Here is a 144179-nt window from a genome sequence, read left to right on the forward strand (position 1 = left end):
AATATATAAAGTAATCGTATAGTTATCTTTATTGGTTTCAATAAATATTCCAGAAGATTTTCATCAACATAATTAGCGTTCGTTTGACTGTTCATTAATCCCATTCAATGACGAGAGAAAACTATCATTATGTAAAAACAATATTTTCTCTATCATTACTGTTGCCTCTGCTGCTGCTAATACAACTATTTTGATACAAAACTACTACAACTATTTGTACTCGTATGTCTACTGCTATTACTGCGGCTGTTATTTCTACTATAACTACAACGACAACTTCTACTTGTCTACTACTGCTGCAACAATTACTTCTGCTCATTCTTCATAAATGTCCATGGCGGTTTTCAGTATTCAAACGTGCATTGCTCGTATAAAGTGTATATGGAATATTACATGGCTATGGCATTTCGGTTGTTACACCGAACGACATCATCGTGTGATGTTATACGATGTCACAAAATAAAGCAGTGTGATTCAATACACCGAAACACAAAGGATTTTATATGTTATTTAGTTTATACCCTCTAACGATGTAAACAAAACAATTCCAATTTTGGAGTTGGTATATTTACAGACAAAAAACAACATGTAACGCAAAGACGAGCATTGGTACTTCGGATGAACCAAAGGTTTTGTGTCGTGTCTGAACATAAAGTGGGATTTACCGAATTTCGCTCGGAACGTTCAAATCAAATCAAATCAAATACATTTTATTTTGAGTCGGCAAGACAATAACAAATAACATAAGCTGTGAAGCTTTTGAACCGACTATACAACAAATGTAAACAGTAAAACAAGAGTAAAGAAGCTAGTTAAAAGAAAGACAATTACTTGGGTATTAAAATACAAATACATAATCATAAGAAATACAAATACACAAACAGTCGATACAATTTAAGGCATACAACACATATTAAACTACGGTAGACATATTCCTTACTTTCCTGCTGGTATTGCACTAGGAGGGGCAATTTAAGGCATGATATTATCATCATCGTGGCACGCACGGGGTAGAATATGTTTAAAACAGACAAATCAATGTAAGGATGTAGATTAGCTGGACCAGCAGCAGAGTCAGTGCAAGAAGTTATTTATAATGACCAGGTAGTAATAAAGCATCGATGGAAACCAAAAGCAATATAAAGCAAAAATAAACGTACATTTGCAACCACAAATAAAACAATATGAGAGTATAAAAGCTGTGTAGGAAGCTGCTGATCTATTCATGTGGATAGGACTAAAAACTGCAATAAGAGAAAAGGAAATAAAAAACTGAACACAAAAAGAAACACAATAGTGCGACCGGATAAAACTTATCTAAGAACGAATATCATCTCAAATCAGATTTGGGGTGAACTGATCAGCAGCTTTCTCACAATAAAACTAGTAACATAGCGAAAAGCAACACAACTATGAGCAACACAACTATGAGCAGGCACAGGCAAACTAATGTATTAAAGCAACATAAAGTACAAAAGCAAAAATAAAATACAAAAGCAGAAATAAGGACAGCACAAGCAGCCTGAGAACAAAACAAAGGAAGCAGTGTGGCATGCCGCTCCAGATCTGTGTGCCAGCTATGCGAGCCTATGTGACATTGCATGCTGAGCATTTACATTCTTTACCATTCCAGTGCACAATTAAGCTCTTAAATCGATTAAAATTGCTCGCTTTTCTGAAGCTTTCTGGAAAGGAATTCCACAGAACTGGAGCCGCATGCCGGAAACTGCTACTACCGTACTTTGATGACTTAACCTGGGGAATCTCTAATAAGTTGGTGTACCTGAAATGGTAACAAGAGTCGCGTTTAAACACTAGGTCATTTAAACAGGTGGTGCCGTGTTATTTATAATTTTGAAAGTTTCAAGTGCCATAGATCTGATTCTTCTGATATACAGGCTAGGTAGATTTGCTTTACTAAGTAATTGATCATAGGAACTACAATAATCATCATATACAAAACGGAGTGCTCTTTCCTGTATTTTTTCAATTTTATCTGTATTACTTTTACCGCAGAAATGCCAAGTTAAAGGGCAAAAACTAAAATTTGATAAAATAAATGAATGAAAAATGGTCAGTCTACTTAAGCGACAGAGGTTTTTCCCTATTTTCTTCAAGATATTAAGTTGCTGAGCTGCCTTACTGCATATACTACTAATATGAATATTACAATTTAAGTTGGAGTCCAGGTTTATACCAAAGAGTTTGACTACATCATCACATTTTATGTTAGCATTTCTTATATCAAAAGAGGGATTTCTTGAAGAAGTTCTTTTTCCTACAGCGATTGCTTGAAACTTGTCGGGATTGGCTTGCATACAATTAAAAGTAAACCAGTCTATTAGAATATTGCTCTCTTCTTGTAGAACATTTACTAACTCATCAAAATTTGAGGTACAGTACGATAGTGTGTTGTCGTCAGCATAGTTATAGAGTGTACCCTTATGAATGAAGTAAAATATATCATTTATAAATACATTAAATAGGAGAGGACCGAGTATAGAGCCCTGTGGCACGCCCTTGATAATGTGTGCCCATGAACTTACTGAGCTGCCAACTTTAATTTGTTGTTTCCTATGGGAAAGGTAAGATGTTAAGAGGTCGATTGAGGTTTTAGAGAGGCCGTAACATTTTAATTTACATAAAAGAATATCATGAGGTAGGCAATCGAAGGCCTTAGATAGGTCCATGAGGACAGCAGCGACATATTGGTTAGAGTCTAATGCAGTTTTCCAACCCTCGACAAGTTTCAATAGAGTTGTTTGGCATCCATGTCCTTTTCTGAAGGTACATACGAAACTATTGAAAATTTTATCAAAATGTAATGTAAGTTGGTTTGCAAGTACTTTTTTAAAGATTTTTGATGGAGCTGGTAGTATGCTAACAGGTCTGTAGTTTGATTTTTCTAGGGGGGTCGTTTTTCTTGTATACTGGGGTTACCTGTGCCTGCTTTAGTCTATCCGGAAAAATTCCGGTATCAATAGATTTATTTATAAAATGTGTATAGAAAGGGACCAGTGACTGCGAACCTAATTTGAGTAGTTTTACAGATATTTTATCAATGCCTGTAGCTTTTTTAGCATTAAATTTATTTAAAATATTTGAAACTGTGGATTGTTCAACATGTGAAACGTTGCTGATATTAACGATACATGATACATACAAGTAGATTAGAGATAGAGCAGGACGTTTCCCAGCCGTTTAATGCAGAAACGGATTTCACATTGTGAAATGCGGAATGGCTAATCTCGTAGCTTTTATCTAGTGTTTGAAACCCAAATAACTTTATTAAGAATATTTTCATTTATATGCTATAATCACATTGTTAATTGTGACAGAAAGATGTATCAAAGCCGAGTCGACATTCCTATCACAGCGTCAACTCATGTCAACAATATTGTTTTTTGTTTTTACTGCATTCAGAGGGGGGTAATCACGTGAGAGTCAAGATGGCGACGTCCTCGCCGAAACAGTTAATTTTGGCCGTTTTATACCCTTTATTACTCTTGTTTAAATTTTAAACGACGCTCACTTTCCAGCCATATCAGTAAAAAGTGATAAGCGCTTGTATCGTATTTAAAGTCTCTGTAACGCTCAATATCAACGAAACTTTCGTTAAGTATTTCGTAAAATAAAGTTAACACCTTAACGATCAGTGTTCCTTATAGCAATAGCCAAGATTTCAACGCTAGATGTGGTATGATTACATAGATTTTTGTAGATACAAAATGCTCGTTTTTATGTATTTGTGGCCACAATTAATTCCCGCGAATATATCTATTCATACGACACACGAACACCATTTTAGTGTTCATGTGTCGTATGAATAGATATGCAAAACAATAATAAAAACGAGCATTTTGTATCTACAAACATATATTTTACCAGACCACATCAGGCGTTGAAATTTCGGCAATTGCCATAAGGAACACTGATTTTTAATTGGTTAAGTTTATTTTACAAACAATTGTACGAAATTTTCGTTGATTTTGAGTAGTAATGTTACTTTAAAGCTTGATACTTTTACATCTTATTTTTGGTGTTTCGAAAACAGTTTAACATATTTTGGTCAAAACGAATATCATAATAGGGAACAACAATATTTATATGATCTAAAATATTGCAATACGGTAGTAATAACTTAATATGAGAACACAACCTTTAAAAACAAACGCTATGGCGCTGATAGTCTTCTAAATGTAAAGGGGCAAACACAAACTGTATTGATGTCGTGAGTTGAGTGTGAAACTGTTCTATCCCTCAAGCCTTTTTATAAGAGATAAAGAAGATTAATGCTGAACATGCCTTTAACATCGTTACAAAGACGTGGTCGTGTTTCCGATGTTCTGGGGAATTATGCTCAAATCAGCCAATGGAATAAATGAAGTTTTTTCACTCTGATCTAGCCGCGGGAATTTTTATTATAATTTTATTGGACACTTACAAAGGTCACCTAAGGTGAAAAGCTGCCTTATACAGCTACGCCGAAAAAATGATTCTCTATCAATACTGGTACCTCTGCTGCTGCTAATGCAACTTTTATGTAATACAAAAACTACTACAACAACTTCTTGCCGTCTTACATGTATGTCTACTACTGTTCATGTGGCTGTTATTTCTACTATAACCACAACGATAACTGGTACATGTCTACTACTGCTAACAATAACAACTTCTCATTCTTCAGAAATGTACATGGCTGTTTTCAGTATTCGAACGTGCATTGTACAGTGCAAAGTGTATAATGGCCTATTACATTCAGTTCGACATTCGGAGATTATGTTGTACAATTATTTTTGAATGTCGAGCTGGCACGGCGTACATGAGAATATATCTTTACATGACAATGTTAAGATTGATACTGAAGGAAAAATATCAACCGAGAAAAAGAAAAAAAAAACAGAACAAAAAACGGTATAAGAAATCAAAGAAAAAGTATGAGATAGGTTCGAGTTTTGTTGTTGATCATGAAATACGGGATTATATTAAAATTGATGATGATGGAAGTTACTTGAGTGTGAAAAATGAAAAACAGAATAAAAAACGGTCAAAGAAATCAAAGAAAAAGTCTGAGATAGGTTCGAGTAATGTGGTTGATCATGAAATACAGGATTACATTAAAATTGAAGATAATAGAAATTACTTATGAAAAACAGAATATAAAAGGTAAAAAAAACAACAGAAATCAAAGAAAAAGTCGGAGATAGATGTTTATCAAACTGTTGATGACTATGAAATATTGGATGATTTTAGAGTTGATGATAATGGAAATAATTTTAATGAGAAAAATGAACAAAAAATGTTAAAGAAATCAAAGAAAATGTCTTAAATAGATGTTACAAAAGTTAAACACAAGAAAGTGAAAGCAAAAAAAAAAAAGAAAGAACAATCTGCATCTAGATAAACCTGTGGAAATGGCTTCATCAAACCCTTCTCATTCTAATATAGAAATCATTGACGTTTCTTTAGAACCATTGGTAAAAAAGAAAATAGTATCAGAGATTCCAAACTTGAATACCCAAACCCTAGTCCAACTTGTTGACGCTCTCAAATATTAAGCTACTTTTTATATTGGTAATATTTGGAGTTCCAAAGAATTTAGCCCATATAAAAGTATCTCTAAATTCTTTGCGCGTCTAATAAATGAGACTATGGGTAGTCTCAAACTTACTTGAGAAAATGTATATGTAACAGCTGAATCAGGAAATAAATCTAGTAACAACGATTTTGAAAGAGAAGATTATAAAGATGAATTAAAACATAATCCAAACCAAGATGTGAATAATGAAAATAGAAAAATTGCTTTTGAAAATGAAACTAATACATGGTGTCACATATATTCAGAAGTATTGATTTGTGCAAATGGTAGGAGAAACAGAAAGCTGAAAAACAACTGGACTGATGTATTAGCTAACACAGTGTTTTTCTTTCATCCAGGATGTGTGTTGGCTTTCAGATGCCAACGTGTGAAACTACCTGAAAGTAGAAAAAGAACTGCTGCACCTTTTTGTACAGCCAAGGCAACATTATCATTTTCTATAGATAAAGAACCATCAGAAAATGAGGCCAGGTATTTTGTGAGTTATCAGCTGCTCCGTTCCACACTACTTATGATGCAGAAAGAATAAATATTTCCGGGGAGACAAAAAAGCTGCCAGGTAAAGTTATAAAATCTGCTACTGCTTAATACATTGAAGACTTGATAATGGGTAGAGAGGAGTAAATGCAAGTGGGAAAGTTTACAACCATACCAACACACCATGTGTTAAAAAAATAATTTCAGACCAAATACAAAAAGAAACAGATCACACTATGTTAGAACTCCAACTACTAAAGGAATCATATGAGAAACAAGAGGATCCTTATATAAGAGAAATAACCATTGACCCATTTACTACTAAAATACATTAGTGATAACATGTTGGACATTTACATAGATTCCACTGGAGGAATAATTCCAAAAAAATGCTAACCAAAAGAGATCATTTCTGTACTCTTTAGTAACAAAACCTGATTCCAGTCTTCCAGAATTCCCTGTTGCTGATATGATAACAACTCAACACCACATACCAAAATCGGAATATTTTTTAACTTAGTCAAAAGAAAGTAGCCATGAAAGGAGGCTTATTAAGAATTAGGAAAGTGGAAACTGACTTCAGCTTAGCCCTTTTACAATCTTCATTGAGAGCATTCTCTGATATGAATATAAAGAAGTACTTAAAATATTGCGCTGAAGTGATGAACAAGACTGAACTGGTAGCTAGTACAGTCCATCATTTGTGTTGTGCCCACATGATAAAGGACTTCAGTAGATGTGTTAAACGCTTTGTTTTTGAATTGAAGAAAAGCGATAGACAATTAGCTTTACAATGTTTTGCTATATTGCAGAACTGTACAGAAATAACAGAAGCCAAGAAGATTTATCACGATATTTGTGTGGTATTCTTTTCGATTCCTTCAACAGACATATATTTCCAATCAGTGAACAGTTTTATGAAATTAGCTGAAGGTTTGTCAATTAAAGATGTTTCCGAGGATAATGATTATGAAGTTGATGTTACTGATAGCGCTTTAAAAGCAGATTATGAAAGTCTTGATGAAACAAAAAATCAAGGAAAATTCTCCTTTTACAATTGTCTTCTCAAAGGTGGTAGACGTTGTTGACGCCAAGACAATTAAATCCCCCGAATGTGTCATGAAAAGAGATGTTGTTTTTAAAAGTTTTGAAAAATGCAAGTTTATTTTCCCACTGTGGTGTTATGTTAAAGAAATGTGGGTTTCCTCAAACAAGAGATAGCAATTCTCCAGCATAAGTATTGTTCAAAGATTTAAAGAATGATATTTCTGTTCCACAGACCTTAAGACCTTGACATCAAACAATTAATACATGCTATATTTAAGGAAAATTTATACCCTAAGTGCAGACAGCCTAAAGCTAAGTGCAGACAGCCTAAGTCTGAGAAAAAAGAACACAAAAGCTAAGCTTAGAAGAAGAGAAACGGCAGGAAAAAAACTAAATCAAGGAAGTACCAGCCACCCACTAAATCAACAAAGCAGAAAGGAAAATTGTTGCCCTCAGTCATGTCATGGGGTGGAATGTCTGTTGTGGTATCTCTTAGTAATACCTGTACCATAAATAATGGTCTTACAATACTTCACATTGCTTTTAAAGAAAATGTCAACTTCAATGAAGCCATTCACAATAATATAGATAGCATACTAAGTAGAGAACTTCTTACCATCTTTAAACTTATGGACAATACCCATTATTCTGATGCCAAAAAAACTTGGATAAACTTGATGAAAAGTAACACAAGCGACGATGATCCTAAAAAGGAAACAGTTGCCAATTTGTTTGGTTATGAATTTGATTTTTTTTTATTAGTCATCTCGAGTATCCATGGGGCTAGGATGTGGTTTTCGTCATGCAGCAATGCTACTTTTTCTCATCAGCACCAGCTACATAAAAGAGATTCTGGATTTGGCACGGTGTAAGTGCAACTTATCATCGAGTTATAAAATAATTATTCAATTTATTCATGCATGTTTATACGCTAATTTTTTAAATATCGATTGAAGTCTTTGAGATTGGTTAATTGACTCATCAGTCAAGGTTGGACTAATGGCAAATTAATTGAGTATTTACAAGGTCTTAGGGCAAAGCAAGCCAATACTGTCCTCCAATTACTTAAATACTAGTTATTGCTGGTAAATTTAATTGTTTTCCTTAGACACAGCCATCAAAAGTTTGGCAATTCTGTATCGATATTGAATTATTGAGCATACAATTGTAAAAAAAAATGAGAATTTTACAAATATTTTTAGTATTCATTTTTTTATTTGTATGGTGATTGTCTATCTTTTGCATAGGTCTGTTGCTACGGACAAAAAGACTAAGGGCTAAATGGTACTTTGCACTTTTTATGTCGTATTGTCCTGCCCCTAAGAAAATGCAGCAAATTGCCTTTTGTCATGCTTCTAAGGGTTGTTGTGAGGGTTGGGGTTAGGGTTAGGATGCCTTCCTTCATTATGAGCCAAGGGACAAAACGATATCGCAACAGCACAAGCATATGACAGTTTACAGTTTGCCGTATTTTTTGAGTGACAGTACAACAAGACAATAAAAGTGCTGTTTTAGGCTTTGAAGGGTTCTTAGAAGTTTTTCTGTGAAGTTTGTAGTATGACTTGGCTATTTAGCATTTGTATTTTCATTATTTGATTTTCATGGCAGAGTATAACATATGATATGAAATAAATCATTTTAATTGGCATTGGCTTTTATAGTTTGGCATAAATTGGAAATCACTCTTCTGCAAATAGTTAAATTATTAACTTTCTGTTATGAAATTTTTGTTTTACTTTTTAATAACTTGTATTTTCATTGATGGCCTTTCATTCAATTCTGTTAACATATCAGTGTTACTGAAGAAAACTTTCAAACTATACAAGATCTTAAAGACACGTGGATGCTTAGTTACACTAATTGTGATAAGTATATAGTCAAAGATGCTCATCGAAATGACCGGTAAGTTTTTTATTGTTTGTTTGCAGAATTTTACATGAAGGGTTGACTTATTGATCAGTCATTTGACTGATCAGTCAATGCTGGTTAATTCCAACATTATCTGGTCAATACTGGTCATTGCTGGTCAATTCTGTAAAGCAGGCAGAAAGTCAATGTTTTAACTATACTGTATTGCTTTAATATGGAATTGTTATATGAAAAAAGTGTAAGAAAATGATTAAGACATGTGAAAAAATGAAATGTTTTAATAAACCACAAACAATAAAAAATTAGCCTGTCAATAGTGTCTGTCTATCATGATGAGGCATTATATGCAAACTTCAGAATGATGCTTTAATTCCAGAAACATGTGTGAACAGAAGCATACAGGAACATTATATAAAATGCTTCCCATAATTTAGACTAATAAAATAATAACATAAATGGTTAGAATGGGCTAGATCTTGTTAACAATTGACTACAAATAATTCACAATACCAACTATACTTTAACATGTTGGTAGTGGCGTCATTTTGGTTTAAAAACTATTCATTTCCCTCATTATTTGTTAATGCATGATACATTTTGAAGTCTAACAATACATTTACTGACCACATAATTTTGGATTTCTGAAGCAATTAGTCGATTTGAATTAACTTCCATGTGTAAAACTAAGAAAAAATATTTTTACCTAGATTATAAGCAAATAAATCAAGCGCTTCCTATTGTTCCTACTTATGTGATAAGTATTGTCAATAAATGTAACTCTCATTGATTGTAAACTTAATGATCAGCTTGTTGAGTATTATGTTACATGTCTTACATATGTGTTGGTATTTTTAGATACACTGGAAAACGCACAATTCTGAAAACCATAACAACTTATTCGCCAATTGCTGTTGTCCGCGTATACGAACACGCATTGTTGGGACGAATCAAACTAGTGGATGTTCTGAAAACACCCAATTTACAATTACAGAAAAAGAAATATTATTTGGCTGGTGTTAATATGTATCAAAACAATCATTATTGTTCTGTGGTGTAATTCGGGAGTGAATTTTGGTGGTATGATTGACTGGTTTGAAAACTTCAGGGTTTGCCTAGAAATATTGACTCTTGGTTCCTATCTCATGCAATATACTGTGTTACATAAACGTGTAGTTTCTCCTAAAATAGACTTTAACAGAACAGCTACAAGAAAAGAAATGTAGCATTATTCTAAACCTGCAAGTGCATCATTTATTTTGATGTTTAATCATACTTAATTTATGCTTGTTAAAACATACACATAAGTTAATAATTCATTTATTTTGTTTTAAATTGGTCTCATATTTTTGTTTGCATAACTGTGCTATCGAACAATCTTTAAGGGTTGAATTGCTTTTGATGTATGGAATTAATCTTGAAGTCAAATATTACCTTTATGCATTAATGAAACCTATTGTTTAGAGTTTGTTAATGTTTTTGCTCACATGAGCTGACAAATATCACCTTGGGTAAGTCGTCAACAATTTCTTTACTAATATTGTTGTCACAAACTGTTAGGTCTACAATGCTCAAAATTGGTAGGTGGAGCATAATGCCTACTTTTATTATTTCAAACAGGTTGATGAACTGAACTTGTATGGATATTTCTGTTCAGTATTTTTTTTTGCGGGTGAAAACGCCTATATTTTAAAGCTTTTCACTTATAACGTCATCGATACATGACATAAATTAGTGTATAATAGCTCGTTTGCCGAACTTTTATTTTGCAATGTATATTTCGTGTCTTTTAAAGGTTTAAATATACAGCATGTGTTGAAACCGTAAATAGGGTCATTTTAAATTCATTTTATATTACATGGATATATGCATATTTTGATGCTGTACACATTGGTATTTTTACCTCTAAAAGTATCGTTTTAAATGTAGGATGATGATGTACATAATCTATTATAACGTCTGTTTTCATTTTTTAATGATCTTTCATTAAAAGTCCGTATCACTGGTATATTCTTTATATTTTTAGTATTTAACACAATGTCAGTGACTTTTGCTAAAACTGAAGTGAAACATTGACAATCAGTTTCTTTAAAATGTTAAGTTTTTTTAAGTATGAGACATTATCCAATGATATTCATCCACTAAAGTTATTTTGAAATACATGGGTGAAAATTTCCATTATACATATTGAATTCAGTATGCTGCCAATTAATTACTCTATATACAGCAAATGTCTATTTCAGTATTACGACACTGTTTTCATTATAATTTTTCAAAACAAATAAATAAATTCAACCATGAAAGCGCTTCATTCTTTTTTATTATGACTTTAGTTTTTCAGTATTAACGTTCAACTCTTTACTTTCAACTATGTTATTCCTTAATGCAATTTTATGCTCCCTGAAAAATTTGAGACAGCATACAGTTGCTGCCTTGTTAATCTGTCATTTCATGTCCAGACCATAACTCATAAAACTATAAGACATATCAAAATATATTATGTAGAATAGATCATACTCTGGAAAATTAGTGCACAGTATGTAACTCAGGCTTTCATTTTTTTCAGATATTGGTTTTCATTTTTCAGTTATTGCTCTTTTAATTTGTTTTATTAGAACCAAAACTCAGTCTATAAGAGATGTATCAACCAGATAGCAAATTTAAATGTAAATATGTTATTTCTTGATCTCATTGTTCATTTGAAGCATTAGTTCCTGACATGATTTTAAAGCAAAGTGAACACAAGAACCTTAGGGTATTAAACGCAAGAAGGTTTCGGACGTATTGTTAACCATTATATTACCATGTACATTTTTTTCTCATTGGTTTTTAATGTACTTATCCAATGCATTATTTTGTTATTTTTGTGGTATTAAGTGGTGACTTTCCATGAAAGTTCAGATGTTATAAACATAAAACCTGTTCTAGTCGAGTATGTTTTATATATCTTACTAGAGTTGCGACACCTTAAGGGTTTCGCGGGATGGAATGAGTGGAGAGTTCAAATCAAATTGAAAATCGATTATTTCAAAATAAAAAATTGGTACGAAAAAATATGTGGGCAGTGGGTACGAAACAAAAAAATAATTTGGGTACGAAAACAAATTTGAGTACGAAAAAAAAAAGGGTACGAACAAAATAAAGGTACGAAAAACTATTTTTTTCGTACCCAAATATTTTATTAAAAAATTAGGTACGAACAAATTTGTGTACGAAAAAAATTTGAGTACGACATATGGGTACGAAAAAATTTGGGTTCGAACAAATTTGTGTACGAAGAAATAATGGGTACGAACATAATATGGGCAGGAAAAAAAACTTATTTGGTTACGAAAACAAATTAGAGTACAAAAAAATAAAGGAAACACAAAAAATTAGGGTACGAAAACTATTTGGGTACGAAAAAAATGTGTACAAATAAAAATTTGGGTACGAAACATATTTGGGTACTAAAAAATGGGTACGATTTTTTTTATTTGGGTACGAAAAAAATGGGTATGAAAAAAAAATTGGGTACGAACAAATTTGGGTACGAAAAAGATTGGTACGGGAAAAAAAATGGGTACGAACAAATTTGGGTGCGAAAAACATTTGGGTACGAAAAAAATGGGTACGAAAAAAAAATTGGGTACGAAAACAATTGGGAACAAAAAACATTTGGGTACGAACAAAAAAATTGTTACGAAAAAAATTTGGTACGAACAAAAATTTAGGTACGAAAAAAATGGGTACGAAAAAAATTGGGCACGAAAAAAAAGGGTTACGAAAAAAATTGGGTACGAAAAATTTGGGTACGAAAAACATTTGGGTACGACAAAAATGATTACGAAAATCGAAAAAATTGGGGTATGAAAAATCTAATTTGAAATGTCTAGCCCGTGAATTGTCTCCTGGGGGTGAATTGTCTTGGGGTTGCTATTAAGGCTACATGTACTTCCGGCCAAGCCACGTGTTTATAGAGATTGCGCAATAAAAAACACCACTTTTTCGTGATTTAATCAAAAACTAGATTTTTCCCAGTAATAACGAATACGCCAACAGGTAGATCGCGTTATATGTACAGTTAATGGAAAAATTCATAGGGCCATACATTGTAACTCTGTGAAAAATCATCTGACCAGAACCGTCTGATAATATGCATGTCTTCTCTTGGTAGTGAAGCTTCCCATTAATTTAAATTGAATTCCAGTCATTAGTTGCTGAGAAATAGCCCGGACAAAAATTGTGCACGGACGGACAGACGAAGCGGCGACTATATGCTCCCCCCTTAAAAAATTTGGGGAGAGCATAATAAAAAAGTTGTGGCAATTTAAAGGTGGTACGCAAACTTTAAAATAGATTTATCAATTATATGCTTATTCTTAGTGAAAAAAAGGCCATAATTGTTACAAAATGCTTGATACAGTTATCTGCTTTTGTTTATACATTGGGGTCATGTTGGTTAAGAAGCAAAATACATGTATGAAAGCAATATGTCAATGGACATAGGAAATATATTCGAGATGGTACGCAAACATTCCAATGCGCGCACCTACGCCGGGGTGAGTAGGATAGCTACACTATATATATTTCATATATAATAGTCGAGCTAAAAAGTAAATATACTATAAACAACAAGCTTACCTCAATCACAATTTTAATGCAATGCAGTTAAACAATAAAGTTACAATGATATGCCAGGGATTGAAACTAACTTTTTACTATTGTGGGCAACCATCTTTAGTATTTTGGTTGCCCAGATAAAGAATAACAAGCCCAGAAATATGAACATGTGAATATTATTATACATTTTTTTAATAAAATAATAGATAATTATATACATTTGCTGACAATACACATGTTCAATGCATGATGTATTATTATGAGCCTGAATTGAATCATGTCCTATTCCTATATAATGAATGTTATTTAACTAGTATTGATCCATGGTAATCAATTGTTTTTCAATTTTTATTGCACTGAATTGTTTTAAGATTTAAAAAAAAACAAGTTTACCAACTTTTGAAATTGAGTTGCCCAGGCCAAAATCTACTTGCCCCGGGCTCATGGGAAACCACTTAGTTCCATCCCTGTATGCTCTTCATTTTCTGTTCTTCCATCCCATTCTCAAAATTAATTTTAAAGCACAATATTTTTTAATAACATTTGTATGAATTACTAACCATTATCACCCAAAACACAATTTTACTACGCTGTAATCGTGTCGTAGAGATTTAGTTTACTATTATCAGTGTTCTCTTTAAATACCGGCAGCTAGCGATTTTGCCGGTTACATTAACTCTTGATGCCGGCTACTTTTCCCAAATATATCAAGTAAATGTCATAAATGCTTTTGTTTTACTGCATAGTTGCCGGCCATATAACTGGTACTCAATTTTCTGGAAAACACTGAATTATGCATGAAAAACACACAATACTTAAAATCTTAGATTCGTTTTTAAAATAAATTGACACTTCCAGCTTGTCGCCATTAAAATCCAAAGATTCAAATAATTTTCAACGAGGTACGTCAACAATTGCGTAATCAAATGAATGAAAAATAAAAGTAAAGAAAGCCGGATTTTACATAAATTCCAGGTTGATAAACACAACAAGGTAAAGGTACCTTGTAGTCGGTGAGATATAATAATAATACAGTTAGTAAGGCTCGTACCCTGGGTACGGTAAATATACTAAAACGTACCCGGGAATTTTAACACTAAATCGGTTGTTGTCAGGTATTTTGTAAAAATTAATTATGTTTACATTTATGTCAATTTTCTGTTCAATGGCATTTATATTATCAAAACTCATTGTTAAAATCAATGATGTGATTTAATTTTAAATCTTAAATTGTTTAAAGTCGCGTCATTGTATGACGTCGTCAAGTATAATATTTTCCGCGACATCGCACGCTCACTTTTTACCGTCATAGATTTTTTTAAAGAAACATTATTTGGTTTGCAAGGTCCGTTAAATGGGGAACACCATATTCGGTATTTATATTATGTTTTAACAATTAATTCATGCTGTGTAATAAATATTGAATAAGATATTTCGATATTGATTGAAAATGTTTCAAATTGTTATTTATGAAACCTCTTATTCTTATGAGTGTATGCTATTATATTATACTTTGAAAAGCATATCTGTTGTACTATAATCTTATTATTCAAATTAAATCGTTAATTTAACAATGCTTGTCGTCAGTGTTAGTCGTAAATGCTTGTGATCATTGTCGTCAATGTTAGTCGTCAATCCTTATCGTCATTATACATGAAGGAAATAAAAGCAGAAACAGAGACGTATTCTTGATTACTTGCTTATTCCTACGGCGTCCTCTCAACACTCAAACTAAAAAGCATGTTGATGCAGATTTTTTAAAAGAGAAGGTTGTTAAGGTTAACAATATTGTTTTACGTTATCGGTAGCATGTTTAACGACATCGGATTTTTGGCGGATATACAACTCGGATACAATCTAATATTTGCGGGTATGTTTAAGTTTATTTACCGTACCCGGGGAACATGTAAGTAAAGTTAAGAGTACCCGGGGTACATGTACCGGTAAGTAGTACCCGAGCCGAGAATGACCAATCGAGCCTTAGTAAGTGATTGATGGTGTATGGGATAACATGCACTGAGGGTGTATATTTTTCATGAACAAGTCAATTGAAGGTGTTAGAGATGCATTGATCCATAACATTAAAAAGGGTAATTAACCAAGGGCTTATTAAAATTAAAACGATGATATTACATTGTACCAGCTGTTTATTGTTGAGTACTGTAAGCTTGCAATATTTTAAATAATGTAAACAACTTACCTTGTATTAAGTTGGAACATTGTTGTCAGGTGTAGAAACTTTTTATACTTATTTCTGTTAAGTTGCACTGGCTGAACCAAAAGAATTATGTAGTCGTTTCTGAATAATCACGAAACAACCTACTAATGCATATATGCTTGCCAGTTACTGAGTTTGTGCATTTCCATTCATTATATTATCGGCCTTGGCAAACAGCGTAGACCCAGATGAGACGCCGTGTGATGTCTGCTATTTCGTTACGCTGAAGATTTCCATATCCACGGGTGTTTTTGTGTCAAATGTTATGGTTTTTCAATAGATCGTATACTTATCTACAAAACAGCGAATTAGCGTTCACTTTACATCATCTATGTTATTTTGTTAATACTTTCTCGCGTTCTTTTCGAACCTGTATTGACAGCCATTGGTCGACGCTGTCTGCTATTTCGAATGCTGAAGATTTCCATATCCACTGGCGTTTTTTTTATGTCAAATGTTAGTGTTTACCAATGGATCGTATACTTATATACAAAACAGATAACTAGCGTTCACTTTACATCGTTTGTGATGATGTTATTTTGTAAATACTTTTCTTAGCGTTCATTCTGGCGAAATCAACCATTTTGACGGGTGAGAAGAAATACCGAAATTCCCCTAATTACCAAAATCCCCAGGAATCCCCGAGATCCCACGAAATCCCCAATTAATATTGATTATTTATCGAAAAACTGCGTATTTAAATATAGATTGTTGCGAAATACACTGATTTCACTAATGAAACATTGTTTTTATGAAAGTTTGATTTCGGATATTTCGGTAGGGTATCGGTATATCCACATAACGCATTTTGTAATTCCGGTTATGTAAAACTTGCGAAACTTTTTCGTGATTTCATCAAAAACTAGATTTTTCCCAGGTATTACGCCTACGCCAACAGGTAGATCGCATTCTTGTCCATATACATGTCAAATTTCAGCAAACGTGTTCGGCCAGTTTTCAAGAAACTCAAATCGCAGTGATTTGCACCAACTTAATGAAACTTAGCCCCCTTTATCATTCGTTCGATTGAACGTCATCAATGATGACGTCCAATACATCACTCATTCCATAAAAGTCAATATTTCTGAGGGAGACACGCCATCTTAATGCGTGGTTGTTGTTATAAATACTAGAGTTGCGACACCTTAAGGGTTTCGCGGGATGGAATGAGTGGAGAGTTCAAATCAAATTGAAAATCGATTATTTCAAAATAAAAAATTGGTACGAAAAAATATGTGGGCAGTGGGTACGAAAAAAAAAAAATTTGGGTAAGAAAACAAATTTGAGTACGAAAAAAAAAGGGTACGAACAAAATAAAGGTACGAAAAACTATTTGGGTACGAAAAAAATGGGTACAAATAAAAAATTAGGTACGAACAAATTTGTGTACGAAAAAAATTTGAGTACGAACAAATGGGTACGAAAAAATTTGGGTACGAACAAATTTGTGTACGAAGAAATAATGGTTACGAACATAATATGGGCAGGAAAAAAAACTAATTTGGTTACGAAAACAAATTAGAGTACGAAAAAATAAAGGAAACAAAAAAAATTAGGGTACGAAAACTATTTGGGTACGAAAAAAATGGGTACAAATAAAAATTTGGGTACGAAAAAATCTGGGTACGAAACAAATTTGGGTACTAAAAAAATGGGTACGAATTTTTTTATTTGGGTACGAAAAAAATGGGTATGAAAAAAAAATTGGGTACGAACAAATTTGGGTACGAAAAAGATTGGTACGAAAAAATAAATGGGTACGAACAAATTTGGGTACGAAAAACATTTGGGTACGAAAAAAATGGGTACAAAAAAAAAAATTGGGTACGAAAACAATTGGGAACAAAAAACATTTGGGTACGAAAAAATGGGTACGAAAAAAAAAATTGTTACGAAAAAAAATTTGGTACGAACAAAAATTTAGGTACGAAAAAAATGGGTACGAAAAAAAAATTGGGCACGAAAAAAAAGGGGTACGAAAAAAATGATTACGAAAATCGAAAAATTGGGGTATGAAAAATCTTATTTGAATTGTCTAGCCCGTGAATTGTCTCCTGGGGGTGAATTGTCTTGGGGTTGCTATTAAGGCTACATGTACTTCCGGCCAAGCCACGTGTTTATAGCGATTGCGCAATAAAAAACACCACTTTTTCGTGATTTAATCAAAAACTAGATTTTTCACAGTAATAACGAATACGCCAACAGGTAGATTGCGTTATATGTACAGTTAATGGAAAATTTCATAGGGCCATACATTGTAACTCTGTGAAAAATCATCTGACCAGAACCGGCTGATAATAAGCATGTCTCCTCTTGGTAGTGAAGCTTCCCATTAAGTTTAATTGAATTCCAGTCATTAGTTGCTGAGAAATAGCCCGGACAAAAATTGTGCACGGACGGACAGACGAAGCGGCGACTATATGCTCCCCCCTTAAAAAATTTGGGGAGAGCATAATAAAAAAGTTGTGGCAATTTAAAAGTGGTACGCAAACTTTAAAATAGATTCATCAATTATATGCTTATTCTTAGTGAAAAAAAGGCCATTATTGTTACAAAATGCTTGATACAGTTATCTGCTTTTGTTTATACATTGGGGTCATGTTGGTTAAGAAGCAAAATACATGTATGAAAGCAATATGTCAATGGACATAGGAAATATATTCGAGGTAGTACGCAAACATTCCAATGCGCGCACCTACGCCGGGGTGAGTAGGATAGGTCCACTATATATATTTCATATATAATAGTCGAGCTAAAAAGTAAATATACTATAAACAACAAGCTTACCTCAATCACAATTTTAATGCAATACAGTTAAACAACAAGGGACAAAATTGTCACAAAACCAGGTTTTCATTGTGAAAAAAAAATCTGATAAAGGGAGAAAACTCAAACTGAACTTTTGAAATGACCAAAAAAAATTAACCCCCTTTGTAAGTTTTTTTTTTTTAAATCTATTTTTAGTCGTGGCGACCTTGACATTGGAGATATTGACGTGATTCTTTCGTGGGACACACCGTCCCATGATGGTGAACAAATGTGCCAAATGATTTTAAAATCTCACAATGAATGACATAGTTATGGCCAGGACAAGCTCATTTATGGCCATTTTTGACCTTTGAACTCAAAGTGTGACCTTGACCTTGGAGATATCGACGTAATTATTTCGCGCGACACACCGTCCAATGATGGTGAACAAATGTGCCAAATGATTTTAAAATCTGACAATGAACGACATAGTTATGGCCCGGACAAGCTTATTCCGCCAGCCCGCCAGCCAGCCAGCCAGCCCGCCCGCATTCGCCAATGTAATAACCAGTTTTTTCCTTCGGAAAACCTGGTTAATAAAGTTACAATGATATGCCAGGGATTGAAACTAACTTTTTGCTATTGTGGGCAACCATCTTTAGTATTTTGGTTGCCCAGATAAAGAATAACGAGCCCAGAAATATGAACATGTGAATATTATTATACATTTTTTTAATAAAATAATAGATAATTATATACATTTGCTGACAATACACATGTTCAATGCATGATGTATTATTATGAGCCTGAATTGAGTCATGTCCTATTCCTAAATAATGAATGTTATTTAACTAGTATTGATCCATGGTGATCAATTGTTTTTCAATTTTTATTGCACTGAATTGTTTTAAGATTTAAAAAAAAGAAGTTTACCAACTTTTGAAATTGAGTTGCCCAGGCCAAAATCTACTTGCCCCAGGCTCACGGGAAACCACATATTTCCATCCCTGTATGCTCTTCATTTTCTGATCTTCCATCCCATTCTCAAAATTAATTTTAAAGCACAATATTTTTTAATAACATTTGTATGAATTACTAACCATTATCACCCAAAACACAATTTTACAACGCTGTAATCGTGTCGTAGAGATTTAGTTTACTATTATCAGTGTTCTCTTTAAATACGGTCAGCCAGCGATTCTGCCGGTTACATTTACTCTTACATTTACATGACGGCTTCTTTTCCCAAATATATCAAGTAAATGTCATAAATGCTTTTGTTTTACTGCATAGTTGCCGGCCATATAACTGGTACTCAATTTTCTGGAAAACACTGAATTATGCATGACAAACACACAATACTTAAAATCTTAGATTCGTTTTTAAAATAAATTGACACTTCCAGCTTGTCGCCATTAAAATCCAAAGATTCAAATAATTTTCCACGAGGTACGTCAACAATTGCGTAATCAAATGAATGAAAAATAAAAGTAAAGAAAGCCGGTGTTTACATAAATTCCAGGTTGATAAACACAACAAGGTAAATGTACCTTGTAGTCGGTGAGATATAATAATAATACAGTTAGTAAGGCTCGTACCCTGGGTACGGTAAATATACTAAAACGTTCCCAGAAATTTTAACACTAAATCGGTTGTTGTCGGGTATTTTGTAAAAATTAATTATGTTTACATTTATGTCAATTTTCTGTTCAATGGCATTTATATTATCAAAACTCATTGTTAAAATCAATGATGTGATTTAATTTTAAATCTTAAATTGTTTAAAGTCGCGTCATTGTATGACGTCGTCAAGTATAATATTTTCCGCGACATCGCACGCTCACTTTTTACCGTCATAGATTTTTTTAAAGAAACATTATTTGGTTTGCAAGGTCCGTTAAATGGGGAACACCATATTCGGTATTTATATTATGTTTTAACAATTAATTCATGCTGTGTAATAAATATTGTATAAGATATTTCGATATTGATTGAAAATGTTTCAAATTGTTATTTATGAAACCTCTTATTCTAATGAGTGTATGCTATTATATTATACTTTGAAAAGCATATCTGTTGTACTATAATCTTATTATTCATTTTTTATTGTTAATTTCATTTATTGTAGAGAATCGTCAATGTTACATCTAGGCGCCAATGCTTGTCGTCAGTGTTAGTCGTAAATGCTTGTGATCATTGTCGTCAATGTTAGTCGTCAATCCTTATCGTCATTATACATGAAGGAAATAAAAGCAGAAACAGAGACATATTCTTGATTACTTGCTTATTCCTACGGCGTCCTCTCAACACTCAAACTAAAAAGCATGTTGATGCAGATTTTTTAAAAGAGAAGGTTGTTTGAGGTAAACAAAATTGTTTTACGTTATCGGTAGCATGTTTAACGACATCAGATTTTTGGTGGATATACAACTCGGATACAATCTAATATTTGCGGGTATGTTTAAGTTTATTTACCGTACCCGGGGAACATGTAAGTAAAGTTAAGAGTACCCATGGTACATGTACCGGTAAGTAGTACCCGAGCCGAGAATGACCAATCAAGCCTTAGTAAGTGATTGATGGTGTATGGGATAACATGCACTGAGGGTGTATATTTTTCATGGACAAGTCAATTGAAGGTGTTAGAGATGCATTGATCCATAACATTAAAAAGGGTAATTAACCAAGGGCTTATTAAAATTAAAACGATGATATTACATTGTACCAGCTGTTTATTGTTGAGTACTGTAAGCTTGCAATATTTTAAATAATGTAAACAACTTACCTTGTATTAAGTTGGCACATTGTTGTCAGGTGTAGAAACTTTTTATACTTATTTCTGTTAAGTTGCACTGGCTGAACCAAAAGAATTATGTAGTCGTTTCTAAATAATCACGAAACAACCTACTAATGCATATATGCTTGCCAGTTGCTGAGTTTGTGCATTTCCATTCATTATAGTACTATCGGCCTTGGCAAACAGCGTAGACTCAGATTAGACGCCGCATGATGTCTGCTATTTGGTACGCAGAAGATTTGCATATCCACGGGTGTTTTATGTCAAATGTTATGGTTTTTCAATAGATCGTATACTTATCTACAAAACAGCGAATTAGCGTTCACTTGACATCATTTTTAATTATGTTATTTTGTTAATACTTTCTCGCGTTCTTTTCGCCTTTGGTCGACGCCGTCTGCTATTTCGAACGATGAAGATTTCCATATCCACTGGCGTTTTTTTATGTCAAATGTTAGTGTTTTCCAATGGATCGTATACTTATCTACAAAACAGATAAGTAGCGTTCACTTTACATTGTTTGAGATGATGTTTTTTTGTAAATACTTTCTAAGCGTTCATTCTGACGAAGTCGACCATTTTGACGGGTGTGAAGAAATACCGAATTTCCCGTAATTACCAAAATCCCCAGAAATCCACGAGATCCCACGAAATCCCCATTAATATTGATTATTTATCGAAAAACTGCGTATTTTAATATAGACTGTTGCGAAATACACGGAAATCACTAATGAAACATTGTTTTTATCAAAGTTTGATTTCGGGAATTTCGGTAGGGAATTCGGTATATCCACACCGCATTTTGTAATTCCGGTTTTGTCAAACTTGCGAAACGTTTTCGTGATTTAATCAAAAACTAGATTTTTCCCAGGTATAACGCCTACGCCAACAGGTAGATCGCATTCTGATCCATATACATGTCAAATTTCAGCAAACGTGTTCGGCCAGTTTTCAAGCGCCTCAAATCGCGGCTATATGCACCAACTTAACGAAACTTAGCCCCCTTTATCATTCGTTCGAATGAACGTCATCAATGATGACGTCCAATACATCACTCATTCCATATTTAATAAGTTTTGCACAGTACAGACGTTAAACTTGATTTATTATCTTAATATTCCAGAATAAAGAACATGAGCACATTCTTTTCTGCAATAAAAATCTGACATGATTGATGCATTATGTCGTTTGGAAGCAGAATCAGTATTGTGTTAGCGTTAAAATGTGAATTAAGATCAACCATAGATCAGCCCTTTGTTGGAGAATAAAGCAAACAGTATTTCCTTAAATCAGTAAAAACAATAGTTATATTTTATTTGACATCTATTATTGTTTTCTATCAGGAATGCAGATACAAATCTGACATCATAGATGCCTTATGTCGTTTTGGAAGCAGGATCAATATCGTGTAAGAGTTATAATGTAAGTTAAGATTAATCATAGATCCGTCCTTTATTTAAGAATAAAACAAACAGCATTGCCTTCAATATTAAATCAGTAAAGACAATACTTATGTCTTATTTGACATAAGTATCGCTTCCGGAATGCTGTATTACAGTATTTTATTTAAAACGCACAGATTTCTACAAGGACATAACATAATTTGCACATGGTACAAAATATCGTAATATTTTTTATCAAAACAATCGCAGATGATTGAACGTTCTGTTGGTGATATAATGGTAAATGATCATTATTACGTGAATGGGATGCTGGAAAATTGGAAACCGCGACAGAAGATGGTCGGCAGTTTGTTTGAAAAAGCGTCAATTTTATTCTTGAAAATGACGATGAGAACACTCACTAAACACGCGCGAAAAATGAACCGAATATCGGTTAATTAAACGTTATATTACTAAACATGTTACATTTATCGCGATTTCCTGTTTTCTAACAATTTAATGAAACACACATACATCGATGAAAAAGCTTTACTATTTATGCTTTTCGTACAATTTAACTATATTTTGCCAAAAACGATCTACCTGTAATTACATGGAAAGAGATTATAGTTTATATTTTCTACTTCCCAACATTGACATGTTAAGAGTTGTTCTGCGTCTGGTTTATTTAGGCCGTGCTCTGTCAAAAAGGGGTTAAATAATGCATTTGCGTCAAGTGTAGTCCCAGTGAAGTGTAGTCCCAGTGAAGTGTAGTCCCAGTGAAGTGTAGTCCCAGTGAAGTGTAGTCCCAGTCAAGTGTAGTCCCAGTCAAGTGTAGTCCCAGTGAAGTGTAGTCCCAGTCAAGTGTAGTCCCAGTCAAGTGTAGTCCCAGTCAAGTGTAGTCCCAGTCAAGTGTAGTCCCAGTCAAGTGTAGTCCCAGTCAAGTGTAGTCCCAGACTAGCATGTGCTAAGAAGAGACTTTCTTTAAACAGAAAATATCCTAAAATCGGAAAGTGTCGTCCCTTATCAGCCTGTGCGGACTGCACAGGCTAATCTGGGATGATACTTTACACACATGCTTTGAACCCTTTTTTCACAAAGCACGGCCCATTTATTCATTCGACACAACGTGTGTCTCCAAGAGCACGCTAAACACATTAAACATTATTGTCTGTATATTAACCCAACACATCATCAACATGCTTAAAGGGACATTTTCACTGATTTTGGGATGTATCGAAGTTTGTCATTAAATGCTTTAAATTGATAAATGTAAACATTGGAACTGAATAGCTCAAGCAAAAAACCAAGAACATAATGCAAGAAAGAAAACATTGGTAATCCACAACTGGGCTCGAACCACTGACAACTCGGCCATCCATTCTCATATATTCGATTTCATACTTTATAAATTTCTAATTGTATTTAATTTATATAAGTAACATTCTTTTGACGATAGTTTGACTTCAATGCAAGCGTTAAATCGAACATGTATATGATGATTTGAGCAAATACAGAAACATGAAGAAGCTTTAAAAGGGTCTTATTATCATTGTCACTACGCAGGAAAACCATTTAGATGCCTCGCGGATATTGGTAATTTCTCAGAAGCGGAATATTAATCCGGATATTCCGATAGACTTTTGGCAGCTGAGACATCATTAGTTCAGCTTTATGGTAATGGCATCCTTTTCAGTAAATTGACCAGGATTATTCCGTTTGAATCACGCACAAAATTATCGAAATAAAAACGCTGATCAACACATACATTACAAAAACTTCCAGTTTTACCATGTATAAAATAAGGTTCGGTAAATTTAGAGTCGAACTATCTTTGCAGATATAAAAATACAGCTGGTAATATAGTTAATTGTATAAGTACATGAATAACGCATGCATAAGCGAATGTAAATAATCTAATAGAGCCGTTTAATCAGAACTAACAAATAATACCTTACTGGTCCATTTAAGCAAACGACTCGAGTTTATCTCGAGTTGTTCAATACAAATTTTACTTGTGCGTACAATAGCTGGTGCTCATGGAAGAAATCGTCATGGGCTCAGCATGTTCGATACATTTGAGCCGCGCCTTAAGAAACATGACTATTTACATGCGTAAACTGTCGCACCTGATAGTCCTCACGGGCTATTCAAGGACGAAACCTAATACTTTCATGGAATTTGCCGTTTAAAGAAAGTCATCGCTAAACGACATTCACGTGTAGACGGAAAGTGTCGTCGTTGATAAGCACTTTACGCCTCTGTCCCAAGCCTATTTTTCAAAGCGTGGCTCGTTGATCACATTCTATGCCATGTTATAATCATTGCGGAATTTTGACATTTAACGTATGTAATAAACATTGACAGATCATTTGCGTTACGTTATTTTTCTAAAATAATACGGAAGCCTCCAGGGACGTCATGCACGATAAACAATTTCAGCAATTACTACAACTTTTACGCTTATTTAAAAACATTTGGCACAAACGTCTTACATTCTTTGTCATTTCAAACCTTAACCCATTAAAGTCTAGTTGACTCTCCCATCCGTCTTAATAGGATCAATTTATTGCCAAAATTAGGGATGTCTAGTATATTTATTTCTATATTTAGAATATTTTTTACAGAAATTCCTTTAAGCAAACAGCGCAGACCAAGATGAGACGCCGCATCATGCGGCGTCTCATCTGGGTCAACGTTGTTAGCAAAGTCCTTTTTGCAGGACGCTAGGCATAAATGGGTTAATTAAAGGGGCATTTTCACAGATTTTTGCATGTTTTGAATTTTGTCATTAAATGTTTTATATTGATAAATGTAAACATTGGATCTAAAATGCTCCAGTAAAAAAATCAAGAATAAAATTTAAAAATAAATAAAAAAGGTAACCGTCAGCAGGACTCGAACCACTGACAAATGGAGTCCTGGAGTAAAATGTCTGCGTATTAAGACCACTCGGCCATTCTTCCTTGTACAATGAATAATGTATTTAATACTTCATATAAGCGTTCCTCGTAGTTTCACAAAATTAAACGACAGCAACAGAACTCTCCAACTTATTTAATTGTTTCGCGTTGCAACGCTTTATAATTTTCAGGTTTTTTAATCGTCAAAAGATGCATATAAAGGCTATTTTAGAGCATGATAAATGTTCAGTATAATGGTTTCCTCACAAATATCATAACTACATCATAAGGGTGGTCATGACTGTCCTTAAAAGAAAAGCGTTTATGTCCTTAATTTTTAAGGACAGTCATGACCACCCTTATCTGCAATCTTAAGTCTGTAAACGCCATTTTGTCACTATTTTAACTCAATACTTTGTAAAAGAAATGAAATGAATAGGCAATATTCAATATAAAACTAATACAATTATGAAAATAATGAATTATCGCATGCTCGTATAAATTACTATGTCTAGAATATGACAGAAGTACAGAATCCGGATAGGGCCAAGTTGAGTGTCGCGTGTCGATCTTCGAGGTCGACACAGGACATTCAAGCGACATTCTCTCGACGCTCAATCATGCGACAATCAATATTTGAGTGTCGCATATCGCGCTGGGTTTTAAAAAAAAAAATCGCAGAAAATCTTGACTGTCGACTGAATTATCGTGCGTCGTATTGAGCATCGAGAGAATGTCGCTTGAATGTCGCGAGAATGTCATGTGTCGACCTTCGAGCTCGACACTCGACATTCTCTCGAAATTCTCTCGACGCACGATACGACGCGCGACATTCATTATGATATATCGCGAGAATGTCGCCTGTCGACCTAAAAATCAATTCTCTCGACGCACGACATTCTCTCGACGCTCAATACGATATATCGAGCCAATATTGCGCAATTGTCGCTTGTCGACCGGTGTGGGAGAAATTTTTTAATCTGCAAGCAAGGTGTTATAGTAACTTTTTCAGCTTAAGTTAAAATAGCGGCATCTAGTAGCAGCAATAACAGCAGCAGCATTAGCAACAGAAACAGCAGCAGTAGCAGCAGCTGCAGCAGTAATAGCAGTTGCAGCAATAGCAGTAGTAACAGTATAAGTAGTTGTTGTAGTAGTAGTAGTAGCTGAAGTAGAAGCAGTAGCAGCAGCATCAGTAGCAGCTGCGGCAGTAGCAGCAACAGCAGTAATAGCAACAGCAGTAGCAGTAGCAGGAGTAACAGCAGTAGCAGCAGTAGAAGGAGTAGCAGCAGTAGTAGTAGTAGCAGAAGTAGCTGCAGTAGTAGTAGTAGTAGTAGCAGTAGTAGTTGTAGCAGTAGAAGAAGTAGTAGTAGTAGTAGTAGTAGCAGCAGCAGTAGTAGAAGTAGTAGTAGTAGTAGTAGTAGTAGTAGTAGTAGTAGTAGTAGTAGTAGTAGTAGCGGCAGCAGGAGTAGCAGCAGCAGCAGAAGCAGCAGTTGCAGCAGTAGCGGCAGCAGGAGTAGCAGCAGCATTAACAGCAGAAGCGGCAGTAGCAGCTGCAGTAGCAGTATTATAAGTTGTTGTAGTAGTAGTATTAGCTGCAGTAGAAGCAGTACCAGCAGCATCATCAGTAGCAGCAGTAGAAGCAGAAGCAACAGTAGCAGCAGATCAGTAGCAGATGTAGCGGCAGCAGCTGTAGCAGCAGTAGTAGTAGTTGTAGTAGTAGCTGCAGTACAAGCAGTAGCAGCAGCATTAGTAGCAGCAATAGCGGCAGCAGGAGTAGCGGCAGCAGAAGCAGCAGCAGAGGTAGCAGCAGCATTAGAAGCAGTTGCAGCAGCAGCAGTAGCATTAGCAGCTGTTGCAGCAGCAGCAGCAGCAGTAGTAGCAGCAGTAGTAGTAGTAGTAATAGTAGTAGTAGTAGTAGTAGTAGTAGTAGTAGTAGTAGTAGTAGTAGTAGTAGTAGTAGTAGTAGTAGTAGTAGTAGTAGCAGTAGTAGTAGTAGCAGTAGCAGTAGTGGTAATGAGACTAGTAGTAGTGATTGTGGTAGTGGGACAGGTTGTAGTGGTAGTAGTAGTTGTAGTAGTAGCAGAATCAGGAGTAGTAATAGTAACAGTAGCAATGTAGTAGCATACCAGCACCACCAGCAATAGCGGTAGTAGTAGTTTTAGTAGTAGTAGTAGTAGCTGCAGTAGAAGCAGTAGCAAAAGCAGTAGCAGTATCAGCAGTAGCGTACATAGCAGCAGTAGCAGTATAAGTAGTTTTAGCAGTAGTAATAGCTGCAGTAGAAGCAGAAGCAGCAGTAGCATCAGTAGCAGTAGTTGTTGTAGTAGTAATAGTAGCTGCAGTACAAGCAGTAGAAGTAGCGGCTGTAGCAGCAGGAGTAGCAGTATTAGTAGTTGTAGTAGTAGTAGCAACAGCAGTAGCAGCAGCAGTAGCAGCAGTAGTAGTAGCAGCAGTAGCACCAATAGCAGGAGTAACAGCAGTAGCAGGAGTAGCAGTAAGAGCAGACGTAACAGCAGACGTAACAGCAGTAGTAGTAGTAGTAGTAGTAGTAGTAGCAGTAGTTGTAGTAGCAGTAGTAGTAGTAGTTGTAGTAGTAGTAGTAGTAGTAGTAGTAGTAGTAGTAGTAGTAGTAGTAGTAGTAATTGTAGTAGTAGTAGCAGTAGTAATAGTAGTAGTGGTAGTAGTTGTAGCTGCAGTAGAAGCAGCAGTAGCAGCAGCATCATCAGTAGCAGTAGTAGTAGTTATAGTAGCAGTAGTAGTAACTGCAGTACAAGCAGCATCAGTAGCAGCAGTAGTGGCAGCAGCAGTATCAGTAGTAGTAGTTGTTGTAGTAGTAGTAGTAGCTGCAGTACAAGTAGCGGCAGTAGCAGCAGCAGTATTAGTAGTTGTAGAAGTAGTAGTAGTAGCTGCAGTTGAAGCAGAGGCAGCAGTTGCAGCATCATTATTAGCAGCAGCATCAGTAGCAGCAGTAGCGGCAGCAGCAGTAGCAGTAGTAGTTGTTGTAGTATTAAAATTAGCTGCAGTACAAGCAGTAGCAGCAGTACCGGCAATAGCAGCAGCAGTAGCAGTATTAGTAGTAATAGAAGTAGTAATAGTAGTAGTAGTAGTAGTATTTGTAGTAGTAGAAGTAGTAGTAAAAGTAGTAGTAGTAGTATTAGTATTAGTAGCGCTAGTGTTAGCGATAGTGGTAGTAGTGGTAGTGGAACTGGTGGTAGTGGTAGTAGTATTTCTAGTAGTAGCAGAATCAGGTGTAGTGATAGTAGCGGTAGCAGTGTAGTAGCAGTTGCAGCACCACCAACAGTAGCAGTAGTTGTAGTTGTTGTAATAGTAGTAGTAGTTGCAGTAGAAGCTGTAGCAGCAGCATTAGCATTAGCAGCAGAAGTAGCAGCAGTAGCAGGAGTAACAGCAGTAGAGGGAGTAGCAGCAGTAGCAGTAGTAGCAGAAGTAGCTGCAGAAGTTGTAGTAGTAGTAGCAGTAGTAGTAGTAGTAGTAGTAGTAGTAGTAGTAGTAGTAGTAGTAGTAGTAGTAGTAGTAGTAGTAGTAGCCAGCTCAACATTTGAAAATAAGCGTAAAACACTTTATCCGAATGTCGAACTGAATGTCGAGCTGGAATGCCGTGTCAGCCCAACATTCGAAAATAATCGTACAACACTATATCCGAATGTCGAACTGAATGTCGAGCTGGAATGCCGTGCTAGCACAACATTCGGTTTGAATGTCGAGCTGAATGCCGTTCCAGCTCGACATTCGGTAATTTGAATGTTGTTCTTATGTCGAACGGCGAGCCAATTTCACGCACCTGTAGAAAGCGAACTATCTGCCTGTGGACTAACGAATTTCCTTGACGCGATTAATGAATTAAAGGGGCCTTTTCACGTTTTGGTAAATTGGCAACATTGAAAAAGCGGTTTCATATTCTAAAACTTTCGCTGTAGTTATGATATTTGAGAGGAAACCATTATACTGAACATTTATCATGCTCTAAAATAGCCTTTATATGCATCTTTTGACGATTAAAAAACCTGAAAATTATAAAGCGTTGCAATGCGAAACAATTAAATAATTTGGAGAGTTCTGTTGCTGTCGTTTAATTTTGTGAAACAACGAGGATCGCTTATATGAAGTATAAAATACATTATTCATTGTACAAGGAAGAATGGCCGAGTGGTCTTAATACGCAGACATTTTACTCCAGGACTCCATGGGTCAGTGGTTCGAGTCCTGCTGACGGTTACCTTTTTTATTTATATTTAAATGTTATTCTTGATTTTTTACTGGAGCATTTTAGATCCAATGTTTTCATTTATCAATATAAAACATTTAAAGACAAAATTCAAAACATGCAAATATCTGTGAAAAGACCCCTTTAATTAACCCATTTATGCCTAGCGTCCTGAAAAAGGACTTTGAAAACAACGTAGACCCAGATGAGACGCCGCATGATGCGGCGTCTCATCTTGGTCTGCGCTGTTTGCTTAAAGGAATTTCTGTAAGAAATATTCTAAATATAGAAATAAATATACTAGACATTCCTAATTTTTGCAATAAATTGATCCAATTAAGAAGGATGGGAGAGTCTACTAGACATTAATGGGTTAAGGTATGAACTGACAAAGAATGTTTGTGCCAAATGTTTTTAAATTAGCGTAAAAGTTGTAGTAATTGCTGAAATTAGTTATCGTGCATGACGTCCCTGGAGGCTTCCTTATTATTTTGAAAAATAACGTAACGCGAATGATCTGTCAATGTTTATTACATACCTTAAAGGTCAAAATTCCGCAATGATTATAACATGGCATAGAATGTGATCAACGTGCCATGCTCTGAAAAATAGGCTTGGGACAGAGGCGTAAAGTGCTTATCAACGACGACACTTTCCGTCTACACGTGAATGTCGTTTAGCGGAGACTTTCTTTAAACGGAAAATTCCATGAAAGTATTAGGTTTCATTCCTGATTAGCCCGTGACGACTATCAGGTTCGACAGTTTACGCACATGTAAATGGTCATGTTTCCCAAGGCGCGGCTCAAATGTATCGAACATGCTGAGCACATGACGATTTCTTCCATGAGCACCAGCTATTGTACGCACAAGTAAAATTTGTATTGAACAACTCAAGATAAACTCGAGTCGTTTGCTTAAATGGACCAGTAAGGTATTATTTGTTAGTTCTGATTTAACGGCTCTGTTAGATTATTTACATTCGCTTATGCATGCGTTATTCATGTACTTATACAATTAACTATATTACCAGCTGTATTTTTATCTCTGCATAGTTCGACTCTAAATTTACCGATCCTTATTTAATACATGGTAAAACTGGAAATTTTTGTAATGTATGTGTTAATCAGCGTTTTTATTTCGATAATTTTGTGCGTGATTCAAACGGAATTCTCCTGGTCAATTCACAGAAAAGGATGCCATTACCATAAAGCTGAACTAATGATGTCTCAGCTGCCAAACGTCTATCGGAATATCCGGATTAATATTCCGCTTCTGAGAAATTACCAATATCCGCGAGGCATCTAAATGGTTTTCCTGCGTAGTGACAATGATAATAAGACCCTTTAGAGCTTCTTCGTGTTTTTGTATTTGCTCAAAACATCATATACATTTTTTGACTTAACGCTTGCATTGAAGTCAAAATATCGTCAAAACAATGTTACTTATATAAATTAAAGGGGCCTTTTCACAGATTTTGGCATTTTTTTAACTTATTCATTAAATGCTTTATATTGATAAATGTAAACATTTGATCGTAAAAGCTCCAGTAAAAAATCAAGAAAAAAAATAAAAAAAGGAAAAGAACATTGCCCGGAGCAGGTTTCGAACCAGTGACCCCTGGAGTCCTGCCAGAGTCCTGAAGTAAAAACGCTTTAGCCTACTGAGCTATTCCGCCGAGTACACATACTTGACGTATTTTATACCTTATATAAGCAATCTTCGTAGTTTCACAAAATTTAACGACAAAAACTGAACTCTCCAAATTATTCAATCGTTTCGCGTTGCAACGCTTTATAATTTTTAGGTTTTAAAATCGTCAAAAGATGCATATAATGGCTATATTAGAGCATGGTTAATGTTCAGTATTACTGTTTCCTCACAAATATCATAACTAAAACGAAAACTTTCGAATCTGAAACAACTTTTTTCAATTTTGCCAATTTACCAAAGCGTGAAAAGATCCCTTTAAGTTGATCTACGATGAGAAATTTATAAAGTATGAAATCGAATGTATGAGAATGGATGGCAGAGTGGTCATAGGTTCGAGCCCAGTTGTTGATTTCTTTCTTTCCTTATGTTCTTGTTTTAAGCTTGAGCTATTCAGTTCCAATGTTTACATTTATCAATTTAAAGCATTTAATGACAAACTTCGATACATCCCAAAATCAGTAAAAAGGTCCCTTTAAGCATGTTGATGATGTGTTGGGTAGACATACAGACAATAATATTTAATGTGTTTAGCTTGCTGTTGGAGACACACGTTTTGTCGAATGAATAAATGGGTCGTGCTCTGTGGAAAGATGGTTAAATGCATGTGCGTACAGTATCATCCCAGAAAAGCCTGTGCAGTCCGCACAGGCTGATAAGGGACGACAATTTCCGCTTTTATGATATTTTCTGTTTAAAAAAATGGAGGATATTTGTTCATGTCAGTGTAAGATCGTTTGTTATTCAATACATTTGAAAACACAAAATGACGTCATGAGTGTGACGAAATGACGTAATGTTAGCAGCGAAATTCTTCAGTTTAACTCTTTTACAATGTAAATAAACGGTGAAAAAGAATAAAATAAAAAGAAAATGTGTTGGATTTGGTGGAATGTTGATTTTAAAAATATTTAAAATAATAATTATATATTATTATTTATGATAATCTAAAAATAGAAAAGGGAGTTCCAAAAATTTGTTCTTTTCACTGACGACAAGAACAATTTGTTCTTTCACTGCTGTTATTTCACTGCAGAAATGTCATAGTTTATCATTAGGTATAAAAGAAAGTCTCTTCTTAGCAAAATTTTAATTTAGGCGGAAAGTGTCGTCCCTGATCAGCCTGTGCGGACTGCACATGCTAATCTGGGACGACACTGTACGCAAATGCATTATTTAACCCCTTTTTGACAGAGCACGGCCCAATTAAACCAGACGCAGGGCAACTCTTTACATGTCTATGTTGGGGAGTAGACAATATAAACTAAATAAAATTGAAATCCTTGCGAGGTATACTGATTGACATATGTTCTTGTTTCCTAGGAACCGTAGAGCCATAATCGCTCCTACACCGGCGATCGTTTTGCTGTTGATCAAATACAGTACCATCGTCAGAGGCACGGTACCGATGTTTTAAAAATGTGTTGATATTCTTATTATGGCGCTTCATATGATTTTTTTGTGAATCTAGCTTTTGACGCTGTTGATTGAACCAAGAAGAAAGTTACAAAATTGCAGTGAATTAAATGTCGTCTTTTCTACAAACCTTCTTTTTTCATTTTTATTGTATGTGTGGCTTTATCGAAGAATGACCACTTAGAGTTTATATAGTACATTATGTATCGTTTCTGTCTACATGTACCGTTTGCGTATGTTGAGTATCTTATGGTGTCATATGACCGGATGTTATATTCTTGTGCTCAGAATGTCGGTGTTTTAAATTGTATGTGTCTTACATGACACCATATAAAACATTTACTTATCCAAAAATATTCATACAATATATTGTTACGAACAATATTACAGCCTTTACTTTGGAGCATATATATTGTTTTGATATTAAATTTAATAACTGTCTCTTTCCATGTAATTACAGGTAGATCTTCTTAGGCAAAATATAGTTAAATTGTTCAGACAACATAAATAGTAAAGTTTTTTCATCGATGTATGTGTGTTTCATTTAATTGTTACAATACAGAAAAACGTGATAAATTTAACATGTTTAGTAATATAATGTTTAATTAACCGATATTCGGTTCATTTTTCGCGCGTGTTTAGTGAGTGTTCTCATCGTCATTTTCAAGAATAAAATTGACGCTTTTTCAAACAAACTGCCGACCATCTCCTGTAGTAAGTCCTGAAGTAAAATGGCATTAGCCCCCTCGGCTATTCCGCCGAGTATACATAAGTAAAGTATTTTATACCTTATATACGCAATTTTCGAAGTTTCGTAAATTTAAACGACAATTACAGAACTCTCCAAATTATTCAATCGTTTCGCGTTGCAACGCTTAATAATTTTTAGGTTTTCAAATCGTCAAAAGATACATTTAATGGCTATATTGGACTATGGTAAATGTTCAGTAATACTGTTTCCTCACAAATATCACAACTATAACGAAAATTTGCGAATCTGAAACAGCTATTTTCAATTTTGTCAATTTACCAAATCGTGAAAAGATCCCTTTAAGATACTTAATCAAGTTTAACGTGTGTACTGTGCAGAACGTATTAAATATTTATAACAACAACCACGTATTAAGACTGATTGTCTCCCTCAGGAATACTGGCGTTTTAGATATGAAAAACATACTCGACTAGAACAGGTTTTATGTATATGATATCTGATCTTTCATGAAAAGTCACGAATTTATGCCACTAAATAACAAAATAATGCATTGGATAAGTACATTAAAAACCAATGGGAAAATAATGTACATGGTAATATAATGGGTGACAATACGTACGAAACCTTTTTGCGTTTAATAAACTAAGGTTCTTGTGTTCACTTTGCTTTAAAATATATTTATAATGCTTTGTCTTAAATTTAATAAAAGTTTTCCAATTCTGCCTATACAAACATACATAATTAAGAAAAATTACTTTTTTTAATACGATTTAATTATCGGCATATTATTTGCAGAGAATTTCAACAAAACAATTCTTGCAAACTAAACGCTGGAAGTAATATAATAAAAAACTAAAACTGTACTATATAAAAACACTCTTCGTGAAATATCTTAGGAGGAAAAAAATTCCTGACTTAAAAGTGCTGTTTTTTTTTTCATAGGGCATTATTTTTCGGTATAAATTGCTTGTTTCCATTCGCTAGTATTTTCTTCCACACAAGTGCTCAGATGCCTTCACAATACTAAATAACAACAACTGGGCTTATTGATTGGAATGGTCAATAAGAAGCGTCGGGTTTCAAACCGGGTTGAAAGCTAGCCCAACCCAACACTGCAAGGCCTATATTATATAAAAAGCACATTCGTGAAAACAACATTGCTATTCAAATTATACAGCCATGTAAACTTATCTTACTTTAGTTTAAGCTTTCCGGTGGTAAATAGAGAAATATCAGTGAATTAAAACTGATCAATAATTCACTGTTACAAACAGTGAAAAATACTGTGAAATGACGTCATTTTTTTACGAAATGACGTCATTATTCCAGCGAAATCATCCAGTGATATTATGGGCATCTAACAGTTTATAGGTGTCTATCGCAACCGTTGTTTATATTTTGGTGTTTTCACTTCATATACACTTATATATGTTAATGCAGCATCAACGTACTAAAACAATATCCCGGAAAGAGAAAACTAATGTATTTGAATATCAACCATACTTTCGTTTGACAAGTAATCATGCATGTACGATGTGAACCTAAATGTAGTTTTAGTGCGGATTTGTTCATACTACACATAGACAAAATTTTGTTTTAGGGATCATTTCGGCTTAGAGGACTGGGTGAGTCATGTAAAAACCGAATATATTATTTATTTTTATAAACAACTGAACGCATTATGAGTTGCAGTTAATTGGTCAGTAACCACATTTTAACTAACTCTTTTGACCTGTTAATTCATCTCAGCTCAATTCAACAGTGAAAAATGCCTATAATATCACTTTAACAATGTAAATATATGGTGAAAAACGTGTAAAACGGGCATAAAATCAAAAGAACAATTGTTTGATGCAGTGGAATATCGATTTTTATTCACTCGTGATAATAGAAAGTATATTTTTTTACTCGTGGCAGCGCCACTCGTTTAAACGTTCTTTTCTATGATCACACGTGAATTGAAATCGATATTCCACCGAGTCCAACAAATATCCATTTTATGTTTCATAGTTATTTAATCACTCTGTGGATAACTGTGCATATTGTGAGGTTTGTTACTTGAACACAATAAGCATGTTAGTGTTGTAAAAGTTTAGTCACGAGGTTATTTGTCTCCGGGATTTGAAAGAAATAGTCTTAAACAGTTTTAAAATCCTATCAAGAATTGCGTAACACTGAATTGCACATGACATCATATGGATTAAGTTGCTGTCCTATTTACTGATAATGTATGTACGCTGCAATCGTAATATATTGGTATTTAGTATATTTGGTTGTTAAATATTTTCTGATGCAGAATACCGCCATTAAATGCAACCAAATATTTTCAGCCAATCCTGAGTGCCCGCAAATAGCCCATACATACAAGATATATACGTATCAACGTGAATAACCTCTAATTGAACCAAACCTACACTATTATACACATCCGGACTTCCAGAAAGCGGAAAGCGGCAATTACAGCTTGTATAAGCATACTATGTAAGTGTATGTTGAAGCTTAATTATCAGTTTGTGCTTTTTTGACGTATATCATTATTTTCTACGCATATGATTCTTACATGACGTGTTGTGCTGAATAATATGAAATTGTTTTGAACACTATTTTTAATTTTAATGCTAGCGTTCTTCTAAACTTTAATATTATTTTACTTTGACACGTGTTCTATACAATTATTAGAAACATAACATTGATCTCGCGAAGGAAATGGCATGGAAATGATTATGTGTACATGTTTGAATTATCCGTTTGATCACTAAATGATAATACTTTGGTACTTTTTATTTATTTTGATGATTTTGAAACATAAGTATCACATTTCCTATATATAATGTTATATGATAAAATCTTACAGTGGGACCAAACAAAGTCACAAGCGACTTTTATATTTGATAATCAACATTTGATAATGTCGCATATGCCCATTCATCGATTAATATTACTTTTGCCAACGCTTGTGTAACCTCATATGTTCATGGACAAATAGGGGTTACTTTTCCTGTTAATGTGGCATTAACTTTCATATTCATTATTGGATGTTATAGTTTATATAACAATTACGATAAATAAAGTTGTTGTAAACGGATGTTTTATAAGTGATGATACAATCGTTAGTCTAAATACTGAACATTTGAATGGAGATTTTGTATGTGATCATAGTTCTCGCATGTAACATGTAACTACTTAGTTTAGTCACTGTAACAACTAGTTAATTATTATGATCCTTGTCTGCGACATGTGTTTCATTTAAGGTTTGATTAATATCCTTTTACGCATTTTTAACATTTTGTTAACCTTAAAATGTAACTTAGTAATTTAATGTATGAATGCTATGCTTAATGTGGGTTACGTGTTTTAACAACATATTTTTTGAACGTTGTCAATACATTTGAAAAGCCATCCCTGCTGGGCCTTGACTCGCAAAAAAGAAATATGGGTTGTATTTTATTGCAATCAAATTGAAGATGGCATCAGCCAAAAGACCTTTTTTGTTTATGCGCGACCACCTACGGATTGAATCTCGCGCATGCGCGTTGTAAGGAAATATGGTGAACTGAAACTGTGCTCAATTCATCGCCTGACATTCGTTGGATGTTACTTCAACACAAAAGTTTACAACAATCGATGCATACATATTGATTTACTTACCTTTTTACCTACACAACCTGATGCCAAAAGCAGCTAGAGTTTTCTGTACATCTGTTGCTTTTGATGGGCTCGTTTATTTGCGCACTGTGGCGGGGACGACGGAGAAATTAGTTGTGATGAAGAAGAAAGAAATGCTTTTTGATTTTTGAAAAAAAAATCGTTATCAATTTTAATAATCTAACGATAATGCGTAATAAACATGACCAGCAGTAGCTAGCAGAATTCAAACTTTCAGTATTCAAAAAAATCTTCTCGTAGATATAAGTTTAACAATAATAAAACAACAATACGGGTAGTAGTTTTCACACCACACACCCACTAAATTACTTAGTAAACTTGAAAAAATACAAACATTTTGAAGAAAACATTGTTTAACAGTGGGGGCAGAAGAAAGAGTCTCTTTTCGTAACACAGTCTTTTCATGACAGAAAGAAAGATGTATCCAGTGACCGTATTTATCGCACGGTCCCTTATTGAAAATTGTCAAGTGTTGGCGATCATTCAATCCTTCTTGCGAAAACCTTTCACAGACGCAACAAACTTATGTGTCTTCCAAGTCAGACCACTCGTCAGACTCTGGCAAGTCCATCCTCTCTTGCTGTAGGCCACTGGTGTTTGGTTTGGGGCTTATGTGAAAGGCCACTGGTGTCGGCTTTTGCTTTTTCGTGCCTGCCGTAGACATGACGGCGTTGGTGGCAGGTTTTCCTCATGTGAAGCATAAACCTCCGTTTCTTCTAGGAATTCGTCACTGGTGATTTTTTTTTAATGGAAGGAGGCGACTTTTTATTATGGCAGTTGCAGGGGCAGGAAAAAGTTGCGTTGACGGTTAGCTTCCTTTCTAGATATGCATCCACCGCATGTTTTCCGCTCTGGATGGCCCTGCACTTCCAAACAGGTGTCTCATGTCGAAAGGCCTCGCATAGCATGAGTTAAATATCGGAGATGGCCTGCTTGTTCAACGGAACGACATCAGTTTTTTTGAAGCCGAAACAATGTTCCATGGGCTCATTGCCTTCAAGTAGGCCTTACATGCAATGCGGGCCATGTCATTTCTCGTGACAGGTTTGTCTATATTTTCTTTCATGAAGCTTGCACACTCGTTGTAATAATACATCTGAAATTACCCAAAGACAGCGTCATCAATAGGTTGCAGCAAGTGGGATGAGAGCGCGGGTAGGCAAAACAGGTGCAGGTTTTTAGTCCTCGCCCCTCTGGTCAGTTCGTGTGTCGTATAGGTAGTGTGGCCGTCTAAAAATAGTAGGATGTGCTGGTTTGTATCGGATTTGGTTGCGTTCTTAAGGAAATGGTTCAAGGTAGTTCTTACAAACGTCTGTCGTTGACCATCCGGATTCCGACATTGTAGCCCGTGCGCTCGGTGTCGCGCCTTCCATCAGCTTTTCGTTGTACCTCTTACCTGCGGATGACAACGAGTCGTAATTGTTATCTATTATCGATGTTAGGTGGTGATATTAAGTTTAATGTTCAATTACGTATCGGGAACCCAAATTATGTATTATGTATTTGCCTGTAACTGCTTCTTTAATTAACACACTCATTTAGAATATTAAAATATTGAATACAAATGAAACAATAAATACGAACATTTGTTAATGAATAATTATCTGTGTAATTTCTATCCCTTAAAGGCTTTTGTATGTAGACACTGGTTCTTTCCAGGAAACGGACACGAAAGTGTCTCTATAAGCCAAAGCTTTCGATGTGCATGTAACCTTTAAACACGAAATATGGGGTATACTGGCTCCAGCAGCATAAGCAGCAGCAATTACTGAAGTTGTAGCGGAAAGTGGTGAGGTCACAGCATGGGCCTTTCCTTTTGTCGGTGCTACAATATAAGGGGGGGGGGGGGGGGTCGGGGTTTATGCCTGTTTCGTCCATGTTGTAAATTAGTTCTGGCCTATCTTGCCGCATGTGGAGAGCTACCGCCTTATCTAAGTTTTCAAAATATGCCCCAATATGTTCGGGAGTGGTGGCTTTTGGCCTGGTTGTCTCGAGGGATGAAGGTTTTAGCGAACACACACTGTCATCCCATCGCTTCAAGAAGCTATAGAGCCAGCAGTTGCTGAGCGGCTTATCCGACGGCCGCTTTCCCAACGTGTAGGCAAGTTCGCCGGCTAATCTTTGCATGCTGGTGTTTGAGTAGCCGTAGACTAGTCTAGCAGAATTTTCTGCATGCTCAACTAACCCCAACTCTTCCTCCGATGAGAACAGCGTCTCCTTTCCATAAATGTAACTGTCGATTCACCATCGCATGGTGTTGTATAGAATGCCATATTCTTGGTAAGCCCGGGGGATCGATCGTTGTTTACTATTTATCTCAACTCCTGCTTTCAGTAAAATTTCTGGCAAATACTTCTTGTATATGGAATGGAACGTCCTTGAAGGGCACTATTATTAAAGGGGCCTTTTCACAGATTTTGGCATTTTTTAACTTATTCATTAAATGCTTTATATTGATAACTGTAAACATTGGATCGTAAAATCTCCAGTAAAAAATCAAAAATAAAATTAAAAAAAGGAAAAGAACATTGCCCGGAGCAGGTTTCGAACCAGTGACCCCTGGAGTCCTGCCAGAGTCCTGAAGTAAAAACGCTTTAGCCTACTGAGCTATTCCGCCGAGTACACATACTTGACGTATTTTATACCTTATATAAGCAATCTTCGTAGTTTCACAAAATTTAACGACAAAAACAGAACTCTCCAAATTATTCAATCGTTTCGCGTTGCAACGCTTTATAATTTTTAGGTTTTAAAATCGTCAAAAGATGCATATAATGGCTATATTAGACCATGGTAAATGTTCAGTATTACTGTTTCCTCACAAATATCATAACTAAAACGAAAATGTGCGAATCTGAAACAACTTTTTTCAATTTTGTCAATTTACCAAAGCGTGAAAAGATCCCTTTAAAAATAAAAAAGGTATTCAAATAAGATTATAAGATGAAATGAATTGACGCTGTCTTAGCACATAAATTGGATTTTAAATAATTGTGTCGCTGTTAAAGGCAATGCCCACAATACAAATACCCCGTGTTGGGCCGAAAATACGTCATGAGCTTTGGCATCAACTTGACCACGTGACTTACAAAACAAGTCGACACGAATGGGGGTCAAAAAATGTAAACATTGGATTTAAAAGCATACCATAGCTTGAATTATTGATTTGAAGGTAAGATTTACGTGTAGGATACGTTTAAATAACAGTACATGCCCTCATAGTGCGCATTTTTCAGTTTTCACACGAGCAACACACTTTCTTTCTAACTTGCAAAGAATTCTGTCACGCGCGTTGCACGGATGATATGCTAATTAACACGAACACAAAATACGAATGTATAGGAATGGTCGAATGTATAGGCTTTCCCGAAACATTTCTTATGATATGCGTACCCTTAACACATTGTCTTGTACTATTTCATGCATTCGTTTTAATTAACTTCTTAAAATAAAGGTCATAATACGCGTTGTTTTGGTGTGCATCAGCAGAGAACTGTGGTATATTGTGGCAAACGTATTCCAAGTTCACGGGTAATCACCTCTTGCTTAAACATAGTTCAGTATATGGAACACTGCCTTATGCAAACAATCCACCCACAATTTAGACGTACGACTGACAGATGCTATGCTATTAACATGCATTCTTAGTCTTTCAAATGTCTGACATGTATGTTCTCTTTGCATATGTGCATTTATGATTATCATGATGGTAAAAAATACGATTGAAAATAGGTTCGATGTGAGTTATCGTTAGTAATTTATTGCTTATGTTCACAGCGTTTAATATCCGAGCATCATACCTAGTTTTATATATTTAAAGACTGTATAACGCTCAAAGTCAACGAACATTTCGTTAAGTATTTCGTAAAATAAAGTAAACATCTTAACAATCAGTGTTCCTTATAGCAATAGCCAAATTTCAACGCTAGATGTGATATGATTACATAGATTTTTGTAGATACACAATGCTCGTTTTTATTAATGTGTGGCCACAATTAATTCCCGCGAATATATCTATTCAAACGACACACGAACACCATTTTATTGTTCATGTGTCGTATGAATAGATATGCAAATCAATAATAAAATCGAGCATTTTGTATCTACAAACATCTATTTTACCAGACCACATCTGACGTTGAAATTTCGGCAAATGTCATAAGGAACACTGATTTTTAATTGGTTAAGTTTATTTTACGAACAATTGAACGAAATTTTCGTTGATTTTGAATAGTAATGTTACTTAATTTGTTTTGTTGATTAGCAAATACACAAAGCTAGTTCGTCATAATATCAATATTTTATTTGGAAATTGTTAATATGTCATCTGCGTTTTGTTATTTTATTGTATTTATAATTTATATGTATTGAAATAAATAATTACTCCAAAGAAAAATTACATCAACGTGGCATATTGCGTACTATAACAGCAGTGCTTTTAAAACGTCGAAGTGTCCTGTTGATTCAGAATTGTTATATATTGTGTTCCTATTCTGTATACGCAACACCATAAAATCATGTCAAATAATTGACAATTTAATTCCGTTTCTGAAGAACCAGTTTTACTTCAGGCTTGAACAACTTGTCGATATTAAATAATCAAATGCGATGAAAAGTCTGCACGGTACTACATAGTATTTCATATTCTCGTTCGAGAACAAAAATGACAAGGCCTGCACTTCTTGGTCAAGGGATAACGACTACGTCGATCAACAACTTAGCTTTAAATAAACATCGTCTACCACATCATTGGTCTGTCACGAATTAGTTTCTCCATATATATTTGTTTTCGAAAATATATCACATAATTTAGGATTCATTGACATACATGTAAGGGCAATTATTACGGCCTGATCGTAATAAGCTATTGAAACACCTTTGATTTGCATTGACCGGTCCAAACTTAAATATTTTGAATTATATGGCGCTGTTTTTTAGGTGTAATTTTCTTAAGTATAGATATAACATGTCGTAAATAAATGTGAACAAGTATTTCATTCCACAAAATAGTTTTTTATTTAAATAATGCCTTCATTTATATATCAATAAGACAAGGGACAAAATTGTCACAAAACCAGGTTTTCAAAAAAATGTATTTATAACTAGAGCTTTGTCACAGACGTGAGTATACCCCCAAATGCTGCATTGATACAGAATATTTTTCATGCTGTCTTTTTGATTCCGAAAATTTTGGGTACACAACACATTTGGGTGCGGTACGAAATTTTGGGTACGAAAAATTATGCCAAACAAAAAATTTGGGTACGAAAACATTTTTTGGTACGAAAAAAATTTGGGTACGAACAAAAATTTGGGTACGAAAAAAATGTGGGTATGAACAAAATGTGTTTACGAACAAAAAATTTGGGTACGAAAAGCAATTGGGTACGAAAAATTTGGGTACGATTTTTTATAAGGAAAGATGGGGGTACCTGTAAATATATCGGGATACCAAAAAATATCATTTGAAAAGTAGCCATTTTTTACCTTTGAACTCATAATGTGACCTTGACCTTGGAGATATCGACGTAATTCATTCGCATGACAAACCGTCCAATTCTTGTGAAATAATGTACCGAGTAATTTTAAAATCTCACAATGAATGCCATAGTTACATGCATGGCCCGGGCAAGATCATTTATGGCCATTTTTGACCTTTGATCTCACAGTGTGATCTTGACGTATTTCTTACGCATGACACACCGTCCAATGATTGTGAACAAATGTGCTGAATAATTTTAAAATCTCACAATCAACGACATAGTTCTGGTCCGGACTAGCTCATTTATGACCATTTTTGACCTTTGAACTCAAAGTGTGGCCTTAGCCTTGGAGATATTGACGTTATTCTTTTGCATGACACAACGTTCAATAAGGTTGAACGAATGTGATCTCACAGTGTGACCTTGATGTTGCAGATATCGACGTATTTCTTTCGAATGACACACCGTCCAATGATTGTGAACAAATGTGCTAAATAATTTTAAAATCTCTCAATGAACGACATAGTTATGGCCCGGACAAGCTCATTTATAGCCATTTTTGACCTTTGAACTCAAAGTGTGACCTTGACCTTGGATATATTGACGTTATTCTTTCGAATGACACAGTCATCAATGATGGTGAACAAAAATTCCAAAGTATTTTAAAAGCTCACAATGAATGACATAGTTATGGCCCGGACAAGCTCATTTTTAGTCATGTTTGACATTGAACTGAAACTGTGACCTTGACCTTAGAGATATCGAGGTATTTTTTTGCGCGACACACCGTCCAATGATGTTGAACAAATGTGTCAAATGATTTTAAAATAAAACAATGAACGACATGGTTATGGCCCGGTTAATCTGATTTATGGCAATTTTTGACCTTTGAACTCAAAGTGTGACATTCGAGATATCGACCCTACTGTAGCGGGCAAAAGGGAATGTAAGTAAGTAGGTACATTACTAAGAGTTCATTTTATACATAAACATTAATTTATTTTTGCGTCTTCGTTGACTTATAGATACCCACCCTACCTCATTATAAAGATATTCTAATGAGACTAGGCGCGTGCATCCAGATGTTCATATTGTTTACAATTTTCAAAAACAACATCTGAATACTCAAGAATTGGTCTTACAAACGAAACGCATAGTTTTTCGATAGTTTTTCTGTCAATAATTTCTTTTAATCGACGCATTATATGAATTCGTTCCCATGCATTTTCCTTTATAAAATATATATGTGCATGCCAAGTACAGTCATTAGACATATATACACCTAAGTTTTTCTGAACATAAATCATTTATAACCAACAAAATTATTTTAAGCGAAATTTCAGGCTGGTAAATATTTGTATACACGTTAATTTATTTATTAAATTATCATTCGCTTTGAGGTACATGCAACGTACGTTCAGAAATTCCCTGCTTAAATCCGCCAATTCTCTGGTAAGGTATCAACAAGAACTTTCGGGCGACAGAGAATTTCGAAGGACAGGCGGAATGAAGGAGTACGTCAGAATGGACGGACAAGAGCATCCCTCCCTGTACACACGATTGCATACATATGGCTTTTGCATTAAATTTGCCGTTCCATATGCATACAATTGTAGAGGCTACAGCATATTGTCCCAGATGTTGTCTTGTATTTAATAGCCATTTGGTTCACTTACCTTAAATTAAAGAAGGTCGGGTGTTATTGAAATGTGTCGCCTGAATGTGTTTTCGAAAGTTTGATTAGGCCTACATAGGCTTATGTTATTTTGTAGATACGTGTGTTGTTTTCAATGCCGGACACCATTGTAAAATCATATACAGGCTTTTTGTTATGTGTATCATTTTCACAGGTATATACTAGTTTTTCCGATAAATAAATACTTGATTAAGATAAATGCAAGCAATGAATTTATTTCCAACAAATGAGACAAAATTGCCCAGACAGACTTGACGCCCGGAGACAGGTAATAATTATAAGGCGTATACTTCATAATAAACACTTAGGGCTTGTATGTCCTGGCCGACTCCATCGTCTGTGTATGAGCGTTGGTTGCTTGTTACTTAAATGTCGACTTTAAGAAAACATTACTTGTTTCTTAATATATGTATACATAGTGAATGTGTCTTATCGCATACCATGCGTGCTGTTGTCGTCAATGTCGCCGTTAATTGGTTCCCGCTAATATCAAAATCAACAACAAAACTGTAAATACACGGACGTTAACAGTACATAACAGAACACATATTGTATTTACTTAAGCATTTTACAGCTCATCGTGATCAATATAAAACATTCATACATGCGTGAAAAGTAATAAAGACAATAATAATTTACTCGTGAGAGTGCTGTGTGTTTATGTACACATTGGATTGAGTATTCATATTCAAATATATATAAACAAACAAAAAACAGAGGAAACAAAAAAATCAAATTGAATTTTTTTTAATAATCATTTCACAATAAACTAAAAATGTTAACAAAAATCGGCGTCAACAGATAACAAAAATACCGTACAATCATTTCATATAAAAATGGTATATAAATTATCATTTTAAACGTTGACTTAAACAAAAATAAAAAACTGTCTTTTCTTAAAGCATGTAATACGGTTAATTGCAAAATTCCGAAGGATACCTTTATTATTACTATTTATGAGTTAAAAAATGTATGCATCCGTAGCTCAGTGGATAAGGCGCTTGCGTTAATCCAGAGGTCCCAGGTTCGATCCCGTGTCGGGGCACATACATGCCAGTCATGTTTCAGCGGAATCGTGACTGACAAATAAAGCTTAGCTCGGCATTAATACTAGGTTTTATTGAATAGTATTTTGGTATGCATTTGGATCTTTCTTCTAAATAAAATGGACATCTAAGTAAAAAGTGATATTCGTCTTCTAAATCGTTAAGAGTACCGAAAGTACAAATTCTTTCATTTCTGATAATGCTATAATGTTTACCAGTTTCAATTAACAGATTATGTGACGATAAAGGTATTTTAGCAATGATGTTTCTATGGTCTTTTGTCAATGACAACTAAATACACAGATCTTATAAATACAGGTTTAAGTTCTGTATAAAAAAGTAATGAAGTTGATGAATTAACATTAATTCTCCACTCAGATACATACTGATCTCTGAGTCTAGTTTTGAACAAAGGAATACAACTTTCAATAATTACTGACTCATGCAATATCCATAGATCTGTAAATCCTATTTGGTCTAAAATTGTGCGAACTTTAAAGGACCAATTAACAGTGTTATTTTGTGTTTTAATTTCTAATCTTTTCATATTAATGACAGTAGTAAGGATACTATTTCAATGTTTCTTTTGATGAAGTTATACAAACATTTAACAATTCTTAGAAATCTACCAATAAATACAGTAAATAGACCAAGTTCAACATGACATTGAATGTGTTTATTGTTTTACAGTATACAACAGTATACAGTCTTTTACAGAACTTTCTGTGAATACGTTCAATATTAGTTGCCGCAATAAATCCCCATTCTTCGCAATTATAATTAAGGATTGACAAGACATATTAATCAAACAGCTTGAACATAACATTTATTGGCACCTCCATATATTTTGTAATACAAAACAGGAATTTATCGCACTTGTAATTTTGCCATAAAGTGCATTAGTGGCAGGTATAAATGAGCCCCCACTTGACATAACAATACCAAGGTAGTTAAAATTGTTAACTATTTCAATAACCTTTTTCCTTGTAGGTCCATTTGAATGTTTTGCTTAGCGCGCCCTCTGTTTGGAAGACCATTATTTTTGTTTTGCCAATATTAACAGTTAAACTCCATTTATTGCAATATGATTATAGATTATTCAACGATTCATGGAGTCATTATTTAGAATCTGAGAAAATAACAGCAGCATCCGCAAATAGGAGGAGATAAACGGAGATTGCTTTGGAGTAAATGACAATCAATTGTAAAACTGAAATTGCACTGTGTTCATAACAAAATAACTTGTTTTTGACATCAGTTTTTAATTGTTATAAGTACTACTGACAGGTTCTACATTAAAACCCCACATAACTTGTCTTACGTTTCAAGTGATCGCATTCGATAACTGACAACAGTTGCCAGTTTGTGCGATCAATAATATTGAATAATATTGAATTTGTAACGATAATTGACTATTCACGGAATTGTTTCGAAACATATATGTGTGTAAAATGTCGGACTGCACAGGCTAATCTGGGACAACACTACGCAAATTCATTAAACCACATTTTCACAGAGCACGGTTCATCAATACCTTTAGCAATTTTGTTCTGATGTATTAAATCATTTGACCAACGTGATAATTCATTGTGCCAACATATATTGATAATATTATAAAGGATTATTATATCTAAAAGTAAGGGTCTTTTTGCCACATAACCACCGAATTTCATCCAAAGAGTTTTGGAGGTTACATTTCTAGTTCTTTTATTTGGATCATGTCATGTGGCGCCTACAGGACAACCTTTCTCGTGTCTGTATAAAGCAGTTTTTTAAAGCAAATGTTCGAATGGGCCGAAGTCTATCTAGTTGCAGGCCATACACATCTATAGCATGCTGACCAAGCTACACTTGTGACCAATGACTTGGTTTGGAATTGTTTTGGAATTGATGTTCATTCAACTGACAAGTTACACAGCCATTATATTGCTTTGATTTTTTGTTTGTCTTTTTTTAATATACCTTTGTTAAGTCAATTGACGCAATGTTTTGAGGGGTATTTATTCAAATAGACTATTGATGGTAACAGCAGCACAGCGACTATACAATTATCTTGTCTCTTAGACCTATACTTAACGTTCCGTTTCTTCGTTGTTGCCTGATGTAATTGATTATACTCATAGACAGTATATTATTTGATGTAATTAACGTACACATAGCATTTATTAGTTCAAATTCGGAAAAATATAATATTTACTTTGAGAATATTGTTTAAGAAATATAAAAAAACAGATTTTCACAGCACAAATCAATATGAGGCATTTAACGAGCTATATTACTTCATCATCCTTAGATGCATAACGATGTCTGAGATTTGTATTATATAATTGGTTTTGAATTTAAGTTTGCAATACATTTAACGGTTTGCACCCTCAGTATTTGTATTTACAGCTGTAATCGTGATTTTGGTGTTAAATGTCTTATTTTCGGTTTGTCACTGTTTTAGGCTACATGCATAGGTCATCGGGTTTATAGCGTTTAACTGTATTAATATTTTTTCTCTCTGACGGGCGTTTCTTGTTTGATTTATTTTTTATCTTTTAGCAGTCACATAAACACACAAGCTATGTAATACGGATCTTTTACACCCAGTATTGCTGCTGCTTCCTGTATTTGCGCGATGATGATCTGAACTATTAACTTTATGATGCTTTATTATTAAATCTTTTTTTTTAAAGGGATGTAGTTGACACATGTTCGTAATTTCATTTCATCGCTCCTCAAAAAGTTGTAACTCTGTTGCTCTGGTCTGTTTCCTACCATTGAGTAATTAAATGGTAATAAAATTGTATGCGTTTTAATTCCCTTTTATTATTGTCTAATTTGAGTTGCAATGGTATGAGGTTAAATTTTATTTACACTTATATGTATCATGAATACTGCTTTGCCAAGTGTGAGGTTGAGCGCTCTAAAACCGTTTAAAACCCCCAATGCTTTGCCGGGCCGATTTTTCATATAAAAAAAGAATCGGATCACGCGGGTTCAACTGAATAAAATGGCGTCCGCATTCAGTTTTAGCCAACGGTGATCAATAAAATTAAGCATCAACTCAAAGAAAGAATCGACCATAGCAATAATTACATGTAGCACACACTTTGGATAATACAAATACCGATTGAACTCTCCTGTACATTAGATTGACGCCTCTATTTTATCTTAAACAGTAGTGATCAAATAGCAAAATTTATGGTAAAAACACACTTACCTCGATTGCAATTTAAATCCAATGCTTATAATACTTAAATAATAACGGCTTGCTATTATGTTTCTTGTTATTCAATCCGTTAATCTATATTCATTTGAAATCACACTTATTTAAACGATGATGTCAAATGTTAACCGCTGTGACCAAAACACATTTTCGAAATCAAATGATTTGTTGTAGCGATTACAATAATTTTATTCCTATCAAAGCTTCCAATAATGCTTGACAAACACACAATCCGAGTTACGCTTTGGATTCGTTTGATCTTGAAAAATATTTAACTGTAAAAATCAAAACGCTCCACGTCCAAAATTGTATCTCTTAAATCCATAGAGTCTAGCTAAAACTGGTGTGTTTCGTCACATAACTAACGTCACATGAGACGCGTCATTAATATATGTATCCCGGAAAAGGCAACTTTTTGGAAAAAAAAACACTAATCTTCTGGCACAAATAAACATGACCCATTTATAATCCTTTCAAAACCACACACCATATCAACCGTTATTATTTAAAGGAAGATATCTTTGGTTAATATAATGGACCAGCGTTGTTTGTACCGGGGTGATTAGTGGGTTTTTCTAAACTCGTGCTTTTCCGGGATCAGTCTATTGCGAGATCAATTGAATGAACATATAAGTACGATATGTAACGTAAACGATAACACAAGGCAGAGCTGGGCCGGGCGTGTATAAACGGTCCTATCTGAATAATGGCACTCGGGGCTAAAGAATATGTAGTGACCTTATACAAAATTTCAATATACCAAGCACTTAAAATGAACCCAATATTTCGAATGTCTATAACATATAAAATGGGGTAGAAAAAAACATTGACATTTGTCATGTTCGCTAATAAAGTAATCAGATAATATGGGAAGAGACTTTATTACAACGCTACACTGTTTTAAATTATGTTTCACCACCATATAAAGGTGATCCATAGGATTTATGGAACTTAGAAATAGAAGTTATCGTAAATAGTTCATTACTATTCATCGCACAGTCAGCAAGTTGTTTACAGTTATAAAATGGCATCGATTGAAGCGTACGATAAGTTATGTTATGTATGATTGTTGGTGTTATAAGTATTACTGCTTTAAAATATAAGCATAACATAATTAACAAATGTTGCGATGATGGTGGGAACCTAGTGAAATTGGGGTCAAGCCATGAACAAAGCATATCTGTTGTATTGTTGTATTTGTGTTTTCGATTTTTATATGTGCATGATAAACTGAACAACGACACGTACAAAACAACCATGCTTTGCAATAAGACACATAAGATTTTCTGAATATAGCCTACGGCATATATTGATGACCTGTCTTCTGGCGGTGCGTCTGGTTCGGGAATTAGTCGGATGTGTTTGAAATGCATGAGTAGCAATCAACTAATATTGCACCAATTCAAAAATGGTTATCCTAAATATGTTTATAATATTATATTTTTTCGGCGTAGCTGTTTAACGTAACTTTTGACCTTAGGTGACCTTTAGGTTACATTCATAAAAATTCCCGCGGCTACCCACGAATGAATACAGTTCATTAAGTCCATTGGCTGATTTGAGAATACAACCAGAATATAGGAAACATGGCCGCGTCTTTCTTACACTGTTTTACTGCGTGTTCAGCATGAAACAATTGTATCTCTTATGAAAAGGCATGATAGATATAACAGTTTAACACTCAACTCTTCACATCAATACACTTTGTGCGTAGATTCTACACCTATGTCAGTTCGCGGTTAGTGTGCGCGAATGTCAGAGTTTATATACAGGTCATCGCTGCGTCTACACGACTACCTGTGCTGACCGGAGTTCGCGGCCAGTAAAATAATCGTTATATAATATAAAGGATATTTGCTGGATTCGGTGGATTATCGATTTTAATTCACGAGTGATCATAGAAAATAATATTTTCACGAGTGGCTCAGCCACGAGTGAAAATATATATTTTATATGATCACGAGTGAAAAATCGATAATCAACCGAACCCAACAAATTTTCTTTTAATTTTATGTTTTTTTTTCAGAGTTTATATACATTGCTAAAGAGCTTAACTAAAGAATTTCGCTGGCAAAATGACGTCATTTCGTCAAAACAAATGACGTCATTTAACATAAACAGTGAAAATTATAGATAATTTTCACTGATAATTTTCATTCTTTGAAACAGTGAAATTATCAGTTTTAATTCACGGATATTCCTCTATAAACCACCGGAAAGCATAAAATAAAAAGACGCTAAAGTGTGAACTAGGTGAACTGGAATTTTCTTTAGACGGGAAAGATGTTAAATTAAGATATCCAGCGATATAATTATGGTATGTCAATAATAGATTATTAATGTGTTTTCAACAATACCATGATAAATATAACAAGAATTATTCCACCATATTGACTTATGTATTAAGTATGAGCGCGATGATTCTCGATACTATAATACTCGAATCAAATAGCAATGCGCGACAAACCACTAAAACAGGTTTGTTCGAAGAACGCGCGTATAAATATTAAAACTATGTACGGATACTTCGCGTGTGGCCGGTTGACTCGTATGTTTTAATTTAACTTCCATTATTCTTTTGGTTTTCTGTTTTGTATCTATAGGTTTCTGACCAGCAATATGTAATAATGTAAAATAAGCCGCAAAAACTCCGCATAACATCCCGTACTGCGTGTGATGCAGCTAAGAACTGCACAGAAAAAGACATTCGTTATCCTTGATCTCATTCATTGAACTCTTTACCTTTCATAAACTCCAACCACAATCAGCGCCGTATATCTTTTTTTAATAAGAAATATTTCTTGTTTATGACTACGTTTATTAACCATTTGCATGAACTTATACTATGCTGTTATAATGTTTTTATACCTGAAAATACCTTTCGGCAATTATTATTCTATATAATAAATAATAAAGGAGTTCATTACAATTATGCAGATACAATATGGAAACGTATAGTTTTATACCATAAATAAAAGTCAATTGAATCGTTGCTTTTTGTCATATATAAGATTTCAGAGTAGAAACTGATCGCCAGATTTTTGCATGTAAGCTGAGACTGAAACGTTTGTTAGAAAATGGTGTGCCTGATACCGCCGTGTTAACAGATCTACACTGTTTGTCCTTAATAAGTTGCTGATATTGTTAAGAGTGAACATGTACGTTGTTGTATTTGTACAAGATGTATGTTTGATGAGTACTCTAATGATGGTGTTTATATGTAATATTAGTATTTAGTCCGTATCAATTTACTTACACAGAACGTTAAGACAATTGACAACACGAACACCACGAAACAGTTGTACATTTAAAAAATAGAAAAAGTATTGGGTCTTCGCATGCAAACGTGCAGTGTAACAACGGTATAATAAAACACCTAGGAATATATAAACATAAATCACTGATGCTAAGAGACAATATTACTCACACAATTAATAATTAATTACCTAATAAATAAAATAAATATAATCACGAACATGCAAGTCTATACATAGGATAAATGGAGATTCACATTTTCTCATAGTCTTAGCCTCCTATTTACAGCACTGTTGAAAACACGCAACATTATTTTTTTTACCTAATGATAGAAAACAATTTTGATCAAGAAACATTAGCGGTACCTGAAAACAAATAAAAAACAATGTTGTAACAAATATTAACAAACATGCGTTCATTATTAGATTTGTCAACCATAAAAACCAAATAAATGTAAATATTTGACATTATATCTCATAAATATGCGAGTTATTATAAATGTACTTTCTTTATTGCTATATGCACACATCTATGTATCCAAGATTATAAACAGTTGTCCATCATGTTCCATGCTTTTATATTTTATTGTAGGCCCTAGTTGTATAGATGAGCAATATTTACTGTTTTATGCATTTGAAATCAATAACATGATTAGTGTACACATCTTTCACGTGCATCACCATGATTACTGTATGCTCAATCCCTTTATTTAGAAACTAATAAGTTAGTCAGCTCTTTCATAAGCGTCAACCTAACGTTAAACGCTTTCGGATTAGGTTGTCACGCTTGTAGAACTGTACCACACTTACCATGATAAATTCCAGCTGAAACTGCCATACTTGTTAATCGGATTATTCTCAAACACACTATTTCACTAACTGTAACGGAAACACGCCAAGTAAACCATGGACTAAAATATGTCGCATACTTATATGGTTATAAGCATTAATCTAAAAGGTTACACAACACCAATACAGTCGCAAAAAACACAAATAATTACAATATTTTTTTTTTTTACAATTCAAAGGTCTTATAAACATTATATACGTTGTTAAAACTTAAATATGATACGTTCTATGTGTACACACATGTATATATGTGTGTGTGTATTTGTATATATATATTTATTATATACGTGTGTAAATAACTTACGCAATCGTGTTTATCTGTTATATAATATACAATCATATATGTAAATAGGGGACACTGATAAATGTACCTTTTAAACTGGAATGAAACGCTGTGCATTCCCATGTAAGTGTTTATTCTTTATTTTTGGCTTTCACGTAAGGAATATAAATTTTACATCTTAAAAATCTATTATTATTTCTCGAATACAGATTAAGTCACCTAGATCTTATAAACTTTTGTGTGTGTGTTTACTCATCTTTTGTATTCCGATCCTTATATTTGGAGCATATAACATATATCTTTAAAATGTATTCGAAAAAATACTTTTCAAATGTTCAATGTACATTGTTCAATACATAATTCCATGTCATTAAGCTATAATTTACGTTTTCCGTAAGAACCCAATGTATGGTCTTTGAAAGATGAAGGTTTGTTTTTCCCGTCCAATTACTTCCAAACGTGTTTTATCAAAACAAAATGTTGCTGTATCTTAAATTTACAATATGTATGTACATATATCTAACATGACGTAACATGCCTTACCATTAACCAGTTTTATATTTCTTTGTATTGTTTTATATGTGGAACGATGGGCATTTTGCCTTTTTTTCTGAATAAAGCATATCATATATATTTATATTTATTATATGAGGAAATAATTGGTGGGCTGAGCGGGCGTTTAAACGTATTTGTACTGGCTTCCAATAACCAGCACAGATCCAGTACAAAGATATTTGTTGAGCCTTTCTGGTGAATATATCACCAGCTTAATGAAGCTGTGTATATTTTCCAACAACCTATCAATCAACGTGTTCGTTTATCACCACATTTATGCAAGAACATAGCCAAATGTCCAGCTTGATTACATAAATCATTCTTAAGAAACCCGTTCTGTCCATCAAGTTGCGTTTTAACAATTTCTCTCCTGATACTGATTCTGGAGGTTTGCTATTCCTTTATATCGCAAATAAAACTCTTGCTTCAGGTTGATTTTGTTTCCTCATTATTATACCTGGAGTTCCATTATTCCTTTTTATTGCACGTTTTTGCAGAATACAGTTCAGTGTTACAGAAGCTTAACAATTTGCTTATTTTGATTTCGTGATTTATTAGATTTCAATGAAGTTTCCGTATTTCCTACTGTACAGGGTTTCTTAAGACTCAACATAAGCTCTCAATTAATCACAACATACATGTGAGCATAACGAACCACTTTGGAGTATCGTGTTTCATATTTAAAAGATTTATCAGAGAATACGTCTTCGATATAGTTACTATTTGGGATTCGATGATTAAAACACTAGGGCAATCTGTTGAGGCATCATGATAGAAAATAGGCAAACGTATCAGATTAATCCTTTCGTGTTAACCAGAAGTTAAAAATAAATAAAATATAATACAAGTTTAAGAGCATCGTAATTAATATCAGGAAGAAGTAGTAATGTAGGTTGTAAGATGCATTATATTTTTTTTAAATTAATTTGTACAGTAGACATATGTTTACAATGTTTGTAAAGTATTGAAGAATTACATTTTATAACATTTTTAGAAATATGATCTGATCAATGTTTATCTGTACGTTAATACATCATATGATATATTGCCCGATGCAGTCTAGATGTTTGATTGATTGCTTCTGGCAATATAACAGAAGCGTATCGTAAAGTATAGCAACGCTAAGAGACAATATAGTTGCCGCTTCACCCTTAGCAGTATATTTAATTTAATGTTTTTGTCATTTTCAATATAGAAATAACATATTCATGACTTTTTAGAGCTATTATATCAGCACCATCATACACATTTCAGGACTTGACCATTTTCGAATGGTAACATAATAATTTATTTCATCAATGTTCGGTTATATTTTGCCCTAAATAAAACGAGAATTGATAATACAAAGCTTAAGCGCGATAAAAAAAAAACAAAAAAAACAAAAAAAAAATGAGGAATTATAGTTTGTGTAACTTTTCAAAGTTTATGAAAAATAACGCTCATATAGTTGAGTCATTCGTTACTAGTGTTGTTCAGCGTGCAATGTATATTTATTACTTGTCACTCACTATCCGCTGGAATTAACTCATTTATATATATGTGGGTTAAATCAATATATTGTATTATATTATACATTTTATAGCAATTTATTTTTCTTAAATTGTTATATTGTGATTAAAGAGTTTTTTATAATTGTAACAGTCAATGGAGTATTAATTTTGTGTATCGTCATTTCGATTTCGATTATTTACTATGACGAACAGTATAATCGCATGCATCATGGCTATTTAAAAAAAATTGAAACGTAAAGTACTGAGGAAAATATTGGAAATTCTGAATAATATTCGATATTTCATTAAAAAATGAAAACTTATGCGATGAATCTTAAATACGAAAACTATTATAAAATACACACAAAATGTGTTTTCCGTCTTGCAGAAACCACATAAAATTGGAAGTTAAAGAAACACATTTGATATAGGTGCTGTGACACAAACCCAGTTTGAACTGGCGACATTTGCCTGATTTATAGAAATCTGTAAACTCTATAATCATACACATAATTTTTAATGATTCTTAACACAGAGCATGGTACTATTTTACAATAAGTCATGTGTATGGTTGTAAGAAATGCTGATGCCCCGCGAGAAAAAAAAAGACAGATGAAAGATTTTCCTGATATCTGCATTTTTTGTCTTTTGTTCGAGGTCGAAACACGTGTCAACGATACAATACGCCAACATACATCGCAATCAAAACTCTACTTACTACATTCACGTCGGAATTAATAAAACCATAATTAAAAAATATTGGTGTTATGAATGTAATATCAACATTTATTTGTAATAATAATGTTTAACATCTGTAAATCATGTGTCAATTTAAATACAGACTAAAACTGTATTATCTAATCATTTTCTATTTAAAGCACGTTGTCATTTTATGAAGTTTCATACAGCCCATACCTCATGATTTATACTCCGCTCAGGGCATGGGCGGCCTGAATAATGGGCAGACAGAGTAGCGCAAAGATTATTATTAAACAATTGCTTTGATTTTGTTATAATGGGAAACACGGCATGACAATACACGCTAATACATGCTGATAGCATTTATATCACATTTGTTGTGAATGATATAAAGTCACAATGAGCAATTTGTAAAAATCCTTTCATTTTAAATCAGTTTTGAATGTACAATACGAATATGAATTTAAATAATAAAAACTAATTTCCTCACTTACATATTTAAATTTTTAATACGCACGAGAATCTAACTTTCAACAAATGTAAACATTTTCTATAACGTTTGGAAGGATCAGCAATACAATTTGAACTAAAACACAATTAACTACACAACGATTAAAGTGATATGGGCATTTTGCACGGCTGAATTGAGCTGAAAAGAATTAACAGGTCAAAAGAGTTAGTTAAAATGTGATCACTGACCAATTATCTGCAACTCATCTTGCTTATGGCAAGCGGTTCGACGCATAATCCCAAGAAACTAGGTTTCTCATGAGAACCTAGGTTCTCAGAATGAAGATTGCACATGGCCCCAAGAACCCAAGTTTTCAAATGAGAACCTAGGTTTTCATGAGAACATAGGTTCTCATTTGAAAACCTAGGTTTTCATGAGAACCTAGGTTCTCATGAAAAACCTAGTTTCTTGGGATTATGCGTCGAACTGCTTGCCATATCCGTGGTTTTCATTTGGGAACCATAGGTTCTCTGAGAACCTAGGTTCTCTGAGAACCTAGGTTTTCAGAGAACCTAGGTTCTCATGAGAACCTAGGTTCTCATTATGAGAACCAAGGTTCTCATGAGAACCTAGGTTCTCTGAAAACCTAGGTTCTCTGAGAACCTAGGTTCTCTGAAAACCTAGGTTCTCTGAAAACCTAGGTTCTCAGAGAACCTAGGTTCCATGAGAACCTAGGTTCTCTGAGAACCTAGGTTTTCAGAGAACCTAGGTTTTCAGAATTACGCGTCGGACGGCGTAAACTTGCTCGTTTGGAATACGGGACACATATTATTCAGGGCGCAGGATCAATGGGGTTCACATATGATTACACACGGGTTGGACAGAATGAAAACACGCCGTTAAGAACTTTATTTTTGCAGATATCTCAATTTATTGAAATTTGTTTGCAAAGTCTTTAGCGCATAAGTTTTTCTTGCAGTGTTGCCGATATCTTACGATTGAATAATACATTATTACACATAATCAATAGAGATAAAACATGTATTTTAAACCATAATGATTGCTTCCTACATGTAGGTCACAGACATACTTGAAATAGAAAACTGTACCGTACAGTCGTTTGAGGCCCGAACAAGGGAACTGAATATTTAAAACTCATTTAATGCTGTAACAATGTATTATGTAACGATTGATCTGAATTTTTAGTCTCAAAATAATATTTTAAATTAAAGATGTATTTCATAAACAGTTCAGTTTTTTATTAACGTGTTCAGACCAATGTCGACCGATTACTTTACTAATTTCATTCCTCAAGAACACCCATGCACGGAAACATGAACAAGAGGCGGTCACCGACATTGTTCAGAAAATGCTTTTGGGGAGAAACATTCACGGTTTCATGCCTTTTTCTATTCATTTTACACATATGCCGCCAGCGTGTACCAAGCAATGGGAGACAACTGGAGGTTAATTATGGCAAGCGGTTCGACGCATAATCCCAAGAAACTAGGTTTCTCATGAGAACCTAGGTTCTCATGAGAACCTAGGTTTATGAAATCCCAAGAAACCAGGTTTCTCACGAGAACCTAGGTTCTCATGAGAACCTATGTTTTCATGAGAACCTAGGTTCTCATTTGAAAACCTTGGTTTACGCTTGAGAACCAAGGTTCTCATTAGAAACTAGGTTTTTCATGAGAACCTAGGTTCTCATAGACACATAGAACTTAGGTTCTCATGAGAACCTAGGTTCTCATTCTGAGAACTTAAGTTCTCGTTTGGTATCCTAGGTTTTCACAAGAACCTAGGTTCTCATTTGAAAACCAAGGTTCTCATGAGAACCTAGGTTTTCATTCTGAGAACCTAGGTTCTCATTCTGAGAACCTAGGTTCTCACGAGAAACCTAGTTTCTTGGGATTATGCGTCGAACCGCTTGCCATACTTGCTACCAGTTGTTTATAAAAATATATGTTATATTCGATATTTTTACGTGACCCACCCAGTCCTCTAAGCCGAAATGATCCGTAAATCAAAATAGTGCCTTTGTGTCGTATGAACGAATCAGTACTAAAACTAAATTCAAACGAAAATACGGTTGATATTCAAATGCATTATTTTTCTTTTTCCGGGATATTGTTTTAGTATATTGATGCTGCATTAACAAATATAAGTGTATATGAAGTGAAAACACCAAAAATAAACAACGGTTGCGATAGACACCTATAAACTGTTAGATGCCCATAATATCACTTAAATAGAATTCGGTCCATTCGAATATTTGCATTCATGGGCTGCTTTATAACAATTAGCGTATTAAAAACATACGATAAAACGTAATACAATTGATGACTTTATACAGGAAAAGTGTACAACGTCTATATACAGTTTTCGTTAATCTACTTAAACCTTTTTTCCATACAATAATTACAATTTGCACTTAAATGAGAGCGTATAAGATGTCGATCATAACCGTACAAGCCAACCTAAATTAACTCAATCTTGTAGTTCAAACTCATTAAAACGGCCCTATTCTGGAATGGCATACATAACATAACAGCAAACCAAAGCCGACTCGATCACCATCAGCACTCCTGAACCAATCTCGTATGTAAGCATTTGTTTTTAACACACTATAATGAAAATTTGTAAAAATAAAGTGATCAGACTTTTATTCGTTTTGTGACAGTATATTAACAAAGTGAGCATACAGCTATAAATACACCTAACAGTGACAGAAAAAAATTAAAACAAGTAAAATATATTAATAAAAATAAAATTATATATATTTGTGTGTGTGTGAATTAATACATAAATAAATAAATAAATAAATAAATATATATATATATATATATATATATATATATATATGCGTGTGTATATATATGCATTGCAATTTGGAAACCCACTGCTAGTAAAAAATACATTGAGCTTTATGGTGTTTTTCATATAAAGATTTATCTTTTCGCGCAGTCTACATTTTAATTTAAACGCGATTAAGCAAATTGCTTCGATCTGTTCTCGGAAATCCCAAAGTTAAGATGAACATCAAATTCACCTTTGGAAAGTTTATCTAATGCCTTGTTCAATAGTTAATTACATGATTTATTAGTTGCAATAATTGTTAATTGTTACCGCCGTTGTAAAATTGTTGATGTTGGCAGCAATTTTTTGTGGAAGTCGTCATTTTGATCTTCTTACTCCCCGAAATAAAATGTTTGCCGTAAAATTTCTAAAGTATTTTGTTAACTAATCAACTGATTGTACAAATCGGCAAAGCGACTATGATCGTCTTGTTTTAACTTTCTGTATGTGAGTAGAAACAAGGCATACATTAAAATATAGTAACAGGTAAAAAGCTTGCGCTTACATAATTGAAGTGCAAAGGTGTTTTTTGAAAGAAGAATACGAACTTCATCGCCTTAAACTGTAACGCTGTCGAGGATATACGGTGGAAGAATGCACTTACACGTAAATATCAATGAAATAGTAACATTAACTGTTGTGTATGATCGTTTCGTTTTAATAATTCACATTGGTAAGCGATGGAGTCGCATTCTTCAAAACTATATTTTAAATAAATCTGAAATTTTATAAGGCAGTCTGTACTGAGAAAATAATACGAATTTATTACGAATAATGGTCGGTCAAGACTTCAACAGTTTGCATTACAAAACAGCAATAAATCCTAATACAATTTAGATCTTGCATTTAAAAAATATTTATGACCACCAAAAACACACTCTTATAACACCCAATAAAGTTTAACATATTGCTGTGAAATAAAACCAGTTATAAACCACGCTGGAGACATTGACCTGATTTATCGCAACCTTTTCATACTATGGTCGTAAACAGCAATGTTAATGACTCTTCATAAGCCGCTGGGTATTAACAGTATCAAGCCAGAAGCAATTTGTTTCCATTATAAGAAAGGTTGCTGCACTGAGAGAAACGACAGACAGGCATCAGACGTTTTGGAAACTTTAATTTGTTATGTTTAATATAAAAATGTTTTAATTTGAAATAATGTAGCCAACATAAGCCAACATACTCTGGAATCAGTTATAATATCAAAGCCAGAATACATAACACAATTCAAACCGTTTGTTAAGGTCTTATACTATATTGAAATGTATGATGCATACATAATACATATACGAACAAATTCATTACGCGAATATGCGGCTAATATCTCAGATAGCTGTTTTAATTTTAGTATTTTTGTTGGGAAATAAATGGTGATCCGTGTGTCGTAAGAACGAAATGTTTTAACGTGCAGGCTTTATCAATACGTACGCACACTATTAAAAGCATCGTTCAGTGTTTCTGTATTATTGTTGTTACACAATTTGGAATATAAGAAGTTGAGTTTATTGCGATGTAAGAATTGTTCGAAACGATCTAAATAAAGGAATAATTGCACTTCAGAAACATCATCATGAGATAATATCGTGTCACCAGCCGCTGCTATTATGTTTTAACACTTGTCTTTACAAAAGAAGACATCGCGTACAACGCCATACATAAGGTAAGCTCAGCTGCCACAAGGGGTGACCGCGTTGGAACGGCTTTTAACTGCTTTAAAGGCCAACCAAATTGCATAGATTTAATCACAGACGTAATAAACATAAAACTAATAGGAGTACAGTTCAAATTAAACGGCATGAGAAAGACTTCCTTAAAGTCTCTATATAACGCTCAAAATCAACGAACATTTCGTAAAGTATTTCGTACAATTACATTAAAACCTAAACAATCAGTGTTCCTTATAGCAATAGCCAGAATTTCAACGCTAGATGTGATATGATTAAATAGATTTTTGTAGATACAAAATGCTCGTTTTTATTTATTTGTGGACGCAATATTCTATGCTTATTTCCTGCGAATATATATATATTCATACGACACACGAACACTTAGATGGTACCATGTTAAACCCATAATAAAAACGAGCATTTTTGTATCCACAAACATCTATTTTACCAGACCACATCTTGCGTTGAAATTTCGGCAATTGCCATAAGGAACAATAATGTTTAATTATTTAGCTTTATTTTACGAAATATTGTCCAAAATGTTCGTTGATTTTGAGTAGTAATGTTACTTTAAAGTGATATTATCGGCATCTAGCAGTTTATAGGTGTCTATCGCAACCGTTGTTTATTTTTGGTGTGTTCACTTCATATACACTTATATTTGTTAATGAAGCATCAACATACTAAAACATTACAAACATTATCCCGGAAAGAGAAAAATAATGCATTTGGATATCAACCCTTACTTCTGTTTGACAACTGATCATGCATGTACGATGTGAACCTAAATAAAGTTTTAGTGCAGATTCGTTCAAATGCCCATAATATCACATTAAGGTAGGGATGTCAACGAACATCCGAATATTCGGTCCCGCACCGAATATTCGAATTGTATTTTCCGAATCGAATATTCGGAAGAAGAAAAAATAAAAAAATCGAGTAATTTCAAAGACTTTTTATTCGTGAAATTTGCTTCAAACATTGTTAAAAATAGTTGTTCCTCATCCCATACTGTTTATTCCGGTAGTCGCGATTATGCGTCGCTATGGTGCTAATTGCAAACCTTTAGGAAACTTTAATTGACCAAAGACAGTCACTTTGTGTCAAAATTATGATAGGTTCAAATCGCATCGGCAATCAAAACACAGACTCGCACTTGATCTAATGACTCGAAGTACATTTAAAATTATCAAGGATTAAATGAGTAAAGAAAAAGCCGACTTGGTGTAAAAACAAATAAGAACTTATGCAAAAGATTTTTGATTGACCGAAATAATTTACTCAACCTCTAATGAGTATTTGCGTATCGTATGGTCCAAACTTTAATTAATTACTCAATATTCAATCAGGTACTTACTTTAAGAAATGTTTTTGGTATTTCTCCCAATATGTACAATATTAAAAGTTTAAAACAGTTTTAATCGTTCAATTTTAACAATTACATCTAGCTATAAACAGTCTCAATATCAAAATAAACAAAAGTCACCCAAAATTATTAAATTTATATGAAAGTATCAAATTTTCTGACGTTATTAACACTGAAAGCTAGACGTGGCTATTACCGTTCAATTTCCGCAAGAATGAATCCACCTACCTTTCAATTCGCCGATTCCCCTATCCATCTCCCTTTTAACGAAGAAAAAAAAAAAGATTCCTTTGTTCGATCAAGCTTTTAAACAAATATTCACGACTATTTGATCAACATCTTATAAAAATTAATCAACTTCGCATTAGCGACGGCAACGCTGTGACAATATTTAGTTACTGCCGGTGAACTTTCGGTAAAAACGAAAGCAGAATTCATAGAGTAATGGTACGGTAAACAAAGTTAATGTTGTTGATTTTTTTCCAACAGATGTTGACCGAATATCCGAATATACGTTCGGAAGGATGACCGAATATTCGAATACCAAAATCGGTATTCGTTGTGATATTATGCGCATCTAACAAGGTATGCTATGTTTATAGGTGTCTATCGCAACCGTTGTTTATTTTTGTTGTTTTCACTTCATATAAATGTACGATTAGGTTTCGTATTTTTTATGCTTTTGGCATTTTTTGGCACAATTTTTTCGAAAATCAGTATGGAAGAGCTAAGCTTTAGAATGTATCTGACGAATACTGATAAATTCTGTTCAGTTGAGATAACCGAATTGTTGTGAGAAATATCAACTCGACCGGCTTTAAAATGGAAGTTATTGTGTAACAAATAAATAAAAACGAGCATTTTCATGTACAAAAACCTATGTAATCATACCATATCTAGCGTTGAAATTGTGTGTCTTGCTATAAAGAATACTGATTGTTTAGGTGTTAACTTTATTTCACGAAATTTTCGTTGATTTTGAGCGTTATAGAGGCTTTAAAGGGAGAATATAATGAATATAATTTATTAGAGACACTATGCCTATATGAGAATATCGAGAACAGGAGCAGTCAGCCATTTAGAGACTTTGACGATTGCACATGCTGGTACGGAGACGTATAATGTGAAACATATATGTGTCCTAGTGAGTAAAGCATTACATTGTTAAAAAAACACAAAACATTCGGATACAGCCAATTCATCTTGGAATTATTGTCATAAGTAAATCACATTTGAGCTACAGTTACTATGTGCACTTCCTTTGTATGAAAGAAGGGGATTTACTGTACATTTTGCTTTATGAAAAGCAGTGTTTAAAGTGTCTATAAATATGGAGGTTTTCATTTAAATCGATGTGCGGGCAAGATTTATCACAAAGTGGTATCCGATAACTCAATCAAGTTACAATTGATTACGGTTGCTTATATTCTGTATATTCTGATAATATATTTTAAAGAAACTGTGTCAGTGCAAGGGAATTACCTATCAAAGTGAACAGGCATTCAAGGACGAATCTGTCGACTTTAAATGAAGTGATGGTGCTGTTGAATTTACAACTCTGTACATTTGTTCACATTACATCGTTCGTTAAAAAATCCTTAATATTCATATTCAACCATTAAATTGTGCAATTCTTGTCATATAAAAATGTGTTGTAAATACTGTGATTTCACTTTCCGCGTACTAATAACACACACTGATCAAGATATAACAACACTTTAATGATTATAATGTAACAGTTAATTTCAACAATCGTCTCTATTTGTTCGGCATCTATTCTGTCTGCGCATGCTCCTTCCCGCGCTTCCGGTAGGTCACACGCCACACTACAGCAGGTCAGCCACAACAAATGCAACAGAAAACACTGTGGAATCTTCCTTCGTTTGTAAATAGGACATTTCCTATTCAATTTGCTTTATGAAAAGTGCTTATATGGTATATACATTAGGGAAATTTTCATTTCGATCGGTGTGCAGCAAAAGGTATCCGATAGGTCATTTACGCTTTAAATAATAACGGTTTTCAACTGAAAACTTCTTCGTAACTGTATATTCTGATAGCATATTCTACGAAACTGTGTCGATACTATTGAATTACCTACCAAAGTGAACAGACATTCAAGGACGACTGTAAGGACTTTAAATGTTCGATGGAAGTGTTCATTGTGCGAAACCCGATTGCCCGTATAGGGAGGACTAGTGCACATGCCTCCTCTTAAGGCAAATGTTAAATTCAATCTCAAACACACTGGGTATTGTTTTGCTTTAATATTATAAATCCCTCCGTCGTCAATGTTGTAAAACAAGAACAGGAGAATGGGCGATTGAGTGGTACTTAGGGCTCAGTTATCAACAATAGATATCTTGAGCAAACATTCAAAATATTTGAACGAAACCAACACCTTTATATAAGCAAAATTATTTTATCTTCAAGCACTATGGGAACTACCTTTGTTTCTAAGAAGAGCATTGTCAAATAATTTGACATTTTTTGAGAGACAGTGCTGTTTTGGTCTGTAAATTGTGGAAGTTTCCTTATGATCGTCGAACGAATACGATCGTTCGGAAAGGAGGTATCCGATGAATCAATCATGCTAACTTTATGACAGTTTACTTTTGAAAACTAGTTATACACTATGATTTCTGATAATGTCAGAGAAACCGTGCCATTTTCAAGGAATTAATCTCCAGAGTGGCCTGACATTCAAGGATGACTGTAACGACTGTACATTTTGGGACGTAGTTGTTAAATGTACAAACCGAGACTACCAAAGTAAGAAAAACGAGTATATATGTCTTCTCTAAAGGTCAAAGGTTGTGCTGCATACGCTTTGTGGTTTTATTATGCGGCGTAGTTTGTGTGCATTCTAATTGAGAAGTTGTGTCCCTTAGTAGTAATATTGTCATTATAAACACAGTTTTTCCCGGGTTGTTAAAGTCAACGAACTTTGTTCAAACTGCTTCTCCCTCACGATGTAAGTGCATTTTACAATATGTGTATTGTTGTGGCATTGATTTCGTACATTTTCTATGCTTTAATTTTGGAAATTGATTCACAATAGGCCAGTTCCATTTGTTCGTTTGCTAAAACTACGGAAGGCCATATGGGTCACTTAAAACGTTATGCGAATTACATGTGTCTTATTTTCACGATGATAATGATGTTATGGTGAAACATTAAGTACATCTTATGATATATTCAGGTCATTGAATGTCTTTTATTTCTGTTGTAGCTTTTTAACCTTTATGACGTGGAAATACACTACCAAAGCGACTTGCGTGTGTTGTCTTTGTTAACGGGTTAATCCGACTGCATTGCGGCAGTACAAAGGTATATCCTATTCAAAATACACTGCGTACTAGGCTTCAATAATGTTGGTTCCCTCCATCGGCATCATTTTGAAACCAAAACATGAAATTGCCCGATCGAATTATGTCTCAGTCTGAGTTGTTAATATTACATAGTTTATTACAAAACTTAATATTTGAGCCATAATATCTTCATTTGTTGTCATATGTAAATTACATGAGCTACAAACTGTATGGACACGGCCTTCTTTTGTAAAAAGAGCATTTGTTGTACATTTTGCAGCATGAACTGCAATTGTTTTTATAACTAATAAATAATACTGAAACTTTTGGTTTTATGAATCAGATTGTGTAGTTATATTTGCAATTCGTTTTAAACACAGTCGCGAATACAAACGCAGTTTCTTAAATATGACGGAAATAGCAAACTTTCTACATTCTTAGATCTGGAAGCATTTTATGTTTTAAATTCGTGCTTTTTTAAACAGTTTGGAAACAATACATACATACTAAAAATCAAATTGCAAGGAAATTCGGTAGACTAGTATTGTAAGCAAAGAAAAACAGTAAATATTGTTAGCATCGGTAGCGTGCTCTCTTCAACGAAACGGCTTCAAAAAAACTCAGGACACACCCATGACAGCTTAGCAGAGCAGACGCCGACTCCGTAGCGGTCCGATCTGCCGGTAATCACCCGGTTGAGAGCAATGTAGATGTCCTCATTCGCTCCTCCATAACTCGGATCGGCCTGTCCGTTCAGAGCAAACAGGCATTGGTCACATAACTTCTGGTTGAGACCGTTGCTGTTTGTGATTCGTACGTGCCCGTTGCTGATGAACAACGTCACGCGACTTACCGATCCGGATTTCACGGCGTCGGTGTACGTGGCGAGGAGCGGTTGGTTTGGACATACGTCACTCGGTCTGACGTAGACGTTTGGTGGGATGGAGTCGATTTCAGAATCATGAAACTGGTCATTATAGTCTCCCCCTATAAGAAAGTTTGAAAAAAATGGACCTGATTTCATATTATCAAACTGATACTTAAAATATATAGACGTCGAAGAAACCCAAAGAAAAACAAAATGCACATAAAATATTAAAATAAAACGTGCATTGAAATATAGTATAGTATAACTACATAACATAACATATCGTTTGTTTGTAAATAAAGGTCGTCGGTAAATATTTGTCTTCCAAATCGTGCACAACATAAGATCATTTACCGGTTAAATATTAAAAGGAACGAAAATATACTACAACTAGCATTTGTGTCAAAAGCAATCATCAATTAATCTGGAACAAACACAAAGTTTTAGTTTTGGGCTTTGAAATAAAACTGTTACAAGCGCGCGAGTTGCTTACATCAAATACAATACAATCGTCACTAATATAGACTAATAGACACATGTTAAATATTCATAGCAATAATACCACGTACTGTAACCATCGTTGCTGACACTGTCTCCAATATTGAACATGAAACCTGAGCGACTACCGGAACTAAGGTCAAGGTCAATTCTCAACATTCGTCGTCCACAAAGAGGATAGCTCGCACACCCGGTAATGCACGAGGGCAACTTGTCAAAGGTTACCTGTATTGAGAGCGAATACATTTCTATTAGCACATCTAGAAATGTTAAATAACAATATTTAAAAGCGAAATAATATTTTAAAGACAAAACCGTCCGATTAAGAACGAAATGTGTAGTCTCTTTTGATGTATTTTGAAAATGCGATTATAAAAGGTGAAATATTATGTGTGAAATGCATACATTGCAAAAACATTACACATATACTTAAACAATACCGAAATGTTATTTATGGTTGTTATTGAACAATATCATGTATTCTAACTTTGATAAGTGCTCTGAGGTTGCACGGAGTTGCGGACGAAGGCGTTCCTTCTGGTTTATTGATAACTTCGCCTACCCCACCATCTGTCACTGTCCCATTGCGTAAGTTCACAATGGTTGAACTCGACACACAGCATGGTGTTGCAGGAACGATCAGAGCTATACAAAACATAAATTCATAACTGCGCTGTAAATTGCAGTATCCCACTACCTCAAGTCAAGTCAAGTAAATTTTATTTACAAAGTCGGATGCACAAACAAGTAACATAAGCTCTAATGAGCTTTTTAAACCGACTTACAAGTACATGTACATTCATACAAATAAAACATGTTAAGAAGACTGTTAAAATAATGTTAAGACAAACAAACTTAATAATGAATTTATTATCACAGACAATATTATATATAAATGTTAATGTAATGCTATTGTAGTACATCAAAGAGGGAAGGTACTAGGTAGGATATAAATACATTAAACATATACAACCTGACATACAAACATTGTACAAATATTACAGAGTTAAAACTTGTGATGTAGCTGCTGACCTCAATAATATACAGAATTATAACCGTCACTTCAGCACGTTTATTTAACAAGAGGATCATGATGGCCCTGTATCGTTCCACTGTTTTTATGCGAAAAAACGTGCAATGCGCAATGGTTGAAATGTACTCAAGCATAAGACTTTCTCTTTCTATCCCTCGTCCCACTGGACGCTTAAATCATCTTGAGCAATTTCTCCTTTTATCACAATTATTTATAAGGTCGTCAGCTACAAACCTGTAAAATCCTGTTAGTGTTTGGCAAAGGGTTAATAATCTCTGGTTCCTTCTTAAGAGCCTTTCACACATTTATAACAAATACAATAGTAGCATCTTTCTTTGTACAGAATCATCTCAAAATATAACAAGGGCTGTTTGTAAAACATGCATGCCCCCATATGGGCTGTCAGTTGTAGTGGCAGCCATTGTGTGAATACGCTTTTTGGAACTGTGACCTTGACCTTTGACCTAGTGACCTAAAAATCAATAGGGGTCATCTGCGAGTCATGATCAATGTACCTATGAAGTTTCATGATCCTAGGCGTATGAGGTTTCTTGAGTTATCATCCGGAAACAATTTTACTGTGTAAAGTCACCGTGACCTTGACCTTTGACCTAGTGACCTGAACGTCAATAGGGGTCATCTGCGAGTCATGATCAATGTACCTATTAAGTTTCATGATCCTAGGCGTAAGCCTTCTTGAGTTATCATCCGGAAACCATTTTTCTAAGTTGAGTCACCTTGACCTTTGACCTAGTGACCTGAAAATCAATAGGGTCATCTGCGAGTCATGATCACTGTACCTATGAAGTTTCATGATCCTAGGTTTAAGCGTTTTTGAGTTATCATCCAGAAACCATTTTACTATTTCGGGTCACCGTGACCTTGACCTTTGACCTAGTGACCTAAAATCAATAGTGGTCATATGCGAGTCATGATCAATGTACCTATGACGTTTCATGATCCTAGGCATAAGCGTTCTTGAGTTTTCATTCGGAAACCATTTTACTATTTCGGGTCACCGTGACCTTGACCTTTAACCTAGTGACCTGAAAATCAATAGGGGGTCATCTGCGAGTCATGAACAAATTTGGTAGAGGACTATAATATATTACTACATACCAAATTTAGTAGCCCTAGGCTCTATAATTATGAACAAGAAGACTTTTAAAGCTTGCACAAAATAGGCCTTATTTAAGCATATGTTCATTTTTGTGACCACCGGGACAGGCTCAAATTTGTCCCAAGGGGCATAATTTGAACAAACTAAGTAGAGACCTATAAGATGTCACTACATACCGAATTTGGTAGAAATAGGCCTAATAGTTATGGACAAGAAGATTTTTAAAGTTTGCACAAAATAGGCCCAATATAAGCATATGTTCAATTTTGTGACCCCTGGGGAACGGTCAAATTTGATCCCAGGGGCTTAATTTGAACAAACTTGGTAGAGGACTATTAGATTTCATTATATACCAAATTTGGTAGCCCTATGCTATACGGTTATGGACAAGAAGATTTTAAAAGTTTGCACAAAACAGGCCTTATATTAGCAAATTTTCAATTTTTTGACCCCCAGGGGCAGGGTCAAATTTGACCGCAGGGGCATAATTTGAAGAAACTTGGTCGAGGACTATAAGATGTCACTACATACTAAATTTGGTAGCCCTAGGCCCAATGCTTATTGACGAGAAGATTTTTAAAGTTTTCACAAAAAAGGCCTTATATAAGCAAATTTTCAATTTTTTGACCCCCCAGGGCAGGGTCAAATGTGACCCCATGGGCATAATTTGAAGAAACTTGGTCGAGGACTATAAGATGTCACTACATACCAAATTTGGTAGCCTTAGGCCCAATGGTTATGGACAAGAAGATTTCTAAAGTTTTCACAAAATAGGCCTTATATAAGCAAATGTTCAATTTTTTGACTTCCCGGGGCAGGGTCAAATTTGACCCCAGGAGCATCATTTGAAGAAACTTGGTAGAGGACTATAAGATGTCACTACATAACAAATTTGAAGCCCTAGGCCCAATGGTTATGGACAAGAAGATTTCTAAAGTTTTCACAAAATAGGCCTTATATAAGCAAATTTTCAATTTTTTGACTTCCCGGGGCAGGGTCAAATTTAACCCCAGGGGCATAATTTGAAAAAACTTGGTAGAGGACTATAAGATGTCACTACATAACAAATTTGGTAGCCCTAGGCCCAATGGTTATGGACAAGAAGATTTCTAAAGTTTTCACAAAATAGGCATATATAAGCAAATTTTCAATGTTTTGACCCCCCGGGGCAGGGTCAAATTTGACCCCAGGAGCATAATTTGAACAAATTTGAAAGATTTTCACCCCAGGAACATTCCTGAGAATTTTCATCAGAATTGGACCAGTAGTTTAGGAGAAGATGTTTAAAGAAAAAGTTAACGCACGCACGCACGACGGACACAGGACCATGACATAAGCCCCGCTGGCCTCTGGCCAGTTGAGCTAGAAATTGATTACACAAAAAACAATTTACCAACTTTAATTTAATCATATATAAATATAACTACAATATTATCCATAATTATACGAAGTAAAAATTATTTTCCCCAAACAATATAACAATATAGGAAAAAAATAGACGATTAACCATATCAGTAGTAACTTACCGCATATCACCAAAATGAAAGGAAGCTTTTCATTGAAGTGACCCATTTTCAAGCAGCACGTTTGAAGTCAAATTTAAATCAAAATTGTCATCGAAATCTCAGCTGACTCCCAGCGGTGTGCTGCCTAGTCTTATATATACGTTTACCCATACACAATATATAACAATACACGTGATGAAGAGTAATCAAACAAACTGGAAAACGCCTTTATCGTCCGCAATAGCAAATATAATATAACAAATAAGAAATACGAGTGTTAATAAAACAAGCTTATTCCTGTTTTTTGTTGACTGTGAAATAAAATTAAAACGTTGATTGCGCGTTTACGAGTAAACAGGACGATAATGTTGACTGCGTTTATGCTAATGTTTGCATGATCACCAATTTTCAGAACAAATGACAAATAGCGAACGGTCTGATATTTTCTTCCTGAATTAAACACGTGAATGAGAACACATCAACCTTTTGAAGTTACAAAATTTCCTTGTAAATATTTTATTACCAAAACAGTGATTTCAAAACTTGTATAAATCTTCCTTTCAATAAAAAAATTTGAAACATTCAATTTTAATAAAATATGATATATTATTATATCTTATAATTGATCTGTTTAGAGTCTGTGTTGTTACAACATGTGCTCTGTTAAGAGTTTCTTGTGTAACAACAAGAGGTTTGTTTATAGTTTGTTGTGTTACAACATGAGTTATACGTACACAGCATGTTCCTCCATTCGAAATGTTGCAGTACTCATATTATGTATGAAAATAAACTAAGAAAATGCACATATTTATTTAAAATAACGCTGCCAGCAGTCGAGTAAATCAGTTTAATGTTCATTTTGAAAGTTATGTGTAGTGTCACATGCTGCATAGAATTGTATATTTTACTCCAATCTTCCAATTAAAAAAAAAGTGCGGCGGCCTTTCGTTGACATCAGTCTAAATCAATGCTTTGTTATAAATACGTGGTAGATTAATGTAGACATATTCATAAGGCTGAAAAGTAACACAACAATTAATCAGAGTACTGACAGTACTGGTGTGACGATGCTTTTGAAGAGGGTGGATATATAAAAGCATCAATTTAAGTTGATCTACATCATCACAATTGTGTATGTGGGTACGAAAAAAAATTTGGTACACACATTTTGGGAACGAAAAAATTATGCCAAACAAAAATTTGGTTACGAAAAAAAATTAGAGTACGAAAATAATTGGGTACGAAACAAAAATTGGGAACAAAAAAATTTGGGTACGAAAAAAATTTTGGAACCAAAAAAAAATTGGATACGAAAAAATAAATTGGTCACGAAAAATTTTTGGTACGGAAAAAAAAGGTGGGTACGGGGACGTAGTACCCCTGGGGAACTTGACCCACAATCGCACATTCTTGGCCCTTTCCTTCAAACATAGGATAAGTACCTCGAAGGCAATAGTATGAATACACATTTATGGCGTACCAGTTGGGTCGAAAGTCAACACGACCTATTAGGTAAAAAGAGAAATGTACATTTTTTTTGTACTTCAATGTACAAAATTGTAATTCGACGTTCAGTCTTTACTGACCCTTGAGTGTTAGCCAATCAGAAGACGCCTTACATCTGTTGCTTTTAGAGATATATGACATTGAACATTACTATTATTATTATTAATACCAAATTGTCCGACTATCGACCGCTAACTAATAGATATTGAGCGTATTTATTGAACATTATTATTATTATTTATACTAAATTATGCGACTATCGACTGCTAACTCATAGTGTGCGTATTTATTGACTTGGCGTGGCGGAATTAACATCTGACTTATGCAAATAATGGTAAACCGCTTTTACGCAAACAGCCTTCAAGCGACTGGAGGCTGATCTGGATCCAAACTGGCCACAATTACCTTAATGTCTCTTTTACTGTGACACAGTTCATTTGACTTAATAATGATATTTAATACAGTCGATTGGTGTATAACGGATAGCTAAGGACTTCGAGTCTCATTTCAACGTAAACACCATGCATTCAGTAATTAAACTTTTAAACATCGAAAGACAAATGTCTTTCCTATTGAAACATGCCAGCGGTTTTAAAATTCCGACAAATATTTTTTGTTTACAGCGCAAATTTTAGGGTAAACTGATTCAGCAATTACCGGATCACTTAGGTCTTTATCGGATTACATGTGTATCGTGTTATTTCTTGAAATTTTACCCAGCATTTGTAAAATATATTGCAAGATATTTACATTTCCAGAAAAGGAACTTCATGTCTGCGTTTAATAAGACCGAGTTCATGGAAATCGCTGCACGATGAAGTAATGGCTGTTCAAAGCGATACACCCTATATTCGGGTCGTTTTGAGTTGAATACCTTGTTATATATATTTGATAGTGAAAACTATGTTTTCAGAGTAATCGATTTTTCGTTATAATTTTATTATTTTTCATTCAAAATGATGTTTTTACTAATAAATATCATAGCCACGCGCTACCCACATGTGTATTGGACAACTTCAATTGAGTTTTCATTTAGTTTGAGACAATCCCCACATTCCCGAATATGTGTCGCCACATGTCCGTTATTCACTAAATCACGAGTTGCAGCTCTAATGCTCATTTTATGCGGTACGCATCAATTTGGTTTCTGAGCATTCTTACCTCTAGAAAGGACACATTATACTACAATATTACATCAATGAACATAATGTTTACCAAACAAAATCTGCAAAATTCAGGAAACCATACGTCTTCACTTTTCCTTTCGTCACAAAAACGTTGCGTACATAACGTGACCTTGTTTTGCTTTCGAAAAAAGAAACAATTGTAAGTTGAACATTGACACACGTCAACTAAAACTTGAATCGACTGAACAATGATATGCATTTTGTATTCAATTCATAAAACACTATAAATCTTTACATAAATAAAAGTATTTTGCAAAAAACTTTTAACCTATCCGTTACTCACTAAAATCCGCTATACACCAATTGACTGTACTAAAATAGAAAGAAGAAATAATACAAACCCGTAATATGAGTAAAGACTTTGTAATCAATGTTTTCAGGACAGCTTGGTGATCTGCAAATCCCATGTGATATGTTGATATCGGGTATCATAGTCATTCAATAAGTCGCAAAATGCTCGAATACAATTTACAAAGCAAAATGTGACTTAAATTGATAATTAAAAATACCAGTTTTGCCGTGTCAAGCTGTCAAGATCCAGAAAGTCCTGAATTCACATCGAATGTATTCTTCGAATTCAATCCATTGTTGACATTAGCGGAGATTTAGTTAATAAATAACTCATATATCCTAAATTACAGTTTCTAAATAGCAAAACAAGCCGATGTATGCTGTAAGAAAGTTTTGACACGAGTGTGAAAATTCTCTCATGGGCGCGGCCATTGTTGTATGAGCGGTCTGTCTAAAATGCGTATATGACTCATATCCGCGGATATGAACGAAAAGTGCGAATATGAACGTATATAGGCAATATTTATGCGTTTTGTTTGCAGGTTTGTTATGAACAAATCACTGTTGAATTAAAAAATCACAATATGTGATAATTATGTTAAGACTGCCTCAAAATAGAGCAATTTAATAAAAGCGGTGGTCTGACTGGTCGTTCATATTCGCGGATATTAATTTGGAGTTACTGAAATTAAAATGCCAATGAAAAACGCTTTTAAATTCATTCGATCGTAACATTACACATTAGCGACGTGTATGTTTGTCACAACGATTTTCATATAACAAAAATAAAGGAAAATACATTTTGAAAGCCATTATCTTTTCATATCCGCAATTTTCAGTCATATCCGCCCATATGAGTCATGTACGCATTTTAGTCGTACCCTATGTTTAGGCATGAACGACAACTCTGCTGGAGAATGTTACCAATGCTAATCAGCGAGATATGCCGATTAGAAAATCGACACTATTTCAATCGGACTGGCTCGGTCTTTTACATAGCTCGCTATTGTAATTTTTTTTTCCATGGTATGATAACTTAGACGATGCTGAGGCAGCATCGTCAAAAACACATCGCCATTATGTTTTTGCAAAAGTATGGCATTTATCAGACCGGCAACGATTTACAGGAGCTGGTGACAAGCTTGCGGCTGTTGGTAAACTTCTCATAAACCACAAATTATCAGTGCACACTTTACGTATCTACTTCCACACTAGCACACCTGAAATGGGCCTCTTGACTTGGCACTCGTCCAACTTTGCAAATTTACCTTAAAGTAATATTATGGGGATCTAACAGTATATATGTGTCTATCGCAACCGTTGTTTATTTTTGTTGTTTTCACGTCATATACACTTATATAATGTTAATGCAACATCAACATACTAAAACAATATCCCGGAAAGAGAAAAATAGTCCATTTGAATATCAACCGTACTTTCGTTTTGACAACTGACGTCAGATATGATTCGATGTACGATGTGAGTCTCAATGTAGTTTTCATGCAGATTCGTTCATACGAAGACACAATTTTGTTTTACGGATCATTTCGGCTTAGAGGACTGGGTAAGTCGTGTAAAATATCAAAAATAATATATATATATATATATATATATATATATATATATATATATATATATATATATATATATATATATATACAGTCCAACCTGCGCGAGCGACCGCCTGTTAATAGCGACCAACAGTCAATAACGACCACACCGATTTCCTCCCGAACGATTTCACTATATATTGAACCTGCGAATAAAGCCCACCTGTGAACAAAGACCAACGACCACCCTTTTACATTCCCAAATCTCCATTTTGATAGCTTACAACGACCACTGCAATCATAAAAATCAACTATTTCGCATATTTCAAAAAACAAAATGGCCACCAGGACGCTGCGTAGTCACGTGATACACATCTTGCCAGTGGACTCGTCGGTCGCTATGGAGATATTGGCAAGTGACAGTTTATTGCACTCAATAGCAGTTGTTTGTTTATTTAACATACATGTACATTGCTAATTGGTAGTCGCCTGCTTCTTTTATGCATTTGACAGTTTGTCATTAATGTACTAATTTCCGAAAATATCAAAGACAAATCTGGGGCTTTCATAAACTCATTAAGGAACTTAACGGTTTCATATCAATAACGATGCCTATTTAAGACAAACATTTTGATAGTCATTCTCTTCTTATATTTCTCCGTAATAAGACGTTCATAGATTATAGAGTGGAGGGGGACGGGGGTCGTAGTGCTTATTGTGTTTTGTTGTTTCTACTGGTACGTTGAGTATCTGTCTGGAATCTTATTCTTTGATGTTTTTAGTCTTATATAAATATCAGATGTCATTTATTTTCCATTATTGTCAACTTTACTGGTTGTGTAGTAGTGATTCATGTATTTCATGTATAAATGTTTGCTATGTTATGTGTATTTTGTACTTTGTTCTTTGTAGAATTACATGTACATGTACGTATACATGTATGTCAATAGTTATTTATACAGTATATGATAATTAAATAAATAACAAAGGGAATATAAAAATACAACATGTAATAAATATTCAAATGTATAACAAAACTGTATTTTCAATCCTTTATTTCATTATACATGCATAAGTATTCAAACATTTAAACAATAGAGCACATACATAGATAAGGTACCTGTTAAAAAACTACTAGCATATTTTGCAAAGTGTCGATTGACCCTGCGAATAAAGACCACCTGTGAACAAAGACCACAACGACCAAATCCCTTGAGTGGTCTTTATTGACAGGTTGGACTATATATATATATATATATATATATATATATATATATATATATATATATATATATATATATATATATGTATATATATATATATATATATATATATATATATATATATATATATATATATATATTTTATAAACAACTGGTAGAAAGATGAGTTGTAGATAATTGGTCAGTTAACACATTTTAACTACTATCTTTTTGACACGCGGAAATATTCACTAATTCTTTTGACCTCTTAATTCTTTTCAGCTCAATTCAACAGTAAATAAATGCCCATAATATCACTTTAAGTGCATGCATTCGTCGTTAACTACCTCTTATGAAATGGTGTTACGTGTACATTCCGGTAAAAACTGGTTTTGTCCGTATTTTGTAAACGGAAGACTAGATGCAGTGATAAATGAAATACTACCATATTGAATCAATGATTAAGATACACCCCCCGGAAACCCGATATGCTGTGAGAAGTTGGATGTGCTAGGAGAAGTTGCCGATAAATTTCGATAGGGTAAGTAAATCCAGTTCTATAATTGTTTAAAGGTATTTTTGAATTAAAATATATTTTGGTGTATGCAAAGGATGTATTACCATGTATGTTAGAAAAATCCTGGTTATTAATATTCATGATTTATTGAAATATGGCTATTTAATGTCGACGATGCAGGTATTTATCACATATTGAGCACTTTATTTACAAATATCTTTAAAGGTATGCCAGTGAAAAAGTTTTTGCACCGACAATTACATTAACCAATGTCCCCATGTAACATATCCGCCAGGGTTTCTTAAAAAAATTCGTATTGGTGGAAAAATTCGACTTTACATTCAACATGTTCATGAAAAAATGATATGACATGGTGCTGTACAAAGATGTCGAGATATGACATGAGTGCAGTTCATTTATAAACTGAAAAGCTCACTATCACAGCTGATTTATGCCCACTCTGATGCATTGTAGACCCTTTTCATTGAACTTTGATATATAAACCACTAAAACACTTAGACGAAATAATCTTAAATAATGGTCGCTTGTGGCATTATTGTAATTTTCATAAACATTGATCTATGGAAAGAACCTTGTCAATGTAACTTATTGTGCAATTTAAAATACAGGATCAATGAAACTCCAGTAAACAAATCAGGAGATATGTTAGCCATAAGCTGGTATTTTTCAATAAAGGACAAAACATTACTGACAAAACTAAACATAAACAATATCGTAAACGGCCTATGAACGGTCATTGATAAGAAATTGAGGTTAAACTGGTTTGAAGGCCACTCAAACCTGATACTTTACCTAGAATAAATCACAAAAACACAGTCGTCGTTGTGCACTTATATATCGACCTTTCAATAGTCATGCAAATATATTGTTAAAATATATCGACTCAAATAAGAGATGATACTAGTGTAAACAAATGTAAGGACTTCCTACATTTTTCACGATTCAAGCATGCGACGAAAGAATATTGCAATACAGCTAAGAAAAAACATGCACTATAATTCATATCTCTGACTATATGTTAGTCTAGTAGATATATGCCAACATTAAGACAACATTGTTTAAAATGAAAAAACACACACTCTAATTTAATTTAAAACAGTAAATCAGGTAAGTATGTCTAGGTGTAGTGGTTTAATTAGGCCCTATTATACTGTATGTAAAAAGTTACATCAACTATATATTAACTGTTTCAAACGTCATCATGGTTACGTCAAATGTTTATTGACTGCTTCCGGTGTGACTTTGTTTACATCAACTACACATTGACATGTTCAGATATACTTTGAGTTTCAAGCTTTCTTTTGCTTCCTGCTAACATAAATGAATAAAATGTATTTAAGTTATGTGTACCGATTGGATTATTTATAATTACCGGTAATGCAAATTTATCATTATTAATGATCCAATGTATACGGGAAACATACATAAACGAGGAAAATGCTCAAATCTTGACACGTGGGCGTATATGGGACGATACTTTACGCATGTGAATTAAATCTGGTTATCCCCGAGAGAAGTTAATATGTGCATTCGGTGAAATATCTGTATTCGTAAAACTTAATAATGTTCGCATTAAATAACAGCGCATGGTCTGTTTTGATTATATTGTGTAATTAAACGGGCCTTTTCACAGATTTTGGCATGTATTGAAGTTTGTTATTAAAGGCTTTATATTGATACATGCAAACATTGGATCTAAAAAGCTCCAGTAAAACAAGTATGAAATTAAAGAAAGAAAAAAAAGTAAACCTTAACAGGGCTTGAACCACTGATTCCTGGAGTAAAAGTCTATCGCTTACACCACTCGGCCATCCGCGCTCTCAATATGAGTGATGACTTTTATACTATATATAAGAAATGTACGTATTATCACAAAATATAACGACAACAACAAAACTCCAAATTATTCAATCGTTTCGCGTTGCAACGCTTTATAAATTTCAGGTTTTTAAATCGTCGAATGATGCATATTATGGCTATTTTTGAGCATGGTAAATGTTCCGTTTGACTGTCTCCTCACAAATATCACCACTATAACGAAAATTTGCGAATCTGCAACAATTATTTATTTTCAATTTTGTCAATTTACTTAAACGTGAAAGCCCCTTAAAGAGAATGTTAATTATTTTAATTTGTCAAATCCTCTGATGCAAATTTAATATATATCGAATCAATGAATGTAATGTCTGGCTCCAAATCTATTTGGCGATGCATTCACAAAAGATCAAGATATTCTTATAAATTACCTTTTTTATATAAAAAAATCGACTAATCAATAACAGGACAGAACCATCTCAACACATTTTGAAACGAATGGACCGTTTTAAGTTGTGATAGGATGAAAATAAACTACCTTATTTATGATTGATGGCTTCGAAACACGTCGTGATTATAGTTTTTTGTTCATTCGTTAATGAAACGAAATATTCAGAGAACTATAACACTTTTTATTTTTCGCTTATAATTACTTCGATAAGTTGCCATGGAGTTTGATTAAAGCTTAATAGCCCGGACAATAAATACGGACGGAGTGACATGATAATATGATGTTTTAACGACAGGAACCTACCGTCACATGAATGAACGAAGAATTTAGTTAACGTATCATGTGTGAACATGTCAAAGATCATTCAAAGCAATCAGAATCCGATAACCGTCGATGGGCTTCAAATGATTAAACAAAAAACATAACAAAATTAGGTGATGATATCTGTTCACCTTCTAGATACTGTTTCGGTCAGAAAACAACCATGTATGAAACATAAAGCGTGATACGTTTTTCTTGTACCGAATAGTTTTTGCAACTATTTGCATGACGTTCTATATGGTCAAAATCACAATGCAATACTGTATTAAAATGTGTATGCGGTTTTCAATATTTCGAAGTAATGCGAAAAGTTTCTCTTACGGTAAAACATGTGGTTCACTACAAACTATACTGACTTTACCACGCATAATAGATGTCTATATGAATTAAATGTGCACAAGTCATTGAGACCACATCACCATACAATTTGCCAATATTTGTTGATTGTGCATTTGCCAGTAGGTTCCATCAGGCGTCATACGAAATAAAAGCTTTACAATAATGCAACAAATATATGGTAGCTTTGTGTCGAGTTTTAAAAGGCGCGAAAATGACAACGCAACAGAAAGACTATATCCTGTCGTACTCTATCGGGGTGAATATCAATCCTTTTTACGTAATGGCATTTCAGTGGCACATAAATGGAGCATAATAAGTGCAATACAGCTACAGATGATTTCAATTACGACAATACAATACTACATTATTTTGATATTTCGTTTGTCTTTCTGGCAATATTAATTGTCCTTGGTATGCTCCCCCAAAATTTATTTTGGAGGGAGCATATAGTCGCCGCTTCGTCTGTCCGTGTGTGCGTCTGTCTGTCTGTCTGTCCGTCCGTGCACAATTTTTGTCCGGGCTATTTCTCAGCAACTAATTACTGGAATTCAATGAAACTTTATGGGAAGCTTCACTGCCAAGAGGAGATGTGCATATTATCAGCGGGTTCCGGTCGGATGATTTTTCACAGAGTTATGCCCCTTTTAATTTTTTGAAATTTTCCATTAACTGTACATATAGTGCAATTCTTGTCCGGGCTATTTTTCAGCAACTAATGACCGGAATTCAATGAAACTTTATGGGAATAATAAGTGTGATATGCTGGAGGGAATGTGTGGTTAATTTTGCTCTCCACAAAATGCATTAAAATACATGTTTATAGTGAAACAAAAATAGTAATTTATAGTGCAACATGTGTATAAATATCTAGTGAACATTATTAGAAAGTGAAATTTTTTGAAAACTAATGGGATAAATTAGTAGTTTGAAGAAGTTTCTACAGAAGAATATTATAATATTTGTGTGACACCTGAGTGATTACCTGTATAATACAAAAAAACATCACCTTGAACAAATCCCTGGACATCAAGGTTGGAAAGGATTAAAAAGGACTATAGCTATTGATAAGTGGTTGCCAATTATTGCCAATTATTTACTTTGATACCCCATGCAAGAAGATAACTGTACTGTAACAATTTTAACAATGAGCAACAAAACAAAATACAGCAAAAACTAACCTTCACGGGAACAAAACCACAGACAAAGCCTGCAGTCAAGTAATATAGGCCAGATACGAGTGACAATAGTAACTCAAGCATGGAGGAACTTAACTCAATAAATATACAACTTCAAGCCATGACTGAAGGCATCTCCAACTTAAGGGAGGATCTCAAAGGCATGATCAAAAAAGATGAAGTCGAAATGCTAATAACAAACACTGTGACAAACCTCATAAAAAAACTTGAAGAAAACACAAACAAAAAAATAGAAAAATTAATCAATGAAAAAGTAAATGAAATGCAGGCCAAAATCGACAGCATTGATTTTGATAACACAAACCTCATAGAAAAAATAAAACAACTTGAAAACATCAATGAAATCAACAAAACAACACTGCAAGAACAAATTGACAAAACCAATGAAATAAGCAAAACCGCACATAAAAAAGCTAATTACAGTACTCACGAAAAAACAACATAAAAATCCTAAATATCCCAGAAAAAAGAGAGGAAAACGAAACTTCACTGGCAAAAACTGTCAGTGAGATCCTAAAGATCAACACAGAGGTCGACCTACAGCCAATAGATGTAGTGGCCATGCACCGCATCCCAACCAAAAAGGGGCAGATCCGCCCAGTGATAATCAAATTACGTAACAACTCCGTGAAATCTGCCATCATGCGAAAAAGGTCACCAATGAAAAGCAATGGGTACAGGCTGGTGGATGACGTAACAAAACCCAACCAGGGACTCATCAACAGGCTTCTACTGCATCCGAATATCGACAGTGCGTGGTACTTTAATGGGGCGGTCTATGGAAAAACTGTTGCAGAAGAACGTATAAAGTTTGATATATATGACAATGTTAATGATGTCATAGAAAACTTCAGGCAGTATAGAAGAAACGGCGGGAGCAGCCAGTAAGATGTGATGACATTTGCAAGCTAAAGTGGTATGTTCCACATCTTACATGTTTTATGATTGCTTTTTTAAAATACAAATTAATGCCTATATTATATGTTGAACCAGCTTGTATGTGTGTGTTTTTTTTCCTCACAAATTGTAAATAACTGTTCTAACATTTAAATACCTTCCTTGTAATAACCAAAAAACTTATTAAAAAATAAATAAATGAGAAAACTACAATCTATAACAAAAAAATCATTTTGATTAAGTGAAAACTTGCAAACGTAAACGTAAACGTAAACAAAGATACATACTATAGTATAATCGGTTAAACTCTAAAAACTGACTATAGATTTTTGCCTTTTATTTTAAAGTATACCCTTATAGTCTATATCTATCTATACCTTAAAAAGATCATAGTACTTATCAAATTTCTTAAGTGTATGGTAGTTTTATCTCCTGAGTAGCACAACAAATCATAAATTTATACACAGGTGACGCAATGGCACGAAAGCTTTTATCAAATGTTTATAGTAGAAATACTTATTTGTATTTAAGTCTACTTAAAAAAAAACATAAATTAATGCTACTATGATATCATTGTGGTCAATTTAATTAGACCCATTATATATGAAGGGATTATGTTAAATAATCTGTGTAGTTATATCCTATACTATAGTATATTCAGGATGAATATTTGTTTTTTCCTATATGTACATTATAGGTCAATTGTTCAAAATGAACAGTTGTTGCATAACTTGGGGTACATCAAGGTACATTATCTTGCAGCTGTCTTTGCAGTACTGAAAAAATTAAACATTGCCACTACTGTTATTCTAACAATTTATCAACTAAAAGCATGTGTATATATGCGCTATGTATATGCTTGACAAGTTTTAAGCTGCACTATTGTTTATAAGAATTACATTATCATCACTAAAGAAGTTTCAATATTCAACCATTTAAATTATCACAGAATGTAATAACAGTTAATCAGTTGTTGTTAAAAATACATATACTAGTATCTTAGAATCAACATAATAGTATAATACACCCATGCCTAGTGTATTGCTATTTCACAAACTCATGCAGTAGTATAGACCTATGTAGGCCAATTAATAGGACTCTAGTGTCCTTGTATACTTGATCTATTTGCCCACCATGGTTGCAATCTACATTTTTTGCTGCCACGCTTTCATTATCTTTTATTATTGAAAATAAATCACTGTATTACAATTTTTAAAAACACAATTTGCATATTGTTCTTGTATATGTCTTCAAAATATGCGCAATTATTAGCCTGCTTAAATGCGCTTTCGTAATTTAGTTACGTCTGTCTATAAATGAATATAAATGATATCTGCAACACATGAACGTTGATGACAATCATTCATTTATCAGGGATGTTTTGTACCTTGCTTTAATTATATGATTAACACATGTTTTTTGGTTTTAATAAGCATGCGTAGATGTAGATTAAAAAAATAAATATGTTTAGATAAAATAAGTTTTCATTATAAAAATTGATGACAATCCTTTATTTATCAGGGATGTTTTTGTACCTTGCTTTAATTACATGATTAACACATATGTTTTTGTTTATAATAAGCATGTGTATGTGTATATTTTGTAAAAACACGGCTAGATAAATTAAACTTTCCTTGTCAAAAAGTATTTCGTAATGCCTTAAATATGAACGTTAATGTAAATCCTTATTATATCAGGGATGCTTTGCACCTTACTATAATTATATGTGAAACACACGTGTTTTTGTTGTAATAAAGCATGTGTATTTGTAGATTTTATAAAAAAAAGTATATGTTTAGATAAATTAAACATTCACTTAAAAAAATTATTGCATAATGTATTAAATATTAAAATAAGAAACTTCTGAAAAGAATGCAGAATTTACTGTCCATCAAAATCTGTTGCAGCATGGAGATATACATTTTTTAGAACATAACTAAGTTTTGATACATGTTTTAAAGGGGCCTTTTCACAGATTTTGGCATTTTTTTTAACTTATTCATTAAATGCTTTATATTGATAAATGTAAACATTGGATCGTAAAAGCTCCAGTAAAAAATCAAGAAAAAAAATAAAAAAAGGAAAAGAACATTGCCCGGAGCAGGTTTCGAAACAGTGACCCCTGGAGTCCTGCCAGAGTCCTGAAGTAAAAACGCTTTAGCCTACTGAGCTATTCCGCCGAGTACACATTCATGACGTATTTTATACCTTATATAAGCAATCTTCGTAGTTTCACAAAATTTCACGACAAAAACAGAACTCTCCAAATTATTCAATCGTTTCGCGTTGCAACGCTTTATAATTTTTAGGTTTTAAAATCGTCAAAAGATGCATATAATGGCTATATTAGAGCATGGTTAATGTTCAGTATTACTGTTTCCTCACAAATATCATAACTAAAACGAAAACTTACGAATCTGAAACAACTTTTTTCAATTTTGTCAATTTACCAAAGCGTGAAAAGATCCCTTTAAATATTGTCATGCCTATAAATGAATGTAATTGATATCTGCAACAAGTGAACGTTGATGAAAATTCTTATTATCTGAGATATGTATCCTTTCATTAATTATATGATTAACACACGTACATGTGTAAAAAGTATGTGTAAATGCAGTTTTTATGAAATAAGTAAGTCTGGATTAAGTGAGCTTTCCATATAAAAAATTATTGCGAAATGTTCTAATTATTAGAAACATGAATGTCAATTAAAAATTCTTTCATTTTTAGGGATGTGTTTTTCATTTCTTAACAAATGTTTTCAATGAATATGATTGATATCTGCAATACGCGAATGTTGATGAAAATCCTTAATCTAATATATCTGGTGATGTTTTTATGCCCCCCTTCGAAGAAGAGGGGGTATATTGCTTTGCACATGTCGGTCGGTCGGTCGGTCTGTCGGTCCGTCCACCAGGTGGTTTCCGGATGATAACTCAAGAACGCTTGGGCCTAGGATCATGAAACTTCATAGGTACATTGATCATGACTCGCAGATGACCCCTATTGATTTTGAGGTCACTAGGTCAAAGGTCAAGGTCACGGTGACCCGAAATAGTAAAATGGTTTCCGGATGATAACTCAAGAACACTTAGGCCTAGGATCATGAAACTTCATAGGTAGATTGATCGTGACTCGCAAATGACCCCTATTGATTTTCAGGTCAATAGGTCAAGGTCACAGTGACCCGAAATAAAAAAAAGGTTTCCGGATGATAACTCAAGAACGCTAAGACCTAGGACCATGAAACTTGATAGGTAGATTGATCATGACTCGCAGATGACCCCTATTGATTTACAGGTCACTAGGTCAAAGGTCAAGGTCACAGTGACCCGAAATAGTAAAATGGTTTCCGGAGGATAACTGAAGAACGCTTATGCCTAGGATCATGAAACTTCATAGGTAGATTGATAATGGCTGGCAGATGACCCCTATTGATTTTCAGGTCACTAGGTCAAAGGTCAAGGTCACTGTTACCCTAAATAGTAAAATGGTTTCCGGATGATAACTCAAGAACGCTTATAGCTAGGATCATGAAACTTCATAGGTACATTGATCATGACTGACAGATGACCCCTATTCATTTTCAGGTCACTAGGTCAAAGGTCAAGGTCACAGTGACAAAAAACATATTCACACAAATAGCTGTCACTACAACGGAGAGCCCATATGGGGGGCATGCATGTTTTACAAATAGCCCTGGTTTCTTTCCCTAAATAAATGTTTAGCTCAAATGTATTTGTAATAAGTATGTTTAAGTGTAGATTTTTCCAAATTATCTAACTTTATTGCTTAATTAATAATTATTTAAATTATAAACATATGAAAAGTAGAAAGAAAAAATGAACCACCATTCATTGTTGCATTCGGGTTTTATTTGTGTGAATCATGAAGACATTAGTTTGTTTGCCACATGTTTATGTTTCACCATACATAATACATCACCCATAAAAATCACATATAATATATTTTCATATGTTGTAAATGATGTATTTTAATGTAAATAAGTCCCTATGTTTGATTGTAACCACAATCATTCATTATATCTTAAGCCTCCTTTTGTACTTTTTGTTATTTTATTCTTATATTGTATGTTTGTGTTTAAGTTGCTGAATCGTTTGTGTCTAAACATTCAGAAACTGATGATTATTTCTCTTCTTTTTCTTTCTTTTCACTTCTTCATGTCTATAGAATCTTCATATTTTTGTATCTCTAATTTTTGTTTTCTATTTTTGTATGTATGTATGGACATCTTTAAAATAGAAACTTACTGGACAAACCCACATAATAATATTTACACACCCTCCCTCTCTTTAAATGATTAAACTATGCACTCTGAACGTAAAAGGGCTAAACAATAAAGACAAACGCATTAAAATCTTCAAATGGTTAGACGAAAAAAAAAAAGTATATGGCTTATACAAGAAAGTCACTTGACACATACTTTAGCACAAACCTTAAAAGATGAATGGGACGGAGACATCTATCTTAGTGGACAACATACTAATAAACAAGGCATTGCCTTTCTGATAAAAAATAATATAGGGATCACAGTCAATAACTTTAACGAAATAATAATTGGCAGACAAGCAAGTATAGATTTCAAAATACACGAAACAGAATTAACATTAATCAATGTCTACGGCCCTAACATAGATGATTCCACATTCAACGAAACATTACAATCCTTTATAATTAATAACCAAGATAAAAACATTATAATCGGTGGTGATTTTAATACTGTTCTTAACCCATTATTAGACAAAAAGAATGGAAACCTTTATACTCATCCTAAAAATAGAAACATTTTAAATAACATAATTGAAAACTACAATATGATAGACATCTGGCCTACAATATATCCAAACGAAAGCAAATTCACCTGGCACTCAAACACAAAACCAACAATATTTTGTAGATTAGGCTATTTTTTAATATCTGAATCTCTTTGCAATATTATTAACACATGTAACATAAAACCACGATTTATGACTGACCACTCTCTAGTTGAACTTAAACTGCACAATATACAACCTGAAAGAGGCCCATGATACTTTAAAATTAACAACAGCATCTTATTAGATACACAATATCAAACACAAATAAAACAGGAAATATTAAATACAGTTCAAAATAATAAAGATGCAAACCCAAACACCTTATGGGAAGTAATTAAAGGAAATATACGTAACACAACAATTAGATACACATCATTTAAACAAAAAGAAACACACAAACTTGAAACTGAAACCATTGAAACACTTGAAAAACAATTGCATCAAACAAACACAAATGATACCACCGACATTGAAAACGAAATAACATTAAAAAAACAAATATTAGATGGAATATATCATACACATCTCAATGGAATAATTCTAAAAGCGCGTGCTCAGCATGTTGAACACAATGAAAAAAAACACAAAATATTTCGCAAACATTGAAAAACGTAGCCCTAAAAGAAATGCAAAATAAAAAAAGCCCAGGATCTGATGGCATCACAATCGAATTTTATAAAATATTCTGGAATGATATAAAAACACATCTAATTAATTCACTTAACTATTCATTTAACAACGAAAACTTAACTACGCTACAAAAACAAGGTATTATATCACTTATTCCAAAACCTGGAAAAAACTTAGAATCCTTATCAAACTGGCGCCCGATAAGTTTACTAAACAATGATTATAAAATTGCAACTAAAAGTATAGCAAACAGAATTAAAAAAATATTACCATCAATTATTTCAAAATCTCAATCTGGTTTCATAAAAGGACGCTACATTGGTGAAAACGTTCGTCTTATCCAAGAATGCATAAACTATTTCAACAATTCAAATAGTCCTGGTCTAATATTCTTTGCAGACTTTGAAAAGGCATTCGATTCGCTTGATCATTCATTTATGTTCTCCTGCTTAAAAAATATGAACTTTGGTGAAAGTCTCATTCAATGGGTCAAACTATTCTATACCGATAATAATAGTATAATCATTAACAATGGCTTCTTTTCAAACAGTTTTAACATCGAACGGGGGGTTCGACAAGGATGTCCACTTTCATCATCGCTATTTATTATTTGCATCGAGTATCTATCACATCACATCCAATTCACTAGAACCTGACGAAGAAATCAAACAATCCCTATTTGCTGACGATGCAACTTACGTTTTAAACGACAATTACGATTCTTTCCATAACCTTATAGAGTCGCTTACCCTTTACGGAATGACATCGGGTATAAAACTAAACAAAAGTAAATGTACTGTGCTACGAGTAGGTAAATTAAAACAAAGTAATGTTCTATATAAAAAAGAAATGAAATTTAATTGGACATCCGATGAAGCCACAACGTTAGGAATTACTTTCACAAATAATGAAAAGGATACAGTACTTAAAAACATACTACTTAAATTACAGAATTTTAAAAACTGCTTAAAATCATGGCATCATCGTAAACTTACACTAATCGGAAAAAACACAGTATTGAAAACGTTTGCACTTCCTAAATTAATATATGTATTAACAGTTCTCCCAAATCCACCAAATGATGTTATTAACGATATAAAATCAGCAATATTTAATTTCATATGGGACGGTAAGCCTGATAAAATAAAAAGAACTCAGTTAATTCAATCTGTAGAAAATGGAGGTATCCAATTAACGAACATTGACTCATTCTTGAATGCAATCAAATGCAGCTGGGTTAAAATATACCTAGATAATACCAATACGAGTAAATGGAAATTATTCTACTAGAAAATCCTAAAAAAAATATGGTGACTCCTTACTCTTTGAATGTAACATCAGCAATACTATCTTACATGAAATTGCAAACGAAAACATATTTCTGTCTGATGTTCTATCAGCGTGGAGTGATGTCACTCATAACTTAGAATCCCAAAACAATATTATGGAACAATAAAGACATAACTTCAAACAATAAGACATTTTTCTATAAAGATTGGTTTGAACGAAGCATTAAATATGTCGACCAATTATATGACTATAGAATTAAGGATTTCTACTCTTTTGATAATATATGCTACATATATGGAATACCTTCAAATAATTTTCTCAAGTACTACACAGTAATCAAAAGCATACCCATGCATATTAAATCTGAAATCAATACAAATAATACACCATGTACTCAAACAACATTTGTAGAAAACATACTTGGAAGAAAAAAACAAAACAAATAAAATATTTTACAAACTACAAATTAAAAACCCTACGGAAAACTCCAAAATCCAAAATAAATGGTAAGTCCTTTTTGGAGAAAATGAACTTAATTGGAAACACATATTTACCATGTCATATAAAGCAACTATTGAGATGCACACTGAGAAATGTCCAATATAAATACATCCATAGAATTATAGCTACAAATAAATATCTCTTTAAATGCAAATTATCTAACTCAAATCTGTGTGACTTCTGCAGTGAAAACATTGAAACTATAGAACATCTTTTTTTGGGAGTGCAAACACATCCAACCTATTTGGAATCAATTAACATCTTTTCTCGAACAACAGCAACTAAACGTTAAACTATCTTTCTTAAATGTAAGTTTCGGAATTAACTCATTGAAATCAATAGACGGTAATAATATTGTGAATTTTATGGTTATATTGATGAAATATTTTATCATAAATATGAAGTACAAAAAACAAGTACCAAATTTTAATTGTTTTGTCCATAGCCTTAAACTAAAAATCCAGATTGAGAAAGAAATAACACTCAGTAATGACACATTACAAATCTTTGAACAAAAATGGAATCGGATTAAATTCCCATAATGTTTTGTCCACTTATATACATTTCACTCTAATGTAAGTTTATCTTTCTTAAATAGCTTTTTTTATCTTTCTAATATAGTTTTGTTTATTTTTCTTTTCAATCTGACAAGATCATTGTGAATATACAACAAAATACACAAATCCAGTATGCTTTCTTCCGACTTTATACAACTCATCATTTTTCATAACTATTCCTCTGTTGTTCTTTTCTTTTCTCTCTAAAATATATATATATATATATATATATATATATATATATATATATATATATATATATATATATATATATATATATATATATATATATATATATATTAGCATATCTTGTATAAAATGTCTGAACTTTATTGCTTTATACAATCACTGTGTTGTATGATCATGTTGATTATGTTTGTAATTATGTTTTATAGAGTTACTTAATGACCTTTAACCAAACAATACTGTTATTGTAACTACTTTATTATATCTTTTTCGAAAACGTGTATTTTAACGATTGAATCAACATAAGGAAATTACACTTATTATACAAAAAAAAAAAAAAAAAAAAAAAAAACTTTATGGGAAGCTTCACTACCACGAGGAGATGTGCATATTATCAGCGGGTTCTGGTCGGATGATTTTTTGTCCCCCCCCAAATACTGAGCCCTCAAGACGTTTTCTTTTATCTGAATATATAGTGCAATATTGTGACAAAAACATCTTTGGGGAGCATCACCCGTCTCCGACGGTTTCTTGTTTTGACTTGGTGTCCTTGCGTTTTTGACGAGCGCTAAAACGACAACATGTCAGAACGACAAAGCTCTCCGTTTCTACATTTTAGGTATATGCCGCACTTTTATAAAAATGCATTCTAATTCGCTTGCAATCAAAGCGTTTGCAAATGGCCTATGTCTCATGTCGTTTTTGTTTGTCATTCTGGTGTTCAGATGCATCCGAGTCCTTCCGGACGAAATATTAGACCCAATAATGGACGGCAGAATGGGGTATGTATGTGATTTGTACCAAAGAACCAACGTGTACTTGCGGAGAGAATCATATCGTGCTAGGACTGTCCATTTTTGTTTGGCGTGTGTACGCTCTGAAATAGCGCATATGCGCATAACCTACAAGAACCGTTATCAGTATCATTTCGGCACTGAAATATCATTATCTGTCATTTAGAGGGTGTTGGCGCCCCTAACATGCAATCTAAAAACAAAATTCATATAATGTGTACAACATAATAGTTTGTTGCAGAAAAAGATATGACGCCGTAAGTTTTGGTTTCGATTGTAGACTTAAGGAAATCAAAATTACAAGCACAATAACAAGTACTGCATTGAGATTCTATTTTATGGATAATATTCTAATTGTTGAACACATACAATATCGTAAACTATCTGTATGCAGTACGTGTTGTTATACTAGCTATGTTGTAACTTATATTTATTTTATTTTTTATTACAATAAACTTAGTGATATTATGGGCATTTGTCACTGTTGAATGTAGCTGAAAAGAATTAACAGGTCAAAAGAGTTAGTTAAAATGTGGTTACTGGCCAATTATCTGCAACTCATCTTGCTACCAGTTGTTTATAAAAATATATTTTTTATTCGATATTTTACATGACTCATCCAATTCTCTAAGCCGAAATGATCCGTAAAACAAAATTTTGTCTTTGTGTCGTAAGAACGAATCTGCACTAAAACTTAATTTAGGTTCATATCGTACATGCATGATCAGTTGTCAAACGAAAGTACGATTGATATTAAAATGCATTACCTTTCTCTTTCCGGGATACTGTTTTAGTATGTTGATGCTGCATTATAAATATAAGTGTATATGAAGTGAAAACACCAAAAATAAACAACAGTTGCGAAAGACACCTATACACTGATAGATAACCATAATATCACTTTAAAGTAACATTACTACTCAAAATCAACGAAAATTTTGTACAATTGTTCGTAAAATAAACTTAACCAATTAAAAATCAGTGTTCCTTATGGCAATTTCCGAAATTTCAACGCCTGATGTGGTGTGGTCTGGTAAAATAGATGTTTGTAGGTACAAAATGCTTGTTTTTATTATTGTTTTGCATATATATTCATACGACACATGAACACTAAAATGGTGTTTGTGTATCGTATGAATAGATATATTCGCGGGAGTTAATTGTGGCCACAAATAAATAAAAACGAGCATTTTGAATCTACAAAAATCTATGTAATCATACCACATCTAAGGTTCAAATTTTGGCTATTGCTAGAACACTGATTAGTAAGGTGTTAACTTTATTTTACGAAATACTTTACGAAATTTTCGTTGATTTTGAGCGTTATCGAGACTTTAAGCGGCATTTTTAGACGACGTAAAATGCTGGGTGATTAACAAAATACACGCCATGTCCTATGAGATGCATTTGTAACGAGATCAAACTTCGGTGTATTAAATGTTTACTTCAGACATTAGAGAAGATCTAACCATAGTTATATTTGCTTTATAATACAAAAAGATTTATGTATATCGTAACTTCGTCCAGATTTAAGAGTTAAACAAGATTAACAAGATTTTCTCAAATCGTGACTTAAATACGTCTTTATTAGAGAGAACATCATCTTGTGTCTAGGCGGACGTAAAGTTGTGTTTGATGAATCTGGTTTGACGCTTTGATCCCCGTTTTCATCGAACAATAAGCATACGGGATTGGTTTAATGTGTTTTCAAACGTATGTTTACTTCCTATAAGACGTTTTGTTTTTCTTTGAAAGTACTACGATGAAAATGTCACGAACTAAAGATCAACTTAATGAAGCCGATAATGCATTGTTCTTGAAATTTTAATTTTTGAAACATTATAAATGTAAAACGTTTGTCTGAAAACATTTTTCCCGTTTGAACACATTAAAACTGCGATTCTCAAATGCATTTATACAACCTTTGGGATATTAAAAAGACATACAAATACCATTATCTTTGAGAATATAAGTTTTATTAATTTTTTTTTGATCCAAAAAATAATTATTGTCCCACAACGAACATGTCATTTGCTTGGCACATATAATTGACCAATAATATATAATCTCCGAGCGTCGATTTCTGAAAGAAAAGATAAAATCAATTCAATCTCTGAGAAATGCGCATGAATATGTGTATATTCTTTGATCATTTACGTATTTTACATTACATTATTTTCTAACCTGGTGCGCTAATTAACGTAGAAGTAACTGTATGTATCGGTAACGAATTGCAAAGATATACTTGTAAGTTTCATAATTTAAATACCCAAACGGATAAAGACGTTGACTGTATTCTTATCCTCTTTGTGAATCACACATATACAAGGTTAGCTTGCATATTGTGCTGTAGAAGCTATCCATAATTTCTCTTCGACTGCGCGTGAGTGCGACCGCATTGGAAGTGTCCTCTTCCGCGGAAGTGACTGCACACACCAAGTGGCATAGGATGGTCAGGCAATAGATTACCCCGAGAAGATGCCTCATTGCTACCAGCCTGATGTAACCTAACTGTAAACAAAACGTACAAAATAGCATTTCTTTAAATAAGATATGGATAGTTCGCATTCGAATAATATATTGTTTCCGCTTAATTGCAAATTATTACAAAAATAAGTAAACTAATTTATACGAAATTAAAAACAATAATAGGTTTTGCAATGTGATCTTAAATTTACTATGGATATTAACATTACGAACGGTTTAAAAAATATCATACGTTTGACATTTGTGTTTAGATCATTTTTGGTATTTCATAACGCACTGATGGAACAGTTACCAAATATATATTGTTCATGTTGGTATTTTATTACATCATCTCTAAACTCTTAGCATCAACATTCTAGTTAAAGAGTGTGGCTTGCCAAATATTTCGAATGAAGTATGCTATATGACTTTAAACCCTTTCAATATCCGACCCATTGATTAGAACCCATGCTTCTTGGAAATGGCAGCCAATTTTATATCGCTCAATGAAAGCAAACTTAACACAAGATGTTACCAGTACATATCAATCCATCCATACAAATATTAATTGTAAGGAAGTAAATAATAGCAGGTAACACCAGCTGTTGCACTATTAAATTAATGTACACTATGAATACTGAGTTCAACAGAACGCGCATTCTAATACATTAACATTCTTCTAAAAACAACAAGTCGGTCGTCAAATATAACCCAAATATAAGGTTTTCATTGTTTAGTCATATGCGCATTTTCGCTGTCGAGTCAACTATTTTCTAAATGCATCATCTTTCTTAAATGTTCGTTCATAGTTACGTTATTATATCGTAATGCTGTAAAAGCACTTATTGTTTGCTCATTGTTTGATGGAATTTTAATTGTATTGACAACAAGCCCATCGCAATCGAAGCCAGAAGGAGAATCTTTAGAAAGGTTGCGATCAAATATTACAATTTGCGAATACAAGTGGCGAAAACGTTTTATTTATCAAAATCAATACCATGATTTTTTATTTTATTTTAATATCACTAAAAACAAAACATTATACATGTACATACATTGTAACTATTTTTTCCTTCAAAAAGATAACAATGCAATTTATTTGCGTATATGCACGTACAATGGAATGTTTTTTTTAAATATTTTTCTTTAAAATATACTCAATTTGCATGGAAATAAGGGATAATTGTGGTTAAACCATGGGTATTTTTTTTGCAATATGAAAAGAAAACAAACAAAAAAGTGTTAAAGTAAGAATGAATTATAAAAAAGGAGAAGCTGGAAGCTCAAAACTGACCGTCAAGTAATCTTTGATAAGTTGTATTAAATTGTTCAGATAATCGTTTTTTAGAGCTATTTCTTGTTCTATAACAAAGCGTAATTTTAGAAATGTAAGGAAATTTATGAAATCAGGAGGTTGGTGCATTCTTTTCAATTGAAATATATAATATTTCATTAAATAAATGATGAAATTAATAGTTTGCATGTTTTTATTATATTCCATCTGTCCAAAACAAATTAATTCGTAGTTAAAATATAATAAAATGCCTTTCTCATACATGTAGTATGCTAATCTGTTCCATAAATGTTGTGCTACCCGGCATTTCCAAAACAAGTGTTCAATATCTTCATCGTATTCATTGCACAGATCACATAAGTTAGAGCTCGTCAGTTTGCACCGAAAGGGATATGTATTCGTAGCAGTTAGATATATATATATATATATTTATATATAAACAACAACAAAATATCAATCTGAACTGGTTTAAATATCGGTTGTAAAATAAAGAGTGAAATATGCGTTTTGAGTGTATGACGTGTATTATAGTATTCAAGAAATCGGCAATTCATTTACCAAATAGCAATAGGAAGCCCTCATGAGAAGCCAGCTTATAGGAGTCACTAACTGGAGCAGATAAAGCCTGTGAAAGCTTTTCCCAGGGGCATGTTTGGTTATTAGTTATTATTGGTTATAAGATCGGGTATTTGCCTATTGCAGACGTTTCCGCTCGGTTAGGCACAGACACTCGTAAATGAAACCTAACTAAATAATATTTGTTTGGCTTTTTATTATTAGTATTATGTTATGTTATGTTTTGTTTCCAAACTCAAAGTTTATATTCGGAAATGGAAAACAGTTCTTTTCCGAAAATGGGGATTACATTTGGACTGTAAGCAATTATGGAAATTTTGTCCTAAGTCATGACGTATTTTGAAATCACAATTGTGTTTTGAAATTGTCAATGTTTACAAAAATTATTAACAGTTATAATTTTTATATTAATATACTTTTTTATCATTTGTAAATGTCATTTGTCGAAGCTCACATTAATCAAACAAAATTTCTTTAAAGTATTTGTAGTTGTAACATAATCATCACAAAGAATGACTGTACATTAGACATTCGAGCTTTTATTTAGAGATATAATATCATTAAATATGTATATGGTTGAGATGCTTAAAGCTATATTTAATTTATAAAAATTCTGTAGGAAGTAAAAGTAAATTGTGAAAAAAAATATGCAGTTTGTATAATTAGAGACAAAACCCACATACCGGACTTTGTTTCGGCTGTTCAACGTGTTGTCGATTTGTTCGGTACTTCCAAAACTGAGGAAACAAAATTGAACTTGACGATATATATAAACCATAAATACCGCACGTGATGTACCACTCATTCCTTTCACCAGTTACCACAAGCTGTTGCTAAAAAAAAAAACAATACATATACAAAAGATAAACTTTTAACCTCGGTGGTTCGTTTTTTTGTGAAAAGCAAATATGTTCGCCTTCTTTATTGTTCGAATAGATTTTCCTTCAACGTTCGACATGTGTTTCTCGTTTGGCATGGTTTGACGATCCATAAATTCATTGACATAAATACTAATGAACGATAGGCAAAACATTACATTTAACAGGGGTTAAATTACCAAGCACAAAAATATAAATAGTCATAAACCTTATGACATAAACAAGCTCAAACGGAGATGTTTAAATCCGATCTATTGTGGTTAACTGTGTCATTGTATGATATTTCCACAGAAGCAAATATAACACAGAATGCGATCGGTCTTCTTTCAATAATCATGAAACATTTTGTATATTTTAGTGATAATGGTAATAGGTTTACGCCCAGTTTGTTATTCTACTAAAATACAATCGTTTACATTTACAAGTGCAATACCAGTATTAAAACACTAAATTGATGACATAATTAACTTAAAACTAACCATTGTGAAATTAAATACAATATCAGAACTGACAATCGAATCAAAAGATCTCAATATTCATATTCGTAAACAACGCGAATATTAATATAAATGTCATCTTGACCTCTAGTTGAGGTTTAATATAATAAACGTGAAAATCGGTAATTCCACCTGATTTAGCGCCGTTATACTGTTTGTGAGACATATTTTGATATCAATAACTCCAAATCTTGATATCAAAATTATCGTTTGTGTTAGAAAATAATTATTGATTTAAATTGTTGCATTTGTATCAAACATTCGATTTCTTGATATCATAGTATCCTCGCCTTTTTATATGAAGAAATGGAATAAATGAAAATCAAAATCGATTCTTGATATTTAGCGATCGAATATTTGTGTTTAAAAATTACCGATTGCTTAATATAAAGAACTGGTAAGTATGAGGTAAACCAGGTAATTTTCGGTGTAATTAAGGTCGTCCAGAAATACCTGAACTTTCATGTTTGCCTCAGTTACATTTTCCGTTCAAAATAATCACCGTTTTCAAACTTTACGAAAAACAGACAAATTTAGTGATGATAACTCAACATGCACGTGTCTACGGAAAACGTTGCTTTTAACATGAAGATCAGTTCACATCTCCGCATTGAATATTATATTCATGAATGTTACGCCTCGTTTCTAGACCTTAAACCGCCTATGTAAAGTTTAATAAATGAATTTCAATGTAAAAACGTTGAATATTTGATATTTGTTTATAGTCAGTATTTCTTGAAATCAAGAAATCGAGTATTTGATATGAGAAAACTATTTTTGGGATATTGAACAAAATCGAAATCATAATTTCAGAAACTTTCTCCGATTTTATTAAGAAATTTTTTATCTGGTGTAAAAAATCGATGTATGATATCAATATTTTTGAATATTATTTTTATATCAGTTATTTATTTCTTGATAGCAAGAATTGCGTAGAAACAAGTAAAACAGCGGTACATAAACATTGTTGCTTTAAATTCATGAGATATATATACTAATGCTATAGTCTGAATATTCAAAGGGACATAATACATTCTTTTTTTGTGGACGTATGCATTTCCAAATTCAATTATACACAAAAAACACAGTGAATATACAGTTCCTGAATACACTACTATAAAAATGAGTAAAATAAAATAACATTTTCAGGATTTTTTCTTACTATGAAGGCGTGAAACTAATCTGAAGTTAAGCTCAAGCGCCATTGCATTTTAATGACAAGTATTTATAAGGGTACAATTCGCGGCGCGCGTTGACCGCTTATACGTATCACGTATATATACTCCTATACTGCTTGTACATACATATAAACATACATGTGCAACTCAAAATTGTTTGACACGCGTCATCTATTTTGCGATCATATTTCGTATATTTAACATACAAACTTCACCAGTCGCTATATTGCGGATATACATGTAGTGGTGCTATAGTCAAAGATCAAGATAAATATGAATGACTACAATGCCGTCCTGGTCAATTTTTATGTTGTCTAGACGATTAACTACCGATATTGTCGTATACGCCTTTCTGTCATGGACGAGATTAGTAATACACGGCTTGGTGTGCGGAAACCACTTATTCGTGAAATTCCATACACTTTTCAATCACTTTGTGGGTCTATGCCAAGACAGGTCATTAATCTGCAATGAATCGGAATGGTCCAAGCAGTTAAAAGAATATACTTTGGACCGGCGCATTGCTTTTGCATTAGAGTCGCCGATGAATTAAATAATGTAGAAGCCATGCATGATGTTTCTGCGACTGCTTTCGAGTGCGACGTCAATGGCGTTGTCGTCCGGTGATAAGAAAAGCATTCACCAACAGGTATAGCATAGCCAGGAAATACCACCCATATTGTATCTGGTACTCTACGTGTTTTTCACAAAGCAACGACAGTTCATGGTTTTAACGAGGGTTCTTTTATTTCGAGTTACACTATGATCTATTCCAAAACAATCTGTGTAATGGAAGCCTTTACAGGTATCTGAAATGAACAATAATAATAATATACTAATACATAATAAAAAATTACATAAACACTGAAATAAGAGAATACATATTAATCACATTTACAATATTAAATGCACAACTGTTTCAATTGACATTCTAGTGGCAATCTATAATTTACCTAACAAAGCATCACAAAGTAATGCAAACACATAAAACAAGGTTAGACATGACAAGACATACACAATGACATTGTATGAACACTGTTCACATACAATACATAAAACAATACATAATACATTACCGATTTAGGGAATCGAACACCTTTTCCTTTAATCCGCTCACTTACACCTCTACATGTGTGGCTGCTGTAAATTAATTACATGCAAACATTAGTTCGTGCCATTTAGTTCAAAAGGTTTAAAAATAAAGATAAGAATTAAGAACCATTGAGCCGCTATTTCTGCAGTCGCGAAAACATGTAATCTAAATTAGAAACGCGTGAAATCATTCCAGAAATACAAAACAATATGAATGCAGTTCACTACAAATATAAATGGACAAAGAACTATACTTTTTAATCAACGCATCTAATTTCAAAACAATGTCATTGAATAACGACTGAACAAAGACAGAAGACGTCGTTAAACATTTAAACTTTTCTTGTAACTGACCACCTGATCAAGTCACGTGACACCACGAAAGTAAAATAAAGAACAAGAGAAAGGTTACACCTCACTATTAAAAAACGTAAAATATTGACGGGGCTACATATCTTCACTGTTAATACATCGGTAGCCGATTGTAGACAAAACAACATCCCTTCTATCAGTTTAAATTTTATTTATTTGTTTATCAATTAAATCATTTTTTATGAAGTTGTTCGAATGTATCGATTATAAATATTACAATCATAAAAATATTTGCAACATCATCATAAAGTATTAATGGATATCGATACTACAAACGGTTTCAATAACAGTATATGTTAAAAGCTTTTACTTAATCATGGTTGTGATTTGTTTTCATAAACTGGTATTAACTTTTTTTTTTTAAAGAATATGCATTTTATAGTATTTTTATTGTAATACGCTACAAAATGATAATGTTCATTTTGGTATTTTGCTAAATAAGGTCCATACACTCAACACCCGAATCTACGAAGTTAAATATGGCAGCCAGTTAAAATTCTATTTTGAATTCAGCATGCTGTATGACTTCAATTTCAATTTTTTTCCGACCCACTGATTATCAGCCATGTTTCTCGGTAGCCAACTTTATAAGCTTCACTACGGCTTATTCATTCGCATAATCAACTATACATGATTTTTCGCAAAAACATCATATCATAAATACATACAAGCAGTAGGATGAAGTGCGACTATATGTAAATTATTGTGATAACCAAACCATAAGTATAGGAAATACATAACTCTAGGTAGATGATATGAGTATACAAAAAGAAGAACCAGAAAATATAACAAAAATGGTATGTAACTAGGGGGCCTTTAAAACAACAAGGAAGTAACAGAATAATATATGATTATTTTGTTTTTCATTGAACTATTTTAAAAGAGTAAAATTTCGATACTTTGTGGTTACATTTGATAGGAATTGATGACATAATTGTGTCGAAGTAATTTAATGTATCAAATACAAGTATTATTTTGTATTTCGACCTAAGATCTCCATACTTTTCACAAATAAATATAACATGTAATTCAGTTTCAATTTTCAAGTCGTGCACAATTTTTACTTGCGATCATTAACGTAAATATTATTAAAGTTGTCTCTTTCTTTTTCTAAATTATGTGGACACAACCGGAATTTACCCAATGCAATTATATGCTTTTCATTAGCTATATAATTCAAGAATCATAATCTGATATAATATTTAAGCTAACTATGAGACTGCGTGTTAACAAACCCCAAGTACCAGCTTGCAAAATTGTAAGCACAACTTATCAACCTATTGTAAATTTCACATACTTCGAAGTCGTAGGTATGTGTTGCCATTGAGTCGAACAATAACAATTTATTGCTAATATCTATTTGATTTTGGTTAATAATGAAATACGATGATCATATGCTTTGAGACCTTGCTCGTTCAGTACTTCAACTGCTCGCGTTAGTAACCGCTATAGTAGAATTTACGTAAGAAAGGTAAACTATTTCAAACTTTTCCCCGTTAAGTCCCCTACGGGAATCATTTGAAAAAAAGGCAATTGTAATCGGTAGATATTTCATACAGCATAGACAACAGAAGCTTATTTGTAAACGGACGACTTAAATCCCAGTGATCGAGGGGTTTATGTCGAAGTCGGCTCATGCATATCGAAGCAGACTATAAACCGCACCTTTAACCTTTAAATTAACATTACTACTCAGAATCAACGAACATTTCGTACAATAATTCGTAAAATAAAGCTAAATAATTGAAAATCATTGTTCCTTATTGCAATTGCCGAAATTTAAACGCCAGATGTGGTCTGGTAAAATAGATGTTTGTGGATACAACATGCTCGTTTTTATTATGGTTTTAACATGGTGCCATTTTAGTGTTCGCGTGTCGTATGAATAGATATATTCGCAGAAAATTAGTATGGAATTTATTGTGTCCACAAAGAGCGTTATAGAGACTTAAACAACATATCAATGTCATTAGTACATAGGTTTGTAGAACTGCAATGTTAACAAATATTATTGATAAACAGAATAAACAAAGAAGTTGACAATGGGTCACCCTCCTTGACCCTTAATGATTCATCGAATATTTTGAGTATGACATAGTTCTTGTCCACTTTATTTATATTTTTACATTTACATATTTGGATTTGAGCATTTTACAGCCGATACCTGCTTTCATGAGTTTAATCAAAAGGTCATCACTCATGACCGTATTCAATGCTTTTCAAAGTCGACTTAGGCACAAAATGAATATATACTATACTTCAATGATTGAACAGTTAACACAAGATGTTATCAGTACGTATCAATCCGTCCATACAAATCAATTGAAAGAAATGAATGATAGCTGGTAACAGTTGGTAAGCGTAGTATTTACTATATTTACAACTTTTCTTGTACACCACGTATACTGGTCGGAATAGAACGCGCATCCGAAAAAAAGCAATTACACCAGCACACAAAATGTGCAAACGTTTATTAAGACTTTACTTGTTCATCCAAGTTAATACTAAATGCTACAATTACACATAAAATGGAGGCTAAAGCCAAAGGGAATTACTAGAATGTTTATTTTTTGCATTGATGAACATGTGCAATCTAGTATTCAGTAAATCGCAAAGGCAATGAACAAATCGCAATTAATTACCGTATGGGTTTTACTTGACTCGTGCAGGCAGCTTATGGTTGTCACTTTCTAGAGCAAATTAAGCCAGTGAATACATGCCCCGAGGGTGTTTTCTTGTTATCAGATCATTTAGTTACCTATCGTTGCAGACGCGAAGGGTCTAAATGGTGTGAAATGTAACGCATTTCTCTGAAGTCACAGCAGCAGGGTTTCGCTTGGTGAGGAACATATTCTCTCTTTTGAAATCTAGCTTAACAATTTTAATTTTGTATCACATTACTAGTTATTATAATAAAATGGTTTGTTTGCAAAAGGAAAACTTTAAATTTAACAACAAACAAAACGGGTTACTTTCATTCCAAATTACGCAGATTTTAAGACTATATGCTAGTAGGAAAATTTGTAACATAAAAATACAGATTTTAACTGCAGAGGGAGTAATCAAGTTATAGTCAAGATGGCAACGTCAATGCCGAGGCAGGTATTTTTCGTTATGTTTACCCTTTACTAATTTAATTAATTGTTATACCCCGTTGAAAACCCCCTTGGCGGGCGGGCGGCGGCGTCCACAGCAGTGTCCGCTCTCTAATTAAAGTAGTTTTCATCCGATCTTCACTTAACTTGGTCAGAAGATGTATCTAGACAATATCTAGGTCAGCTAGAATATGGACCGTTCCGGGTCAAAAACAAGGTCACGAGGTCACTTAGTGCATTTCTAGGATTCAGCATGGTGTCCGCTCTCTTATTGAAGTAGTTTTCATCCGATGTTCACCAAATTTGGTCAGAAGTTGTGTCTAAAAGATATCTAGGTCACGTTTAAATATGGTTCATACCTGGTCAAAAACTAGGTCACGAGGTCACTTAGTGCATTTCAAGCATTTAGCATGGTGTCCGCTCTCTAATTAAAGTAGTTTTCATCCGATTTTCACCAAATTTGGTCAGAAGTTGTGTCTAATTGCTATGTAAGTCAAATATGGGTCATGGTTTAGTTATCAAGTTGTCAAAAACCTTTAAACGGGCGTATCTTGTGATAGTTTGGCACTCTTGTTTAAATACCGCAACTTTCCAGCAAAATCAGCAAGAGAGCTACTAGCGTTTATTTTGTACTAATATTTGCTCTATATCTCGACCTTACATGCTGAACAATTTCTTAGAGGGATGACCAAATTACAGCTCCACCAAAAACATTTCGGGGAGTTAAGTCGGGATATAAATCGAATTTTCATACGAAATAAACGCGTATAACCTTTTTACTGGTATGGCTTGAAAGTGAGCGTCATTTTAAAATAAAACAAAAGTATTAAAGGTTATAACACGGCGAAAATAACTGTCTCGGCATGAACTTCGCCATCTAGACTGTAAGGTGATTACCCCCTCTGAACTGAAAGGAGGATATGGCAATTTGCAAGAAGTATTAGCATTACATTGTCATACATTTTCGTTACCATACACAAATGAACAATTTGGACAGCCATTTTAAATTATTTTGTAATTAGTAAGATGTTATAAAACCTACAGTGCCTATGTGATAAAGTTAAGCAGAAACTGAATTTCTAGTCAGTATTAATACGGGTGAAATTAGCGGCATTAACCGCTTATACGTATCGTTTTGTGACATACCTATGCAACACGAAATTGTTTGCCACGCATCATCTATTTCGCAATCACATTTCATTCGTAACATAAAACGTCAACATACGCTTTATTGCGGATATATATGTTCGTTAAGAAACAATGTTAAACTGTCTTAATTAGTTAGTGGCGAAAAGTTGTCATTCTATTCAAATAGTTACTATTGGGAAATCTCCACTAGTTTGTTCCGAGTTGTTGACAAAAAGACACGATTGTGGGTCTGCAATGAACACAAGTAAACATGTCTGTATCGGCGTAAAATGTGTCGTTTTGAATTTGATTGAAATAAACACATATCATATAAATGATTATGTAATAAGAAAGTTAATATATCGTATTTCACATTCAACGTTCATAATAATTAAGTATGTTTATGTTTGAGTAAAAATAACTGGTGACATTTAAATCGTATACTCGCTTTACACACACAGCCGTAAAACGTCACTGCTTTTGTCAATGATAAATGTGTTGAGTAACTACAATGGCAGTGAAAAGTGAAACAGAACTTCCGTTTAATTGTACTATTGTTAAAATGTGGTACAGAAATGGAATGAAACGTGACTGGTATATAAATATTCGATTGTTGAATTGCATCTGGTTTCATAAAATATAACGATATTGCTTAAAAATAGTTTTTATATAAACGACATCATGATTTGGTCACAATATAAAGTAGTGAATATAAAGAAGCCGATTTTAAATTGAGTTCTATTCAGTCAAAATAATTATAAATTTTATGATCAGTTATTATTAAATTTCTAAAGTGAATTTAACATGGTTATTCAAAGATCTGCTCGTGTCTGGCATTTAAAAAGCTTCTGATTGCGCGCAATATTGCAAAAATATTTCAGACTGTACCAATTTGTTTCAAACTATAAAACTAATAAAAATGAAAGTGTACTTAATAATGTGTTTGCAACTAGCGCTTGGTAACATGCACGTGAGCTTATTGGGAGATGTAATACGTGATATGTAAATGGTATTTATTTGTAGTTTGCTTTATGTTTCAGAATGTGTTCTCAAGAGCTGGGCTACACATATTCAATGAAGCCTTCTGCTGAGCAAAACAGACTGAATCCTTAATACTCAACAGCGAACTAATTTCGGATCTTTTTAATTTTCAATCGAATGAAATATAAAACATTATAATGTTATACTGTTTTTTGTTTGAATTATTTTCATGTAAAAATAGTATTGTAAAGAAAACACACTTATTATGAAGTGTCCATGTCTTTGAGTATGTACGCAAATTTCAGCCAGCCACGACATAAAACATCCGCTAATGTTCTTAATACGCAAATATCAATTTATGAGGTTACTGTCGCAATGTCTAAACTAATAAATAATAAAAGCTGCGGAATTGACGGAATACCTTGCGAATTTTATAAATATACTGTTGATGATATAGCTTCAGATTTTTGCATACTTTTTAACACTATATTTGAACATGGGCAACTAGTGTTATTTGCCCAATACATAAATCTGGCTTACCGATCCCGGAAATTACCGTGGTATCTCAATTACAATGTACAATATATTTTCTACTATAATTAACAAACGTCTTTACGATTGGCAGAAGCGAATAATAAGTCGGTGAATCTCAGGCAGGATTTCGCCATGGATATTCAGCAGTTGACAATATTTTTTTATTTCAAGGGACGAATGACGAAAAAAGAAGTTCTAAAATACCGTATTTTTTACAATAATTATTTTATATTTATTAAAATATCACGACTGGTATATAACATTACTTAAAAAAAGTTGTTATGTTTACATATTTTCAGTATATTCGGTAATACATTTTACTGGGTACAGGTACAATGTAACTACCAGTTAACTATAAATAGCGCAAGTAGATTGATCATCGTCGTCACGTGGTAAACCCAGGGATGCAAATTGTGCATGCGTAGTGAATTGTATATACTTTATATAAAATGATCAATATACTTGCGTTATTTATAGTGTGTATATCGTTATATCACCTATTTTCGCGAAGTACTAATCGATTTATAATAGCGAAATTTTATTACCGAATATACTGAACATATGAACTTGTTTCAAGTAATGTAATATACCAGTCGTGATATTTTAATCAATATAAACCAATAATTGTAAAAAGTACGGTATTTTAGAACTTTAATTTTTTCGTCATTCGTTGTTGACGGTCCCTTTAAAGCAATGTTTCAAAAATATATTACCTAAAAAAAGAGCCGGTTTAATTGTTTATACGTCGATTTTAAAAAGGCTTTTAATAAAATGAATCACATTGAATTATTTAAATGTCTCTAAAAAGGGGCTAAATGGTAAGTTCCTCTACATTTTAAAGTCAATGTATAATAACTTACAGTCATGTGTAAAGATTAATTCCTCAGGAAATGGGGAATGCCCTCTAATTCATATACAGCAGAGTTCTTCCCCTGCAACAATGGCACCAGACAGGGAGACAAAAAAAAGTTCAGCTATCTTCGATTTTTTTATTGATGAATTATCTGCCCTTTTAAAAGAAACATGTGGATCTGGTATTTTTTATAAATAACCCAATACCCAAATACATTATGTTTAACGTTTGCCGATGATATAGCAAACTGTGCAGAAACTGTTCAAAAGTTACAACAGCAACTAAATGTAATAGATTACGAAAGTACTGGAATAGAAGTAAATTTAAATAAAACTGAAATCATCGTGTTTCGTAAAGGCGATGTCTTAAAAAAAAGGCGAACGTTGGTATTTTAGAGGACAACAGGTTAAACAACATCCAAGTACATGGGGCTCCTGTTTACCCCTTCCTTATCATGGTCAAAATGTCTTGATAATTTAATCAATATAAACTAATAATTGTAAAAAATACGGCATTTTAGAACTTTTCGTTTTTCGTCATTCGTGGTTGACGGTCCCTTTAATATGTTAGCCATGCAAGCCCAGAAAGCTATTTTTCAATATATGCGTATCAAAAATCATTTGGTTACTTTACCCCAACTCATATGTTTAAAATATTTGACTCGATGATAACAACAATATTGTGTTATGGCGCTCAGGTCTAGGGTTATGAATTTAAGCATATAATATAATCTGTTCATTTTTTTGTAGTAAAAAATATGCACAATTAAATAAAAACACTAACACCTGTATTGCATGGGGAGAATGCGGAAGACTACCTATGTGTATTTCGTACTATACTACCTGTTTAAAGCGGGTATATACGATTTTGTCAAATATTTATGAATTTATATACATTGTGTAAAAACTTATTATATATATATTTCAATATAAATTAAAATAAAAGTTAAGAAGAACATGTGTCGAAAAATGCGAAATAAGCCAGATATTTAATTCTGAAATTGAAAACGGCTGTACAGCCGAATTCGCCAGCATGTATACCATACATGTACGATGTGAATCTAAACTTAGTTTAACGGTTTATTTGAATTCCTGCAACGATATCTATTCATACGACACACGAACACTAACTCCGATTCTAATACAAAGACGAATGCTTTGGTTATTGTAGGAAAATATGTACGTCACAATAGGCTCGGGCGCTAATTTGTCTTTGCTGCATTTTATGAAATTCGGCTTCAATGTATAATTTTTCTTGCCTATTTTGTGTTATTGTAACATATTTTATCAATATATTACACACATATAAAAAATCGTATATACCCGCTTTAAGGTATTGAAACAAATTACTGCAACTGCCCAACAATCGTTATCCTAGAAACTGTTATGTAATGCTTGTATCATTAGACGGAAGGGACTATTGGGCAAATAAAAAAAAATCTTCTGTTTACATACGGATTTGGTTATGCATGGATAAGTCAAGAAATAGACGATAACATATAATTTATTAATATATTCAAACAACGGATTATTGACTGTCATACACAAAATTGGCATGACACGATACAAGATTTAAAAAAGTCGGTGTTTTCATTATAAATACTTTAAAACACATCTAGATCCCAAGTGATACCTCTACCTCAATATCCAAACAAAATTTAAAACTGCTTTTGCAAATTTCCGCAGTGGTACTCATAAACTTAAAGGGCCTTTTCACAGATTTTGGCATTTTTTCACTTATTCATTAAATGCTTTATATTGATAAATGTAAACATTGGATTGTAAAAGCTTCAGTAAAAAATCAAGAATAAAATTTAAAAAAAGGAAAAGAACATTGCACGGAGCAGGTTTCGAACCAGTTACCCCTGGAGTCCTGAAGTAAAAACGCTTTAACCTACTGAGCTATTCCGCCGAGTACACATACTGGACTTATTTTATACTTTATATAAGCAATCTTCGTTGTTTCATAAAATTTAACGACAAAAACAGAACTCTCCAAATTATTCAATCGTTTCGCGTTGCAACGCTTTATAATTTTTAGGTTTTAAAATCGTCAAAAGATGCATATAATGGCTATATTAGACCATGGTAAATGTTCAGTATTACTGTTTCCTCCCAAATATCATAACTAAAACGAAAATTTGTGAATCTGAAACAACTTTTTTCAATTTTGTCAATTTACCAAAGCGTGAAAAGATCCCTTTAATATTGAACTTGGTAGACATTTAAACTTACCATTTGAATCACGTCTATGTACACATTGTTCAAATGGTGATATTAAAATAATTGATTGCGAATACCACGCTTTTTTCATTGTGATAAGTATTGTAATATACGGAATATATATTTATATTCGAGGTACTCATCTGGAGAGACATTAACCGACTTGTACAATATCATGTCTTCAAATAATGATAACACTATTAGGAAATTAACTTGTTACCTTTTCCATGTTTACAGGCGATAAACACTTAAGTATGATATTATATCTATAAAAAAAATATGACACGACTTTGAATTTGTATTATATTATGCTATTGTGTTATGTATTATGGCCACAACTTTGAAATTGGATTATATTATGTAATTGTGTTCTGTACTATAGGCCTGAACTTACTAAATAAACTGTTCTGTTCTATCAGATGTGACAGAGACATAAACTTAACAATGTGCAGACATCATTATTTGATTATAAATTGTATAACTTGTATTTTCCAGGCAATACATAGTTGTTTCTCCTGTTTGTCTAGTAGTTATTTAAAAGCCTGTCATACGCAGGAAAGCACAATCAGTTTATATACCATCGTGAAATGTGATGATTACTTAAAGTAAGACATTGCACTTTTAAAAAGTATCAGTGAACTTAGTTTTTATATATATATATAATGCTCGTTTATTATGTTTATGAAACGCAATTCATTGTTGAATGAGAAATGTACGAAATATTTCAAGCAAAAAACAATTATGTTATTCTGCTACATATTCTTTTCAATATCCAAATAAAACTAGTTTTACATTTCATTGTATGGTGAAAGATTTTGAACTCTAGCTCTACCCCTTAAAATAACACAATATTAGATATTGTCGATTCATTTAAATATTTAGGGGTAAATCTTTACAAAAACGGAGACTGGAACCGTACGCAAAAATCGCTCAACATTCACAATTCGCATTGCACATTTTGTTTACAGTATTAAATCAACTTGAATTAACTATAGACGAAAAGTGTAGACTGTTTGACAGTCTAGTTGGGTCCAAATTAAATTACGCAGCCGAAACATGGGGCTTTCATGAAGGAAAAGATATCGAACGCATACATTGTAAATTTCTTCGTAAGATACTTAAAGTCAGAAAATATACAAACCTAGGCGGACTTTACGGGAAATTAGGCAGATATCCAAAGTATGTAAAACGCCAATTGACATTAGTTAAATAATGGGTAAAAATCATTGATCCGAACAACAACATACTGACAAAATCTATTTATAATTTGCTTAAGAGCGATGCTGAACGTAATAATACATATGCCGGCAAGAACTGGGCTTATCAGATTAAAGAACTACTCGAACACATTGGATTAGCTTCCATATGGACGCAACAAAATACGCATACCCCAAACGAATACGAGCTAAAAATAATAACAAATCGATATAATATATAAACATACTTGGTTCTCAAATATAAACAACTCAAATAGACTTGCTGCATACCGATATTTCAAATATTACTTTGAAACGGAAAATAATTAAAATGTATTAATAACAATAAATTTAGAATATCACTTACACAATTCAGAATCTCTGCACATAATCTAGCCATAGAAAAAGGTCGTCATGAAAACATACCAAAAGAAAATAGGAAGTGTATTTACTGCAATGTGAATGCTATAGAAAGCGAATTTCACTTTTTATTAGTATGCACCGTATATAAATAAATATACAGCAATACATAAAACCATACTTTCGTCATTGGCCAACATTGAACAAATTCGAAATTCTATTGTCATCAAAATCAACAAAGGAACTAAATAACCTATCAAAATATGTTTATTTTGCCCTCAAACTAAGGTCAAATGTAACGTAGTATAAAATATATGCTGTTAACGCCTTCATTTTTGTTTGTCTATTAAAACAGATACAAAAATAAGTGAATCATATTAACTATGATTATTATTTCCTTTTGCCTACTGTTACAACTATTAAGGTGATCGAATGACTGTGTTGGATAGAGTAAATCAACGAGATCAACGTGTGCGATTATTTTATATTATGTTGACTATTTGTAATGAAGAAGATCACTTCTTTGTATGATTTCAAAATTTGAAAATGTAATTGTATTGTTATCATAATCAATTAAAATATTCTAAAGGTAATTGTTTTGTTATCGTTATCAATTAGAATATTAAATTTACATAAAAGAGACAGTAATTTTAACATTAGTATTACGTAATAATGTTACTTAACTAAGTCTGTGTAATTGAACATTTTTTTAATTTTTAATTGTATCCAGAATTGAAAATATAATCGATCATTTAAACAATGAGAAGTTTTTTTTGTAAATGAAATTCACCACCGAAATTATATATTCATTATGTAAATGACTTATTGATTCTATCCTTTTAATGATTTTGACATGCCTTTTTTCTTTTTTGTTTTACCCACTATTTGTATACATCATTCTGTGTTGTACTTCTCAAATACATGTACCATGTCTTTGCTATCTCAAACACATACTGTGTATAGGCAATAATTTTGCAATATGCTATTTAATGCCGAATAAATGTTATGTTTTGTTATGTAAATTAAGGTTCTCAATAATTTTTTAGCCAACAGGCCGAAATGTGCAACCAACAGGCCTTCTATTTTAAAATTTTAAAATTGAGCACTTGATTTCCTGCATTTTGGGCTATTTTATGGCTATTTTAATGGTCAACCAGGCACTTAAAGTTGAGCATTTTTTGTGCATTTTATGAATTTTAGCTTTTTTAACTAAATAAAATTCTTATTTTCTATTAATGTTTCCAACAAAGGTTTGCCCTAATTCATTAAAAATACGATTTTTCACAAATAAAGTGTATCATAATTCGGATAAATACGACTTTGGATACGTTATTGCACTCGATTTTTAGGGTCAATTTTCACGATTTTGATGGGTTTTTTTGCACAAGGCTCTAATTGGGACATTTTATTCTGATAAGGAAAAAACTTCGATTTTGGATTGGGAATGGGGCCGAATATCGGCCCTACAGGCCTGATCGTCTACCATGCACATTTTGCGTGACAATTCTAGTTTGAAAGATAACTGAATTAAAATAAACTTTCACAACAACAAATTTGCATTTACACAAACAGACGCAAGCAATCAGGAACAAAAACTCACCATTTGATGAAAAGAACGTCATGTATTTTAATGCTTTTTGACCGATTCCAATTTGCGCCTTTTCATTGTTGTTGTTGTTGTTGTAATGCGTTAAGGAAGATAATCCAGCGACGTCTTTTCTTAATATCAAAAAGGAGCAAAATTACGGAAAAGACACGCAAAAAATCAATTACCGATTTTTCGAATCTGAGGGACTTCCAACCGGCCAAAAGCTGATTTTAAACGGCCGATTTGGCCGGCGGCCGGCTCTTATTGAGAACCCATCCTTTGTGTTATAAATGCAACACTTATTGTATCCAAAGATTATAATTTCAGCCTCATTGCATGACGGGGATTACGATAGATGAAAACCTTCCGTTAAGCAGTGTTATATACATGTGTATTATAATTTATGAAATTAAAATAGTTTTCGATGTATATAGAAGGGTCTCATTTACCAAGTACACGCATCAGTTTAAAAATAATCCTTAATTTATCTTTGTACTTTTTTCGACTTAAACACTTAATGTTATCCCTGCATTTGTTTGAGATCACTAAAGCACATTTGTTAAATTAAAATACAAATTGCCTGACTATTTGCAAATGACGTCCTTTACCACAGACCTTAACATATGCATGTTTCGTCAAAAACCGTAATGCGGAATTCCGCATTTAACATTAGATTAAACGAGAAGACTAATGTCATACATCATATTCTATTTGTATTTATATTACAAGAAGCTGTTTTTGCCGCGATTTGATAATGTTCAATTGTTTGTAATGATTATTCCTCTGAAAGTCTTATTCTTTAAATACGTTCTCTGTCTTCTATTATAAAGATTTTTAAAATTGAAAATTAAATGCATTGTTATAAAAGATAAAACACATCAACTTTGATATTATAGTGATTTAAAACAAAATAATGTTTTGCAATATCCAAAGACTAACGTGTTACCGTTTTGGTTAATAAATCTAAAAAAAACAACGATTAATTGTTGTTTGTTTCAATAAAATATTTTTATATAAAACATTTACACGCTTTGCTTTGCCAAAATGTTCAGACATGTACATAAGCTTTTGTCCATAAATTGTGCGCAATCTATGTTCATATTAAAGTAAACATTACAGAAAAGCTTTCGTAAATGGATCACAGCTTACAAACTTTTATGTTGCGTGTGTTTGTGCCTTTATTTTGTCGATTGATTACTATTTGTTGCAAATAAATAATTAATATTCTTCAGTTGCAAAGCATATTTACAAGTAAGAAAATGTGTACACGAAAATAATTGCGTTTTAAAAGTACATGATGTATTTATTCAAGACTGTAAATGAAAAAAACAACATGACAAACGATTCAAACTGTGTTCACAGAGGAATATATAGTAATTATATTTCAGCGGCAGATGTATTCTGCATGCTTTATTTTTTGCCCTGGTTATCTTCATAAATAATCAGGAGATAATTTGTGACCATCCGCTCGTCGTTTACGTAAGGCAATTGAACAATGCTCTTTGTAAATCGGGAAAATACATGACATGCCATACATCAGGAAAAACAGTAAATAACATATGAATATTCAGTACAAATGAACCAACCTCATTTGTTATTCGCATGATAAATTGCCCATTAGATATTTTAACCACTATGCCGCTAAGTTAGAATCGGTAAAGCAATACACACGTTGAGTGTATCTTTGGTAGTCATTTTCAAAAAAATAGCGTTGTTGTAAATGTTTTATCTTTCTACCAATATAACACTGTAAAATCAGTCAATGAGGCTTAAAAATGGAAGCTTGAACTAATTGCCATTTTTCATTACACGATTGGCGTAATGAATGAAATACATGTACACACTGACTGGATACAACTATAATTAGTTAAAAACGTGTTCATTTTACACAATCTTATTGTGCATGAGTCCACATTTACTGTACCTAAATCCTCTCTAAGTTTAAAATATATGCCCATATAGCATAACACTTCAATTAATTGAGGAAATCGAATGAACTGTTTAACAATGACATTTTTTCATTTAAGTATCAGCCATATAAACTCGAAACGGACATTCATTCATACATATATTAAGAACGAGTATGAGTAATACATAAGTATTGGTTCTCGAAACAGGTTGAACAGAACACAGTTTAAATACTTTATCGATGTAGTCTGTAACGAAATGAGAACTGTATCGCATCATTGTTAACATTACACAAGCAAACTGATAGAAGTAATATGAAAGAACGAGTCTTAACTAAATTTTAAACAAACATAAATGACAGCTTTGTTGTGGGATTTGAGAGAGACGCATATATTGTGGCTACAGGTGCAGTTTGAAATCAAAATAGCATGCTATAAGCAAGTACACAAAGAACACACTTCTTATCAAAACTAACAATTGTTATTGATGCGCATGTAATATTTGCAATTCGTTTATAAATGCATGCGTATGTAAAATATGTGGTGAAATGCCATATATCTGGACTTGTTCACTACCAAAAATGACAGTTTACAATTACACCACTTTGCTAGAAAGATAATTTACTATTTCAATTAACTACATTTTTAAATTTATATTCACCACAATCATGTTAGCCCCTCACAGACAACACCCAAATTCTTTCCTCTGGTAGGAATACCCGAGCGAGTAATAAACATGCGGCCGTAGCAATTCAGTTTGTCCATTTGCAGAAAATATGAATTACAACCTAAATCCGAGCATGTCCATAAAATCAACAAGCATATGTTAACAATATACATATAAACGTGCACTGTTACAAAAAATAAATGTAAATTTGATGTTGATTCGTAATCGAGCTCGCTAAAACTGATTTCGAATACTGTTTAATTCTATACATAAACACACACCCCAGCTAGCAAAACCAGTTTGTTGTCTCATGTCTGTCAGGACAATGCACTCGTATACGATGTAATGCTGAGTAAAAATACATGCATCACGAATTGTACCTGTTTTTAAAACTCGTCGTGTGATTGATTGATTGAATGTCTTTATTGGACACGACAAGGACCAATTGTTTAAATAATGATTCATAATTACGACCTTGAGGCGTGAATGTTTAAAGTAACATAACTACTCAAAATCAACGAAAATTTCGTACAATATTTCGTAAAATAAAGCTAAACAATTAAAAATCATTGTTCCTTATGGCCATTGTCGAAATTTCAACGCCAGATGTGGTCTGGTAAAATAGATGTTAGTGCATACAAAATGCTCGTTTTTATTATGGTTTTAACATGGTACCATTTTAGTGTTCTAGTGTCGTATGAATAGATATATTCGTAGGAAATTAACATGGAATTTATTGTGGTCACAAATAAATAAAAAACGAGCATTTTGTATCTACACAAATCTATGTAATCATACCACATCTAGCGTTGAAATTGTGGCAATTACTAAAAATAACACTGATTGTTTAGGTGTTAACATTATTTTACGAAATACTTTACGACATTGTCGTTGATTTTGAGCGTTATAGAGACTTTAAAAATACCATTAGGATAGACGTGAATATACAATATATAATATGCAACTTAAATGTCGTAATTTTGTGATTCAACCCGTTGTGTTTCCGACAGACAAGTATGATATTAAAGCCTTGACCATTTCGATATATAAGCATAGAAGCATATAGCATGTTTTGGCGCACATTCGGTTTCTTTAATGTTTGCGTAAAAATGTACATGTTTTATCGCTTAATGAGAAAAATAAAAAATAAAACATTTATTTTTGAAATTTAGTAGAATATACAATTATTTCATGGTCACACAAAGGAAAAGATCATTCTTAACAACATAACAACAATATCATATGACGGGTGGTGTAACTGATTGAAAAATGTATCAGTCACTTCCATTGCATTAAGAAATAGCACCTTATCGTGCAACCCGTCAAACACCTTATGAATTATATTTGAGTATATGTAGCCATACAGGTCAGGGTATTTAGCATAGGTATTTAACGTAAGGGGTCCAAGTATGACAACTTGGGCACGTTTGTTTCGTTGAAGCAGACTTGAAACACTCGCGCGTATCAGTTGCATCTTGTTTTCGAAAACGCTGTGGTGATATAGTAAAAGATGAAGATAAATATGAATGATTACAATGGCGTCCTCGTCAGTCCTGATGTTGTCTAGGCGACGAGCTACCGAAATCGTTGTATACGCCTTTCTGTCTGGGAAGAGATTAGTGAGAAACGGTTGGGCATGTGGAAACCACTGGGCCGTGAAATTCCAGACACTGTTCCAACACTTGGTCGGCCTATGCCACTGCAGATAATTAATGGGCAAAGTATCGACAGGATCCGTGCACTTTAAAGAGTACACTATGGATCGGTATATTGCTCTTGCGTTAGAGTCGCCGATAACAATAATAGATCGGTTCGCAACGACTGAATTTAGTTGTTCGAGTTGCAGAACTGTAAAGGGAAGTTAAACATACATGAGTTAAATTAGATTCTAATCAGGTTCTGTTTTGTCAAAATAACATAGCACACACTAAATCATACTAACGGTAAGTTTGTTTGTATGTTTAAATCGAAAGATATCGCGAATCTAATACTGTTTTTGTAAGAATAGCAAATAATTGTCATAGTGTCTATTTAATCGAAAATTGTATAACTTACTTGAGCACATCGATGAAACCCATTGCTTCTGATAAACAAATCCCGATGCGTTTCTAAGTTTCCATGATTGTTGGCGATTGAAGTGTGTGTTGCGATGCGTTGGTACCCAAATAACGTCACGTCCGTTAGAATGAGGAGAAACGTGTACCATCAGACGCTGTGTTATATTCACCTTCCCTCTAAACCAAAGACAGTTGTTTAAACAATAGTACACGTATTTTTACTTTTCAATACAATAGCACATGTGTTTATCGCTTTATTATAATGGATTCTTAAAAGACGACAAAAATTACAATAAATAAAGTACATACATGTACTTATATCTTTACTTAAGATGATTATTTAAATATCTCAATAGGTAACTAAAGTTAAGACATGCTTACATTGTCAACAAATTGAGTTCCACAGCTGTTGCTATAAGAGGCATCCCATTGCTTGCATACGTCAGATGCCAGTCTTCACATAGAAGGTTTTTGTTAATGGGTTTACCACAAAACCATGGCATTCCAGAGTTCTCATACGTCAGGTTGCATACCCGTGAATAATTAAAATGTTTTCGTAAAGTATACACATTTGGATGACAGATCGTAGTCTCGGTGTTATTTCCTTCTTGAAATACGGCATATATTTTTTCTAAGGATGCCATCTAAAATTTAATGAGATTTAATGTGTTATATTGTCATTTAATATATTTAGCTATGTTTATGAAACTTCATCATAAATTGTATAATACTAGTTGTACGTGTATTCGGTCACATAACATAATTATCATTCGTACGGACAATCATAGATAGTAAAACTGATTTAGAATAGCATTTTACCTTACGTCTAACACGATATATCGCACTTATAGCCTCTCTGGTGTATTCCAGCATGGCGACAAGCTCCGACTGTCCACTACACGCTGCCTCAACTTCGCCACTGTATGTCCCATTGTGGTTATCTACCACTGTACCACGCCTTGTTGAACCCACACTTTTATTACAAAGAAACAACTTAACAATGTCTCCGCCAGTTGTCTTCTTGTTGCCTTGGTGATCATACATCGTTATACAAACTCTAATCGCATCACCTACTATTATTGCGCTTTTATTACCTGAAAGGTTACAGAAGAGTAGGTTATATAGTTAACCTGAAATAAAAGTTAATTACGATTATTATCAGGCGTTGATTATGTTTAATTAGCAGACTTTTATTATATGAGGTCCACATTTGGCCGTGATACTGGATCTCAAATGCTTCAAACACATATTGGCTGAATAATATGAAAACAAATTGTAACTTGCGATTTAATGATCTAATATATCCTCGCAAAGCTAACTAAAATAACCTTGCTACTCGCTAAATCGATAAGCACGTAATACGCGCATTTACATTTTTCTATGACGGCAGGTGTCCGTTATGGGTTATGACCATATTAAAGTATTAAATAACACTCATATTAACAGCAACACAAACACGCAATGAACGTAAACAGAACATCAACACAAACAAAACAGCAATAATACGTCTGCGATATGGTTAACGAAAAGGAACGAAATGAATCAACTATAACTTAACCCATTCATGCCTAGCGTCCTGAAAAAAGGACATTGCAAACAGCGTAGACCCAGATGAGACGCCGCATAATGCGGCGTCTCATCTGGGTCTACGCTATTTGCTTAAAGGAATTTCTGTAAGAATTGTTCTAAATATAGAAATAAACATACCAGACACCCCTACTTTTGGAAATAAATTGATCCAACTTATAAGAATGGGAGAGTCCACTGGGCATAAATGGGTTAAACTCGAACTGTCGCTGCTCCTTATCATCATACTCATCTGTTTCCTCCTGCTAATGTGTTTGTCCTTTTACACTTCCGCAGCTGCCCGGGCTCATGTCCCGGCAGATTCTATTGCTACTTCTATAACTAATGTTACTGCTGCCACTTATGATGCTACTATTACTTCTCGTTATACTACAACCACTAATTCTACTACTACAGCTTCGAGTAATACTTAATCAACAACCGCAACAACATCAAACACTTTAACTTTTATGACAATATGTTGTAGTATTTGGTAACAACAGCATGCATTAATATCAGACACGCGTCTTTTTGCCTTCGAGCGGCTTATCGTTCAAGCCGAAAGCAAAATTGCACAGCAAGGCACTTGTGTACGTGCCGCATTTGGTTGGCGTAAGCAACACCTTTTGTCTAAGAAACAGTAAGTGTATGTTATACAAGCTGATATACAGCTTTTTCACCAGTTAAAACCAAACCTCCTTCACTCTTAACATATATTATATTGGTAAACTAGATTTGTTTAATCTTAACTATTAAATGAAAAAAAAACTTTTATGCATACCTACTATATCAATTTTGGATTGCGTCGCATCGGACACACGGTCTCTGCTCGTGGTAGGTGGAAATTTCAGTGCATCTTCTTCACTTAGAATGTCATAAAACATGTCAATATCAACTACTGTGTCATTTACTCGGTAACTCCAGGTTCCCCACGTTCTTTCAATGCCATGTCTATACTGTTCATATGGGGATCCAAGGAAAGTGTTTCCCCTAAATATGCAACACATTGTCATTTTTGCAATGCATAAGTTGTAGATTACTGGGGATTCATGGTATAGATTACAGCGCAATCACCAAACGTCGGAATAAATCGTGATTATTGACCTTGTCAATAAATGTGGCGTAACAGATCGACGTTCATGTATCTATCACATTACAATTCACTTGTGTTTAACTTTGTAAAGGATGGAAATATATCTTGGTTGCGTATATGCGGTTATGAAAGCGATTTTCAAACTAACAATCATTTTCTATGCGATCAATCAAATACGAAGTCAATACCTTTACTTCAAACAACTTTATTGTATACATGTATCATTTCTTTATGAATCGTTTATAAAAGAGGTTAATTTCAGTGAAGTAAAACGCACGTGAGTTATATTAAGGGAACGACGAAGTGACGCCTTTGAGCCAAAGTACAAGAATACAATGCGCGTTGACGTTATTATGTTTCATCACTGTTAAATTGTTCGGTATTTTATACGGCCAAACAGTAATATTTTGGAATCCGCCGATAGTCATTTACCTCGCAAATATTATAGAGACGTTTTCACAGATTTTTGCAGATATTGAAGTTTGTCATGAAATGATTTATATTGACAAATGTAAACATTGCATATAAAAAGCTCCAGTAAAAAAAAGAATACAATTAAAGGAAGAAAAAAAGTAACCCTCAACTGGGCTCGAACCGCTGAACCACTCGACCATCCTTGCTCATAGCATGAGTGATGTATTTATACTTTATATAAGCAATCCTCGAAGTGTCACAAAATATAACGACAACAACATAACTCTCCAAATTATTCAATCGTTTTGCGTTGCAACGCTGTATAATTTTCAGGTTTTTAAATCATCAAAAGATGCATATAATGGATACTTTGGAGCATGGTAAATATTAAGTATTACTGTTTCCTCACAATCACCACATTTACAACGACAATTTGCGAATCTGAAACAGTTTTTTTTGTTTTGTTTTTTTCAATTTACAAAAACGTTAAAAGGTTCCATTAACACGGCACTGACGTCTTCACGTGAATATATTGAAATAACAAATTAAATATCAATTAGGTTTTTCATACTGACAGCGATATTATCGATTAAAGCTAATTGGACTGTTATGATTTGATTTAATTCGTGTAGAAAGTACATAAACAAACCCGAATGCAAATATAGTAAACAATCCATTCGTATAATTGATGTAACTTGAGTTTACGATTGCCATGTCAATGTCGGCGAGCTATAATAAGAGCGCATTCTTACAGAAATTAATATAACGTCAACTATCACGACGGTGTTCTGAAATATGTTTTTTTCGCGTGTACATTTCTCATAACGTCCGTATGGTGTTTGTTTCCAAGATTATAAGGTCCTCAGATGCCAGGCGCTGTTAGGTCCTATCACTCTAACCTAATAACTAGACTAGCATAATGTAGGATGAAATGTGAATTATAGATGAAATGTCAAGCTTAATTATCACCAATTTCGTTTTTCCTAAAACATATGTAATGCGGCTTTGGTATGTTGATCTGGGGTTAGCCGGAGTGGCGGGATAAAATCCCACCTGTCCGATATGGTGACAACGAAACAAGCTTACATGCGCCGGTATCGGGGATTTAACTCGGGTCGCCGAAGTGAGAAGTGAGAGTACCAACAACTAGGCTAGCCGCACAGTCGTCATCACGTCCGTAGCGTTTTCACTACGTTCCCTCTGATTTCAAGTAGGGGTCGTCGGCAACATCACCGCGTCCGCAATACGCAGTTTTATACAGTTCTACTTCAAATTTGTTGAAGTGTTTTATTAACATTTTAATACGTTAATTGGCCTGTCAAGCATGAGTTAATTCACTCAACCACATCCTTGTGCATGAATGACTATTTTGAATGTCATTCTTTGCATATCATTCATGCTGTCAACCTGTATGTTTATGATATTAAATCATAAATATAATATATTTAGGTAAATATGCATTTTATACATCTTTTATATTCATGTCTGTCGGTTGTATTATTGTATTTATTTTGTTTTAATAGTTGTATTTGTGTAATAATTCTGTTGGTATCTTACCGTCGGAACATATAATTTTACATATAATTGAAATGTATACTTATTATTAAAAGTGTCATTCTTTGCATACGATATTAAGATGCATATTTATGATTAACATCGTAAATATAATATAGTTTGAAACCCAAACGTGTTGGTTGAAGGAAAAACCCTAAACGCCCAATCGGCAACACTATTGTCTAGCGATCGTAATAAAGTTAAGCTATATTCCCACAATTCCGAGCAGGTCCGACTAGCTATCGTGATAATGTAAAGCTAGATTCCCACATCTCCGAGCAGGCGATCGTAATAATGTAAAGCTATATTCCCACAGCTCCGAGCAGGTCCGAAGCTAATGAAGGATGTGGCTATAACACCGATGTTGAATTATTCGATCTGCAGATGAAGGGGGCAGAAAATATATCACCGGTGTAGTGACGGCGTCCAGATTGCTTTTGCATGCCTTCTACGAAGCTACTGCGACTATGGCGTAAGCAAATTGTTGCTGCTGATTGTATGGCACCCTAATGCGTTAAGCAATGACGCCGTAAGAACAGAGTTTACCAACATTCACATTGAACACGTCCAAAATAATTACCGTAACGTCGCAAACTGAGGTGTTCCTAGCTTTTCGACACCGTCTTCACGCATTATCACGCCCTTAGAAAGCCCAATGGCATGGGGATATTACAGCGAGAAATGCAATTTAACGAGATGTTTTTTGTTGTATCTCTACATTTATTTCAGCGCGAGTTATCATTCAAATAAAAATGATATAGGAACATATAATTTCATAACGAATGATATGCTGTACATTACGGAAAGCAATACAAGAAATATAATATGCGTCAATATAAACCTGATTGCACTGTAAAGATAAAATTGAATCCATAGGAAGACACACACGAGGCATACGATACACGAACACATATATGCTCGCAAACATTTCATTCTCATGTCAGTTGAGCTTCATATAAAACTTTAACTGGAAAGTTTTCTAGTAACATCTGTTCTACACAAATACAGGTTATATAAACGTTAATATCGTGACTTAAAGACATGTATGCGTTTTATCAGCAACACAACGAACGGTAACAGTTGTAAATACATTATTCAATCAATGATTTAAATGTGAATTGTATGTATATTTGAACGCATGAACCTCAACAATACTCACATCAATCTATCCACTCGGAAGCTTGTACATTAATTGGGCGTTGACAGTATGCAAACTTAATGTGATTGGGTAAAACATTAAAGCGGGTATATACGATTTTGTCAAATATTTATGAATTTATATACATTGTGTAAAAACTTATTATATATATATTTCAATATAAATTAAAATAAAAGTTAAGAAGAACATGTGTCGAAAAATGCGAAATAAGCCAGATATTTAATTCTGAAATTGAAAACGGCTGTACAGCCGAATTCGCCAGCATGTATACCATACATGTACGATGTGAATCTAAACTTAGTTTAACGGTTTATTTGAATTCCTGCAACGATATCTATTCATACGACACACGAACACTAACTCCGATTCTAATACAAAGACGAATGCTTTGGTTATTGTAGGAAAATATGTACGTCACAATAGGCTCGGGCGCTAATTTGTCTTTGCTGCATTTTATGAAATTCGGCTTCAATGTATAATTTTTCTTGCCTATTTTGTGTTATTGTAACATATTTTATCAATATATTACACACATATAAAAAATCGTATATACCCGCTTTAACGAAATCTGCGAACAAATAATGACATCATTGTTAAGCAATACAACTTTTTGTAAGAATGTTTTTTAAAACGTAACTCGAGCTTTTTCATTCATGATTGTTGACGGAAGCATGCACTTACGACTTTTCCGCTATAGCTAAATGGTACCTCGCTCGATAAGTCCGCAGTTATCACGGATACTGGCATTTTAAATATAAGGTTATACAAGAAGGAGAAAAACCGTATTATGGCGTGGAGGTTTTGTTTATGGAAAGAAACATTTGCCAAACTCTGAAAAACACATCAACATACTGAGAAAAGCATCAAATGTACAAGACATGACTAAAAAACACACCAAATAACAATAAAATAATGTCAATCCTGTTGAAGGTCAATGCACAGAAGTTGGTGTTTTTCCATAAATCAGATTTATGCAGCTCCAATTCGCAAACTTGGCGTACAGTTATTCACTTCAACAATTCATCCCGCATCTAACATCGTAGAAGAAGACGGCCTTATAATATTGAATGAGCAAACGTCGTGACATCAATTACCGTGATGGTAGAGGACTAGTGTGGGGCATTCTATAGGCGTAGTAATGGAAAACAACACTATTGGATATGAAAATCGCCATCTCGAACCGTTTATTTCGTCACCTCGACTGAGATCTTGATATGAACTTCGCAATCGCGTCTACCGGTTGAATATGCACTGATACATTAGGCCATCGCTGTTTTTCACTTAAAGAAAATATATAGTGTCGCAAGACATAGCATAGGTGAATAAGTATAATGGATACATTAGATACCATAGTCACAATATGGGAATATTTAAAGTCTCTATACCGCTCAAAATCAACGAAAATTTCGTTAAGTATTTCGTAAAATGAAGTTACCACCTTATCAAGCAGTGTTCCTTATAGCACTAGCCGAAATTTCAACATTAGATATGGTATGATTACATATATTTTTGTAGATACAAAATGCTCGTTTTTATTTATTTGTGGCAACAATTAATTCCCGCGAATATATCTATTCATACGACACACGAACACCATTTAAGTGTTCATGTGTCGTATAAATAGATATGCAAAACAATAATAAAAACGAGCATTATGACTTAATATTGAAAATTAAATTAAAGAAACAAAAATGCCTTTGCAGGTGATCAAATGTGTCCAGGGAAACTACACTAGTCCATGAAAGCAGACGCCCACTGACAAGCGTTCATCGTTTGGTAAGTTTTATGTTCGGACCAGTGATAGAGCCCAAAGTGAAAATTAATTTTGGTTCATAAATCGGTTAATTGTTAAGACCACAGTTTGTTAGATAGAGGAGACCATGTTTGATTCAAAGGAAGACATATTAAAGACCCGAACAGTAAAACATTTTTCCTTTTGAACACAGGATGTGACTCCGATAAAGTGGTTCGGGTTATTGGAAATCATGACTCTCTACTATTATATCAGCTTTAGCATAGACAGCAAAAACAATAGGCTAACACGTTTCATATGACTTGTTCTACAAGCAGAGTTTTATCGTTAAATTAACCAGGACCTTCTGGTGAAGACCATGGAATGTGAGTCGCTGAAATTATGCAATTAACAAACACGCTATGGACTTTTTTTCAGTTGCTGAACTTATCGCCGTACCTGAATATTCAATTGAAACAGACCCTAGAGCAACCCTTTCTTCAAATGTAAGTAGGTAAATCGGATAAAATGGTCAGTTAACTGGTAATTACGACCGTCACTTGTCAGTTTAGCCTGATTACTGACGTTGGATGTTAGGTCGTTCACAAAGAAAAGTGAGCTGTATTCGGCGATAATATAATTACGGGATTAGTATCTGATGCATTGCGCAGTTGCACTCGAACAACCACCCGTATAAGAAGAGAAACCGTAATTATTGGCAGTTTTATTAGAATTGCATTTTCCTTTGCCGGCCCCATTATCAGCCAAAGAGCTATGCACATAGATAGATCAGAGGCCCCGGTGCGATCCTGGAACAATGATTCTATCCAAGAATACTCGATGATGGCAGCTGTCAGTCTCCAGCAGAAATCCCAAGGAATTTACATGTTGTTCTACCCAGACGGTTCCTGTAAGACTTACCTTATATATAACCAAACTTATCGAAACGGCCTTATACCGAAAGCAAAAACTAAGGTAACCTCGGTTTTTCCGATTTCCGACCTATTTAAAACAAGGATATTTGTCATTTTTTTAATACAACTTAACGTTTTTTTATTGAACATGAATAAATATGACAGCTTCGGTCGATCTTCACCGCAGCTGACAATTATGCACAATACTGACCACAACTAACAATATCGGACAATACTAGATAATAAAAACTGACCCTTCTGTTGAAAGTCGGCCCAAAGAACCTCATCTAGATTTTACCTTAAAGTTTAAGTAATTTTTACTTCAACTTTTCATTTTTAACATGACTAACGAAGGTGTGCGACATTGATCGGTAATGTTGCGACATATGTCGCCTGTTGAAATAACGTTTTTACGACATAAAACGGCGATGCGACATTTAACGGCGCTACAGTCGGTTTAATCAATTGTTGCAAACCGAAAGTTATATTTATGTATTTCGCACAAGTGTTAAATTAAAATAAATAATCGAAATAAACGAATATTTCGCAAAATATTTCGTAAAATAAAGTAAACTCATAATCAGTAGTACGTAGTCACAGCAAGAATTACAACGCTAGATGTGGTATGGTAACAAAGATTTATTTTTATTTTACGAAATATTCGTTGATGAGTATTGATGTTAATTTTTAAATCCAATTAACTTCACAAGATTATGCACCGTTTGAAAACGGTTGGCTTGTTGGATTGACAGTGAGTCATTTATTTATTTATTTAGAGTAAATGCGGCCAATTTCGTGATTGATACGAGTTCAAATTCCAAAACCATCGGAAATCTAATCAAACTAAATTACTGTGTACGGAGGATGATATTTGACACTGTTACTTACTATATACTTTAATATTCACGAAAGTAACGGAAATAACTAGCAAGAGGCTAAGTTCACTGATAAATAGGGATGAAGAGTTTTATACTAGATATATAATCTCCAGCGAGCCAGTGATACGGCCGCATAGAATATCGCTGCATACATTTAAAGCAATTATTGGAGGCAATAGTATTGAAAAAAATAGAAAGTAAACATTAATCTTCAGTCAGTTCATCAGCTTACCAGTTCAAACTCCGGCATATACCGGTGCGTCTTCATAATAGTAATGCATTATCTAAAATAATGATACATGTACTACAGTCATGTAACTAACATACAATATTCAATCCCATTTTATCGTAATTTTGATGTGTAATAATGATACAGTTTAATCACAGCTTACAACCTTCGGCAAATCTAGATAACAGCAGCACATTAAGTACACGGTAATCAACAACTGGCTACTGGAGTCAAGAATTATAAGAATTGATTGGATCAATATTTACCATAACTGACAATTTCGGGCATTAATTACCGCAACTGACAATTTTGGAAAATACTGACCACAACTGATCATTTAGGACAATACTACCTAAAAACTGACCATTCTGGTGGATGTCGGCTCAAAGAACCTCGTCGTGTAATCTAGATCTAACCTTTAAGTTTTAGTCATTTTACTTTAACTATTCATGTTTAACATGACTTACAAAGGTGTGCGACATTTATCGTTTATGTTGCGACACATATCGGCAGTTGAAATGTTTGCGACATTTATCGTTGAAGTTGCGACATATATCGTCAGTAGGATTTGTGCCATGTATCGTACCTTGCGACATTTATCGTCAACGACAAATCTCGTAGCCTGCGACATATAACGGCGATGCGACATTTATCGGCGCTACACCGACTCAAACTTGTTTTAAAGAGCCTAAACTTAAAGCCATTAAGCACGGGTTATACTAAAAACGGCAAACTCAATAGCCTAAGGGTCTTAACTTCAAAATGTATGCCATATTACAATTACAATTTAATTTCACTAATAATAACACTTTGCAATGCTCAGAACTCTGAAAAACTTCTTTTAAATACAAGTTTATCATCACTACTTTCATCAGAAATCTGTAAGTAAGGTTTTTTAAAAGTTAAGTTTGATGCGTAATCAAACAATTAACTTATCACTATAAGCTGAAAGTAATCTTATTTAAGATTACATTTTATAGTGACTCCATCCTAATTAAATTTTCTATTATGATCAACAATTTAAAATATAAGTTCATTGCACAAACTGTCCAAAACACAACTCACAATATTAACATACCCGAAATACAAACTTGAGTCGTGAAGTCCAGACAATTAATGTATACTCCATTTATGAAAAGTTTATCGAGCGTGCCTGCTGATAGTTAGACAGCTTGCGTTTTACCATATTTAACTTTGAAATTATCGTTAGCGAATACCTAGCAGCGCTGTACAAGGTTGAAGAACATTTACATCTTTCTTGCCCTGGGATAAGTCAACCCATGCGAAATATGTAAGTCCTCGGACATATCCTGGTGTCCAACAAAAAATATATCTAAATCGTTGGTTCAAAATGAACACGAAACTTGAAAATGTACAAAAAAATACGGACTTGTTTCAATTTAGTTAACATGTACTTCGAAATTTTATTTCAAGTTATAATAAAACGGATTTTAGCAACCATACGAATTTAGATATTATCGTTTATTTCGTATTAATACTCGCTCTATATCTCGACTTCACCCCCTACGGAATTTCTTAGCGGGATCACACGATTACAGCCCCCACTATGAAAATTCGTAACGAGTAAAAACTAATCACTTTCTTGCTGATATTGCTAGCAAGTGAGCGGCACTTGATTTAACAAACGAAAGTAATAAAGATGATACCGTCGCGAAAAATAGATGTTTCGGCACTAACGTGCTGCCATCTTGATTGTCACATGATTAAATTGTGTCTCTGTGACAGTCACAATCTCTTGCACGACGGTTACATTACATTCACCTCTGTGATGGTCACAGAACGGACTATTTTTATTAAGGCGTCTCATTCATGTCATGATTATTCCAATGTTCATCATGAAGGTTACAGTATACTCAACAATCTCTTGCACGACGGTTACATTACATTCACTGCATTAAAGAAAACCATCTCATACCATAATATCTTATATCAGTCTTAATTAAATATTATAAAATTGATATGATTTTTTGATGTTAACAAACCCACATACATACATACGTCGAAGCAATGCCTACCGTCACTCAATAAAAAATATGTTCAATTGTTTACATTTGTGAAGTGCGTGGAATGATTCCATCTGCGTAAATGGGCAATAAAATAGTTCAAAAGAGTTGCATTAAAACTCGCAAGTTTTTGCACGACGTATCGTAAATTTAAAATTCCTATTTCATTATTTTTCGCCTCTGATCCTAAAAAATCCAAATAAAATGTACTTTGAATGCGTTTGTTCGGTTTTGCCCAGTTTCTGGGCAAAATGACATACTGAGCCTTCCGCAGAGGTGTATGTGAGAGCAAGGAACGACAACTCTGCGTCGAGATTGTGACAGTCAATGTTTGTTATATAGTATATGCAACAGTGATTTCCCAATAAGCGTGGAGTTGTGAAGGCAATACCTCTTAGTGCAAATTTATTGATTAAATGATAATACCGCGCAATAAATTCGACGTTCAAAGGATTGCAATCAAAAAGAGGTTAATGACTGACAATTAGTTTCTCGGCATTTCACTGAAGACTTTCGCGTCTGAAAAGCATTACGGCTACAAAAGCAGAAAGATGACGCTTGATTATTGTATTATAAAGACCTGATGGCATTCGATATAAAATTCGAAGAGCCTGTGAATAAATGCGTCAGTTTTCTCTTTCTATTTTTTCTATTTTCTTGAATGGACACTTTTATAAATGAGTTGACGTTAAAGATTTGTGTATAATTTGATCAAATTTTCATATAAAATCATTTACAAATAACATCAATAAACATTTATAATTGGCTGGTTAAATTATGTATTATACGGTTTTGTAGATTAGCGGCTTTATAAAGAGATAGCACAGCATAGATACAAATTTCTTTTAAATTACCTTTAAACATGTCTGAAAATGGGTCGTGGAAGTACATGTTTATGCTTACACAAAAGTAAAGCTAAGACGCCACAAAATCCTGGGGATTTCCCAATATTGCAAAAGAGATTATGCACATGACTGTTTTTCTCCAGATTGAACATGAAAGAAATTTTAAATTTTAACATCTTTAATTTTTATTATAATAATTTGGCTTGAAAGTTCGTTCTTTGAATTTGTCAAGGTAGATAACAATATTATTTAAAACCGTAATCATACGTCTATTCAGCCTGTCAATGTGTTTACTTTGGAACATACTATGATAAGAAATAAGCGGTAACATTTTAATAACGAATTTCTCTACTAGAATAACAATAGCCATGGAGTGAACTGACTAGATACGTTTAATATATATACTGCATTTATTCGGACATACTTAGCTCCACCGACATATACATAACTGTATATTATATAACATATCAAGACATTCAACATGTTCCGTATAGTGTACGTGTTAAGGTGTTTTCGGGCTTTGTTTGTAAGATTGCGTGTTATGATTTTGTTAGTTGTTTAGCTTGTTATTATCTGCTTAAAAATCGTGCCAAGAACAAACGATAAATAAAGAAATCAAAATAAACACTTGACCCATTTATGCCTAGCGTCTAGAAAAAAAGCATTGGCCAACGGCGTAGACCCAGAAGAGACGCCGCATGCTGCGGCGTCTCATCTGGGTCTGCGCTGTTTGCTTAAAGGAATTTCTGTAAGAAATATGTTAAATATAGAAATTAATGTACTATACATCCCTAATTTTGGAAATAAATTGATCCAATTTAGAAGGATGGGAGAGTCCACTAGGCATAAATGGGTTAACCATATTCGTGTTAGACATAAAACCGAATCAAAGGGATTGACTGCACCTCATTACTTGCAATCCAACAAATTGATAAATGACTAAGACAACGTATACATGTAGCCAAGATTGTATGACACTAATAAGACTTCAGTATTGCACAAAAATACATTGAAAACTATTTACATATTGTATCACTTCATTTATGTTGAATGTCTTGGAAGAGTGGTTAAAAATGTCGAAAGCGCCACGTACAACGACGCAGGACACACACTTCTAGAAATCACTTCTGCGCCTGAGAATGGATCGTGCTGAGCCAATATCTAATAATGACAAATTTCTCGCATCCGAAACACCGCGATGTCGGCGACAGCACGTATAACAGAACAGCCGTTGAAACTGGCACCAGAAAATCGTGTTAAATATACAGTAAATTATAAAATTCACAGCGGAATTGATCAAAAGTAAAAGGTCAGTAATTTCACGAATTCCTCTCGCAAGAAAGTTTTCTTCAGAATAGCCTAGACCAAAAAATGTGGACATTATTGTATCCGGAGTGATGCAGAGCAAAAATACGATAATTACCACCACCAACATTGTGGTAATTTTGTGTTTCTTGGGTGCTTTTGCACGGAAAATACGACATCGCCGTAGTCCGTATATAATGCAAGTATTTAAAACTATCAAAATCACCAGCGGAATTATAGAACGCATTAAATTCTGAAACCACGTGTATATTTCAGTAAACATTTGGTTTTTCCACAGCTCTGTTACTATAACGTCATATTGATACGACCCGGTTTTGTTGTTTAGTCGGTGTATGGTACGATATCGCATTGCGTACGGTATGGCTAATATTGCCATGATGATAAAAACAGACGTAGAGATGATCCTTGCTTTATGAATGTTGCAGAAGAATTTCACTTTTGTTGGATGGCAAACATACACATATCGTTCCACGGCCACCGATACGATAAGCCACGCCGATATACACAAGGATGCGTTGAACACGTAGTGGGCATAAGGGTACAGAAATCCATATGCCTTATTTCCTGTTGGCGTGTCTATTTGAAATAATAATATCACAGTAAAGTATAGGAAGTCACAGAGTAACTTTATCAAATCCGACACTGCCAATGCAAATAAATAAGTGTTCGTTGATGATCGCATTTGACGCTGAGACATAACGATGATAGACATAATGTTGCCGGTAATTCCAAATACACAGACGATCGGATAGAACACGAGTCCAGTGATGAATCGCGCTCGTAGGTAGAATGTTTCGTACTGATCGTACGAGTTAGAATTCTGGGCTTCTGGTATCTGCTTGAAATGAAAGCGCGAAGCATTGCCCATGTCCGTTTCGAAGATGGGGTCCATAGAAATTAAGGCAGTGTTGTCGACAGTCATTTGAGTGACCTGAAATGTTAATAAGAACATGGTGGCATATGCATTTCTGTGCACACAATTGTTAATACGGATTGTTATTTGTTTGATATTTGTTGACCTATGTTATAACGGTCTTTATTTGTTTTATATGTGTTGACCTATGTTATAACGGTCTTTTATTTGTTTGATATGCGTTGCCATAATGATAAAGTTATTTTATTATCCCCGCCGAAATTTCGGAAGGGGATATAGTTATAGTCTCCGTCCGTCCGGCCGTCCGTCCTTCCGTCCGAAACTTTGTCCAGAGCATAACTCCAAATCTCTTCAATGGATTTACTTTAAACTTAGAATATAAACAGATGACACCTAGGAGAAGTGCAGTGACCATAACTCATTACCTTAACCCATTCATGCCTAGCGTCCTGAAAAAAGGACATTGCAAACAGCGTAGACTCAGATGAGACGCCGCATAATGCGGCGTCTCATCTGGATCTGCGCTGTTTGCTTAAAGGAATTCCTGTAAGAAATATTCTAAAAATAGAAAAAAAATATACCAGACATCCCTAATTTTGGAAATAACTTGATCCAATTTAGAAGGATGGGAGAGTCCACTAGACATAAATGGGTTAATTTTTGAATTAGCTCCCTGTGTATAAAGTAAATATCTGTCCGGATTATAATTCTAAATCTACTGAAGGGATTTACTTGAAACTTCAAATAAATACAGATGGAAAGTAGGAAAAGTGCAGTGACTAAAAACCATAACTCTATCTACCTTAGTTTTTTAATGATCTACCTTTAATTTCAAAGTAAATTTTTGTCCGGAGCATAACTCTAAATTTACTGAAGGGATTTACTTGAAACTTCAAATTAAACAGATGGTAACTAGGAGAAGTGCAGTGAACATAAACCATAACTCTATTGGCCGTAGTTTTTGAATTATCTTCCTATATTTAATTTCATAGTAAATTTGTATCCGTTTTGTTTGGAGCATAACTCTAAATCTACTGAATGGATTAACTTGAAACTTCAAATATGAACAGATGACAACTAGGACGAGTTCAGTGACCAAATACCATAACTCTATCTACCTTAGTTTTTAAAGTCTCGATAACGCTCAAAATCAACGAAAATTTCGTAAAATAAAGTTAACACCTTACTGATCAGTGTTCCTTATAGCAATAGCTAAAATTTGAACGCTAGATGTGGTATGATTTCATAGATTTTTGGCTATTGCTATCAGGAACACTGATTGTTAAGGTGTTAACTTTATTTTACGAAATACTGTACGCAATTTTCTTTGATTTTGAGCGTTATAGAGATTAAAGTAACATTACTACTCAAAATCAACGACAATTTCGTACAATTGTTCGTAAAATAAACTTAACCAATTAAAAATCAGTGTTCCTTATGGCAATTGCCGAAATTTCAACGCCTGATGTGGTCTGGTAAAATAGATGTTTGTAGATACAAAATGCTTGTTTTTATTATTGTTTTGCATATATTCATACGACACATGAACACTAAAATGGAAATGGTGTTTGTGTGTCGTATGAATAGATATATTCGCGGGAATTAGGTGTGGCCACAAATAAATAAAAACGAGCATTTTGTATTTACAAAAATCTATGTAATCATACCACATCTAGCGTTGAAATTTTGGCTATTGCTATAAGGAACACTGATCAGTAAGGTGTTAACTTTATTTTACGAAATACTTTACGAAATTTTCGTTGATTTTGAGCGTAATAGAGACTTTATTATTATTATTAGTAGTAGTAGTAGTAGTAGTAGAAGAAGTATTATTAGTAGTAGTATCATAATTATCATTATTATTTCAATATTCATTACACATACATGTACATTTATATTATTGATTCACAATATACAAGCAATATTAATTATGCTAATACTAATTATTATTATTTTAAATATACATTAAAAATAGGTGAACAAACTTACATTTTCCGAAAATCCGCACGGTGAACAAAGAGTGCACATGAATCCAGTTTAAAATGATCAAATTGTTTCCATCATTGTTTTTTTGACAATATACCGGTAAGTCACTTAATTTAACTCATGTTTTTGGCGATAAATTTCTCAATATTTTACAGACGTTAGAGAAACTATCGACAGGAATCCTCTTTATCATAATAAGTCTGCTGGACTGTCAGGAGTCAGTGTTTGGAAGAATCAACTCGCGGCAGCTTCTCTATTCCAATACCGATGCCAACTAGAATAGCTTTAACAAGAACTGCATGAACTGTTCAGTTTTCTGAATATCGAACATAACAAATAAAAGTAAAAGTGCAACACATTATTAAATATATCATATTTAAGTGGTTTATCACGTTTATACTAACCATATGTTACTGCATTGTTTTATAAATAGTATATAATGTTAGGTTTCGCAAAAGTGTGAAATATAACAGATTTTATTAAAAACTGTGCGCTTTTAAAAAATAAATTTGATATCTGTTATGACTAACAGTTTTTAATGTGTGATACTTTGGATAAAAAAAGGCACAAACAAACTTCAATTACTTAAAAAAGCATTACAAGTTTCGATGCAGTTATACTTTTTAATACGACTTTTCATTTAATTAAATTATTACCTATTATAAACCATGTTGATAAACGTTACTGGATAACCAAAAAAGCACACACTTTTATTTAACGTTTTTAATTACTGGATTTATATTAGAAGTTGTATCCATTATTTAACTCAACTTACTTTAACGTCACTCAAATGAATGACGGTAAATGCATGTTATACGAACACACCATACCATTTCGAGAACTGATGAGTACTAACCATATCTACTAACATTCGCTCTGAGAAAACGAGGTTTAATGCATAACTGTAAAATAAACGTTAAAAACGGACCCTTACGCAAAAAAAATAAACCTCGTTCGTGAAAACACATATAAACACATACGCCGATACACTAAACCCCGTTTTTACAGAACGATACTAAGTGACCCCGTTTTTACAGAACGATACTAAGTGATATATTGCGAATAGGTTAATATAAAAAAATCGTTTGTGGAATTGAAAGACGTAAGCATATGAGTTGTACGGTATTAATATGAGTTGTGTTCTGAGAAAACTGGGCATAATGCATGTGCGTTAAGTGTCGTCCCAGATTAGCCTATGCAGTCCGCACAGGCTTATCAGGGACGACACTTTCCGCTTGTATGACATGTTTCGTTTAAATGAAAAATCCAAAAATCCAATTAAGGCGGAAAGTGTCGTCCCTGATTAGCCTGTGCGGACTGCACAGGCTAATCTGGGATGACACTTTACGCACATGCATTATGCCCCGTTTTCTCAGAACACGACTTATTACATCTTAAACAAGTTTAATCGTTGCCGTGTATCACTTGTAATAAAACAAACATCCTTTCTGGCTAACAGTTTACAGTAAATCGATTGCGGTATGCAACTTTAGTCTAGTATACCTGACTCAGTCACATAAACTATCAATTTGTTCACTGAATAAATTACTGATTGGCCGCAACTCGTCAATAAATATTACTATTTCTTATATTGTATTTATCACGTCTTGTCAAAATTTTGAAATAATAATGTTTAAACTACTCTGTTAAATGTTATTTGATATAAGGGAGTTGAAAATGGATGCATCAATTAATTTGATGATTGGGTTGTTTCCCTTGTCGAGGATGTGTAATAAATGAATACAAAAACTATGGACAATACGATAGAGAATCTTTGGTAAATGACACAACTGTGTATATTGGTTTAACCTTATTATTTCAGCTCGCTTGTATCGAAGGCTCATTCGAAACCAGTACTTGGCTTCTATTGGGGTGATCTAATGAGCGATGTCATACCCAGTGGGCATCAAACGTTTTGCGAGCGTTTCTGCAACGTAATATTAAAGGGGCCTTTTCACAGATTTTGGCAATTTTTTAACTTATTCATTAAATGCTTTATATTGATAAATGTAAACATTGGATCGTAAAAGCTCCAGTAAAAAATCAAGAAAAAAATTTAAAAAAAGGAAAAGAACATTGCCCGAAGCAGGTTTCGAACCAGTGACCCCTGGAGTCCTGCCAGAGTCCTAAAGTAAAAACGCTTTAGCCTACTGAGCTATTCCGCCGAGTACACATTCGTGATGTATTTTATACCTTATATAAGCAATCTTCGTAGTTTCAAAAAAGTTAACGACAAAAACAGAACTCTCCAAATTATTCAATCGTTTCGCGTTGCAACGCTTTATAATTTTTAGGTTTTAAAATCGTCAAAAGATGCATATAATGGCTATATTAGAGCATGGTTAATGTTCAGTATTACTGTTTCCTCACAAATATCATAACTAAAACGAAAACTTACGAATCTGAAACAACTTTTTTCAATTTTGTCAATTTACCAAAGCGTGAAAAGATCCCTTTAAGGTCGCAACGTCGGCAACCATTACCGAACGTTGCCACAACGTTGCATACAAAACAGTACGCGGACGTTTCATCAAACGTTGCAGTTTGGTTGTCACAATGGTGTATATGAAAGTTTTCCCGACGTTTTTTTTCCAACGTTGCTGCAACGTTGTATTTAGGCTGTATTCAAACGTTGCAGTTTGGTTGTCACAATGGTGTATATGAAAGTTTTCCTGACGTTTTTTTTCCAACGTTGCTGCAACGTTGTATTTAGGTTGCATTCAAACGTTACAGTTTGGTTGTCACAATGGTGTATATGAAAGTTTTTCCGACGTTTTTTTCCAACGTTGCTGCAACGTTGTATTTAGGTTACATTCAAACGTTGCAGTTTGGTTGTCACAATGATGTATATGAAAGTTTTCCCGACGTTTTTTTTCTAACGTTGCTGCAACATTGTATTTAGGTTGCATTCAAATGTAGTATTTTTAATTCTTTTTTTTTAAATAATATAAAACTAAAAACTATTTACTGCCAACCGCATTTTCGAGTATAATCGGCAGATATGCACACAGTCGAGTCCGTATCCTAGAAAGAAAACTACTTGGTGTCTATACAGGGGATAATGAAACGCTCCCCGAGTAGGAGTCGTACTTTATAATAATACAGTTCATGCATAGCATCAATGAAAATATGATTTCTTGTAAATTTTAGAAATTCAATTTTTTTAATTTTATAAGTCAGTTGCTTTAACTCAAAGATGCTAAAGATGAACTTAAACTCAAAATCGCCGGATAAAATATATTGTTTAAGTTGAGTTATGCATAAACAAGTTAGAATCTAGTTTCAAAGTTTCAACCAAAAATTTTTGTCAACATTTTTGTCTGAAACTTTCATCAAGCGCCGTGGTGTAGTGGATGTAGTGGATGTAGTGGATGAGGTGTCCGCCTACGCTTCGGACTTGGATGGTTCGATTCCCACGCGGGGAGTAATTTTTTATATATATTTATGCGACCTAAATACAACGTTTGGAAAAAACGTCTGGAAAACTTTCATATACACCATTAGTACAACCAAGCTGCAACGTTTGACTGCAACTTAATACAACGTTGCAGCAACGTTTGGGTGCCCACTGGGCAGTTGGAACCCGTTACCTCCTGATCGCATGGCCGACACATTATCCACTACTTATCCACTACGCCAAGGCGAACTATGGTGAATGCATAAATACTAAACACAATAAGAATGGTTTGTGTATTGTCTTTCTTACTGTACCGACAATCATCGAAACAACCATTTAAGTAGAACGGACGTTACACATAAATTGATAAAATTGAAAATGTTGGCAAAATATCTTTTATCACATGCTATACCCTGTTTCCCATGTAATAGGAATATTCCACTACGACCCGATTCCACACGATTTATCCCGATTTCCAATATTTTGAGGTCTGGACATTCGTAACTCAATCGGCGAAGGTCCTAACTCATTCGTAGCTAGTCGCGGGCGAATCGTGAGCTCCAAAAAAAATCTCGGCCAGTTTTTAAACTTGTTTAAAATTTGACCAAGACCTCCAAGACTGAATTTAATCGCAGTTGACTCGTAACAGTGTCGTAGTGCGTTCTTGGGCGTCGTAATGGAATCTTGGGTAATTCGTGACTCAATCGGGGAATCGGTGATCAAGTGATCTGTCTACGAATCATTTACGACTTTGTCAAGACTCTCAAGAGTTCACCCCGATTGAGTTGCGAGCCCGCTAAGATTCTCGTGATTTAGTTACGAAACAGTTACGATTTTGTAAAGAATGATAAAGAAATAATATTTTTCCATCGTGTTTTGGTGTCGAATAACCTACAGTAAGGAGTATAGATGCGTAGGAATTAAATCACGAATGCGGAGCACGAGTGCTTTGATAACACGAATCTATACTCCTTACTGTGGGTTATTTGACAACAAGCCATCATAGAAAAATATTATTTCTATTCTTACACGATTCTGATTGATTTGCTTCAAGCTTTTGGACGTGAACTATATTTTCCAATACTCCGCCCTTCTTAAGTACAAAGTTCACTATTTAGTGACGTCATTGAATTGTACACACATTTGACGTCGTTTTCATTCATAAATATTTTGCAAATAACGTCACTTTCATTGATAACAACTCTCATAGAAACTGAATGACGTCACATGTGACATGCTATAAATGTTTTCTTAATTACGTTTCTTAACAAACAAATTCTTAGCAGGCGTGGTCATGCCACTTATCACCAAATATACAATTTGTTGTTTCATTACATTTATATACGTGCTACATTTTTTACATTTCTTTAAGAGCGGGATTTAAGCACGTGCATTTTACTGCAATATTTTATTTATTTATTCGGAAATCTTTTCGAAACATTAAGCTCCGCCCATAATTTATTGCAGAATAACCCACACTTTATTTCCTTCTTTGTCTATAGAAAACAAGTCGCGTGCCGTGTTAGAATCAATATCAGTAGATATTGGCGCCGAATTGATGGGTGCGTTTGGTGAGGTCCTAGCTTAGTCGTGACCGATCTGCATCGTTCGTAGTACAGTCGCAGTAGATTCTTACACATCGAAGCGAAGTCGCGACCCTATTCGCAAGATTCAACCAAACCCCACGATTCGTCGTAACTCAATCGTACCACTGTCGTAACTGAATCGCAGACTGTCACGGGTCTTCCAGATTCAATAAATGTGAGAAATCGTAGCGAATCGTGGGCTTGTTTTCGTATTGGAATAGGGCCATAATACAACCATTTCATATTTTTATATTACACATGTGTAATACAACATTTTTAAGCGTTTTCATTGACTTAGTTTTCGTTTATTGACCAATCGCATTTTGTTATTTTGCTGACGTCACGAAATGTAAACAGCATTCGGGATTTATCATTATGTTTGCGTTAATAATTATTTAATTTGCTTATTTAAAAGCATGTGATAAAAAGATCCGACACTCGTCCAGGAAATTCGTTAGTAAGCTCGCCAAAGGCTCGCTTACTAACAAAATTCCTGAACCAGTTTAATAAAATATGGTATGATATGACATCTCGTGCCAGATCCTATGTTTATCACATGCCATACCCTGTTTCCCATGTAATATAACCATTGCATCTATTTATTTACATTTATCTCGAAGCTTTTCCTAGCCGTTTTAAGAATTATAACAAGACAATTACTCCACATACAAAGGCACTAATTGTTATAATAGTTGGATGTTATCATATAAAAAGTATTTTTACAACATGCAAGACATGTATTAAAGTGTATTATGTTACATGCCTCATCTTGACTAATAATATCGGTAAATGACGTAAGTGTGCGTACAATGTTGCAAACACAATGCAAAGTCTTCATTAGCGCTTCTGGGACGACAATTAAGCTCTTAAATAATTCGAAGCTTAGTAGAAGTCTACAATTAACGAAAATCCAGTTAATGCAGACAGTGTCGTCCATCAGGCCAAATTCTCCCTATAATTAATGCACTCGTTATATTGCGAAATGAACAAAAACATTTGCATAAAGCCTTGAATGTGTTACAAAAAATATTGTTTCCATACGTTCCAACGATCTATGAACCAGCATTGTTTTCAAATCAAAATAACTGATCCATATGTCGCCAAAAGGCATACCTGCGTTAAATATTTATTACTTCTAATGTAGGTTAATTACAGCAACATGTGTCTTGAATGACTTTCTAAACTACGGAAACGTATATGGTACACCCAAATAATGTGGTCATGCCGGAATAATCTATATCGACTTACTGTGAAATAACATGGTATGTCGACATAGTTTTGTAGCTTTTCCCACCTTAATTTTACTCGTCATAACGACATTAAGTTGAAGTCTCGACGTAAATGTTTCCGGCTTTTCCCGAAAATATATGTTGTCGACATGATCTAAGTCGACAAATCTACATTACTTTGGGCGTCATTCTCTTGTGAAAATGACTTGCCATCAAAGTTTTAGTTGACACGATGGGTTATTTTTTACGCCATGACACCTTTTTCAATATCATGTCGTTGTAGAATTTTGACATCATCACATTATTGCAACATTGGTTCATGACTTCCGGCGTCGAACAAATTTTTAGTTTCTGGTATATTTTTTTGAAACACGGAAGACCTCAAACAGTCCATTTTTACAGCAGGAATGCTTGGTATAAAGGTAAAAATAACATACACTGTTTGCAAACAATAAATAGTAATGTGTTCGTTGGGTTTTATGAGCATTTAGAGAGCTTAAATCTCGATTGATTCATTTAGATATGTTTCTTTAACTAATACTTGCAAAACGTGTGTTTCACGACCCACAACTTTTTATATTGCAGATTTGTGTCTTAGTGGCACTGATATATGTTGACTCATCGTTAGCTGTACTTTCAAATCAAGGAAGGGTTGTTTGGATTTCGCGTTATCACAAACAGGGCTATACGCGTCTGGATATATGTGGATGCTTGCTTTTCCTACACAACGCTGCTCTTACTTTGAGCCAACTGAAACGGATACTGCGAAGTTTAGGGCTAAAAAGACGCAACGCGTCGTCTCCTCTTCCAGACGTTATACGAGCGATTCGTTCAGTATATAAGAGAGGGATGGCTGTATGTGGTTATAAAACTATATGGAAACTGGCCAAGACAACCACAAATGTCAAAGAAACCCAAGACACAACAAGGTGTGTATTGAAGGTAATTGATCCTGAGGGTGTTGCTCTCAGGTCTGCACATCGCCTGCGACGCAGAGTCTATACCAATAAAGGTCCTAATTTTACTATACACATTGATGGGTATGATAAGCTAAAGCCTTTTCGAATTGCTATACACGGGGCGGTGGATGGATTTTCCGGATGCATATTATGGCTGGAGGCATGTTATTCGAATAATGACCCTCGAATTATAACGGGCTTCTTTGTTAACTTTGTGAAACGGATTCGTTGCCTTCCACGTTTGGTTCGTTGCGATGCAGGGACAGAAAACGTGTGGGTACGGGCTATGCAGATAGCGTTTAGGTTTAATGACAGAGATAACATGTCTGGAATGAACAGTTACATGACTGGGAGATCCACTGGTTATCAAAGAATTGAACGTTTTTGGGTAAATTTAAGAGTCAGTTTTACTGTGTTTTGGATGAACTATTTTAAGGATATGGTAGACAGCGGCTTGCTTCGGATTGATGATCCTGTGCATTTAGAATGCTTGGGATTCCATCTATGGAATTCTCATCGGATTCGGCAACAAAGACATGTGGAAGCACCAAATGGGATACCGATAGTTATGTACTACCAGCCTGAGGCGTATGGAACCCGAGATTTTTCATTTCGGCTTCCTTACGAATTGGAAACCATTGATCGTATTCAAGAGAGATACTTTGTAAAGAAACCACAGTTTGGATGTAAAGATGACTTCATACCCGTTCTAGAACATGTGTGTGAAATGCAGCGAAAGCAACTGCCAATTCCTGAATCGATTGAAAGTGCGACTTCTTTGTTCTTGGCCTTGACTGAAATATTGGATGGTTACTAATTACATATGCAAAATTATATGTGCTTAAAAAAGTGGTTATATTATGCAAATTTAATCGTTAAGTTAGATTAGTTCAAGTTAATTTCGTTTCGAGTTTTATTTACAATGTGTCGATAAGCAACACAAAATTCATACTCTTGTTATTGGAATTGATCATGAAGTAGTTAAACGTTGTTTGTTTTTTTTACTAAAATAAATTCACTCATATTGTTGTACACATTTACAGACATTGCAAACTTGGCAAAAACAGATTAATCGTGTTCATCATTTCATTGTTAGATTGCAAAAGAATGAATGAAACGTCACTAATTGTTTGAAAACATGGCGGTCATTTAGTTATGAAATCCTCGTAAATTGTGGAATGTTCCTTTCAAAATATGTTTTTTTTTCAAAAGATTTATTAACATTTAATTTCAAACTTCAATATATTAATCGAAACGACTGTTGCAAATCTTATATTCGATATTAACACGGGCGCAAATATATGATACGTTTATTTTGTATTTTCTTACTTGATTTGCTGTTCCTGAAACTCTAGTGTATATAGTACATGTTTGAAACAAATGTTCATACTGCAAATCGATCTTTATTTTTTTTAATGGTCAAATAATTCGTTTTTGAGGAAATGGAAAATTATGCAAATGTGACACAAAATTGGGCTATTTGTATATCAATTTTAGAGCTAGTTTATGTGATCGGTCTTTCTTCGTCGTCCGTCAAAATTTTCACTAAAGCGAAATCACCTACTCAGCTGTGTCAATAATACCAAAACATGAACAGTCTTCAAAGCTAGTAAGGTTGTAGTTTGCTTTTATTTCCATATTATGTCCACATCGCACATTATTTATCAAAATATTTTCAAAAATTTGTTTACGAGCCGGTATAGTTTTATATGAGTTGTGATACACGTACCCTTTGACTAGATCGGTCTATGGTCTGACCCTATATATATAATCAACTTCAACAAAAATAAAATGCCATTAAAGTTGAGTATATACTCAACCGGATTATTAATGTGTTATTGAAAGCGAATTATGCATTTAATCGCCAATTATACGTGCAGTCATCATTGTAAAACGACAAAAATGAACGGCGATTTTAAAAGTAACGCTTGACTTTAATGGCATTTTATTTTTGTTGCAGTTGATTACACAATTACAAGTGCCCTATGTTTCACTAGCGTACATTATTCTGATTGGCTATATAGAGAATACTAGGTTAGCGTTGAATACAGAGAAGTTTATGTTGCGAGGTTTAGAACGCCGGGAGCGCGAGCCTTGGCGAGCGCTTTCGGTGTTCGAGCCGAGCAACATAAACGTCTCTGTATTCAACGCTTATCCTAGTATTCTATTTATCCCATTTGATTTTTTCAACGTGACATTTAACATAACTAGATCTAATAACCTTAGCCTAACAATTATTTAAATTAATTCATAAAAATCGCTTAAAATCTAACGAATGTAACCATGCGTAGTGATATAAATGTATTTGTTCTGGTACGCAAAATAGTCTTTAAAAAATTCACACTAACCATCTTATACTTTACACAGCTCTATGCTCAACGTGAATTAAATCGGATAGCAAATATTGCAGATTATTTATGAATTGTGCGATATTTGTATGGCTAATTGTACATTATTAAAGGGATCTTTTCACGCTTTGGTAAATTGACAAAATTGAAAAAAGTTGTTTCAGATTCGTAAGTTTTCGTTTTAGTTATGATATTTGTGAGGAAACAGTAATACTGAATATTAACCATGCTCTAATATAGCCATTATATGCATCTTTTGACGATTTTAAAACCTAAAAATTATAAAGCGTTGCAACGCGAAACGATTGAATAATTTGGAGAGTTCTGTTTTTGTCGTTAAATTTTGTGAAACTACGAAGATTGCTTATATAAGGTATAAAATACGTCAAGTATGTGTACTCGGCGGAATAGCTCAGTAGGCTAAAGCGTTTTTACTTCAGGACTCTGGCAGGACTCCAGGGGTCACTGGTTCGAAACCTGCTCCGGGCAATGTTCTTTTCCTTTTTTAATGTTTTTCTTGATTTTTTACTGGAGCTTTTACGATCCAATGTTTACATTTATCAATATAAAGCATTTAATGAATAAGTTAAAAAAATGCCAAAATCTGTGAAAAGGCCCCTTTAAATGTCAAAAGTATATGCATGTATTATAAACAATGCACATTACACGAAATAAGGAAAATGTGATTAATTGACAATTCAAATACCGTATGTCGATATACAGTACATGTACATGTGAAATAAGTCGCGTTTGTAATAAATCGTCATTTTTGGGGGGAAAATGACGCAATAAGTGTCATTTTATGACGCCATCAATCAGCTGATTCATTATACGGATGGCAAAAAATATGTCATATGACTAGATTTAAAGGTTGAAGGTCGTATAATTTTGAAGCAAAAGTTTTCTCGACTTTATTAATTATGAAAAATCATTCAGTTGTAAAGTAAAAAGTAGTCCGTGTACGTGACAGGGCACGTGACAGGGCACGTGACAGGACAGGGCACGTGACAGGTATATCCCACAGTGTTGAATACAGGCTAGTATATTCCATAAGGTGTTATACCGTCAATGTCGCGTTGAAAATGGGATAAAGTATATCATTTGACTGGGCTTTAATATTCAATGAAGCGAGTTGCCTCCACGAAGCGCACGAGGAAATCAAACGTGGGACTACTTGGATTAATTATGCCATGTGCGACATGTACACAGTCGAAACTGCGTATCGGAAAAGGAGGCGCTTACTAAATTCATGCACGAATAAATCCCAAATTATATTGTCTTTTAGCCAAACCATTGAAAACATATGCACATGCAGAATGATATTGTAATTACATGTATAAGAATTGAAACGCTCTTTTCTTCGCTTCATCGATGTAAGTAGGTTAGTTTTGGTATTTAATTCGGCTTTATGCAAATTAGTTCCTCACAAAAAAACATGCACATTTTCAACTAGAGACAACTTAACATCTTACATTTAAAAGACCGAAAACCGCGTTCAAGATAAAACGTCAATAGCTGCAGTGAAGTATCAAGCAGATACTATAATGGTGAGCATTAAAATTCGATTCAATAAAAACTTTATTCAGATTAAACAAAAGTTGAGCTTCAAATCTTCGCATAGAAGCTGATAATTTAAATTATAAATCTCTTATTCTAAATATCAAATTTAAAAAGATGATTTATAAAACAACATAACAGCAAATGAGTTTCAAACTGTTCTTCAGTATTTATTCAGAAAAAGACAAATAAAAACAAAGTTAAGGACATATCACTTTCTGAAATAGTCAGAAGTGGGTGGGGTAATGTAATTGCTTATATTAACATTGTATTATGAAGTTTGGAACAATGTGCACAATATAAAACAACATATACTTCAGTGATACATGAATCAGTTCTAATTAAATCTTTCAAAAAGAGTAAATAATAACATGTTTTCACCTTATAAACCACTTTCTTCTTGGGCTTTGGAAGTCCTTATTTGCTTGTTTTGTTCATAAATCCATTGACACCAGCTGGAACCTACACTACTGTAGAAGATAATGTTAGAGTATTATTAAATATAACACACTAGAAACACTGAAAAAAGGATACTTTTGTGCAAGAAAAAAATGTAAACAACTAGAGTCAAAAAATAGCATATAGTACTTGAAAAAGTATGGTAAGCCAGAAATGATATTTAAAAAAAATATAATATGAAAGATACATAAATATTGAAAACATGTTAATTAAATCCATTTAATTTTATAGCGTATTTTAATACTATAAAGATAATCATATATCAATGTGTTTTTTAAAGTGATATTTTACACTGTATCCAAAATGTTCAATCAAGTTTATAAATTTTGTCATCCTGGTCAACCATACTTTTTCCAACTATTTTAAGGTGTGTTCACAAGCTTCTTTTACTACATAAAATATATGGGAA

General features: G+C 33.7%; 2 protein-coding genes and 2 long non-coding RNA genes across 4 annotated transcripts; 1 reads left to right on the forward strand and 3 right to left on the reverse strand.

The window, feature by feature from the left end:
- Positions 1-65905: 65905 nt before the first annotated feature.
- LOC127860857 (uncharacterized) lies at positions 65906-70932 on the reverse strand. The gene is made up of 4 exons (XM_052399157.1): positions 70633-70932; positions 67441-67598; positions 67025-67178; positions 65906-66574 (listed from the first exon to the last, which is right to left on the reverse strand). The coding sequence occupies exons 1-4, from the start codon at positions 70676-70678 to the stop codon at positions 66198-66200; spliced, it is 735 nt and encodes a 244-aa protein (XP_052255117.1). The 5' UTR covers positions 70679-70932; the 3' UTR covers positions 65906-66197.
- A 5796-nt stretch (positions 70933-76728) lies between these two features.
- LOC127860674 (uncharacterized) lies at positions 76729-104451 on the forward strand. The gene is made up of 3 exons (XR_008039884.1): positions 76729-76888; positions 101824-101892; positions 104317-104451. It is a non-coding gene; the product is annotated as an uncharacterized LOC127860674 (long non-coding RNA).
- Positions 92696-95844, reverse strand: LOC127860673 (uncharacterized). Its single transcript, XR_008039883.1, has 3 exons — positions 95720-95844; positions 92970-93211; positions 92696-92783 (listed from the first exon to the last, which is right to left on the reverse strand). It is a non-coding gene; the product is annotated as an uncharacterized LOC127860673 (long non-coding RNA).
- A 24712-nt stretch (positions 104452-129163) lies between the features above and the next one.
- LOC127859631 (probable G-protein coupled receptor 139) lies at positions 129164-130298 on the reverse strand. Its single transcript, XM_052397136.1, has one exon. The coding sequence runs from the start codon at positions 130295-130297 to the stop codon at positions 129164-129166; it is 1134 nt and encodes a 377-aa protein (XP_052253096.1). The 5' UTR covers position 130298.
- Between the last annotated feature and the right edge of the window lie 13881 nt (positions 130299-144179).

Source organism: Dreissena polymorpha, chromosome 15, assembly GCF_020536995.1.
Source record: "Dreissena polymorpha isolate Duluth1 chromosome 15, UMN_Dpol_1.0, whole genome shotgun sequence".
Lineage (NCBI taxonomy): Eukaryota > Metazoa > Mollusca > Bivalvia > Myida > Dreissenidae > Dreissena > Dreissena polymorpha.

Coding starts and splice junctions, on each gene's coding strand:
- LOC127860857 (XM_052399157.1), bottom strand. CDS start 70,678: ATGGGTCACTTCAATGAAAAGCTTCCTTTCATTTTGGTGATATGCG. Junction 67,599..70,632: donor TTTCATTTTGGTGATATGCG/GTAAGTTACTAC, acceptor TGTTTTGTATAG/CTCTGATCGTTCCTGCAACA. Junction 66,575..67,024: donor TGTCAGCAACGATGGTTACA/GTACGTGGTATT, acceptor ACTTTCTTATAG/GGGGAGACTATAATGACCAG.
- LOC127859631 (XM_052397136.1), bottom strand. CDS start 130,297: ATGACTGTCGACAACACTGCCTTAATTTCTATGGACCCCATCTTCGAA.